We start from the raw sequence: 140,639 nt of genomic DNA on the forward strand, positions 1-140,639 counted from the left end.
GTCGCGATGGCGACGCATCCATAAGAAACGAGGGTTGGATAGGTTTCGAATAATCGAAATATTCAAGTATGTAACCGGAATTAGAAGGGTTGTGATGTATATGGTCACAAAATAATCGATGCATATCGGCGATTCTCATGATCGCACCCAAAACAGCGGTGCACTCAGGCGACCACACGAAATCGATATCTTTCTTTTTAAATAATAACGTGACTCCCCCAGGACCGTCACACGAAAAACGTCGACCAAGAGGGGAATCATATCCCTCTTTGGTCTCATCGGCGTTATAAGAAAGGCCGGAAAAGAAGACATGAAAAAAAAAAGGCTAATAGCGCCCGATAATTTATATATATATATCTTCAAAAGCAGCAACTTTAAGAAAAACATACTTGTTGGTCTGCCAAATAGACCGCATATAAGTAAATTGCTCTGCAAATCGATCGTCATGCATGAAGTTGCTTGTTGAATTCCTTTTCGATCTTCGTCCGATGACATAAAATCTTAGGAGGGTACGATCAAAATCGTATGTAGATGACAAAAGTATCGTCCATCTCGGCATGAATGTCATCACCATAGTACGACGAGTGATCACTTTTCGGGAGTAGCTTCTCTTGAGCGAAGAGTTTGCTTGTGCAGTTTGCGTTCATTGCGTATATATGCGGGAGGAGCAATTTTGAATCCTCTGATGCGGGGTTTTTCGGGGCAAAAAGATGTTTTTGCGGAGCGAATGCGGAGGATACCCTGCGGGGCTGCGGAGGCTGCGTGCAGGGGCAGCAGGGGGGTCGCAGGGGCAGCAGGGGGGTCGCAGGGCCAGCAGGGGGGCAGCAGGGGTGCGTGCAGGGCTGCGTGCGGGGCAGCGTACGTGCGTGCAGGGCTGCGTTGCGGGGGCTGCAGGGCAGGGCAGCGTGCGGGGCTGCGGGGGCAGCACGCAGGGGTTGCGGGGCTGCGTGCAGGGCTTGCGGGCAGGGGCTGCGGTGCGGCGGCAGCGATGCGGCGGCTGCAGGAGGTGCGCCGGCGAGGAGATGCCGGAGCTTGAAATCGACGGCGGCCGGCGGAGGAGAGAGAGAGAGAGAAAAAAAAAATAGGGCTCTAAAAGTTCAGGGTTTTAGAGCAACGTGCTGATAACGTGTTTCAGGATGAAATAATTGTGTATTATTGAATGATATGGGGGCCTATATATAGGCATTATAAAACCACAATCCCGTAGGATTCGGAGTCCTAATCTATTACGGAGATGTTAATCTATCTCCTAACAGGAAACCTATTAGGCTAAGACACACATAAGGGTAGAATAGTAATTCTCCTGGAACAGATGGATTAATTTAATTTTTTTTTGTAAACATGCATACATATATAGATGTTGGTAAAGAGAGTATAATTCTTTGTATATCGAATCTTATTAATATCTTCGAACTATATTATTTTTGACACAATTGTCTCTGATTTTGTGATTTCCAAATCTGCATAAACTATCTCCACGAAACCAAGTTGGTCTATTTAGGCAATCAATTTAACAATTTTCCCAATTGAAACGCTTGATGATTAGAAAAAAAAGGAGAAGATTAGATACATGTTTATTTGACCAAAAGAAAATAAATAATGATGAACGAATATGAGATATGTCTCTGTCATTAGTTACCAGATGATTGATACGAAGTTGGACTAAATCAGACTAAATTATTGGAATCCGATCCCTTTATGAGTCCCTGTGCTTCCAACCCCCAACCTTTGCGTACCCAATTTCTTTTCCTTTCTCTTCCGCCCTATGCACACGTGAACACCACTTTGTAATACCATTTCCAACTTCACCATTACCAAAACAAATTGGCGCCACAACCTTAAGCTACACCGTACCTTTCACCGGACGGCATGCCGTTCCTCAGGCTACGTCAGCTCCATCCGGTTCTTCTTTTTCTTCTTCTTATCTTCCTCTGTCTACTCTCTCCCTCCACGTCAAACGAGCTCGACCAACTTTTGAAGCTCAAAGCCTCACTTGAAACTTCAAACCCGACTCTGTTCAGTTCTTGGAAGCAAGAACTTCCCACATGCAACTTCACTGGGATTGTCTGCAACTCAAATGGTCTGGTCTCTGAAATCAATCTCTATCACCAGAACCTCTCTGGCTCTCTTCCTTTCGACACAATATGTTTGCTTCCTGAACTAGAAAAGCTTTCTTTCGGTTCAAATTTCCTACACGGAAGCATAACAGAGGATTTGAAGAAATGTACTAATTTGCATGAACTTGATTTGGCCAAGAATTCTTTCACAGGAGAAGTTCCTGACTTGGGGTCTTTGAGTCAGCTGAGGCTGTTGAGTTTAAACGGAAGTGGGGTTTCTGGGCTTTTTCCATGGAAGTCACTGGAGAATCTGACGGAGTTGGCTTTTCTGAGCCTTGGTGATAACAGATTCGATGAGAGTCCGATTACAATGGAGTTGTCAAAGCTTGACAAGCTTTACTGGCTTTACCTTTCAAACTGTAGCATCACAGGTGAAATCCCAGAGGGTATTGGAAACCTGACTCTGCTTGAGAATCTGGAGCTTTCTGATAACAAATTGGTTGGCACAATTCCTCAGGGTATTACAAATCTCAACAAGCTCTGGCAACTTGAGCTTTATGGTAATTCTCTGACTGGGAAAATCCCAGTTGGGTTTGGCAACCTCACAAGCCTCAGGAACTTTGATGTTTCGAGTAACAAGCTTGAGGGCGATCTCTCTGAGCTCAAGTCTTTGACAGGGCTTGTGTCTCTGCAACTGTTCGAGAATCAATTAGTTGGCGAAATTCCGGAGGATTTTGGAGAGTTGAAGAACCTTGTTGAGCTCTCGCTTTACACAAACAAGCTCACTGGCTCTCTTCCTCAGAAGCTTGGTTCTTGGTCTGGCATGGAGTACATTGATGTTTCAGAGAACTATTTGACTGGTCCTATACCCCCTGGGATGTGCAAGAATGAGAGAATGATTGATTTTCTTCTGCTGCAGAACAATTTTACAGGTGGGATTCCTGAATCCTATGCAAATTGCAAGTCTTTGGTTCGGTTACGTGTGAATAACAATTCTCTTTCTGGTAATGTCCCTGCTGGAATATGGAGCTTGCCAAATGTTACTATTATTGATCTCTCTATGAATCAGTTTGAAGGTTCTCTGGCTTCAGATGTTGGTAAGGCAAATTCTCTAGCATTATTACTATTAGCTAATAATCGATTTTCGGGTGAATTGCCTGCTGCTTTGTCTGAAGCTACTTCATTAGTTACAATTCAGTTGAACGTGAACCAATTTGAGGGTCATATCCCTGAAACAATTGGGAACTTGAAGAATCTAGGCAATCTTCATTTAGAGCAAAATAAGTTGTCTGGTGTCATACCAGACTCAATAGGCTCATGTGTTAGGCTTTCTGAAATCAACCTTGCCCATAACATTCTTTCTGGCCAAATTCCACCAAGTCTTGGATCATTGCCTAATTTGAACTCCTTGAACTTGTCTGGGAACCAGCTTTCTAGTGAAGTTCCTGCTACTTTGTCATCCCTCAAACTCAGCCTTCTTGATCTTACAAACAACCAGTTGACTGGCCGCGTGCCCGAGTCACTATCAATTGCAGCTTTTAATGAAAGCTTTGTTGGAAATCCTGGTTTGTGCAGTCAGACCATGAAAAATTTGCGGCCTTGTTCTTCAAGTTCGGGCTCTCCTAGCCACCCACGGATATTTTTGTCTTCTTTTATTGCTGGAGTACTAGTTCTGCTTATTTTGCTTGGTGTGTTCTTGCTTTGGAAGCTAAGGCGGAGCGATCTTGATCAACCATTGAAGAGTAATTCATGGACTATGAAGCAGTACCATGTGCTTAGCTTCACAGAGAATGAGATCCTAGACTCAATCAAAGCTGAAAATTTGATTGGTAAAGGAGGGTCAGGAAATGTGTACAAAGTACAGCTGAGGGATGGGAAAGCACTGGCAGTGAAGCACATTTGGACATCAGCAGACTCCGCAAACCAGAAAACATATCGAAGCACTACATCTATTTTGAAGAAATCCAAATCCAGCTCGTCGGAATATGATGCCGAGGTGGCCACACTGAGCTCATTGAGGCATGTGAATGTGGTGAAGCTATACTGCAGCATAAGTAGTGAGGACAGCAATCTGTTGGTTTACGAGTACTTTCCGAATGGGAGCTTATGGGATCAGCTGCATTTAAATAAGAAGGTCAAGATGGGGTGGGAGGTGAGGTATGAGATTGCTGTGGGGGCTGCAAAAGGATTGGAGTATCTTCATCATGGTAATCACAGACCTGTAATACACAGAGATGTGAAGTCTAGTAATATTCTGCTAGATGGAGATTGGAAGCCTAGAATTGCTGATTTTGGGCTTGCAAAGATTGTGCAGACTGGTGGTGAAATGACTCATGTCATTGCTGGCACACATGGCTACATAGCTCCTGGTAAATTCTAATCCTGTTTGTTAGTATCTTTGTTCTTGTTTAAACTTGTATTTTTAATTGACAGTCTCGCTTCGTCGCAACATGCATGTCAAAAGAACTTGTGATTTTAGTTTAAGAGACTTGATTGATGACTGAATTTCTTAATGTTTTGGTGTGATTCAGAGTATGCATATACCTACAAGGTAAATGAGAAGAGTGATGTGTATAGCTTCGGGGTGGTCTTGATGGAGTTGGTGACAGGAAAGAGACCAGTGGAGCCTGAATTTGGAGAAAACAAGGACATAGTGAGCTGGGTTTGCAGCAAAATGACTTGTAAAGATACTGAGGTTGAATTGGTGGACTCGAGCATCGAAGAGGCACTACAAGAAGATGCCCTCAATGTTTTGAGCATTGCAATTCGCTGCACCGCAAGGGTTCCGGTTCTTAGACCCTCGATGAGAATGGTGGTTCAAATGCTGGAAGAGGCACAACCTTGTCAGCTCACCAGCATAAGCATCACCAAGGAAGGTGAAAATAACCCAAAATTGGAGCAGAATTTCCACTAATGAAATGTAGAGTAGTTGCAGTTGGTGGTCTAGCCTTTTTGCTTTGAGGTAAGAAAATCAGATTGATCACTAAGGCAGGAAGAATGCCAATTAGTTTGTCAACAGCAAGAGCTTCCTAGATAGGAAAGAAGCTCCAAAGTCCTAGCTACAAAGTTTAGGAGGAGCTGTATCATATTATTCATATACATGTATGTAAGCAGAAAAATGTAGTTTTTGTTTTTACTGCTCATTCAGATGGTGGTTAACTTTGTAATATGATATCAATTTACCAGAAAAACATCCTCATGATTGACTGGATGTATGAATAAAATGCCTTTCAGCTCAACAATTTTATGTTTCTTCACATAAACAGCATATGGGCTGATCATAAGTACTTGATGGGTTGATTTTGGTGTACCTCTTATTCTGGATTTCTGGGAATCTAGGTTGATGAGTATAGGCATGGCATCACAAAGCCAAGACAATAAATTGAAATTTCGAAGTGCTAACAAAGTGGACAATCACTAGGATTGAAGTTGAGGAAAAAGAAGAGATTGCACAACTTTTTCAACAATGAGAAAAGGAAGGCCAAAGAAAAGTATCCGTGATGGGTTTAGTCAACTTTAGTCATTCCAACCACTTTCAAAGCTTTTGATGTCTCAATCACCCAGCTATAGACTAAAACTTGATGTTGTTCATACTTCATAGTCTACATACTTTATGATTCACTATGTAGAATTATAGACTCTCGTGCAGTTTTCTCCTTGTCACATCATTTGGACTATTTTATCAAAATATACATACTTAAATTTTAAAATTCTGTCATAAGTCATAACATTCATATTGTACCGTCCTAATTCAAGTATACAACCAAGTAAACATTCAACCATCAGTCTATCTAAAACGGGTCGAATTCACTTTAATGTAATTACATTATGCAGAAAACAATTTTATGAACTAATATTATATATTTTCTATATTAGTAACTGAATTTTATGGACTTAGGTTGTTACATAAATATTACTGCACAATATATATGTATATCAGATTGATATTGTATAGTAGAGTTTTTTTAGGATTTGAAATTCTAATACAAGATATTAGGACAAAGATAAATCAAAGTAAGGTGGTTAGGCAGTTCCTTCATCAATGAATTGTCAAGTAACTTCCAACAAGCAGTTAGAGAAACTCACTGCATATATATCCTTATGATCTCTGCTAGAGCACTCACGTTATTCTCATTCATTTTGTTCCATTAACAAAAGAGATATCAATGAGAGAATCTATGAGAAGATTGAATGAATTTCAATAGCATCAGCCAACCAAGTTAGTTTTTCAGAAAATCTTATTTCACTTGATCTGATATTTGTTATAGTTTAAGAAATAAATGTATTTTCATTTAAGTAGAAGTTAATACTCACAATTTCTCGGTAACTGAAAAAACTTATAAATCAAATGATCATAGTTAATTTTTTTTAAAGTATTCTCATTTTCTTTTAATTTTAGGGATTCCATCTTATCTTAATTTCATTTCCCTCCAACATTAATCAGATTCCCTTTTTGTACTCTTCACAATTATTCCCTCACATTTTTCATTTTTTGATCATGAAATTACCTTTTTAATCTGGACTAGCTAATGATTCCTTTATAATCCCCAAAAGCAAAAATGACAAGGTTACTGACCTTGAGACTTTCCCCGATTTCCATTTCTTGCCCTTCTCTCCTTCCCTTAATCTCATCTCCTTCCTCCCTCTCCTTCTCCACCAAGCTCACTACCTCAGGTCTCTCTCTCTCTCTCTCTAGAATTTGAATTTGATATATGACCTAACTCTGTTTGATTCTTATCGCAGGCAAGAGTAATCTGATTCTACGTGGCTGCAAGATGGAGACGAAGCTTCGAGATTCGATGGAATCGGAGAAGGACTTGTTGCCGGAGTTCAACCGGAGCCTGTATCCGAGCATAGAGCCTTACAGCTCCGGCTCGCTCAAGGTCTCCGATCTTCACTCTATCTACTGGGAGCAGTCTGGAAACCCCGCCGGCAATGTCAGTAGCTTTCTCACATTCTCTTCAGTGCTTTTTTGAATTCTTACAATCTTTGTTTCGTTTTGAGTGTGTGTTGAAATTTTTGGTTTCGAAATTTGCTGAATTGATAGTGTGATTGGTTGAGAAATGCTCGATTCGAAGGGTAGGCTGCTGTGAAATCTGTATTTGGTAACAATGTAGGTTATATTGCATATGAGGCTCGACTGTAGTAGATTAGATATAAGTGCTGAACTGCTGATCATAGTGTCGAGCTGTCGTATGTTTCGGTGTGAGTGACAAACTGAACAGGTTTTAGGTAGAGGAGATACAGGTGAAGCTTTTTCTATTGGAATTGGATTCGCCTTAGTTTGAATTGTTGGAGCTTGAAGTCTTAAGGACATTGTACTAAGACCGTTTATAGATTTATTTATATGTTGCTGAATGACTCTTTACTACAATGGAGACTTCTGGTTGGATTGAAAGCCTCTAGTTTAAAAACTTTTCTTTTTGACAAAGATTAGGCAGTTGGCTATTCTTGTAATTTTCCCCCTCTGAAATGAACTTGATTTTGATCTGGTCAAAAATATAGTCATTTAGTTAATATAAGAAGGTTGAAATCTGAGTTCAAGCTTTAAATGGGTTGTCAACTCAGCTATTATTTAGAGTTAAAACTGGCAATCACTTTTGCACTCTTAGGGGTATAAAGAATTCACAAAATGGTTGGCGAAAGATGCAGAACCTCAGAAATATTTTTATCAGTATTGTTGGAGCAGAAGCGGATTCACCATAGGAGTTTCCAATCCGGTTACCTTGCTTTCAGCTACATTCTAGGGATCAGTCTTTATATGTGTCTTCTATCTGGTACACAATCTCTAGAGACTGGATTGCATCATTCCTAGTGTGGATTGTGCCTGCTGCTAAACCAAAGAAATATGGGTGAATCCTGTGCAGTATAGGGATATCTCAATGCCTTATTCCACATCTGATTTTGCGGCCGATAACTAATTGGTGAAGTTTTCAATTGATTGGGCATCATTCAATGAATTGTAAGTGAGGACGCTGCTACCGATTAGTTGTTAACAATATAACTCTTCATCGCCATCTTCACGTCTTCCAAATTTTTACAAGTGGATTATGAGTTTCTTGGTATATTTGCTTTAGCTTCTGTGAAAAAATTATTTGCTAACTTTCCAATTGACTCCACCTGCCTGATGAGTAAATGTATAAGTGGAATAGTTTCTTGGTATATGCTCTGACCGTCACCTATGAAATCAAACCTACCTTTGCCAGGTGAAAAGTGAAAAGAACAGGATATAGCATCTTCATATAACGAGTCGATGTTTCTCTACTATCATTAAAACCAACTTGGATGGCTGTTCTTTAACTGATATGTGTGCGGCTTATGCTCACGCTGTGGACCTGTAGTTTTAAGTCTGTTGATTTTGTGATGTTATGTTCATTCTTCTTTATGTTCTAGTGATTTTTATGTTGCAGCCTGTTATATTTCTCCATGGGGGTCCGGGAGGTGGAACTTCCCCAAATAATCGAAGATTCTTTGATCCTGAGTTCTACAGAATCATCCTATTTGATCAGGTTACTTCTTCGATCCTTCATTCTAAGTCAGATCTATTTTGATTACCCTTATAGTTCTTCCTAAAATTTTTTTCCTTATCTCTAGCGAGGTGCAGGGAAAAGTACTCCACATGCTTGCTTGGAAGAAAATACCACATGGGATCTAATTGGTGACATTGAAAAGCTCAGAGAACACTTGCAAATTCCAGAATGGCAGGTTAGCACATCATTTATAACACCAAAAAGAAAGAAAAACACTCATTAGCAATTTGATAACATATAATTTTCTATGATCAAGGTTTTTGGTGGGTCTTGGGGGAGTACACTTGCCCTGGCATATAGTCAATCACACCCTGATAAGGTACATAATTTTGTTCTTGTAACAAGGATATATTGATACTGATCATTTGATTAATTTGAATCTAAAATTTTACTGTATGATAACATATTTTTGCCTATCCCTGTCATGCTGTCATTAGGTTACTGGCATGGTCCTGAGAGGGATTTTTCTTTTAAGAAAGAAAGAGATTGATTGGTTTTATGAGGGTGGTGCTGCTGCCATATACCCTGATGGTATGTTACAGTACATGTTATATTGACGTAAATAATATGCCTCTCAAGATTGCTGTTGGGAATTAGTAAGGGTATCTGAATATTACTGAAGTTCAAGCATTCCCCCATTTCACAATCTTTCCCTTGTATATATTAAAGTCACTAATTTAAAGAAGATTGGTGAAATGCTAAAACATGAAAGAAAGAGTGTGGATTGTTAACTGATGAATGTGGATTTCAAATTTTTAATCCCCTCTGTTTAACATATCAGAAGTTTAATGTTGAGTTCTCAACTCTTGTTGTTGTTGTTGTTGTTTTCATAGTTGAAGGCTAGATATCAATGTTGGTATTACTAATGACTTCTTGGAATCATAAGCATAAAGGGAATTTCGTTATCATAGTTTCTGAAGGTTCTGAATGCTTATGCAATTTTTCAAATCTACAGCCTGGGAGCAATTTCGTGACCTCATTCCAGAAAATGAGCGAGGAAGTTTTGTTGATGCTTATAGGAAGAGATTAAACTCCGATGATAAGGAAGTACAAGTAAGACTTTGCCTGCTTTCTCTCAACTTATCTATTTGAATGAAATGTATGGTCGACATCTCATGTTTTACATTTGCATATATAATTGAATGAAATGTTTAATAATGATAGATGGTCAATATTTGTATAATCAGTGTCCTCAGGGCGAGACCGTCCTCCCTTGGACTCTTTCTGGAAAATTTCTTTATGTAGAAATATCTCAAAGGAAAAGAGAGAAAGATAGACTGGCAGTTACGCAGAAATTCTTGTAACTTGTAAGCATTGGTGATAGACTGGCAATTGTTGGTGTCCCATTGTTATCTAGTTGTTGTGAGATAACAAGAAGTCCCATTCTGTGTTATTCTCCTGCTTTCGTAATTTGGTCGCTATAGCGTTAAGTATTAGAGGATTTTGTTAACGCTTGCTGAATTTCATAGTATGCAGCTGCTAGAGCGTGGACCATGTGGGAAATGATGACTGCCCATCTCCTTCCTAATAATGAAAACATCAAGAAGGGGGAAGATGATAGTTTTGCTTTGGTAGGTAGTACATATGTAATTTCATTGTTGATTCACTGATAGTTAAAAACCCATGCAATTGACAAGAAACTCTGCTACGTGCAGGCATTTGCAAGGATTGAAAATCATTACTTTGTGAACAGAGGATTCTTTCCTTCAGATGCCTTCCTCTTAGATAACATTGAAAAGATAAGGCATATAAAAACTACAATCGTACAGGTATAATTTTTGTTTTCGCTCCATACATTATGATAGCCACTTGTGTTAATTCAATCATTTCACATATGCAGACTATGAGGGTTATATTGGTAGCATAGTGAATGTATGCAGTTGTGGTGCTTTTGTAGTTTATATATTTTGTTGATAGTGGTAGTTACAGGTGATTCAGTTGGCATATTCTAGGTATTGCTATAGATGAGTAGATTAGATCCATTAATTTTATACACGATGGTTTTCATCATATGAAGTGTAATACCCAGGAAGATCAAACAATAAATTAGGCAAGTAAATGAGATCTGGTCGACAGCAAACTTGATCTCTTGTATTTATGCAATTAACAGCTGTTGCACATTTAATAAACTTGAAATAATTTAAATCACATATTCTTATTCTTGCTCATTGAAGTTTTATTAGTAATCTAGGAGCACTCACTTGATGCTGGTGTTGACGAATAACAAATTTCTAATGACTGTTTTTGCAGGGACGATATGATGTTTGCTGTCCAATGGTGTCGGCATGGGATCTTCATAAAGCATGGCCAGAAGCTGATCTCAAGGTAAGAACCTAGGTCTATTATATTGCTGTAAACTGCTCACAAACATAATACAGAACACTCTGGTGCGGGTGCATATATAAACTTATCTCTTGGATGGCTAAACTTATTTCCGTTGCGAGCAAAGTATATACTGTAATTGTGTGTCAAATAGGGTTGCTTGAGGTCTGATAGTGTGACAGAGCTATTCATGCCAAACTGTTTCAATTGCAGAATGTCTTACATTTCAATCCACCATTCTTAGTTGCATTTGCGCTTATATTTGATGATATTATTGAGTCATTTTGCTCTTAACAGGTAATTCAAGATGCAGGGCATTCTGCTAATGAACCGGGAATAGCTGCAGAGCTTGTGGCTGCAAATGAGAAGCTGAAACACATAAAACTTGGAGCATAGGATATAGTAACTATCTTCTCTTTGCGGACTAGTCCTGATTTCAACAACAAAAAACAATCAAATTGCGAATAGTTTAGCTCAAGTTCAATGCTTGTAGAGTGTGGTATGCTGTGCGGACTAGTCCTGATTTCAACAACAAAAAACAATCAAATTGCGAATAGTTTAGCTCAAGTTCAATGCTTGTAGAGTGTGGTATGCTGTGCAGTGCACCCAATGAGCGTTCGGCCACCAATACAACCCCAATACCTCAACTTCAGTTTAGTGCAGTTTGTTCCGAGTGTTATGCTTATGAGTTATTAGTTGGCTTCAGAACATAATAATTCCCCACGACTCCTTTTGAAGTCTCCAATTTGGGTCTTACACCAACCAACTGAATAATCCCTTTGCTGCCAAGCTCTATTAATACTTACGCAAAATTGTTCAGTTTGGAATCATCTGCCACCAATTTAGAGAAGTATTTTGATCTATGACTGCTGACAAATCATACAATTTAGTCCTATGTCATTACAAAGAGACCCTCTTCATGGAGGAAATATATAATTAGTACAAGCCTCGCAAGCAGAACATATTCAAGCAAGCAATTACAATTCAATGATACTATTGAACCACAGCAAGATGCAGCAGCTTAGTTTTGTTGGGCATTAGTTATGTCCTTTTCCTTCTGCAGCCTTGTACAGCTCTTCGGTACGTGGATAGTGTGGAAGTGCGGCTCCTTTGGAATGGTTGCAGGCCTTCTTCCCCGTGATGATGACCGAGAAGGAGCGTGAGCTTTGGTTGCTGAAGAACGAGAAGGAGCGTGAGCTTTGGTTGCTGAAGAAACAGCGCATGGTTTTGCTGCTTTCCTGGGTCTTATATTTGTCGATACACTTTCTTTTATTGTACTGAGTTGGCAAGGTGTCTGGGAGGAAACTACAGACTTCTTACATGAATCAACCCTGAACAAGAAAAGTCTCTAGTAAGACCAAGTTTCAACAAATACACACCATTTAGTATCAAGATGGAAAATGACAAAAGAGGCTGCAACTCACCCTCTTGGTCTTCCAAAACTTGGCTGTACCACAGGTGACTTAGTTCTTTCCTTCTGTGGTTTTTCTGCCGTCAAAACATTACTTCTTTTTGGCGGAGTCATTTCAAATAGCTTGCGTTGTTCTAAGTCTCCTTTTGAAGTCTTCAAGCGAGTACCTCCAACCTTTCCCTGCATAGCACAGAACCATAGTCAAATCTCTATCTAATGAGTATGAAGCTTCAAGATATCTCATAAGTAATCCATTTTTATTTTCCCAGATGACAACATAGACTTACACTTTGATCTACTCGGGATCTTCTCTTTTCACAGCTTTGGCTATCAATTTCATATTCACTTTGTCCAAGGCAAGTTTTATTTGTCTAATCACATTAGAAGTGTAATTATTAGTTTTCAGAATTGTATTCAATCATGACAAGAAAAAACAATGGGAGTAAAAGTCCTTCCTTACCTGTATCACATTCTGATGATTATTTCTAGACTTTTCTGGCAGAGTGTCTAATGTAATTTCTTTCAGAGGTGCATGGACCTTTTTCTCCGAGTTTGCTTCCTTAAGCATTCCTCTTTCCTGAAATAATCCCCAACAGTTACAGCTATTTCCTCGATGTAACTATTTCAAAGTGAACAGATAAAAAAAATGTTGCATACATCAGTTCTGAACCTAAAAGGCTTCGGATTTGTGGGTTTTGGTCTACTATACTTCACCCCTTGAGCACTAGTGGGAGCTGATGTGGAGTTCTCTTTGGCCATCTTTTCAGCAACTTCAATGACCTGCATAATTTTTATGTTCAGGCATTATGAAATAAACAAGATTGGATAAACATTCTAAAGAAATTAATAAATCACCGGAAGATATATATATATATATATATATATATATATATGGCGGTTTTACCTTTTGCGAGTTTTTGGAAGCACTATGGTTACCAAGGTTTTTCCTCTTCGAGAGACCATCAACTTTCTGTTCTCTGCAATTAGATGAAAGTTTCAATACATTTGAGGTTTAAGGAAATCATATATAAAAAACTGAAATGACAATCATGACTATGAACCTGTTATTTTCAGAGGTTATACGGTTTTCTTTATCATCTGTATTGTCTGAGGCTGACGCATTTTCTTTATCGTCTTCTTTTATGCATTCAAGGGTCTTCTTCATCCCATAACTTAAATTCGGTTTATCTTCATGACCATTTCCATCGTCGGTCTCTTGCAGGGAGTCATTCTCTTTTGAAGTCTCTGATACCACTTCAATTTGATTCTCATCTAAAGAAGATTCTGAGGTTTTTCCAGCTTCCAAACTGTCCTTATCTCCAATTATTTTATCACTATTAGTAATTGATTTTGAGAACCCTTCCAAGGAACCATTCCTTAATTTTTCGTCAACCTCCATATCACTGGAATCATTATCAACCGCTTCATTAGGCACCTTATCACAACACTGCCTGAAGTCCTTTTCCATCTTGTTTCTCTTCAATGACTTTGCTTCCCGCCCCTTATCTATGGTAGAGTGCAATGAATCAAAAACCCTGCTTTTGACCTCTCGCCCTCTAAACTGTTTTTTTGGAGTATGTAAAGGTAATGGCTTGGAATACCCTAATACAAGTTTCTTTCCACTTGTGATATCCAGTTTCTTCATGGCTGCACATAGTTTTCCCACATTATTACCACATTCTAATGGAATCTTGGTTTTCACGACCTTCTTTGGAGAGTGAAAGACCAAAGCTTTTGCCACCACCCTATTTTTTGGGACCACAACATCTTTGGGTTTGGGGTTCCTAACACTTCGAAATGTATCTGGATTTGAGATGGGTTTTCTGTTCCTAGGAGTAGTTAGAGCTTTGGCTACAAATGATGGTTGCTTTGCCTTAACATTTGGGGTTGTTGCAGTGATCTTAGTATGGAAAGGTCTGGCCTTATCTTTCGCGTCAACTATCTTATGAGAGATTGAAGAGATCAGGGCCAACCTTGAAACTATAGGCTTTGAAGACTTTGCAGGAGCTGTAAGTGGGCATTTCAAACTAGTTCATAAAAAGCAAGAGTTTAAATGATGTTAGTAATTTCATCTAAGCCAATTTATAACAGTAGAAAAAGACTTGAATTTAAATTATTGAAGGCTTGGCATTAATACCTTGGCGACTTTCTGTTCAGTGCTTTTCGAAGTTTAACATTCGGACTTCTTGTTGCCATAACCTGTAAAACTCAATCTCATCACACATCCAACTAAAGTGATCTATGTGACCCCAATAAATGTACCCCAAAACCTACAACTCACCCGAAGAACAAAGTTATTGTATATCGCTTCTGAGTCTAGTTCTTCTTCATGCTTCTGATCGCAGCCTGTTAACCATCACCAAACATAATATTCATCAGACAACAAGGATGCCAAACATGTCAAAACTCAATGCCTACTTGCCTTGGAAAACCCATTCTAATTAGGCCTCAAGTATAATCACTTTAATTCTAAATTGCACATACAATGTCATGTGGGTCAGTACTCAACTCTAAAAAACTGATCTTCGAGTTAAATTCACTTCATAACAATCACTACTGTAATTCTCATTCAATTATCTCCTAGTCCACCAATGCAACCAAACAAAGCTCAAAATTTGGGCTTGCATATAATCAACGTATTCATCCCCAACAAAGATTTTAAATAACCGAACTTCTAGACTTCCAGTAACTTTTCTCATATCCTAAAACAGTCATTACTCAATTTGCCACGGAACCCAAAATCAAAACAGATCGAAAGCAATACAGTTCATATGAAGAAGAAGAAGAAAAAAAAACAAACAGCAACACTCAAAACAGACATACATAAACTTCAATTTTTAAGGTTAAATTCAAAGCTAAGAGATTCTGATATAAGTAAATTAAGGGGAATCATAAACAGTTGTGTGGTATAGGGAGGAACACGAACCGACGCGCATGCAGAACCAATAACGGTCGTCGGGGCAGAAGTGATCTGGAGTTGTGAAGTCTACGAACTTGGGCGCTTCGATCTCCTCGTAGAACTCGTCCCCGCCTCCCTGGCCGTTGATCTGCACCGACTGAGGTTCTTCTTCCATACCCACAAATCAGAGAGAGAGAGAGAGAGAGAGAGAGAGAGTGGTACCGGAAGTAATGAAGGAGAAGTGTTATGTTTAAAATTGGGATGGTTCTGAAAGTAGCCGTTGGGGAAAGGGGTTCTGATTTGCGGACAAGGAAGACACCGTAACGGCATTCCAGGGACTATTCGGTAAATTTATGTTTTAGAAGCTCCCAAGTTCCAACGTTGGCCACCCTGTCACTTCTTCAGATGCAAAAGCACAATCCCAAAACTCATTTCTTCTCAAAAAGGAATAAAAAATAATAACAAAATATTTCTCCAGCAAATTATTCTGTACAGTCACTCTCATTTATTCTTCAATCATCCACTATTATTGACACTAATATTTGAAGTGGTGAATGGAGGTGAAGTAAAAAATAATAATTAAAGAGAAAAATAGTAGATCGGACAATCTCAAAATGCTCTGGCGATCAATAATAATGTAAATCACTAAAATGAAAAAAGCAGTGTTACTCAAGAGGCACCAAGCAAAAATTAGTGTCGGTAATGGTACATAAACTCATCACAACCAATTTATATACTAACCGTACTAAATATGTTGGTATATCAAATATTCGGTACACGGTACATGGTAATATACCATACTAATATTAAAATACATACGGTAGGTGGTACATGTTTGTCGTATATCATGGTATACCGTACATACGTACTGATATTATATTAAATTATTTTAATTAAAAAATATATATCTTTAAATTTCAACCGTATATTTATTAGAAAATAAATCTAAACCATATAAATCTACTAACCTTAATCTAATCTCCCTCAATCACTTCTGAGTTTTCTGAGTTATCTCTCTCACTTCTCGATTTGTTTTTTTTTCCTCTCTCAATTTGACGTAGATCTATTGTTCTTTGATTCGCCGCCCACCAAATACACTCATTCTCTCGTCTTTTTTGTCAAGTACACTATTTTTCTCATCTTTAATTTCTTTACTTAGTTATGAATGAATCGATTCAATCAAATTCTCAATATGTATTTAAACTATTTATGCTATTATTGTAGAAAATGCTATTACGCAAAACTTTGAGGTAGGAAGAGTCGGCCCAAGTACAAATGATGAGACCTATCAGTAGCATCATCACTGCCTACAACATGTCAACATATCTCGTCTTTAAACCTGTCATTTCTTTTTTTCAATTATTTTGAGAATTTGTTAGTACTTTGACAGTTTGGCTATTTGGAATTTGGTTTTCAATTTTTATGACTTTGTATTTGATAATTTGGTTGAAGTTGTATAAGACTTTGAAATTCTACAGTAATTTAACTTATTTGTTATTACTTATTTAGATTGAGCATTTAAATTTTTAGGCCATAAATATGTTGGTAGAAATCTATTACCAACCGAACCAACCGAGTATCAACCATACCACTCAATTGGTATACCAACCAATAAATGGTGAATTTTTATACCAATTATATATTGGTTGATATATTATATTAAAAAATTAAGATCGGTATATCAACTAATCCGCCCCTAGCAAAAATACCGTTGAAAAGCTATCGGTGTATGTGAGTTTAACATTATTAGTTAGTACAGCCGTACAGGTGCCCCTTAGTTCATGGAATCTTCTGTTGAGAGAGAAATGTCCGAACATCCATTTTAGGCAATACTCAATAAATGTTTTTATTACTAATAGAAAAGAGTTTGTTAAGATGACAGCGTCACTTTGAGGAGAAGTGTAGAAAAACATAGCACAGATGGAGCAATATTTTCTCTTAGTTGTATTGATCAGTTTGAACTTACAAGTGTGGGAATATATATGAAACCGGTATAACACAGTGGATAAAACTGAAGCCATGCTGCAGCATGGAATGCAGCAAGCAACCTAATCACAGATCCATAAATCTAGCAATAGAAGATTACATACACAATCTCATTTGTCACCAAATCACCTCAATAGATTTAGTACCATACTTATCACCATGCTTCAATACTCCCCCTCAAGCTGGATCTAGGAGATTAAGAGATCCAAGCTTGCCAAGAATCAGTTGAAACTGAGCAGAAGGAAGAGATTTGGTGAAAATATCAGCAAGCTGGTCTGCGCTGCGAGTATATTTGGTGACAATGATTTGAGCTTGCACTTGGTTTCTCACATAATGGCAATCGACCTCAATGTGTTTAGTACGCTCATGAAACACAGGATTAGAGGCAATATGCATGGCAGCTTGATTGTCACAGTGTAGAGAAATAGGTACCTAACTATGAAATCCTAGGTCAGCTAGGAGACCTTTAAGCCAAATTAATTCGCAGGATGCAGATGCCATAGCCCTGTACTGGGCCTCTGCACTGGATCTTGCCACAACATTCTGCTTCTTGCTTCTCCATGTCACCAAATTTCCACCAACCAAAGTACAAAAACCAGTCATACTTTTTCGATCAAGAGAGTTCCCTGCCCAATCCGCATCAGTAAATCCAACAATATCAATGTGACCATTGCTGCGAAAAACAAGACCTCTACCAATTGAACCCTTTAAGTACCTCAAAATTCGCTTGACAATACTCAAATGGAATGAGGTAGGCGCATGCATAAACTGGCTAACAATACTGACTGCATATGATATGTCAGGTCTAGTAATTGTTAGATAAATCAGTTTACCTACCAGCCTTTGATAAGAAGTTGGATTTGAGAGAAGTTCACCACCAGTATCAATATGAAATTTGCTGCCAAGTGGAGTGCGTGCAGGCTTGCAATCAAGAACTCCAGTCTCTGCAAGAAGATCTAAGATGTATTTTCTTTGACTGAGAAATAAACCATTGTGTGAAGCAGCAATTTCAATCCCAAGAAAATATTTTAGTTGTCCGAGATCCTTCATTGCAAATCTAGCCTGAATCTCATCAGCATGATCACCAGTAATAATCAGATCATCCACATAGATTAAAACTGCAAGTTTTCCATGATCACCATTTCTCACAAATAGTGATGAATCAGCATTGCTCCTGCAAAAACCAACTTCTTCAAGAACTGAGCTTAGCTTGGCATACCAGGCTCTAGGAGATTGTTTCAGACCATAAATGGCCTTGTGCAGTCTGCAAACAAGGTCACTACCTGCAGCTTGAGGATGACCTGGTGGAAGTTTCATATACACTTCTTCCTGTAAATCACCATGCAAAAAGGCATTCTTTACATCCATCTGATGTAAAGACCAATTTTGATTCACTGCAACAGAAAGCAACACCCTTACAGTGTTCATCTTTGACACTGGAGCAAAAGTTTCTTTGTAATCAACTCCATAAGTCTGTGTGAAACCTCTGGCTACAAGTCTAGCCTTGTGTCTCTCAAGAGTACCATCAGCATGAAGCTTGTTTTTGAATATCCATCGACTTCCAACAGCCTTTTTTCCTTTAGGTAACTTGACAATGCTCCAAGTTTTGTTATCCTCGAGAGCACGCAGCTCAGCTTCCATGGCTTGCCTCCAATTTTCATACAGATTTGCATCTTCAAAGGTCTGAGGCTCATGCAGACCATCAATAGTGCTAAGATATGTTTTATAACCCGAAGACAACTTTTCATAGCTTACAAAATCTTGAATTGGATACCTGGATGTGTAAGCAACATAGTCTTTGTGTCTTACAGGAGGATGCCTAACTCGAGCAGGATTCCTTCTTGGTTGAACTGGATGTGTAGGCTGAGCAGGTTCATCATGACTACTAATTACTTCCTGACTCACTTGCACTTCTGGTTCAGCATGTGTAGGATCAGCAGTATTAGAAACAGTTTCAACAATTTCATGATCACTGGAATATGTGCCTCTTGATGCAGGTTCTGCATAATCCAAATTTTCAGTGCTTATAGATGGCTGAGGAAATAGATCATCATAAAACTCCTCCTGTCCATTAGCACCAAGCTTTTCACATAAATAATTTGACGACTCATCAAACTTAACATCTCTGGAAACAATCATTTTCTTGGTAGTAGGGTTGTAGCAGCAATACCCTTTTTGAGTGCTAGAATATCCCAGAAATAAACATTTTATAGCTCTAGGATCAAGCTTGTCTCTATGGTTGGACTGAATGTGGACATAGCACACACAGCCAAAAATTTTCAAATGTGACAGGTCAATTTTTCTGCCTTTCAGAACTTCCAAGGGTGATTTAGAATTCAAAACTCTACTTGGAAGTCGATTTATGAGATATGCAGCTGTTAGAACAGCTTGGGACCAATATTTTTTTGGAACATTGGCATGAAACATCAAGGCTCTGGTTTTTTCTAGCAGATCTCTATTCTTTCTCTCAGCAATTCCATTTTGCTGAGGTGTGCCGACACAACTTGTCTGATGAACTATACCATTTAAGTTCAGAAAATGAGACATTTTATTGGACATGTATTCTGAGCCATTATCAGATCTGAGAATTTTAATTTTTGATGAGAACTGAGTGTGAACAAACTCATTGAAATTCTTAAAAACATTAAAAACTTCACTCTTGTGTTTCAAAAGATAAACCCATGTAATCCTTGTAAAATCATCAACAAAGGTTACAAAATACTTAAATCCATCAAATGAGGCTAAGACATGTCCCCAAATATCAGAGTGGATGATTTCAAACAGATTACAAGCCCTGGAGACAGACAAATTGAAAGGTAATCTAGAAAACTTAGACAGATGACAGACTTCACAATGCTTGATTTCTTGATTGGAGTTGGGAAACAAAATAGACAACACTTTTTCAGAAGGATGGGCTAGACGCTAATGCCAAAGGAGGTGGTCTGCAGCACTGCATGAACTAGCTTGAAAGGCAAAAAACTTCTTTGACACATAGTACAGCCCATTTAGATAAAACCCTTCACCAATCTTCTTCTTGGTGATGATATCCTGAAAGACAACATTGTAGGGAGAAAAAGTGACTAAGCAGTGCAGGGTTCTTATGATTTTTCCCACAGACATCAATTTAAATGGAAAGGATGGGACATAGAGGGCATCTGAACTGATATGATTAGAGAAAAAATGAATTTTATCCTTCCCCAAAACTGCTGCACCTTTACCATTAGCTACAGACACATGAGAAGACAGTTTCTCAAACTCATGTAAATTTTGATAATTATTTGTCATGTGATCTGTGGCTCCAGAATCTATTACCCAATAATCATGCTCATTACTCACATTAAGTGCAGTTTGAAAAGCTTTCAGAATACCTGAGATATCACACTCCTTCATATGATTAGATTCAGCCAAAAAACCAGCAAATTTTCCAATGAGAGCTGTGTGAGATCCATTTCCAGAAGTTGAAGTTGTAGCAGACTGCTTTTGTTGCAAGTAACTAGCAAACTCATTTATCAGGGCTGTAGGATTGGTGGTGAAGTCAAATGGGCAGTCAGATGGAGGAGATGAAATTTCAGTAGCAGCAAGATTTGCTTTCTGAGAACTATTCCACCCTTTCTGATTTTTCTTGCTTTCTCTTTCCTTTATGAACTTGACCTTTAGTTCTGGATGCAAGATCCAGCAAGTGTCTCTAACATGATTAGTGGCATTACAGTGTGTGCATTTTAAATTTCCACGCTTACCCTTGTAAGACCTCATCTCAGAAGCTTCATGAATAGCTGCATAAGCTCTCGAGTGTGCAGTATTGGAGTAGACATCTGAACTCATCACCTTCTTTCGAAGTTCTTCTCTTTGCACAGTAGCACACACATTTTTGAATGAAGGTAAGTCAGCATTCATGAGAATGTGACTTCTCAGATCTTCAAAGTCTGAACTGAGATTGGCCAAGAGTTGAAAAAATTTGTCCTCTTCAGCCCTTTTAGCCAAAGTGACAAAATCGGTGGTATGTGGACGATATAGTTCCAGTTCATTCCACATAGCAGTGAGGCTGCCAAGGTACTGCACAAAAGGAAGATCTTCTTGCTGCAAGTTGGAAATGTCCTTCTTGAGTTGAAAAACTCTCACTGAATTGTTTTGATGACCATACAACTCTTTGACATTGTCCCAGATATCCTTGGCCGATCCAGAATAATTGAAAATCTGAGCCAGCCTTGGCTCCATAGAGTTCAGCAACCATGACTGCACCCGTTGGTCCTTGCTCGCCCATGCATCATAACCATTTGTACCAACTTCTGGCATTGGTATATTACCATTAACAAAGCCAAGCCTAGATCTGCCACCAATAGCTAAAGTGACAGCCCTAGACCAATTAAGATAGTTATGCTCAGAAAGAAGAGTTGAGCATAACCTAAGATTGTGATTTGAATCTGCATCTGAAACACTAACCATATTGGAGTTAGTGTTTCCAGCGGATAAAAAAGGATTCTCATCAACAAAATAGCTACTTCCAGACATTTTAAAAACTGGAAGAAAGAAAATGAACAATCACACAAGAGAGCAAGATCGGAGGAAAGATAAGCAGAAGCAGGACACTAAAGTTCCTGCTCTGATACCATGTAGAAAAACATAGCACAGATGGAGCAATATTTTCTCTTAGTTGTATTGATCAGTTTGAACTTACAAGTGTGGGAATATATATGAAACCGGTATAACACAGTGGATAAAACTGAAGCCATGCTGCAGCATGGAATGCAGCAAGCAACCTAATCACAGATCCATAAATCTAGCAATAGAAGATTACATACACAATCTCATTTGTCACCAAATCACCTCAATAGATTTAGTACCATACTTATCACCATGCTTCAATAAGAAGACAACATGGTGAACGTCGTCTCTAGATGGAATCTCATCGAGGTGAATTGTGTTGAGGCCAAATTATGTCCTCGATGGAATAAATCACGTAAAGGTTTTACTTTGCTGAAAGTTAAATATGGTTAAGATACAACAACATTAGCATGAGATTGAAATATATAATTGATGGTGGATCAGGCTACAACCAAATTGGGCTACTGTCAAATCTCCTCACGGTGAAATTGTGTTTCAATTAAGTCTTTGATGATGGATTTGGGCTTCGATTGAATTTCACTCTGTTAGAGAGATCAGAACATGATTAGTAAAGGAGTAGAGGTCAACAAGTGGTGATCAGAGGCCTTTTCCGACACTATCGATCCCGAGATAATGTAGCATTAATTAAAGATCCACTCACAGGACTTGCGGATAAAACATACTACGACACGCAGTTATTAGAAAACTCAACAATTTTCTGTTGTAAATATTTTCGGAATCGAATGCTTAGAAATGATGATAGTCATAATTGAAGTAACAATCATCGAACCACCAAAACCCAAAACACTATTTTAAAAAATTGTCACCGCCAAACACTCAATCCAACCCTAAAAGGCCGAAACTATTACTAGATCCTAGTCCCTTAGCACAAGAAACTTCCATTCCCGCTCTAAATACCGACTTCGTTGAGAAAATTTCTTAATGAATTTTTCTGCACCAAGCAAGGATTCTTATAGAAATCTTTGCGTTAACAAAAAAAAAAGATAGAAATATCTGCGAGCTGAAAATGGTTTGTTAAACAGAGGGCGTCACATTTCTAAAAGACAACTTATTAAGCTTTATTTCTAAAAGAGATCTTTTCGAGGTGAGAATTATGTCCTCGATGAAATGAAATCACGTACGGTCGAATATCTCAAATATGATTAAAATACAACATCCTTGACATGATGATATAAGTGGAACAAATATTGGAATGTATCATTCGTGGCAGACTAGGCTATGCCCAAATTGGACTAGGGTCGAATCACCAAATCTCGTGATGGCGGACCTTGAATTGCTCCATGCTGAAACCAGGTTCTAAGCAGACCGTGTTGTGGCCAATGAAAGTCATTGTTGGATCAGATGATGATCAAAATAAAGAAGCTGAGTTCAACAAGAAGTGACCGGAGGTACAATTGGGCGCATCTTCTGGCCTTCCGGCGGGGTACCAACCAATCTATATCAATATATCTCCAGATCTTCAATACGGTCGGCGTTACCAGAACTGTGTCTTCAAGATGTGGTGCTGCCCCGTCATCAGGGTTACTTTCAGCGAAATTCACCACCCCGGCACCCCCTCGTCACTTTTTTTTGGCAATACCCTCTGGTCACATTTTGAGAGTCGCTTTACAAACCGCGTGGGACCCAGATGGGATTATTTTCGGATGGCATTGACTTGACTTGGCTGGGCTGGGCTGGACTAGCGACTCGACTTGCCTCCATTATTTGGTCTCCTCAAGTATTCGCTCGCAGATCTAATTTTCTCTCTCAATATAGAATCAAGTCGATCTGGTCCCAGCTTCGAATTCCCGGTAAACCCAGTTAATGCCCCAACAGATTTCTATCCCACATACGATTTTAATTTGCCTGGTTATGTTACTATGTTTCTGGCTTTAATTTCTGCTCTGCAGCTTGATCTTCTCATGATTTACTGTAAATAGGCACCAGTTATTTTATGAAATTTTGGAACGCGCATAGTTAACTTCATACATTATAATCATAGCTTTTGGTCAAATATGATATATATATATATATAGTTTCTCGGCTGCGGATGTCCGCACGGTGAGAATTCGGTGATACCGGCTACCTGCGACGCGCAACGACACCGACGACGCCGACTAGCACAATCGCACTCCCCTCCTCCCGGCGCTTATGTCTTTGTCGACCGGCCAGAATCTCGAAATTTTAAATTTATGGACACTGTGCGAAGATTTCAAGATTCCGCCCGCCGTAAGTCGGCGCTGCAGTTCAGGCCGGCACAGACAGGAGCGTCGGGAGGAGAGAAGTGCGATTGTGCTAGTCGGTGATGTCGTTGCGCGTTGCCGGTGGCCAAAATCGCCAAATCTGCACCGTACGGACAGTGTGGATGTCCACAGCTGAAAATTTATGCACATATATATATAGTCGATCTTTGGTACGGACGTCTGTACCTTGCGGATTCGGCAATCCGGCCACCAGGGACGCACAACGACGGCGCCGACAAGCATAGCCGCACTCCCCTCCTCCCGGGGCTCTTGTCTATGCTAGTTGGAGCTGCAGCGCCGGCCCATGGAAGCCGGAATCTCAAAAATTCAAGTTTATGGGCACCACGCGGAGATTTCGAAATTCCGGTCACCGTGTGCCGACACTGCAACTCCGGACGTCACATACATGAGCACTTGGAGGAGGGAAGTGCGGTTGTGCTAGTCAGTGCCGTCGTTGTGCATCGCTGGTGGCTGGAGTTGCCGAATCTGCACGATGCAGACTGTCTGGACGTCCGCATCTGAGATATATATATATATATATATATATATATATATATATATATATATATATATATATAGATGTGAACTCAATGATCTGATATATATAGTATTGTATGCATTTGCAGCATGTTGCTAGTGTTTTATGTTTCTAGATAAACTAGGTGATTATTCTAGAAAAAAAAGTACTAAAACTAAACCAGCTAATGTTTATTGCTTCACTAGTTAATTCAACATTTATACACTTATTTTTGGAATAAATATTTGATCATAGACGATCCATTAGCAAATAAAAAGAGCATGATTGCAAAGAATTGTTAGCTCGAGGCCTTAAGTAATTGTTTCTCTTAAGTAATTTTATTAATTTATTTCATTATTAAATATGAATAAATTTATAATGACAAAAATGTCCTTCAAATGCATGATATGTGACTTAAAATTGGATAGAAAATATTAAATTTAACGACTTAGGTGCAAATCGACAATTTTTACCAAATTTAAGAGGTAAATTGACTCAAATGCAAATTCAGGATGTAAACTAACAATTATAACATAAATTTAGGGTGCATATTAGTATTTTTACCTTTACACTTATTTTATAGAGTAAATATTTGATTTGATCATAGATGACCCGCTAGGAAACAAAAACAGCATGATTGCAAAGGATTGTCAACTCCAGGCCTTGAAATTGTGTTAGGGGCTTCTCCAATTTACTCATATATATAATCCTTCAACAAGTAATCTACTACAAGTAGGACATGAGCATACAAAGAACCTCAACATCTTTCCACGCTTCAACTAACACCTCAGCAAAGAAATTTATCACTAGTTCATAATATAAATCATACTAAGATTATATTAGTCACAAACCAACAAACACACTGTCTAACATTTCAAATAATCAACCTAAGCATGATAAAACTCCTCATGCCGACTAACTAACACCTCAGCAAAGAATCTATCACTAGTTCATAATATAAATCACACTCCTAATTCAACCCCCACTTAACTGTTTAATTGGCAATTAACTATTCAATTAGAATGCCTGATTAGTGTTTACCTTCCTATATGCCTAACTATCTGCTCTCCATTTAAGTAGGTCAAGCTTCAAATAGCTAAAGACGAAAAAAAACATAAAAAGGTAGAACTACTACATTTAGTGGCGGGAAAATTCTCAAATTACATTAAGATCTTTATGTAGTATATAGTGCTTAGTCACAGCATCTGATTGTTGTTATCTCAAAAGAAATATTAATATTGAGTAAAATTTACAAACTTGATTGAAATGAAATCAAGTCCATCTGTCATGAACTAGTATTAAAAGATTTCATTTTAGGTGTAAAGTATACTTGAATATCTTTCTTTCTGTGTGATCAAAGTCAAATGCATCACATGCGGAAGAAATACACACTTTGCAGAGAATGAATACCAAAGAAATATAAGTTGATATATAACCAAAACTTATTTGCATATGATATTCACCCTTATGTAAAAACATGAACCACCATTTTCAACACTAAAAAACTAGATGATATGCAAACCATGATGGCTATACTGCACCCAATAATTCTGACAGCAAAAGAAACTTTTATTTTCTTCTCAAATTATGGTGAATATAAAGATTGAGGTAAAGTGATATGGAGTAAAACAATTCAACTCCGCAAAATTCTTGTTGTTTGGAATGTTCTTCATAGGCGTTTACTAACTGATGAGCTTTACAACGGCGAGGTTTTTCACTTCCATTTCGTTGCTTATTTTGTGGAAGTCATGCGGAATCAAGTACACATCTTCTTTTGCATTGTTCTGAAATTGTGGCTTTATGGAAATGAGTTTGCCTTCTATTTTCTCATTCATTCTTGCCTTGGGGTACTCTTGATGGAGTGTTTAATAGTGTTGGTGTTTCAGCGTTTCCAAAACCTAAACGTCAACTTTGGTTTCTAGTCTCCTGTAATCTAATTTGGTTTATTTAGATCACTAGGAATCTAGTGTGTTTCGAATGTAAGATTTTTAATGTGTTAGAAGCCCAACGTCATCTTTTGGAATTGTTCAAAGAGTCCGCTCTGCATTTTTTTTCATCCTTATAAGAAACATCACGAGATGTTTATTTTCTTTATTCTTGGTATTTCACAACTGTTTGCCAATACTACCAGTTTCATCCCGTCTTTTGATTAAAAGTTTCTTAGCTGAGGGTTTGTTATTTGCTAGGGGTTTTTATATCTATGGTTTTGCATGTGTGAGTGTACACATGCCGGATTAAGCTTTTATTTATCATTTTTTGTAGAGTTTATCAGACAAAGGAGATCAAGTTTTTTGCCCCCCTTTTGTTAAATAAATAAAAAAAGGTTTCACAAAAAAAAAAACTTATGAAACGACATTTCCTTACCTTACTCCAATGTTTACCATAATGGACCAACGTCTATGCCACAATCGAATATTGTTAAAAACCATGATAAAAGTTTTATACAAATTATAAAGTATCAAAAATTAATATGGTCTCAACCAATATTCAACTGTAGCATACAAGTAATTTCAAAAGAAAACAGAAGAGATGAGGCATTAGTAAAAGAAAAACAAACTCAGAGAAAAATATATTTGTATATTGTTTTATCATGGAAAATGAGCCTATGCCTATTTTGAGAACACCTACTGATGTTCTTGGTTTTACTTAATGTGAGACATAATTAAGAATAGTTGAACACACAAATGAAGATAATGTTAAGATAGATTTGTAGAAAATTACAAAAGTAACTGCCCGAAGTTAATATAAATATGTTTGGGTTAAGAACCAATGCTTGTAAAATGTCACTTTGGTCAACTAAGTTTTGAAACAATCATCGTCAAACACACATATCATAAACTACATAAAACCAACACCCTAAGCAACACTTTATCCAAACAAATCGATATTCTAAGCAAATTAGAGTCACTGTCTTTACTTGATGTTTTTCTACCAGGCATTTACTAAATCTATTTCAACTAACATCAGCCATAACTCCCTCACTATCACATATCCAACAGTTATAAACCAAGAAGTGAAGAAGCATAACCTCATAACAGCCAACACAAACAATCCTCAGCATCAATACATTTTCCGATTACAATCATATTTGGCTCTATCTTCACACTGCAACTAAGACTCAAATGCCAAGCCTCTACTTACACTATAGAACATAGTGCTGGATCAGATTTCAAGGATTTATATGAAACTATATCCTTGAATAATGACACACTAATAAAACTATATGCAACTGTCTTGTTAAAACAAGAATTGAAACTACCTTTTTATGAAAACTGTAAACTCTCGTTCTTTTCCACCACTAATGGACAACATCACATGACACATTAGCAGCGGATAATAGCAAAAGACTGGGAAGACAATTGAATTTTTTTTCTTGAAAAAAAAAATAGGAATAAACCCAATATTAGAGGCACCCTTTTAAACTAAACCCACACCCATTTGTTTTTAAAATCTACACCCAAATTGAATATTCCAACCTTCCTTATTGGTTTTATTTCTATAATTAACATTTTTATTTTTCTTGGTTTCACTTTTTTACCCTTTAGGTTGAAAAAGAAAACCATCTCCATAAAAGTTGCTACAACTAATAATCAATTTTCATTTCCTTAAATTTATCCTCATTTTATGTTACTGATATGAATACACACATATATGCTTTACATAACTATTTCATTCCTAATACAAAATTACAATTCTTAATTCTCTTATATATATATATATATATGTATTTTTTTTTAAGAATCTCTTGAGGAATTTTCATACTTTCTCAATGAGGCCAATTGTTAGTTATCGCCTATATCTCCTAATGATAGTTGAAGAAAGATACATAGAGAAATGAAAAGCTTTGAATTAGAAGATATGCTAAAGTGTTCCTCATCGCAAGGTATTCATTTTTTTCTTAAATTATTTTTGCCTTCCTTGTAGGTATATGTTCTTCATTTAATGTATCTCTACACTAAGACATCAATCTAAACCGTAACCTCTTGATAAGGTATTTAAAAACATATACAATTCAAGTATTTTACTTATACTCATATGTTATGTAATTTACCCAACTCCTAGAGATTAGGTATTTCATCAAACATCTTCTATTACGTAGGTTTTTTTTTTAAAGAAAAGTATGGTGGAGCCATACAATCCTCTATGTTAGGTGTGTTATTAGTATATATTTTACAAACTAATAACTTACCTATGAGGTAGAATAATTTTGAATTCAAGAGAGAAAGATTTAAGAAATTTCACTAAAGTAGCAATCAACTTATTTAAATTTAGAAAATACACCAAAATTGCATGATTGTAGCGATATAAGTAATAAGACTAATAGAAAGGTATAAAATTAGGAACATATAATTAATATGTTAATAAAACGAGTTGTAATCAGTGAATTCTTAAAGATTATTTTTTTTAAAAAAAAGAGGTAAATTAGTGTGAGTAATTATATCTGTTTATTCCTTCTATCAATGTCAATTTCTGTAATTTCAATAGAAAAAATGTATTATTATTAACCCTACATGACGGCCTAATTAATATGTTTTGCTGAATTTTGTAGGTGGGTTTAATTTAAAATGTGTCTATAAAATTGGGTGTAGAACGAAATACCCCAAAAATATATATAGCCAACAAACGACAACTAAGTCATAATTTTTTTTTTATCAGAGTACCAATGCAGCAACAAAGACACATACTTTGACAATTGCAACCAACAGACCACAGAGACATTGAAAAAATTCATCCAATCTTTGATGACCTTTTTAACTCCCAACTGATTAGATACACCCAAATGGTAGCCCCAAATCCTCAGTTATAATATTGGCACAATGACCCCAAAAAAAAATACCAATATAAACAGGGGATGAAACAAATAAGGATGTGCAAACAGAAAAAAAAAAAAACAAGGGTAACTGCTCAATCTCTCTGCAAATATTTTGTAGAACAAATCTACCGTTTTTTGCTCAAAGGTAGTTCAGTCGATGCAACTTACTGAACCACACATGAAACAACTAGTTCAAGTAACTCAAAATTGCAACAAACATTGATATCAAAGCTGCCTCAGCGGCTGACTTGAAACTAAACTGACTTGCCCCAGCTTGATACAATAATCTCATACAGATAATTCCACTGCCATGCGTCGATTCGTTTATAACAATCTCAATTTTCAACTAATCAACACCCAGTACACACGGCAAATAACAAAAACACACCAGACCATATTAATCCATACAATTGAAACACAAAGAACCATTACAGAAAACAAAACTTACAATCCATACAATTGCTGTACTGTTTCCCCAACTCCAATCAAAGCACCAAATTTTCCATTTGCCCCAGACCCAACAATAATAAGACCTAACTAATTACAAAACACATTGAACCTTAATCAATAGCAAACAAAAAAAACCAATTGACAAAACCACAGACCGAATGAAAAACAATCCCAATACAATGATAACTAATCGTGATTAGACAACATAACACAAAAAATCGGACAAACACTCAAGACTTTAATATGATCGAGCAACACAACCCACCTCAACTAAGATAGCGCAGAGTAAAGAAGAAGAAGAGGAAACAAATGAAGACATTCTCTGACATATTTAACTTCCCAACCTCTCACTCCCACCCTGTCTTCTAAACAGCCTCAATAAGGGCATAACAGTTAATGCACATGTAATAAGGACATCCGGGGGGCTTCGAAGCAAATAGGCAACTTCATTTTACACTATAGGCTTCATATTCCCAACTTCATATTTCCCACGAAACCCAGGTTAAGGTACAACTGATTTGTCTCGTTTTTGTGTTCGTTTTTACAATTTTGAATCTTCTTACAATTGGGACTATCTAATTGTTTTTTTTCATAAACAGAAGAAATATGGTGCTCTGTTGGTTCTCTTGATGATTATCAATGTTCGGAACCTTGTGAACACAAAGTCTGCAGGAGCAAGCCATGTTTTATCAAGGTAATTAGGACTTAGGAACCCTCATGAGTTCTCATCAAAATCAATTGAGAAGGGAGAACCATGTCACATTTCATGTGGATTCTCTACTCTAGTTCTTCACTTGCATTTCCCCTACGTACGAGCGAGTCTGGTTAATTGCTACTTGAGAGTGACGGGACAACTTGACAATATATGTACCTTCGTGCTAATGGTGCGTGAAATCTGTTCCTCTCTCTCAACATCCCAAACATCATTTCGAGTATGGTTATAAATCCACATCCCTAGCTTGCATCAATAATTGATTAGGGTGGGTGTTTATGAAGGTGAAATTCTCAGGGTGGGGGTAAAAAATGAAGAAATTTCCATGCATCCACCAACACATTTTGTAAGTCGCTTTACAAATCCCGTGGGTTCCAGATGAGATTATTGTCGGATGGCATTGACTTGGCTTGGCTGGGACTGGGGTTGCCTCCATCATCCTCAACTCCTCAAGTCTTCACACGCACCAGACCAAAACAAAGTCTTCACACGCAGATCTCATTTTCTCTCTCAAGCATCAAGATAGAGACTCAAGTCTCTCCATCACCACTTCGCTTCTAATTAAGTCGATCTGATCCCAGCTTCGATTCCCAGCAAACTCAGGTGAAGCTCCAACAGATTTCTATCCCACAGTACGTTGTGTTTGTTTTTAATTTGCTTAATTATATATATGTTACTGTGTTTCTGGCGCCAGTTATTTTATAAAATTTTGGAACATAACAGCATAACTTTGGCACTGATAGCTTTTGGTCAAAAAGGATAATATATGGAGATGTGATCTCAATGATCTGGTATAGTACTTATGCATTTGCAGCATGTTGCTAGTGTTTTATGTTTCTAGATAAACTAGGTGATTATTCAAGAAACAAAAAAGGAATAAAACCAAACCAACTCATATTTATTGCTTCACTAGTTAATTTTACATTTATACACTTATTTTTGGAATAAAAATTTGATCATAGATGATCCATTAGGAAACAAAAAGAGCATGATTGCAAAGGATTGTTAACTCCAGGCCTTGAAATTGTGTTGAAATCTTATCTGATTTTACTCATATACTGTATATAGTCCTTCCACAGGTCATCTGCTACAAGTAGGAAATGAGCATACAAAGAAGTACCTCAACATCTTTCCCCGCTTTAACTCGGTGGGAATATGATGTTTTTATTAGCTTTCGAGGCGAGGATACTCGCAAGGGTTTTACAGACAATTTATACACTGCATTAGACGATCAAGGAATCAAAACGTTCAGGGATGATCCTGAACTTGAAAAAGGTGAAGCTATTGCTCCAGCACTTTCTGCTGCAATTGAGAAATCAAGATTTGCTGTCATTGTCCTCTCCCCAAATTATGCAACGTCGACGTGGTGCTTGGATGAACTCGTACAAATTCTTGAATGCATGAAAGCAAATCCTGTTGATGCGTCGTCAAGTGGTAGGTGTTAGAATTCGATTCCTCTATCTTGTTATGTAACAGGATATGATTGAGCAGATTGAACAATCAATCTTGCAGTAGCAAGATGAGTATGAAGAACAAAATATAGATTTGAAAACAAACTGAACATGCAGCTGTATTGATATTTCCAGATCTTATAATTTCCTTAGTCCTTGCATATTGATCAAACATCTCTCACTTTATATAGTGAAGCAAAATGAAAGATTAACCTACAAAATATGCAAGGAGAAGAACTCAAACTGAAATTGAATTACACAAAATATCTATGATTGTTTTTGAGTGGAGAAAACAGTAAACTGCAGCTGGAAAATCTTATTAGATTTTTTCTGCAGCAGTTTCCTAGTTGCAGCAGGAAGTCATTAACATCAACACTCCCTCTTAATGCTTTGCTTCTTCACTCCTAGCAAACCTCTTAGATATACAAATCTTTCTCTTGGCAGAGCCTTGGTGAAGATATCTGCCACTTGGTCTTCAGTATTGCAGTATATCAAATCAACTTCATTTTCTTCAACTGCATCTCTGATGTAGTGAAACTTCAAGGCAATGTGTTTTGCCCTACTGTGATAAACTGGATTCTTGCTCATAGCAATTGTAGATTTGTTATCACATAAAATAGTTGTTGCAGACCCTTGCTTCTCACCAAAGTCATTTATGACTCTTCTTAGCCAAATTGCTTGTGAAGTGGCAATCGATGCAGACACATACTCAGCTTCAGCTGTAGATAAAGCCACTGATTTTTGCTTCTTTGAAGCCCAAGAGAATACACCAGTCCCTAGTGTGAAAGTATAACCTGATGTACTTTTCAAATCATCAACACTTCCTCCCCAGTCACTGTCACAAAAGCCAAAGAGTTTTGGTTCCACATTCCTCTCATACAGTATTCCAAAGTCCATAGTACCTTGGATGTATCTCAGGATTCTCTTAGCAGCTCCATAGTGAATCTTAGTAGGGCTGTGCATAAATCTGGACATCAAGCTTGCAGCATACATTATATCTGGTCTTGTTGCAGTCAAGTATAGCAAGCTTCCCACTAGGCTTCTGTATAAACTCTCATCTGCACTACCACTTCCATCTTCTTTTGAAAATTTTTCATTGACAACTAGAGGAGTAGCTACTGGCTTGCATCCTAGCATCTTAAACTTCTCTAAAATTGCCTTTGCATATTTTTTCTGTGAGATAAAAATTCCTTCCACAGTTTGAACTATCTCAATTCCCAGAAAATAATGCAATATTCCCAAATCACTCATTTCATATTTCAACATCATATCAGACTTGAAATCAGAAATCATTTTTTCACAACTTCCAGTAAATACTAAATCATCAACATATAAGGAGACAATAAGTATACTTGAAGTACCTTCAGTTTTGGTGTAAAGAGCAGGCTCATTCTCACTTCTTTTAAAACCTCTCTCTGTGAAATAGGAATCGATTTCACCATACCAAGCTCTTGGTGCTTGTTTCAGGCCATATAGAGCTTTCTTCAATTTGTACACCTTCTGCTCTTTGCCCTTTATGATGAACCCTTGTGGTTGCTCCACAAAAACTTCTTCTTTCAGCACTCCATTTAGAAATGCAGACTTGACATCCAACTGGTGTAGATACCAGCCTTTTTGTGCAGCAATGGAAATCAGACCTCTTATAGTCTCATGCCTTGCCACTGGTGCAAACGTTTCATTGAAATCAACTCCAGGTATCTGTGCATACCCTTTTGCCACCAATCTTGCTTTATTTCTTTCCACAGAACCATCTGCCTTCAGTTTGGTTTTATAAATCCACTTCAAACCAATGACATCCTTGTTGTCTGGTTTCTCAACTAACTCCCAAGTGTTGTTTTTCACAATCACATTTATTTCCTCCTTCATTGCTGCCCTCCATTCATCTTCTTTTACTGCATCTTCAAATTTTTCTGGCTCAAACAAGCAGGCATTGCAGCTTGCATACACATCATTCAAGCTTCTCATCCTTATTGGTGTTGAGCTTGGTGTAGATTGAGCCTCAGAATTTTCAGGTGAGGGTTGTTGAGGGCTCTGAGGTGGAGACTGTTGTGGTGGATTTAGCTCCAACTCTTCTGGACCTTCTTGTTCATCATGAACAAAGGTTTCTTTAATTCGGATTGTACCATTTTTCCAATCCCAAGATGAATTCTCACTGAAGAGAACATCTTTTGCAATTATCAATTTTTCTTTTTTCAAATTGTAGAGCCTGTAGCCCTTTGTCTGTAAACTGTACCCCATGAAAACACATTTTTCACTTGTCTCATCCAACTTGGTTCTAAGTTCTTCAGGAATGTGAGCATAGCAGATAGATCCAAACACCCTCAAGTGATTCACACTTGGCTTCCTTCCACTCCATGCTTCAATTGGAGTCTTGCCTTGCACAGCTACTGTAGGATGTCTGTTCATTAAGTACACTGCAGTATTAACTGCTTCACCCCAATACTCTAGAGACACCTTTTTCTCATACAACATGGATTTGGCCATTTCTACAATCGTTCTATTTTTTCTCTCAGCCACTCCATTTTGTTGAGGTGTGTAACTCACTGTAAGCTGTCTTTCCAAACCAATGTCTGCACAGAAATTCTTGAATTCATTTGATGTGTATTCACCACCTCTGTCTGATCTAAGCTTTTTCAACTTCAACTCAGATTGTCTCTCCACCATAGCTTGAAATTTTTTAAAAATAGTGAACACTTCACTCTTCAACCTCATGCAATAAACCCAGGTCATTCTTGAGTAATCATCAATAAATGTCAAAAAATATTTATTTCCTCCATGTGTAGTTGTTTTCATTGGACCACAAACATCAGAATGCACTAGCTCCAGTGGTGCTTTTGCTCTCCATGCCTTTCTCTTTGGAAATGAGATAGTATGCATTTTCCCAAGAGCACATCCTTCACATACATCATTTACTTCTATAATTTTTGGTAACCCCTGCACCATTTCTTTTTCATGCAGCAACTTGAGACTTTTAAAATTCAAATGTCCAAGTCTTTGATGCCACAACCATGGATCATCCTTCACATCCATTCTTCTTGCACTTTCTGCAGCATATTTGAGAGATAGAGAAAAACTTCGGTTCCTCTTCATATCTATATCCACCATGACTTTTGTTCTGCTCCCCCTTTCAAAGATTTGACAAGAGTCATCACCAAAATGTAGATGATAACCATGCTCAATAAGCTGACCTACACTCAACAGATTTGAGTCTAGGTCAGGAACCAGCATCACCTCTCTGATGAACATTTTCCCATTTTTAGTTTCAATAGCTATGCTCCCTTTGCCTCTTGTATCCACTAACATTCCATTTCCCATCTTCACTTTTGTAATGTTGTTGTAGTCCACATCATACAGGAGATTTGCATTTGCAGTCATATGGTTGCTACAAGCACTATCAACAAGCCACACATTTTTGTTTTCTACAGTAGTTTCAGCTTGTGTCATACTGAACACATTTGCATCACACTCCTCTGTGCAGTTTGCTTGTTGATTTCCTTTGTTACAATCTTTTGCTGCATGTCCAAACCTATTACAATGTGGACATCTTGTCTGACCTTTAAACCAGCATTCACCTAAGTGAGCTTTCTCACAGGTTGCACATTTGGTATAGTTTGGATTGATTGAACTGCTTCCTTTCTCATAAGTTGACTTTCCTCCTTGCTGATTTGATTTTCCTCCCCACTTCTTGCCTTTTCCTTTCCACTTTTTCTGTTTGGTATTTGAACCAGATGGTTCACTAGTTTTAGGGGTAAGGCTAAGTGTTTGGAAGGCTTTTTCTGTTGGTTCATCATGACTAGCTAACCTCTGATCAAAGGCTTTCAAAGTCCCTACTAAATCCTGAACTCCTAGTTTTGAAATATCCCTAGTTGCTTCTATAATACTTACTATAGCATCGAATTTTCTGCTCAAACTCATTAGGATTTTCTCAACTACTCTTTCATCAGTTAAGGGTGCATTGTAAGTTTTTAACATATTAACAATGCTAGTTATCTTAGTACAATGAATATCTAGCAAGTCAGTATCACTCATTCTTGCATATTCAAACTCTCTCCTTAAGGACTGAATTTTAACAGCTCTAACCTTATCAGAACCTTTGTGCTCCAGCTTCAGAACCTCCCATGCTCCTTTAGCTGTCCTCTCATTTGAGATCAAAGGAAAGATGTCGTCTGAAACTGAATTTTGCAGAATACCAAGGGCTTTTGCATCTTTCTTGACTTGACTTTTCAGTTCAAGTCTTTGTGCTATTGTCATAGCTTCCAATTCTTCAGCTGTTGGAACTGTGTAACCTTCATGCACATAGCTCAACAGATCTCTACCAAGAAACATTGTTTCCATCTTGATCATCCAATAATCAAAGTTCACTCCTGTAAAGATAGGAACTTTGATTATTTCATCTGATTGACCCATCTCAGTAGCAGTAAGAATAAACTTGTGTTTGTTTGTTTTTAATCTCTTCTAACAGATGATACACCCAGTTGATATTTGATCAAATAGGCTCTGATACCATGTTAGAATTCGATTCCTCTATCTTGTTATGTAACAGGATATGATTGAGCAGATTGAACAATCAATCTTGCAGTAGCAAGATGAGTATGAAGAACAAAATATAGATTTGAAAACAAACTGAACATGCAGCTGTATTGATATTTCCAGATCTTATAATTTCCTTAGTCCTTGCATATTGATCAAACATCTCTCACTTTATATAGTGAAGCAAAATGAAAGATTAACCTACAAAATATGCAAGGAGAAGAACTCAAACTGAAATTGAATTACACAAAATATCTATGATTGTTTTTGAGTGGAGAAAACAGTAAACTGCAGCTGGAAAATCTTATTAGATTTTTTCTGCAGCAGTTTCCTAGTTGCAGCAGGAAGTCATTAACATCAACAGTAGGGTGCTGCCAATTTTCTATAACGTTAATCCCTCTGATGTACGAAAGCAAACAGGGAGTTTTAAAGAAGCCTTCTGTAATCTTGAAAAAAGGTTTGGGATCGATGGCAAGGAGAAGGTGCGAAGATGGAGATTTGCCTTAACTGAAGTGGCAAATTTGTCTGGGCGGACTCTTGAAGAATGCCGGTATGCTTATACTTGTTTCTTTTTGTCTCTTCCATTTCACTAACTTACAATAAGTAACGTATTCGATCATCATAATGCTATTAAGAAATAGTATACGCAGATAACCATCAATTGGTCCGATGAGACTTATTACATGTCATTACAAGAATATAAAAGAATGAAGTCCAATATTGCAGATATATTTTCATAAACTAAATATTAACATCGACACCTGATAGAGTTTGGTCTAATCTGTGTTATAGGTATGAAAGAGAGCTCATTAGATACATTGTTGAAGACATATTGAAAAAACTTCAATTTGCAGCATTCAGTATTGCAGAAAATCTAGTTGCAATGGAGTCGAGATTGCAGCCAGTCTTTTTGCATTTGGGTTTAGGGGCGGATGACGTCCGCTTCATTGGGATATGGGGAATGGGGGGGATTGGTAAGACAACGATGGTAACAGAGGTGTATGTGAGGATCTCTCGTGAATTTGAATGTAGTTACCTTCTGACCAATGTTAGAGATCACTCTGTTGAAAAGGATGGTCTACTTAATCTGCAAAAGCAACTTCTCTCTGGGATGATAAGCAGAGAAAAGGCTGATAACATATTAAACTCTCAAGATGGAGCTGCCGCAATAAAGAGGCGGTTAGCTCGTAAAAGAGTTCTTCTCATTCTTGATAATGTAAAACAGTTGAAAGATTTAGAATATTTGGCTGGAAGCCCAAACTGGTTTGGTTCGGGGAGTAGAGTACTTATCACGACTAGAGATGAGCATTTGTTGATTCAACATGAAGTTGAAAGACGATTGAAGGTTGAAGAATTAGATGAGGGTGATTCTCTTAAGCTTTTTAGCAAGAAAGCATTCAAGGAAGATTGCCCCGCAGAAGGTTTTCTCGATTTGTCTGAATATGTTGTAAGTTATGCAAATGGTCTTCCTTTAGCTCTTGAAGTACTGGGTTCTTTCTTGTATGGAAGAGATCTTAGTGAATGGAACAGTGCACTGAGCCAGTTGGGAGAAGTTTGTGCCTCGGAAATATTTGAAGTACTTAAAATAAGTTACAATGATCTAAATTCTCATTGGAGGAAGATATTCCTAGACATTGCATGTTTCTTTGATGGACATGAGAAAGATAAAGTAACCGAAGTGTTAAATAGTTGCGATGTTGCTGCTACTATAGGAATAAAAGTTCTCATGGAGAGATCTCTAGTGACTCTTTCATATGGAAGACTATGCATGCATGATTTGCTTAGAGAAATGGGTCGGGAAATTGTCCGCCTGGAATCTCCTGATGTGTTGGGCAAACGTAGTAGGTTGTGGCTTTTTGAAGATGTCAGACATATCTTGACCACAAATACTGTAAGTAATTACTGATTACTGATTTGGTATAAGAATTATTTTAAGTATTATTTGCTAATACGTACATTATATGACAAGTCGACCACTTTGCAATATACATTAACATATCATTTATTTTTTATGGGTTGATAGGGTACTGAGGAAGTAGAAGGCATATTTGTGCACTCAACTGAGCCCGAAGGGAAGGTGGACGTGATTCCGAATTCATTTTCATTGATGCGCAAATTGAGATACCTAAAGATTGAGAATGCGAACCTACCCAATGGGCTCGAATATCTTCCCAATAGTATACGGATTCTTTGTTGGACAAGGTATCCGTTACAATCTTTGCCAGCAGATTTCAGACCTCGGCAACTATTTGAACTTACCTTGTGTCATAGTTTCCTAAAACATGTTCAAATAGGCACTGAGGTATATTATCATTACTATACCTTTCTTTTATTGCTTATTATAATTGTTGAATATATCATGAAAGCTTTTTTCTTATATGATTTTTACTTGATATATATGCAGATTTTTTGCAAGTTGAAAAGCATCAATCTGAGTCACTCTCTGAATCTAGTCAACACCCCAAACTTAAAAGATATGCCATATCTAGAGATTCTGTGTCTCCAAGGTTGTATAAGATTGTGTGAGCTTGACCAAGGAATTGAAGTGCTCGAGAGACTTACAGTGCTAAACTTGAAAGATTGCAAGAATCTTGTGCATTTTGCAAGTAGTGTACGTGGGTTAAAATCTCTTGAAGTTCTTGATATTTCTGGTTGCTCGAAGCTTAAAAAACTACCTAATGACATGGATCACCTAGAAAGCTTGAAGGAGCTTTGTGTGAATGGCAGTGGCATAAGAGAAGTACCTTCCTCGATTGGGATGCTTGAACGACTTCAGCTGTTGAGAATGGAAGATTGCAAAGATCTCGTGTCTCTTCCAATCAGCGTACGGGGCTTAAAATCTCTCAAGGTTGTTAATATTTCCGGTTGCTTAAAACTCGACAAACTTCCAGAGGATTTGGGCCATATGGAGTGTTTGGTAAAGGTTGATGCGAGTGAAACTTCTATACGAGAATTGCCTTGCTCTATCGGCATGCTTAAAGGACTTTTTTCTATGTCCTTGAGAGATTGCAAACAGCTTTCGTGTCTTCCAACTAGTATAGGTGGTCTAAAGTCTCTCAAATATCTCAATCTTTCTGGTTGCTTGAAGCTTGACAGATTGCCAGATGAGTTGGGTCATATTTCCAGTTTGGAGAAGCTTTATATGGGACGAATTGGCATAAGAGAGGTGCCCCCCTCTATTAGTCTTTTGAAGAATCTCAGAGTATTCTCTCTTGCAGGATATAAAGCAGCTTCATTTGAATCATGGAATATGATGCTCAACCCTCTTCAGTTACTGCGAAAACAAAGCCACATTCAAGCAGGATTATCGTTGTCATGTTTGTTCGGGTTGCATTCATTGATTAAATTGGATTTAAGTGACTGCAATCTTTATGACGAAGCAATGCCCAGTGATTTCGGATGCTTAGCCTCATTGAAGAGGTTGGATTTGAGGAATAATCAAATCGTCAGACTACCTGAGAGCATCGGCCAACTCTCTCGACTTGAGTGGCTCTACTTGGATGGGTGCAGTAAACTTCAGATAGTACCAGAGCTATCATCTGATGCATGGGTAAACGCTTCCAACTGCACGTCATTGGATATAATGGCCAATCGAACAGGACGAAGGAGTTTGTTGCCAAGAGGAAGATATATTAACAGTCTCAACAAGGGGGAGAATGAAAGCTGTGAGAGTGTAGCACTAACATTGCTAGCACGCCACTTTGCGAGTAAAGCATCTTACCAGACATCACGTCAGTTGTTTACTGGCCCTGGGAATGAAATACCAGAGTGGTACAATCACCGAGGAGAGGGGTCTTCTATAACTATAGACCTGCCACTTGGCTGGTTTACTAACTCGTTCATGGGATTCGCCATGTGTGTGGTTTTTGACTCCCTCAACCCACCCCGCTATTTGGATTGGTGGGCCATTGATTGGTCAATGACAGCCATTGGTAAATCCTCAAGTGTGTACGGACAGAGCCAGTTCCCACTATTTGAGAAAAAGTGGGGTCAACCTGTGGGGGATCACATTTGGTTCCATTACGTGAGTCATGATCATTTCAAAGGAGATTTTCAAGATATCAAGTATGAGCTTAAATTCTCATTTGAACACAACTGGGAAACTGTGCGAAGGAAGAAGTGTGGTGTCCGTGTGGTATATGAGGAAGATGCGGAGAAGATTCGGCAAACATATTTGAAGCAAGGCATGGGCAATAATACCAAGCGAGGTCTTCAACCCCTCTGTGATGATGTTGCATCTAGTAGTACTGCAGGCCTGCAGCACAGGCTCATTCAAAAGGAGTTAAACTGCGCCACCTTGATGGTGCGGAACCAGTGGAAGCCCTAAAAATTTATGACCACAAACATGGTTGGTGTTCTTTTATAACAACTCTATCCTGTGTGTTTATTGTATTTAGTATTGAACAAAATTGTAGGACAGTGCTAATGTAGTGAACGAGGGTGTTTATTCCTACTGTTATTGAGGCTAGCTAGCTTTTTCTACTCACAGTCATTCTCTTTATACTTTCTCCTTGTCGCTGATGTGTTTTCATCTATTTACTTTTGTTCGCGAATGGGTTTTCATAAGTTACATGGTTTTGGAGCTAAATATTTTTGAAATTTTGAGAAATCTCAGCTACTTTCCCCTTTGAATGAATGCGTTGTGGGTAGAGAAACTGAACCATGCACCATTTTGTGTAATCTCTAATATATAGTGACTTTACCATAGTGACTTTACCATTGCAAACTGTAAAGATTTTTATATTTATTCATAATGTTCACATTAATGCATTCAAATGGATACCTATAAGTTGGTCTCTCAACGTTCTTTCTTCTTTTCGTTGAGAAAAATATGGTGATTTAGTGTTCCCCGGCCTCCACATGCATATGCTTACATGCTATCAATGACACTATCAAAACAAAAGCTCAAAATTCTTCCTTACATCTGTGATCAATGTGCGTTCTTAAATTGGTTTTTTCTTTTTTGGTAAATTAGGTTTTGTGGAATTCCAAATTGAGTGAGGTTGATGACTTTTAACCTCCATAAATCCAGTCATTTTCTCTTCTGTTACTATGAAAGAAAATGAATGATTTTTTTTTTATAAAAAAAATTAATTGATGACTTGCTGCCAGTCACTTTCTTCCTTTTCAAGTTCCATAACTTAATAAAGGGTATAAACGTTCATCATATGCATCAATATTTACATAAGCAATCATTGATTTTATGAAAAAAAAATTAACTACCTATGCCAAAGGAAAATAATTTAGGTTACACTATCATAGGATACATGGCTTACACTACACTTACATCAAAGTACTTGTCCTTCCATAAAGGACCAAAAATGTACACATGAGGCAGAGGGGTGTAGCATCACTAGCATCTTAAACTACTACAAATTTAGAGTTTCAGCTTTTGATTTTATTCGTCTTTCAGAGGATAGAGTGGAAACCCAATTTCCATTGCAATAAGATAAATGATGACGACTGCATTATTGACATCACATTAGATGCATATCACAAGTATGTAATTTTCAAAATCAACACGATTACTTTTCGAGGAAAGTGTTTTATATTCAACATATTTGTGCTTTGCAATTGATTACAGTGAACAAATGCCCAAAGCAAGGACCACATCTCTTAACTCCATCAACCATTAAAAATGATCCAAATGAAAAATGAAGCTTAACTCAACATCCAACAATGTTTCGAAGGCTAAGAAAAGTAATGAGAAACACGAACACTGAAAAAGAAAAAATAAACAGTTATACAAACTTAGTCACGTTACCTGTGAAATGTACACTACTTCAGTGACCACTTAGGAAACAGTTAAAGACACACATATTTCATTCATGATCTTTTACCAAAATTATGTTGGTGACAACCCAACAAACACACTGTCTAACATTTCAAACTGTAGACCTAAGCATAATAAAACTCCTCATGCTGACAAACTAACATCTCGACAAATAATTTATCAGTAGTTCATAATATATATCACATTGCTAAATCAACCCACACTTAAATGTTTAATTGACAATTAACTATTTCATTAGAATGTATGATTAGTGTTTAATTGACAATTAACTATTCAATTAACAATTTCAATTTAAACTACTCAACACTCATTACACACGCCAAATAAAAAAAACATACCAGACCATATCAGTTCATACAATTAAAACACAAAGAACATTACATAACACAAAACTTACAATCCGTATAAAATGCTGAACTGTTTCCCCAACTCAAATCAAAGCACCAAATTTTCCATTTGCCCCATATCCAACAATAATAAGACCTAACTAATTACAAAACACACTGAACCAATTGATCATGGAAAAACAATTAATCAATCGCAAATAAAAACAAATTGACAATTGATTTCATAAAAAAAACAAATTGACAATTGATAAACAATCCCAATACAAGGATAACGAATCGGCGATTAGACAACATAACAAACAAAATCGCACAAACACTCAAAACTTACATATGATCGAGCAACACAACCCAACCCACCTCAACTAAGATCGCAAATGAAGACATTATATTACCTCCCAATCTCTTACTCCCATCCTGCCTTCAATAAGGGCATAACAGGTAATGCACATGTAATAAGGACATTTCAGATTAGCACGAAAATGCGGGGGCTTCGTAGCAAATGCGCAACTTCAAATTACACTATAGACTTCATATTCCCAACTTCATATTTCCCACGAAACCCTTGTAGCTCTGATTTGTCACATTTTTGTGTTCGTTTTAACAATTTTAAATCTTCTTACAAATAGGGTGCTCTGTTGGTTCTCTTGATGATTATCAATGTGCGGAACCTTGTGAACACAAAGTCTGCAGGAGCAATCCATGTTTTATCAAGGTAATTAGGACTTAGGAAACCTCATGAGTTCTCATCAAAATCGATTGAGAACGGAGAACCATGTCACATTTCATGTGGATTCTCTACTCGATCTAGTAGTTCTTCACTTGGATTTCCTCTACGTACGAGTGAGTCAGGTTAATTGGTACTTGAGAGCAAGGACTAAAATTTCGGCGAGACCAAAATATCGAAGATTCGAAAAGTTGGAAATTTTGATTTAAAAAAATAATTAAGTAAATTGATAGAAATTTATATAAAAACGTGGAAATTTTGAATAAAATTTTGAGAAATGTTTATTTGATCAATTATCTACTATATGCTTATTATATAACTATTAGTTTATAGTGAGTTATAGTAATTTGAGGTGAAATAATCGTCGGACATTATTAAAATCTACTTAAAATACACACACACACACACATATATAGTCACTATCTAGAGTGAAGCTTCACTCTAAAAATACAGAGTGAAATTCCAATTTTGACACACTTTTTAGCCAAATTTTTTCACCATAAGTGATTTAATATTTAGGTATGTTAATCAAGATTATCTCTACAAATTTTCATCCAATTTGACAATGGTTTGAGTTTTTAAAATTGAGATTTACACGAATGGTTCACGTTTAACAGTTTTAATTCATTCATTGATTTGATCTAATTTCAATACCATAACGATGTCCGAATTAGATGAAATTTTGTAGATATGATCTTGAATAGCATACCTAAATATTGAATCGCTTATGGTGAAAAAATTTGACCAAAAAAGTGTGCTAAAATTGGAACTTCACTCTATAATTTCAGAGTGAAGCTTCACTCTAGATAGAGATTGTGTATATATATATATACATATGTATATATATTTACCCAAAAGGAGGCTAGGTCATCATGCTTATTTACATATGATACATTAAACATGAAATTATATGAGTGGTTTAGAACCACATAAATCATTTATGAGGTACAAAATTTTCACTATCTTCATCATGTTCTTAAGTAAAACCTTGAGTATATTGTGAAGAATAATAATTAAATGATAATGTCCATTTATAATTTTGCATACACTGACTTATATGCAAATCATAGGGGTTGTGTGTGATTGACTCTGGATTGTGGTACTAGTAGTTCCCATTCGGATCAAGCATTTCTCAATTTTGACCATAACCATAGGTTTTGTGAAGATTGTGTCCATGTGTTTTTACTTGATTGCATCTCATTAGAGAATAATATGGTGGATAAACATGATGAATTTCCCCCATAAGAGTAAGGTCTATCATTGCTTCCTCCTAGACCAAAAGGGTTCGATTTCCCTCAACAATTAGTTCGGTTTTATTTAAATTTTAAGTGAATGTTGAGATATAAAATGTAATATATAATAAAAAATCATAAATAACAATAAGTTAGTGTAATAGAGTTAACTATAACTTTGTGCTTACAAAAAGATAGATCAGAGATTTGATTTTCCTAACTAGTGATTTTTATATTTTATTTAAAATTAACCTAACACGTGACGATATTATAAAAATATATCAATATGTCGAAAAATAAGATATTTCACAAAAATATCAAGAAAATCATAAATAATGGACAACTGAGACAATATATGTACCTTGGCCAATGGTGCGTGAAATCTGTTCCTCTCTCTGAACATCCCAAACATAATTTCGAGTAAGGTTATAAATCCACATCCCTAGCTGGCATCAATAATTGATTAGGGTGGGTGTTTATAAAGGTGAAATTCTCAGGGTGGTGGTAACAATTGAAGAATTTTCCATGAATCCACCACCAACACATTTTGTAAGTCGCTTTGCAAATCCCGTGGGACCCAGATGAGATTATTTGGTCTCCTCAACTCCTCAAGTCTTCACACGCTCAGACAAAAAAAAGTCTTCACACTCAGATCTCATTTTCTCTCTCGATCACCACTTGGCTTCTAAGTAAGTCGATCTGGTCGATCTGATCCTAGCTTCGATTCCTAGCAAATTCAGGTTAAGCTCCAACAGATTTCTATCCCACAGCTGTGTTTGTTTTTAATTTGCTTAATTATATATATGTTACTATGTTTTTGGCTATCTGCTCTGCAGTTTCGCTCATAGGCACCAGTTATTTTATAAAATTTTGGAACATACAGCATAACTTGAGCACTCATAGCTTTTGGTCAAATAGGATAATATATGCAGATGTGATCTCAATGATCTGGTATAGTACTGTATGCATTTGCAGCATGTTGCTAGTGTTTTATGTTTCTAGATAAACTAGGTGATGATCCATTAGGAAACAAAAAGAGCATGATTGCAAAGGATTGTTAACTCCAGGCCTTGAAATTGTGTTGAAAGCTTATCTGATTTTACTCATATACTGTATATAGTCCTTCCACAGGTGACCTGCTACGAGTAGGAAATGAGCATACAAAGAAGTACCTCAACATCTTTCCCCGCTTTACCTCGGTGGGAATATGATGTTTTTATTAGCTTTCGAGGCGAGGATACTCGCAAGGGTTTTACAGACAATTTATACACTGCATTAGACGATCGAGGAATCAAAACGTTCAGGGATGATCCTGAACTTGAAAAAGGTGAAGCTATTGCTCCAGCACTTTCTGCTGCAATTGAGAAATCAAGATTTGCTGTCATTGTCCTCTCCCCAAATTATGCAACGTCGACGTGGTGCTTGGATGAACTCGTACAAATTCTTGAATGCATGAAAGCAAATCCTGTTGATGCGTCATCAAGTGGTAGGGTGCTGCCAATTTTCTATGATGTTGATCCCTCTAATGTACGAAAGCAAACTGGGAGTTTTGGAGAAGCCTTCTCTAATCCTGAGAAAACGTTTTGGAATGACAACGAGAAGGTGCAAAGGTGGAGATCTGCATTACATGAAGTGGCAAATTTCTCAGGGTGGGCATCCAAACATTGGCGGTATGTGTATACTTGTTTCTTTCTGTCTCTTCCATTTCACTAACTTACAATAGTTAACTCATTCGATCTTCATATTGCTATTAAAAACTAGTATATGCAGATCATTGTCAATTGGGTCTATGACGCTTATTAAATGTCATTACAAGACATAAAAAAGGTCCAATATTCCAGATACATTTTCAATACCTGATAAGTTTGGTCTAATCTGTGTTCTAGGTCTGAAAGAGAGCTCATTAGAGCAATTGTTGAAGATTTACTGAAAAAGTTGCATCTTCCAACATTCAAGTACGCAGAAAATCTAGTCGGAATGGACTCAAGATTGCAGCCACTTTTTTTGCATTTGGGTGTAGGGATGGATGACGTTCGCTTCATTGGGATATGGGGAATGGGGGGGATTGGTAAGACAACAATGGTAAGAGCGGTGTATGAGATGATCTCTTGTGAATTTGAATATAGTTACCTTCTGACCGATGTTAGAAATGACTCTGTTGAAAAAAATGGTCTACTTAATTTGCAAAAGCAACTTCTCTCTGGGATGATAAGCAGAGAAAAGGCTGATAACATATTGAACCTTTCTGAAGGAGCTGCTGCAATAAAGAGGCGGTTAGCTCGCAAAAAAGTTCTTCTCATTCTTGATAATGTGAACCAGTTGAAAGATTTAGAATATTTGGCTGGAGGCCCAGACTGGTTTGGTTCTGGGAGTAAAGTACTTATCACAACTAGAGATGAGCATTTATTGATTCAGCATAAAATTGAGAGACGATTGAAGGTTGAAGAATTAGATAAGGGTGATTCTCTTAAGCTTTTTAGCAAGAAAGCATTCAAGAAAGATTACCCTGCAGAAGGTTTTCTCGATTTGTCTCAATCTGTTGTAAGTTACACAAACGGTCTTCCTTTAGCTCTTGAAGTACTGGGTTCTTTCTTGTATGAAAGAGATCTTTGTGAATGGAACAGTGCACTGAGCCAGTTGAGAAACGTTTGTGGCTCGGACATATTTGACGTACTTAAAATCAGTTACAATGATCTAAATTCTCATTGGAGGAAGATATATCTAGACATTGCATGTTTCTTTAATGGACATGAGAAAGATCGAGTAACCGAAGTACTAAATAGTTGTGATGTTGCTGCTACTATAGGAATAAAAGTCCTCATGCAGAGATCTCTAGTGACTCTTTCAAATGGAAGACTGTGGATGCACGACTTGCTTAGAGAAATGGGTCAGGAATTTGTTCACCTGGAGTCTCCTATTGAGCTGGGCAAACGCAGTAGGTTGTGGCTTTTTGAAGATGTCGCACATGTCTTGACCACAAATACTGTAAGTGAATACTAATTTGGTACAAATATAATTTTAACTGTTATTTGCTTATACATTATATGACAAGTCGATCACTGTGCGATACACATATAACATTTATTTTTATTTTTTATGGGTTGATAGGGAACAGAGGCAGTAGAAGGCATATTTGTGCACTCAACTAAGTCAAAATTGGAGGTGAATGTGCTTTCGAACCCATTTTTAATGATGCGCAAATTGAGATACTTAAAGATTCAGAATGTGAACCTACCTAAGGAGCTTGAATATCTTCCCAATAGTCTAGGGATTCTTGATTGGACAAGGTATCCGTTAAAGTCTCTACCAACAGATTTCAACCCTCGGCAGCTGGTTGAACTTACCTTATGTTATAGTTGCCTAAAACATGTTCAAATAGGCACTGAGGTATATTTATTATCATTACTATGACATACTTTTATTGCTTATAATGATTATTGAATATATCATGAAATCTGATTTATTCTGTTTTTTTACTTGATATGCAGCCTTTTTGCAAATTGAAAAGCATTAATTTTAGTCACTCTCTGAATCTAGTCAACACCCCAAACCTGAAAGATATGCCATATCTTGAGATTCTGTGTCTTGAAGGTTGTATAAGTTTGTATAAGGTTGACCCAGGAATTGAAGTGCTTGAGAGACTTACTGTGCTAAACTTGAAAGATTGCAAGAATCTTGTGCATTTTGCAAATAGTGTGCGTGGCTTAAAATCTCTCAAGGTTCTTGATATTTCGGGTTGCTCAAAACTTGACACACTTCCAGAGGATTTGGGCCATACGGGGTGTTTGGTAGAGGTTGATGTGAGTAAAACTTCTATACGAGAACTACCTTTCTCTATTGGTTTGCTTGAAGAACTTGTCTCTATGTCCTTGAGAGACTGCAAACAGCTTTCGTGTCTTCCAACCAGTGTAGGTGGCCTAAAGTCTCTCAAATATCTTAAACTTTCTGGTTGCTTGAAGCTTGAGAGACTGCCAGATGAGTTGGGTCAGATTTCCAGTTTGGAGGAGCTTGATATGGGACGAAGTGGAATAAGAGAAGTGCTCCCCTGTATTAGTCTTTTGAAGAACCTTAAAGAATTGTCTCTTGCTGGATGTAAAACACAGTCACTTAGACCATGGAATATGATGCTCAACCCTCTTCAGTTATTGCGAAAACAAAGCCACATTCCGGCAGGATTATCGTTGCCATGTTTGTCCGGGTTGCATTCATTGATTGAATTGGATCTAAGTGACTGCAATCTTTATGACGAAGCAATGCCCAGCGATTTCAGATGCTTAGCCTCATTGAAGAAGTTAGATTTGAGGAATAATCAATTTGTCAGACTACCTGAGGGCATTAGCCAACTCTCTCAACTTGAAAGTCTCTTCTTGGATGGGTGCAGTAACCTTCAGATAGTACCAGAGCTACCATTTGATGCAACGGCAAGGGTATACGTTACCAACTGCACGTCATTGGATATAATGGCCAATCGAACAGGACGAAGCAATTTGTTGCCAAGCGGGAAGGGGGAGAAAGAAAGCTGTGAGGGAGTTGCACTACCATTGCTAGCACGCCAGCTGGCAAGTAAAGCAACTCCTCGCAAATCCATTATGTTTGTTTGTCCTGGAAATGAAATACCAGAGTGGTACAATCGTCGAGGAGAGGGGTCTTCTATAACTATAGAGCTGCATCCAGGTTGGTTTACTAACATGTTCTTGGGATTCGCCCTGTGTGTCGTTTTTGACCACCTCAAACCACGCTCGCCTTTAGATCTGTGGCAGATTAATTGGTCAATGACAGCCAATGGAAAATCCTGGGATGTGGGGACAGACTATATTCCTTCGTGTCCATTATTTGGGGAAAGGTGGGGTGAACCTGTGGGGGATCACATTTGGTTCTTTTACTTGAGCCATGATATTATCCGTGCAGATTTTCAGGATATCCACTCTCAGCTTAAATTCTCATTTGAACCCACCTTGAAAACTGTGCGAGTGAAGAAGTGTGGTGTCCGATTGGTGTATGAGGAAGATGCGGAGGAGCTTCGGCAAACATATTTGAAGCAGAGCAAGAATACCAAGCGAGGTCTTCAACTCCTCTGTGATGATGTAGCATTTAGTAGTATTGCAGGATAGGCTCATTCAAAAAAAAAAAAAACTACGCCACCTTGACGGCGCGGGAACCGGTGGGAGCCCTAAAACTTTATTAACAATTTATGACCACAAACATGGTTGGTGTTCTTCTATAACAACTCTTTCCTATGTGTTTAATGTATTAGTATTGAACAAAATTGTAGGACAGTGGTAATGTAGTGAACAAGGGTGTTTATTCCTACTGTTATTCAGGCTACAAGTGGTTGTTTGAATCAGAAGCTAACTCTTCTTTTTTTCCTTCTTTTCTTTTATAAAAAATGGTGATTTAGTGTTCCCTGGCCTCCACATGCATATTCTTATATGCTATCAATGATACTGGTAGAACAAAAGCTCAAAAATCTTCCATACATATGTGATCAATGTACATTCTTGACTTGATTTTTTCATTTTTGGTAAATTAGGTTGTGTGGTATTTCAAATTGAGTGAGGTTGATGGCTTTTAACCTCCATATATCCAGTCATTTTCTGTGCTGCTATTCTGCCATACTCACTTTCTTCCTTTTCTAGTTCCATAACTTAATAGAAGGTATGACCGTTCATCATACGCATCAACATTTACAAATGCAATCATTGGTTTTATGAAAAAAATTAACTATCTATGCCAAAAGAAAATAAATTTAGGTTACACTACCATAGGATACATGGCTTACACTACACTTGCATCAAAGTACTTGTCCCTGCGTATAGGACCAAAAATTTACACATGCTGAGGGGTGTAGCATCACCAACATCCTAACAACTACTGCAAATTTTGAGTTTCAGCTTTTGATTTTATTCGTCTTTCAGAGGATAGAGGAAATCCAATTTCCAATGCAATAAGATAAATGATGGCGACTGCATTAATTATTGACATCACATTAGATACATATCTTAGCTGCTGCACATGTAATTTTCAAAATCAACACGATTACTCTTCGAGGCAAGTGCGGTGTATTCAACATATTTGTGCTTTGTAATTGATAACAGTGAACAGATGCCCAAACTGATGTCCGTAATATTTTCAGGTCTGAAACCAAGGACCACATTTCTTAACTCCATCAACTATTAACAAATAAAAAAATGAAGCTCAACTTAACATCCAACAATGTTTGGAAGGCAAAGAAAGGAATGAAAAACACAAACACTGAAAAAAGCAAAAAATAAAATAAAATAAAACATTTATACAAAAATCTTAATCACGTTACCTGTGAAATGTACACTGCTTCAGTAACCAATTAGGCAACAGCTAAAGACACAAATGTTTCATTCATGATCTTCTATTAAGGTTATGTTAGTCACAAACCAACAAACGCACTGTCTAACATTTCAAACAATCAACCGAAGCATAGTAACACTCCTCATGCTGACGAACTGACATCTCGACAAAGTATTTATCACTAGTTCATCTTATAAATCGCATTCCTAAATCAACCCACTCTTAAATGTGTAATTGGCAATTAACTATTCAATTAGATGCTTGATTAGTGTTTGTCTACATATATTCCTAGCAAGAGAGATTTTCTAATAATGATCATTTTGTTGAGAACTAATTGAGGACTTTCTAATTAATTTTTAGTTAGACCTATTTTTCGATCACATTTTTTCATCTCAACCGTTTAGATATTAGGTATATATTAGTATATTAGATATACAAAATTTTAGCCAATTTAGTAATTGTTAATGTATCAAAGTATGTTAAATTAATGAACGAAAGTAAATCATATTTATGAATGTCTTAATAATTGTCAATTTTAATGAAATTTTGCAGTGATAATATACTTATATATATCTACAAAATAAAAGGCACAGATCTAAATATGAGATTGAAAACTTGGTGAATCAAAATGTTCCTCAACTAGTCCTTAACAAGATGGTTCTCATTAGAAAGAGCCCCTGCCTAGCTAACTGCTCTCCATTCTAAGTACGTCAAGCTTCAATTCCTTCAAATAGCTAAAGAGGAAAAAACAAAAAAGGTACTACAACATCTACAAGCATGAAAATGCTCAAATTACATGATCTTTTATGTAATATATAGTGCTTAGTCACAGCATCTAATTGTTGTTATCTCAAAAGAAATATTCATATTGAATAAAATTTTACAAACTTGATTGAAAAAGAAATCAAGTCCATCGGTCATAAAGTCTAGTATTAAAAGATTTAATTTTTAGGTGTAAATTATACTCTAATATCTTTCTTTCTGTGTGATCAAAGTGAAATGCATCACATGCTGAAGAAATACACACGCTTTGCAGTGAATGAATATCAAAGGAATATAATTACTTAGAATTTTTTAATACATTAATCAACATATAAATTAATATACAACCAAAACTAATTTGCATATGTACTCACCCTTACATAAAAATACATGAACCACCATTTATAACACTGAAAAATCAGATGATATGAAAACCATGATGGCTATACTGCACCCTTGCAAACTTATGATTAAATATGTATGAGTTTATATTTGGGAATTATTGTTAAACTTGGATTGAACCATCGAGTTGGAAACATCTTAAATGAAGATGTACACGATGCAATACCTGCAATATAAACCTTGTGTCAAGTCTTCTCGTAAACTGTCAAAATTTCTCAAAGACTAAGATTGATTTTAATGATGACATCCTCAAAATCTAATAAAATTATAACAAACTCTTTGTCCATAAGTGTGAAATGTCACTTTGGTCAACTAACTTTTCATTCAATTATCAACAGACACACATGTCATAAACTACATAAAACCAACACCCTGAGCAACGCCTTCTCCAAACAAATTGATATTCTAAGCAAGATAGAGTCACTATATTTGCTTGATATTTTTCTACCGGGCATTTACTAAATCCATTTCAACTAACACTAGCCATAACTCCCTCACTATCACATATCGAACAGTTATAAACCAAGAAGTGAAGAAGCATAATCTCCTGACGGCCAACACAAACAATCCTCAGCATCAATACATCTTCTGATTACAATAAGATCCAACTCTATGTTCACCCAACTAAAACTCAATGGCCAAGCCTCTACTACAACATTGAACATAGGGCTGGATCAGATAGCAGATATTTATATGAAACTATATCCTTGAATAATGAAACACAAATGCCAGTTAAAATAACTGAAAATTGTAGGGGTGGACACGGCACTGGATGAGACGGGACGGGGCTCATCCCACTCTTTTGAATCGGGACGGGACGAGGGTTTTTAAGAATACATCCCACTCGGGATTAATCCTGGTTGGGACGGGACGGGACGAGACAAATCTCATATTCCTATGAAATTAAATAAAAACCTATATTTTTACTTTTTCATTAACAAAGTAACATTCAATAATGAAATTTTAACAAAAAAAATACGTATTATGTTCAAAATATTATAATTTACCATTACTATTTGAGTTGATATAATTTTGGAGTTATTAAGAACATAAATTAGTTTCATTTTAATACAAATATATAAAAATTTTAAGTTTTTATTAAAGGTGTGACGGTACGGAACGAAGTAGGATAAAAATTATTCGTCCCACGTCCCGTCCCACTATTATGAAACGGGACGGAATCGGGACGGGACATATATTTTTAGACTTCCGTCCCGTCCCGTCCCTATGAATTTCGAGACGGGATCGGGACGAGATCGGGATTTCCGTTTTTTATGCCTACCCATAGAAAATTGCAACAAACATTGATATCAAAGTTGCATCAATAACTCAAAAAAAAAAAACACACCTAAAAACCAACCCATAACAGAGCTTCACAACATTCGTAGCCATTAATAGCAACTGAAATAGGCTTGTTAAGCAACTCAACTTGAACCATAGCTGCCCTTTTACCCACACTACTACTTCTTTCAAAGACTGCAACCTTAATCAATAGATTCAATACTACTAAAAACTAAACTGGCTTGCCCCAGCTTGACACAATTGGTCTCATACAGATAATTCTACTGCCACAGACTTATTAGTTCTTAACAAACTCAATTTCAACTAATCAACACCCAGTAGACACCAAATAACAAAAACACACCAGACCTTAACAGAAAAACAAAACTACAATCCATACATTTGCTTCACTGTTTTCCAACTCAAATCAAAGCACCATATTTTCCATTTGCCCCAGACCCAACAATAAGACCTAATTAATTACACAACATACTAAACCTTAACCTTTCATCAATCGCGAATAAAAAAATCAATTAATAAAAACTTGAAATTCCAATTACAGAATTAATCGCGCAAAATCAAACAAACACATAATAACATCACAAAATCTTAACATTCTTAATATTCCAACCATCAAACGAACCCATAATAACATCACACAAAGCAACCAAAAAAACCAACACAGCCAAGAACACGAAAAGAAAATGATCGAGGAAACAAATGAAACATCGGGAATGGGTCTGCACCTCTCTCTGACATATATAACCTCCCAATCTCTGTCTCACCCGTCTTCTAAATCGCCTCAATAAGGGTATAACAGGTAATGCATATGTTATAAGGAGTTGACTTTGACCAGGCTCTTACCCCTCAACGGTGGAGTTTCTCAAGACTCGAAGAAGTCTCTCATCACTTAGCTTCTGTTCATCCTTAAGCTGCTTTGTTCGAAGTCGGTCTGATCCCAACTTCAAATCCCCACGAAACCCAGGTTAAGCTCCAACTGATTTGTCTCATTTTTGTGTTTGTTTCTGCAAATTTAACTTTCTTAGCTTTGTTTCTGCAAATTTAACTTTCTTAGCTTTGTTTCTCTTCTCTGTATCTCTTCTTGATTGATCATGGATTGATCGATATTCACCCGCATAAGCTGGGCAGTCATTAGTTTTAATCATAACTTGTGGTCAAATAGGATGTATGGACTTACCCGCATAAGCTGGGCAGTCATTATGCACGTGTACCTATATGTATCATGCTTTGTTCAACTGAATGAAAATGAAGAGAAAGAAAACTTTGTGCAACTGTCTTTCAATGGATCTTGCACCTGTCTTTCCTCAATTTTATTTCTTTCTCGTTTACGAGGAGCGAGTGTTTTGTGGCTCTGTGTATTTAGATACAAGAACAACATAAATTAAAGCAAAAGGAATAAAATTCGACCACAGAATGACAGAAACCAAGGCGGTCAAATTTTTTTTTGTTGCTTCATAGTCCATTGCACAATTCTTGTTAGAATGAGTATTGGTTTTCCGTCGATTGAGTAGGAAGTTATTAATCTTTTCTATGTATTATGCTGTAGGGAAGGGAAACCAGGATACCAAATGCATGTTTTCCTTTATAGTTTATCTCAAGTGTTGAACAACTTGCAAGTGTTTGGAAGCTTCACGGTTAACTTGGACACACTTTTGTACAAGTAGAAAAAGTAGTTTTCATTGGAAATGACCATAGAAACAATCTCTACCTCTTTCCGCCCTTTAACTCTTCAGTGGAAATATGATGCTTTTCTGAGCTTTAGAGGTGAGGATACTCGCATGGGTTTTACAGACCACTTATACACTGCATTGGAACATCAAGGAATCAGAACTTTCAGGGATGAACCCGAACTTCAGAAAGGGGAAGCTATTGCTCCAGCCATTTCTGCTGCAATAGAAGAATCCAGATTTTCTCTAATTGTTCTCTCACAAAATTATGCATCGTCGACGTGGTGCTTGGATGAACTTGTAAGAATTCTTGAATGCATGAAAGCAAGAGAAACTATTCTACCAATTTTTTATGATGTTGATCCCTCAGATGTAAGGATGCAAACAGGGAGTTTTGGAGAAGCCTTTGCTAATTATGAAGAAAGGTTTACGGATGATAATGAGAAAGTGCAAAGGTGGAGAAATGCATTAACTGAAGTGGCTAGTTTCTCTGGGTGGAATACAAAAGATCGGTATGCATATACTTGTTTCTCTGTCTCTTTTCATTGCTTCAATTTACAAATATTTTGCCTCTTCATTAATGCCATTCACAAATTAAATAGGCTGATAATCAGTAGGGCACTAGGGCTTATGAGGCATCCATATCCTGTTAAATTTATTTTAGTACTTTTTTATAGGTATGAAACCAAGCTCATTATAGATATTGTTGAAGATGTATGGAACAAATTGCAACCTACATCATTCAGTTATGCAGAAAATTTAGTTGGAATGGACTCAAGACTGCAGCCATTTCTTTTGCTTTTAGGCGTAGGGGTGGAAGACGTCCGTTTCATTGGAATATGGGGAATGGGCGGGATTGGTAAGACAACTATGGCAAGAGCGGTGTATGAGAGAATCTTTTGTCAATTTGAAATTAGTTTTCTTCTTACAGATGTCAGGAACTCTGTTGAAAGAGGTGGTTTACTTAATCTGCAAAAGCAACTGATCTCTGGGATGATCCGGACAACACAGGTTGATCACATATTGGACCTTCATCAAGGAGCCACCATTATGAGAAGGTTGTTAGGCCACAAAAAAGTTCTTCTTGTTCTTGATGATGTGAACCATTCGAGCCACTTAAAATATTTAGCAGGAAATCAAGACTGGTTTGGTGCGGGGAGTAGAGTTCTTATCACAACTAGAAATGAGCATTTGTTAGTTCAACATGGAGTCCAGAGAAGATTCAAGGCTGAAGAATTAAATGAAGATGATTCTCTTCAGCTTTTCAGCATGAAAGCATTTAAGAAATATTACCCTGAAGAAGATTTTCTTGGTTTGTCAGAATCCGTTGTAAGTTATGCAAAAGGTCTTCCTTTAGCCCTTGAAGTACTCGGTTCTTTTTTGTATGGAAGAGATCTTAGTGAATGGAACAGTGCACTGAGCCAGTTGGGAAGAGTTTGTAACTCGGACATATTTGAAGTACTTAAAATAAGTTACAATGATCTAGATTCTGATGGGAAGAAAATATTCCTAGACATTGCATGCTTTTTCAATGGGCAGGACAAAGGTCGGGTGACAGATATACTAACCAGTTGCGATGTTGGTGCTGTTATAGGGATAAAAGTCCTCATGGAGAGATGTCTAGTGACTCTTTCAGATGGAAGACTGTGGATGCACAATTTGCTCCAAGAAATGGGTCATGGAATTGTCCACCTAGAATCTCCGAACAAGCTGGGCAGGCGTAGTAGGGTGTGGCATCATGAAGACGTCAAATATGTCTTGACCCGAAATGCTGTAAGAGATTTAGTAATTTTACCTGTTATTTGCTAATACATTGTATTTCAAGATAGTCTACTAACTCCACTTTTTGTGTTATGATAAAATTTGTGTTGATAGGGAACTGAGGCAATAGAAGGTATATTTGTGCACTCAACTGAGTCAGAAGGGGAGGTGGACGTGACTCCAAAATCATTTTCAATGATGTGTAAATTGAGATACCTAAAGATTAAAAATGTGAACCTACCTAAGGGGCTTGATTATCTTCCCAATAGTTTACGGATTCTTGATTGGACAAGGTATCCGTTACAATCTCTGCCAGGACATTTCAGCCCTCGGCAGCTGTTTGAACTTACTTTGTGTCACAGTTGCCTAAAACATGTTCAAATAGGAGCTGAGGTATATTATCATTACCATACCATTCTTTTATTGCTTATTATAATTGTTGAATATATCATGAATGCTGATTTCTTCTATAATTTTTACTTGATATGCAGCCTTTTTGCAAGTTGAAAAGCATTAATCTGAATCTTGTCAACACCCCAAACTTGAAGGTCATGCCATATCTTGAGATTCTGTGTCTTGAAGGTTGTATAAGATTGTATGAGGTTGACCAGGGAATTGAAGTGCTCGAGAGACTTACAGTGCTAAACTTGAAAGATTGCAAGAATCTTGTGCATTTTGCAAGTAGTGTACGTGGGTTAAAATCTCTTGAAGTTCTTGATCTTTCGGGTTGCTCAAAGCTTAAAAAACTACCAAATGACATGGATCACCTAGAAAGCTTGAAGGAGCTTCGTGTGAATGGCAGCGGCATAAGAGAAGTACCTTCCTCGGTTGGGATGCTTGAAAGACTTGACCTGCTGAAACTGGAAGATTGCAAAGATCTCGTGTCTCTTCCAATCAGTGTACATGGCTTAAAATCTGTCAAGGTTGTTAATATTTCAGGTTGCTCAAAACTTGACAAACTCCCAGAGGATTTGGGCCATATGGAGTGTTTGGTAGAGGTTGATGCGAGTGAAACTTCTATACAAGAACTACCTTTCTCTATTGGCTTGCTCGAAGAACTTGTTTCTATGTCCTTGAGAGATTGCAAACACCTTTTGTGTCTGCCAAGCAGTATAGGTGGCTTAAAATCATTGAAGTATCTCTATCTTTCTGATTGCTCAAAGCTTGACAAATTGCCGGATGAGTTGGGTCATATTGTTAGTTTGGAGAAGCTTGATGTGAGTGGAAGTGGCATAAGAGAAGTGCCCTCCTCTATTGGTCTTCTGGAGAACCTCAAAGAACTGTCATTTGCTGGATGTAAACGACATTCACTTAAATCTTGGAATATGATGCTCAACCCTGTTCAGTTATTGCAAAAACAAAGCCACATTCCGGTAGGATTATCGTTGCCTTGTTTGTCCGGTTTGCATTCATTGACTTACTTGAATCTAAGTGACTGCAATCTTTCTGACAAAGCAATGCCTAGTGATTTTGGATGCTTAGCCTCATTAATAGAGTTAAATTTGAGCAATAATCAATTCCTTACACTGCATGAGAGCATCGGTCAACTCTCTCGGCTTGAATATCTCTATTTGGATGGGTGCAGTAAGCTTCAGATAGTACCAGAGCTTTCATCTGATGCATGGGTAAAGGCTACCAATTGCACCTCATTGGATACAATGGCCAATCAAATAGGACGGAGCAATTTGGTGCCAAGAGGAAGCTATATGAACAGTCTCAAAAAGGGGGAGAATGAAAGCTGCAAGAGTGTAGCACTACCATTGCTAACACGCCACTTAGCGAGTAAATCATCTTATCAAGAATCCACTACATTGTTTGTTGGTCCTGCAAATGAAATACCAGAGTGGTACAATCACCAAGAAGAGGGGTGCTCCATAACTCTAGAGCTGCATCCAGGTTGGTTTACTAACTCGTTCATGGGATTCGCTATGTGTGTCGTTTTTAACTGCCTCAAACCACTCCCGCCTTTGGATTGGTGGGCCATTAGTTGGTCAATGACAGCCAATGGTAAATGCTCAAGTGTGGAGGCAGGTGGCACGTCTCCAATATTTGGGGGAAAGTGGGGTCAACCTGTTGGGGATCACATTTGGTTCTTGAACACGAGCCGTGATTTTTTCCGTGGAGATTTTCAGGATATCCACTATCATCTTAAATTCTCACTTAAACCCTTCTTCTTGCCGAAAGCACCCACCTTGGAAACTGTGCGAGTGAAGAAGTGTGGTGTCCGTGTGTTATATGAGGAAGATGTGGAAGAGCTTCGGCAAACGTTGTTGAAGCAGAACAATAATACCAAGCGAGGTCTTCAACTCCTCTGTGATGATGTACCATCTAGTAGTACTGCAAGAGAGGCTCATTAAATTGTGCCCGGATCACTTTGCGGTCATTAAACTGCGCTAAGATCACATTGCAGGTACCAGTGGAAGCCCTCAAAATTCATGACCACAAACATGTTTACATGGTTGATGTTCTTGTCTTCTTCCAACACCAAGTAAGCTGAGTGAGTGAAGATGCATGTTGTTTACCAAACATAAATGTATGTGTCTCTTTCTTTTTATTCGGTAAAAGTATGTCTCTTCTATAAAAACTCTTTCATGTGTCTTGGAATTTATCATTAATGTTGTAGTTGAATAAAAGTGTAGGACAGTGGTACTGTACTGCATGAAAACACCCTTGTATTCCTACTGTGTTTTTTTTAATTTCCTGAGTTGGGGTTTACTCCTACTGGGTTATTCAGGCTAAAAGTGGTTGTTGCTTGTTCTTCTCGCTTGTCTTTCATTGTCTTCCCACTTTTCTTTTTCATAGATTTACATTAAACTCCACTCCCTTTTCAACTAGTTTCATCTATTTCCATTTCTCCTCAAATTGGTTTTCAAAACTTCTAGGGTTCTTTAGCTTGAATTTTTAAATACTAGAGAAATCTCAGTTGTTTTCCCCTTTGAATTAATGTGTTGGGTAAGGAAAGTGATACAGGCACCATTTTGTGTAATGTTTATAATATAAATTATAGAGTGACTACTTCACCATCACAAAATGTTAAGATTTGTCTATTCAAAATGTTAATGTAGTAACTCCAATCTATTATGATAAATTAACAAAAGATTTGTGCAGCTGAGTGATTTTGATGATAATTAAGTGATCAAATACGTACTACTTTAATTGCACTCTTCATTACACGTAAATAATTCATGGGGTTAGACAATCCTTAGTAGTGAGGATGTCTCATTTTAGAAGTATATGCATCTGATCATTCTAACACTATCATTCAAATGCATACTCTATACGTTGGTCTCCCAAATGCATTTGTTATGTATCAGCCCCATTCAGAAATGTTATTATTGTTCATTCATTAGACCAACAATATATTTTGTTATTGCTGTGGGTTGAAAATCCCCCTTGTTTTGTTGGTTTAATTTTAGAGAACTGTGACCTTCCACATGCAAATCACGGACATGTGATTTTGGGAGACCCTTCGCCCATCCTGTTTTATCCTATTAGTTCCACTGAGGTTCGTTGCTTGGTCGATATACCTGGAACAAAAGTGCCTTCAGTAGCTAATGGTGAAATGGCCAACTATTTGAAGACTGTGGTGGCTCCTCAGGTATGCATCTATAGTTTGCTTGACGTTATTTGTTTACACATGATATACATCAGAACTGGACTAATTATGAAGACTACTTTGTAATTCAGATTCCCCCTGAGCTGTACAATGCTTTTTTGGCTCCCGTAAACAAGGGAAACATCAGATCCATGCAAAACAGAAGTTAGTACCCAGATTTAAAATATATATGAATACCAATTTGTATCAGTATCAGCAGTCTTGGGTTTCCCCTGCAGAATTAGATATCAAGATGGGGGAGAATGATAAGTTTAGAAGTTGTTGTTCTGCAATGGAATCCAGCTACATTTTCCATTTAATCAAACTTGTACAAAGTATAGCAATGTAGTAGATGTAAATGCTACTGTTGATGATTTTATAGTGAATGGCCAGTGGAATGTTCCCAAATTGAATGAGATTCTGGAGAGTTAGGATTCAGTAATCAAATCCAGATTTAGAAAAGAAAGAAGTTAGCACAAGTTTTCTATATGTTTTAGGAGAGTATATCTTCCAATATTCTATTAGGTTTAGTAATCTAGTTCATATTTTATCAGCAGCCCCTATTGATATAAATAGGGCTGCAGGGGGATTTTAGTCTATGAGACAGAAATCCTAAAGAGAGCAAAGGGTGATAGAGAGATAGGAACTAGATAGGGAGGGGTTAAGGTCTACAACAAGTACTTGTACTAAACTCTTCAGTACTAGTAAATCTCTCAAGAGAGATCACAGTGGAGGTAGGCTTCGGCTGAACCACTATGACTTTAGTGTGTTTCTGTTTTAACAAGCAAAAAAATATCGCGAATAACTAAGATCTAAAAATGCGCTTATAACAACAATTTGAGGTCCAACTACTAATCTGCAACAAACATGGAGTATGAAAGTCCGGTCATTTCTAAGGCCTCTTTCCTGAAAAAGGTTTGGAAATAGAATGTTCCCCCGAGAGCAAAAATTGCTGCCTGGTTACAAGTTACAACTATTGAATCATCGAAAGTTCGAAACCGTAGAGACACTATTCAAGAACCTTCGCCCCAAACACTCATTCCGCCCCTAAAAAATCAAATCTATTTCACCACCAAGTAATTGACATAATCAACTAAACAATTTTCCATACACCTTGTGACTTGTGAGAGCATTCATCAGTCCATCGGCTAGCAGAGCGTGGGACCCACGCGCTAAGCAGAATTGGGTCAAATTCGAGTAGTTGTTGTTGGGTTCAACTGCTGTGCATCAGCTGCATCAGCTGCATGTTATACGTAGATGCACGTGGGCTGTGTGTGGGGTGTGGATGGTGGATGAAGCTGCTGCATACTATACCACCGCGTAGAGTAGAGCAGAATTTCCCGATGTTGTTAGGGATCAAGAGTCTTTAGAGGGCAGTGATCAATCTATGGGACACTCGTGGAAATCTACTAAATAAGAATAGAGAGTCTCACCGGAGGAGAAAGCAGAACCGGTGGCTCAATTCAACTTACGGCCTTTTGGGTATCAAACTATCAAGCGACTCCCAAGATGTGGTGTGGTGTGGTGCTGCCGCGTCATCAGAGATTTCCACGAATCCACCACTGCTAGCTTCTTCAGCCTCAAATTTAAACTCGTGGGACCCAGATTAGATTATTCTATTGCTGGGAGTATTGACCCAGATATTTCTATCCCATAGGCACCAGTTATTTTATGATCTTAGTGAATGGAAGAACATCTTGCTGGGAAAACTGGGAAGAGTTTGTAACTCGGACATATTTGATGTACTTAAAATAAGTTACACAATGATCTAGATTCTGATGGGAAAATTGCATGTTTCTTCTGAGTATCAAAGTAAATCAAACTCTCAATTTCAGATCTTCAGTTGGGTTGGAAATACTAAAACTTACTGCGGATAAAACCTCCGTTAGTCAAGCGACTCGCAAGTTGTGGTCAAATTTACAGGGTACGGTGGAGGGAAAGAACTTTCCATTGAACCCGGCACCACTTTTTAACACCAGAAATTCTTCAGCATTTTCACCCCTACAAACGCGTGGGACCCAGCTGGCATTATTGTTGCATGGCATTATATGGTGGAGATGACTGGAGTTGCCCATTATTGGTGTCCTCAAGTCTTCACGCTCGGCTTAGATCTGTTAAACTTCTCTCAAGATGGAGAGTCAAGTCTCTCACCACTTCGCTTCTAAGTCGATCTGATCCCAACTTCGAATTCCCAGCAAACCCAGGTTATATTCCAACAGATATCTCTCCCACATTTGTGTTTTTTTTTTTTCATTTGCTTAATTATATATATATATATATGTTAGTATATATGCTATCTTTATGCTCTGCAGCTCCGTTACTGAATTAGTGTAAAACTGGCACCAGTTCCTAATTGATCATGGTGTTCGAAATATATTATGAACTTTTGGCACATACATTAACTTGGGCACTCATATATTATAGTTCTGGTCAAATAGGATAATATATGTATATGTGATCTAAATTAGTACCTAGATTCATTTGCGGCATGTTGCTCGTGTTTTATGTTTCTAGCTTTTAAGAACCCGAGCAAGATGGAGTAGAGGAACAACCAACCACTAAAAGTCTAAAACAAACCACCTTATGTTTATTGCTTTACTAATTAATTATGCATTTATACACTTATTTTTAGAGTAAATATTTGATCATATATGATCCATTTTGAAACAAAAAGAGCATGATTGCATGGATTGTTAACTCCAGGCCTTGAAATTGTGTTGAAAGCTTCTCTAATCTTACTCATATATATAGTCCTTCCACAGGTAATCTGCTACAAGTAGGAAATGAGTATACAAAGAACCTCAACATGACAACATCTTTCCCCGCTTTAACTCAGTGGGAATATGATGTTTTTATTAGCTTTCGAGGCGAGGATACCCGCAAGGGTTTTACGGACTACTTATACACTGCATTTGACGATCAAGGAATCAAAACGTTCAGAGATGATCCCGAACTTCAAAAAGGTGAAGCTATTGCTCCAGCTCTTTCTGCTGCAATTGAGAAATCAAGATTTTCTGTCATTGTCCTCTCTCCAAATTTTGCATCGTCAACTTGGTGCTTGAATGAACTTGTACATATTCTTGAATGCATGAAAGCCAATCCTGTTGATGCATCGTCAAGTGGTAGGGTGCTGCCAATTTTCTATGATGTTGATCCCTCTGAAGTACGAAAGCAAACAGGGAGTTTTGGAGATGCCTTCTCTAATCATGAAAAAAGGTTTTGGGATGACAACGAGAAGGTGCAAAGGTGGAGATCTGCATTACATGAAGTGGCAAATTTCTCAGGGTGGGCTTCCAAAGAATGGCGGTATGCATATACTTGTTTCCTTCTGTCTCTTCCATTTCACTAACTTACAATAGTTAACTTATTCAATCGTCGATCATAATGCTATTAAGAAATATAATAGGCAGATAATCACCGATTGGTCATATGAGGCTTATTAAATTTCATTACAAGAATACAAAAGAATCAAGTCCGATATTTGCAGATACATTTTCATAAACTAAATATTAACGCCAATACCTGATAAAGTTTGGTCTAATCTGTGTTATAGGTATGAAAGAGAGCTCATTAGAGATATTGTTGAAGACATATTGAAAAAAGTGCAACCTGCAGCATTCAGTATTGCAGAAAATCTAGTTGGAATGGAGTCGAGATTGCAGCCAGTCTTTTTGCATTTGGGTTTAGGGGTGGATGACGTCCGCTTCATAGGGATATGGGGAATGGGGGGGGATTGGTAAGACAACGATGGTGACAGAGGTGTATGAAAGGATCTCTCATGAATTTGATTGTAGTTACCTTCTGACCAATGTTAGAGCTTCTGTTGAAAAAGATGGTCTACTTAATCTGCAAAAACAATTTCTCTCTGGGATGATGGAGAGAGAAAAGGCTTATAATATATTGAATTCTCATGAAGGAGCCACAGCATTAAAAAGGCGGTTAGGGCGCAAAAGAGTTCTTCTCATTCTTGATGATGTGAACCAGTCAGAACATTTACAATATTTGGCAGGAAATGCAAACTGGTTTGGTTCGGGTAGTAGAGTACTTATCACAACTAGAAATGAGCATCTGTTGATTCAACATGAAGTCGAGAGAAGATTGAAGGTTGAAGAATTAAATGAGGTTGATTCTCTAAAGCTTTTTAGCAAGAAAGCATTCAAGAAAGATTACCCTCAAGAAGAATTTCTTGGTTTGTCAGAATCAGTTGTAAGTTATGCACAAGGTCTTCCTTTAGCTCTTGAAGTATTGGGTTCTTCTTTATACAGCAGAGATCTAAGTGAATGGAAAAGCTTGCTGGGAAAACTGGGAAGAGTTTGTAACTTGAAAATTTTTGATATACTCAAAATAAGTTACAATGATCTAGATCCCGAAGAGAAGAAAATTTTCCTAGACATTGCATGTTTCTTTAATGAGCAAGATAAAGATCAAATAACAGAAATACTAACATGTTTCGATTTTGCTGCTACTATTGGAATAAAAGTCCTCATGGATAGATCTCTGCTGACTCTTTCACATGGAACACTGCGGATGCACGATTTGGTCAGAGAAATGGGACAGGAAATTGTCCATATGCAATCTCCTAACAATCCAGGCAAGCGTAGTAGATTGTGGCTTTATAAAGATGTCAAACATGTCTTGACACACAATATTGTAAGTGATTTGGTACAAGAATATTAACTATTATTTGCTAATACATTATATGACAAGTCGATCAGACAATTACCTATTTACTTTTTATGGTCTAATAATATTGGGTTGACAGGGAACTGAAGCAATAGAAGGCATACTTCTGGACTCAACTGAGTGGGAAGCACAGGTGGACGCGACGCCGATATCGTTTTCAATGATGCACGAACTGAGATACCTGAAGATTAAGAATGTGAACCTACCGAAAGGGCTTGAATATCTTCCCAATGGTTTATGCATTCTTGATTGGACAAGGTATCCGTTAAAATCTTTGCCAGGAACGGAGGTATATTATAATTACCATATCATTCTTCTTTCAGTTGTAGATATTGTTTGAAATACAGTATTGTGAAAGCTAATTCTCCTCTATGATTTTTACTTGACATGCAGCCTTTACACAAATTAAAATCCATTAATTTGAGTCACTCTCCGCATCTTGTCAGCACCCCAAACTTTAAAGTTATGCCATATCTGGAGTTTCTATATCTTGAAGGTTGCATAAGATTGAATGACATTGACACAGGAATTGAAGTGCTTGAAAGACTTACTGTGCTGACTTTGAAAGGTTGCCAGAATCTTGTGCGTCTTCCAAGTAATGTAAGGGGCTTAAAATCTCTCAAAGTTCTTAATCTTTCTGGTTGTTCAAAGCTAGACAAATTACCGGATGAGTTGGGTCAAATCCGCTGCCTGGAGAAGCTTGATGTGAGTGGAAGTGGCATAATAGGAGTGCCCTCCTCTATTGGTTTTCTGAAGAACCTCCAAGAATTGTCTCTTGCTGGATGTAAACCACGGTCACTCAAACCATGGAATATGATGCTCAACCCTCTTCAGTTATTGCGAAAACAAGGATTATCGTTGCCCTGTTTGTCCGGGTTGCATTCATTGACTTACTTGAATCTAAGTGACTGCAATCTTTCTGACGAAGCAGTACCTGTTGATTTTGGATGCTTAGCCTCATTGAAAGGGTTAAATTTGAGGAATAATCAATTCGTTAGACTACCTGAGAGCATCGACCAACTCTCTCGACTTGAATTGCTCTACTTGGATGGGTGCAGTAAGCTTCAGAGAGTGCCAGAGCTTTCATCTCATGCATGGGTACACGCTACCAACTGCACGTCATTGGATACAGTGGCCAATCAAATTGGACGAAGCAATTTGTTGCCAAGAGGATTATATACTAACAGTTTCAAAAAGGGGGAGAATGAAAGCGTCTCACGAGTGCTAACACGCCACTTGGCGAGTAAAGCAACTTATCACAAATCCACAACGTTGTTTATTGGTCCTGGAAATGAAATACCAGAGTGGTACAATCACCGAGGAGAGGGGTCTTCTATAACTATAGAGCTGCATCCAGGTTGGTTTACTGACACGTGCATGGGATTCGCCTTGTGTGTCGTTTTTGACTCCCTCAATCCACTCCCGCCTTTGGTTGAGTGGTGCCTTAAATGGTCAATGACAGCCAATGGAAAACCCTGGAATGTGGGGGAACGCTATGGGGATCCATCATTTGGGGGAGAGTATGGTCAACCTGTGGGGGATCACATTTGGTTCTTTTACTTGAGCCATGATTTTTTCCGTGGAGATTTTCAGGATATCCACTATCAGCTTAAATTCTCATTTAAACCCATCTTCATTACGCGCAGACCCGCCTTGGAAACTGTGCGTGTGAAGAAGTGTGGTTTCCGCATAGTATATGAGAAAGATTCGGAGGAGCTTCAGCAGACATATTCGAAGCAGAGCGATAATAACAAGCGAGGTCTTCAACTCCTCTGTGATGATGTAGCATCTAGTAGTATTGCAGGACAAGATCATCCAGAAAGAATTAAAGTGTGTTTAATGGTAATGTAGTGAACAAGGGTATTCCTACTGTTATACAGGCTACAAATGGTTGTTTGAATCAAAAGTGAGCTTTTTCTTCTCACTATCATTCTCTTCCGGTTTTCTCCTTGTCGCTGATGTGTTTTCATCTTTCTACTTTTCCTCTCGAATGGGTTTTCATAAGTTACATGGTTTTGGAGCTAAATATTATTTAAATTTTGAGAAATCTCAGCTATTTGTCCCTTTAAATGAATGCGTTGTGGGTGGAGAAACTGAACAATGCACCATTTCGTGTAATTTCCAAGTATATAGTGCAAAACTGTAGAGATTTGTATATTTATTCATAATGTTGACATTAATGCATTCAAATGGATACCTATAAGTTGGTCTCTCAACATTCTTTCTTCTTTTCGTTTAGAAAAAAATGGTGATTTAGTGTTCTCCGGCCTCCACATGCATATGCTTATATGCTATCAATGATACTGGTAGAACAAAAGATCAAAAATCTTCCATACATCTGTGATCAATGTGCATTCTTGACTTGGTTTTTTTTATATTTGGTAAGTTAATTAGGTTTTGTGGAATTTCAAATTTAGTAATGTTGATGATGGCTTTAACCTCCATATATCTATTGTGATTTTCTCTGCTGCTTTTGTGAAATAAAATGAGTGAATTTAAAAAAAAAATTGATGACTTGCTGCCAATCTGCCATAGTCACTTTCTTCCATTTCTAGTTCTAAAACTTAATAGAGGGTATACACGTTCATCATATGCATCAATATTTACAAATGCAATCATTGATTTTAGTAAAACAAATTAACTATCCATGCCAAATGAAAATAAATTTAGGTTACACTACCATAGGATACATGGTTTACACTACACTTGCATCAAAGTACTTGTCCTTGCATAAAGGACCAACAACTTAAACATGCAGAGGGGTGTAGCATCACTAGCATGTCATCCTAACAACTACTGCTTTTGATTTTATTTGTCTTCCTGAGGATAGAGAAAACCCAATTTCCATTGCAATAAGACAAATGATGGCGACTGCATTATTGACATCACATTAGATACATATCTTAGCTGCCGCACCAGTATGTAATTTTCAAAATCAACCTTGAAAATAAAGCTTGTTTTAGGTGGGAGTTGGTATGTTTAATTGGAAATGGAATGGCCACGTAATGGAGGGAAGGGTTGTTTTGAGTTTTGACCAAATTTAGTCGCAAATGGAGAGCTGGTGAGCCCTAGCTAAGTTAAGCTTCAAATTCCTTCAATGGCAGCAGTGCAACTCTTTCGACTGGAATTTTATATAATCTGGCATGTATACGTAGACATCACTCTCACCATGCACTCTCATTCCTACTAATAATTCTTTTACAGAAAAAACAGAAGCACGTATGAAATGATCAATTTCGTCTATGTTTCTTAACTGAAAGTCTGTAAATCTGAACAGAAAATAAGAAAACAGAAAGTCTCTTTATATTTTATAACAATTAACTAATGAGAAATTTTAAATACACACCCTTAAACACTTAATACACACACCTACCAATTTATATTTCAGATAACATTTTGCACAAATGTCAAATGACCAAAATAGACATACATAATAATCACAATAATTAAAAATAAATTAAATTATCAAAAACAGAATATTTATTTTTGGAAACAAAAAAAATAAGAAAATTTAATGTAGCATCTATTTTTATTAGAAATCAATCCAAACAATCAATTCATTTCTTAATTTTCTCCAAAAAATAGAAAATTTTATTTTAAAATTTCGAATAAGGTAATTCGTGTACGAAAATTCGGATTTTTCATTTAATTAGATTTCATCTTATTACAATCCAAAAAAAAAAGTTCATCTTCTTCATTTTTTTCTTTATCAATGTCATCGACATTGTGTATATATATATATTTCATTTTTTTAATCATTTTTATGTTTGAAGAATATGAAAAAAAACAACTTATAATTATTCACAAGAACTAACAGTAATCGATATGTAACCTATGATTTTTTAGACTGAACCGACATGACATTTAGAAGATGTCAATGTAAATCAATCAATATATTAATCACACTAAATAGTAGCCCTATATAGCAATATAATGAGGGTATTTGATGATTTTTTTATTTAAGGGCATTTTAGGTTCTTTATGTGGTGTATTTAGTAAAAATATTGGAATACAAATTTAAATTGGTTGTGTATTGAGTATGAGTGTGTATTTAGAGATTTTGGGTGTGTATTTAAAATTTCTCTTCACTAATAAGTTATGATTTGGATGTTTAGCTACACATATTTTTAGTTGACAACTGTGGTTTTCTTTAGGGTCCAAAATCGTTACGACCTTCCCAGTTAGTTTGTAGTTATAAGCATTGCCACCAAATCACTTAATATGGAACTCAAAACACAACTTTTTAGTGCTTATAGCCTTATATTAAATAACACTTCAATAATTTAAACAATGAATAATATATAGATCATGTACACATCCTAAAGAAAAGGGTCATCTACATGACCTCAAATCTTCACTCAATCTATAATCCAAAATCCCAATGAAGACGCCCCTCCAATCCTTGCTAAACTAATCAACTAACAAGATTCTTGTCTTCACAATCTTCCTCTTGAATTATAGAAAATCAAACCATAACTCAAAAACAAATACCCTCTTGACTCCTAATAGTATTCACCATGATGATTGTATATACACGAGACCACAGTTACCTCACACTCCACAACAGAGACCCTACTTTTGTCTTCTATCTCTAACTCTACATTAGGCTTAACCACACTCTAACACAACCCATTTTTCACCAATTAAAAGATATAAATAAATAAATAAAATCCAGGGTAGGCGCTACACGTTTTAGTTTTGGGTCTTTTGGTCTACAAGTAATGACGTAATACAAACTTGTACTCAATGTTCTAAAAATTCCCGCCTAGGACCGCCTAGGTGGCGCCTAGTCGCCCGAAGACTCTTGGCCGCTTCAATTTTGGGCCGATTAATCCCCGATTAATCATCTGGACGTTGGTTTTTAGCTGTCCGCTCGATTAACGCCTAGCGTTTTTTAGAACCTTGCTTGTACTATTTTTCTATTTAAACCCCGTTAAAGAGTTCTATAGCTGTCACCATAATCACAAGGAAACGGATTGTATACACCATGGAGCTCCACCACTGACGAATCCCAACCGTTCAATTAGACACGTGGATAATTTGACCAAATTAAGCGTTAGTGGTCGTTAAGGAGTCTGTTAGTTGGCAATTGAGGATCATCGAGAAATCAAACAGAGATTAATAGATAGATCAGATAAAAAAGAGGACCATATCTTCTCATCGATCTCATGGACGAGAGCCACATCGCATCGCAGGCGGCAGAGTCTTAGCCAAACACGAAGAATTCCTGAAGATGGTGTGTCTCGATACTGTTCAGAAAACCGCATATCTAGCTCTAGGATCTCCACTACAAATACGCATATTGGGTTTTCATGGATGGAGCTCGTATCAATTTGGCGTGTGCCCTCGGTATCGAAAGAACTGAACGAGGAGATCGAGGTAATTGATATGTGGTTTGTTTCTCGGCGGGTTGATGAAATCATTGAAATGGGTTAAGATTCAGCTTTGAATTCAATCGAATATTTCAAATCAGTTCTGTTATCTGCTAGTTTGGGAAGTTATTCATTGAGTATTGATCATCTTGACTGAAAACTAAGAAAGATTAATGGAGATGAAGAACACTGAGGAACAAGACTGCAATTATATTTAAACGGCGCGTAGCCCCACGCTCTGTTAAGGTTTATCAGTGGTGGTACTCTAGCGGTGTGTAATAAGCTCCGTAACCACAATAGCTTCTTCATTTTCCAACACGTAAACAACTCATACGACACAACTGATTCATCAACAGAATCACAAGTCCCTCATTGCAGTTCTTCTTCTTCTTCTTCCTTCAATCTAGTGCATCGGGTTTCCGTGAATTAATACTGATAAAGATGGTGTCTTACGAGTACGTTTTGGGTGGAGTCTTGGCGTCTCTGCTCGGCTCTGTTTTCTTCATGCTCATCACCACAACTTTCAGCGCCAAGAGAAAGGTCGATGATTTGCAGAGTAATATTGGGTTTGTGAGGACGCCACAAAACGATGAGTTTCTACCGGAGATGGAGGAGGAGAAGAGTGTAACGACCCCAAAATTTCGAACTTAAAAACTCAAAATTTTAAAGTCGTTAAACACAAAACAATTTCAATGAAATCGAAATCATTTAAAATGCACAGCGGATCATTACTGAGTTCTCAATACAACTCAGAAAACCAATTATTACAACCTAAATTTATAATTCATCATTACATAAAATGGAAATGTAATAATCCTCACAACTCTCACAAAACTCACAAATCAAACCACACCAATATTCCCACAAAATTCCACGCAAGAAACCTCACCACAAGCTGGATACGAACAACTTCGAATCTCCGGAGTCGTTTTTCAAACTCCACTAATCAACACCTGCGGAATTATCCCCTACACCATTGGATTGGTGCACCAGGATTGTAAACACAAACCCAGTAAGCTTATAGCTCGTATGAGTAAAATCAAAATATAATTCGCATATCAATATATACGAAAAATCACAAATCAACAAATATAAATGCCCTCATGAGTCAATGGACAGCCCATCTGGTTGTCCCAAAGGAATATGAAATGAAACGCTCATGAGAAAATTAAGTAACCCTTCTGGTTACCCAATGCATTTATAATACGGGTACCAAGAACGCTGGTACACATCTGTTACCCCTCTCGTAATACACCGCCGATATTGGATAGCCACCCGCTACCCAACATCCAAAACAATCTGAGTACCCATGAGCAGATAACCACCCGTTACCTCACATGCAGTACTAAGGCAGACAGACTAGAGCTCTAACTGTATCGTAACTTTCGCCCGGCCAAAGGCTAGGTTCCGACTTGCCAAACACGTACAATAATCACACATCATATTGTACAAAATCAGGTCCGAAGACAATTCACATTTTAACAATCTCAATGTTAAAATCACGTACAATAATCTCACATCATATTGTACAATTCAAATCACATGCTCAATATAATCACAATAAAATCATAACAGTATATTATATAGCAAACTATATATATTCGTACTTATTTACCATTTATACAATAAATATATAGTCCACTATATCTTATACATGTCATATTTCACCACACATGCTCAATACACAATCTTCCGTCATCGAAATGACCAATTCTAATGAATTAATAACAGTATATAATATAATGAACTATATATATATGTACTTATTACCATTATACAGTATATATGTAATCCACTAAATTGTATACATGTTGTAATTCATTATTAAATACTCTTGCAAAATCTTGAATCACCGCGAGAGTAGATTCGTAAATATGTGAGATTTTACTCACTTTATCGACTCGATCGAAGTTCCACAATTTCCGAAGATAATTCTTTTCCTCACTTTATAGATCACCTTGAAAAGATAAGAAAAGGATTTAGAAACGTTTCGTAAACCTTTAAATGCCGAAACAGTAATAATCGGTTACTGTTCAGCAATTTTCGGGTTTACGAATTTACTGTTCACAATTACTATTCACGGTACTGTTCATGTATTACTGTACAAATACACAAAATAATACGTATTTATGTATGTATATATACTATTTACGTATTTCTGTACGTATACATACTGTTTACGTATTTATGTACGTATACATACTGTTTCTGTACGTATACATAATATTTACGTATTTCTGTACGTACACATACTATTTAAATGTAAATACGATCTCAGTAAATAAAATTTACTAAATTACCTTTTACAAATTACTTTTTACAATTACTGAAAGTAATTTATATTTACATTTACCGTACGTAAAATTTAATTACATTTACCGTACGTAAAATTAAATTACCTAAATACCCTTCTGGACTCACTGTTCACACCTCCGCCGCATGTGGCGGCGCGTGGGGTGCACGCGCCACCTCCGGCAGGCCGCGCGTGGCGCTCACGCGCCACTAACTGTGACAGCGCGTGGGGCATACGCGCCGACGCCAAAACCGGCGCGTAGCACGTCACCGCCGCGCCTAATCTCTCCTCCTCCTCCTCCTCTTGCTTCCCACAACCTCATACCCCTCCTAAGCTAACCCACTCGCTGCCACGCGCCGCCTCTAGGCGGCGGTATCCCCTCCTTCTCCAACACCTCCGAACTGCTCCAATCAATCCACAATTCATCCACAATCACAATCAACCCATCAAATACAACAAATCATACCTTAATCGAAGCCAAGAACTCCAATTTGGCTCCGAAAGAGCTTGGATCGCCGACAGTTCATCGTTTCCTCGGAGAGGGCTTGAATCGTGGGGTTTTGTCCCTAAATCGATGGCAGAAACTCCAAGGGCGACGATCGGTGTTGTCCCTTCGTGCCCTCGCGTCGGCAAAGTGGCGCTCTTGATGGTGGCGATGGAGCTTGCAGCCTCGGGTTGGAGTGCGGAGGCTCACGACGTCACGAGATGCTGCGACGACCTTGGGGTTCGTAGAGGAGAGCCGTGCGGTGCTCTTGGGCTAGGCGGTGAAGACCACGGCAGCCTGAAAGTTCCGATCGCCGGTGTTAAGGAGGTTCGGAGGGAGAGAGTTCGAGGGAAAGGAGAGAGAGAGAGAGACGAGAGGGAGGGAGGCGGAGAGAAGAGAGAGATAGAGTTTTCCAATTATGGAAACCCTAATCTCATAATTACTCTATTTATACTAGTTTCCAAATCGGAAACTAACTTCCGACGTTAATAACTTTCACATAAATCGTCCGATTAGAAAGCGTCACATACCCACGAACTCGTATCGACGAGCTCTACAACTTTCGTGAAGGAAGTTTTCACAAACGATCGACGGAATAAAAGTCGATATATTCGTTCGGAAACGTAACGTTTTTCCATTCAAACGTTCCGAGAACGTTTCCGTATTTCGTTTCATCACGTCGTCACCACCCACACTCATTCTAATTAAATTTCACAATTTTATGGAATTTCAATTCAAACTAATATCGTTTGAAATTTAGGGTTATTACAAAGAGTACCGACGTCGTCATTGTCGGCGCCGGAGTTGCAGTGCAGCTCTTGCTTATACTCTTGCCAAGGTAAGATATTGTAATGTAAATATGAAATTTCTTGTTCGAGCATTTATCAAGTTTTCTTTAAGCTTCAGAATTCGTTTGAGATTTATAAATACTGGGAATTTTAGATGAATATTGCATGCAGATGATGTTTCAAAATTCAGAAACAGGGGTGTGATTGAACCCGCATTTTACATGTGATCATTGTGACGTTTAGGGGAAGCTTTAGATTTGAAATTTCTTGTTGTGGAAGTGTTTGGAGCAAAATCTGTAATTTGGGCGTTTGAGTTAAGCAAGTGTTTGCTTGTTATTACAGGAAGGACGGCGTGCCATGTTATTGAAAGAGATTTGAGTGAGCCAGACAGAATTGTTGGTGAGCTTTTGCAGCCTGGGGGTTATCTCAAATTGATTGAATTGGGTCTTGAGGGTAAGTAATGTAATCACCTCATTTGGTTTAGAATGAAATGTGTACATCTTTGAAGTTGATGTTCAAATTGTTTGATCTATGCCCAATTTAAAGCTTGTGTGATTATTACTAAAGTAGTTCAGCATTGTCTGATTCCATAATATTACCATAGTTTCTGCTTCAAATAATTAATCAACAAATATCTATTTGTGGCTGCAGGATGTGCAAACGAGTCTATTGATGCTCAGAAGGTCTTTGGTTATGCTCTTTACTAGGATGGCAAGGATACAAAACTATCTTATCCCTTGGAGCAGTATAATTCAGATGTGGCTGGGAGGAGTTTCCACAATGGGCTTGTCATACAAAGAATGCGTGAAAAATCTGTGACTCTTTCAAGGTAATCCTCCTTTCCATCAAGTATATTTCATGATATCTATTCTACTGATTCGTAATGTGATTACTGTTGTAATAACCCGAATTTTTTAGAAACTAAATGTCGAGTATTTTCAAAGTGTTAAACTTGTGAAATTAATTCAAGACGACAATTGTAGGTTTGCGACATTTCGAAACGAAAACGGAAACGTTCTCGGATCGTTTAATTAGAAAACGTAACGTTACCGTAACGTATAGATCGACTTTTATTCCGTCGCTCGGTTGCGAAAACTTCCTTCATGAAAGTCGTAGAACTCATCGATACGAATTCGTGGACACGTCATGCGTTCGAATCAGACGTCGGACGCGAAAGTTATTAACGTCGGAATTTCGTTTCCGATTTTGGAAATAGTATAAAAAGGAAGAAGAGGAGATTAAAAATCAGAAAATCAGATTTTTCTAAAAATCAGCTCGGGCACTGTTCACCCGAGCACGGGCACTGTTCACCCGACCCAAAAACCTTCTCCGGCCGATTTCTCCACCATCCGACGTCGCCTCGTGTCGTGCCACCTATCAAACTGACGGGCTCGACGAGCTCCATCTTTTGGGCTACGCCTTGCACTCCGGCGACAACCACACGCGGTGTAGCAATCGCCGGAAGTTACTGCTGTGGCGGCGCCGCCTCCTCCGGCCACCATGGCTCGAGATTCTTGGGGGGTTTTGCTTGTCTCAGTCCCAGCGACATTCCCACAAAAGGAATCGAGCCAAATCGAAGTGTAAGTACCCAAATCAAAATTTCAATTTCTAGGGTTTGTGAATAGTGCCGATTTCATGTTCTTCGTTGTTTGGACTGTTTAGACTCGGATTTAGACCTTGGTGTCAACTAGGAAGTTGTTGGAAATGTTGTTTAGGTTGTGGTGGTGAAATTTGGTGATGATTGGTGGCGGTCGGTGAACAGTAACGCCGAATGAATAGTAACTGTGAATAGTAACTCCACATGAATAGTGATCTGTAACAGTAACTGTGAATAGCGATCTGTAACAGTAAATGTGAACAGTGTCACGGTAAAACAGTAACTTTGAACAGTGTTATGGTAAAACAGTAACTGTGAACATTGGTTTAGTAAAAACAGTGATTAATAAACATGAACATTGTTCCGTGAACAATATTTTATGAACAACATTTAGCTGTGCTAAACTCGTCACCTGATATTTTAAGTATCATTTTCTAAGCATTTATCGTGCTATTAGGTGACTGACGAAACGAGTGAGGAAATTACTTTTAGGGTCGTGGAAGTTGCACGCAGGAAAGAAGGTGAGTAAAATCTCACATATTTACAAATCTACCCTTGCGGAGATTCAAGATTTTACAAGAGTTTTTAATATTGAATTACGACATGTATACGATATAGTAGATTATATATATATTGTATAAATGGTAATAAGTATATATATATATATATATATATAGTTTGCTATATTATATACTGTTATAAATTCATTGGGATTTGTCATTTCGATGACGAGAATTAAATATTGAGCATGTGATTTAATTTGTACAATATGAGGTGTGATTATTGTACGTGGTTTTAACATGGTGTTTGTTAAAACGTTTTGTCTTCGGACGAGTTTTGTTTTCGAATGAGTTTTGTCTTCGGACGTGTTTATGAAATATGACATGTATATGATATAATGGATTATATATATATTGTATAAATGGTAAATATGTACATATATATATATAGTTTGCTATATAATATACTGTTATGATTTTATCGTGTTTTATGTCATTTTGATGACGAGATTTATATATCGAGCATGTGATTTTGATTTGTACAATATGATGTGAGATTATTGTACGTGATTTTAACATGGAGATTGTTAAAATGTTGATTTGTCTTCGGACTTGATTTTTGGTACAATATGATGTGAGATTATTGTACGTGATTTTAACATTGAGATTGTTAAAATGTTGATTTGTCTTCGGACGTGATTTGGTACAATATGATGTGAGATTATTGTACGTGATTTTAACATTGAGATTGTTAAAATGTTGATTTGTCTTCGGACGTGATTTGGTACAATATGATGTGAGATTATTGTACGTGTTTGGCAAGTCGGAACCTAGCCTTTGGCCGGGCGAAAGTTACGATATAGTTAGAGCTCTAGTCTGTCCGCCATAGTACTACATGGGAGGTAACGGGTGGTTATCTGCTCATGAGTACTCAGATTGTTTTGGATGTTGGGTAGCGGGTGGTTACCCAATATCACCGTAGTACTGCATGTGAGGTAACGGGTGGTTATCTGCTCATGGGTACTCAGATTGTTTTGGATGTTGGGTAGCGGGTGGCTATCCAATATCGGCGGTGTATTACGAGAGGGGTAACAGATGTGTACCAGCGTTCTTGGTACACGTATTATAAATGCATTTGGGTAACCATAAGGGTTACTCAATTTCTCATGAGCGCTTCTTTTCATATTTCTTTGGGACAACTAGATGGGTCGTCCATTGACTCATGAGTGCATTTATATTTATTTGATTTGTGGATGTTCGTATATATATTAATATGCGAGTTATATTTTCATTTTACTCATACGAGCTGTAAAGCTTACCGGGTTTGTGTTTACAATCCCGGTGCACCAATTCGATGGTGTAGTGGATAACTCCGCAGGTGTGGATTAGCGGGAATTGACGGACCGCTCAGAGGACTTGAAGTTATTTATCTCCAGCTTGTGTGAGGATTTTGTGCGACTATCTTGTGAGGTTGTTGTGAGGATTATACATTTCCATTGTTATAATGTTGAATTATAAATTGGTTTGTAATAATCGGTTTGACTGAGTTGTATTTTGAACTCAGAGATGATCCGCTGTGGCACTTTAAATGATTTCGATTTCATCGAGCTTGTTTTGGTGTTCTAACGACTTTGAAATTTTGAGTTTTTAGGCTCGAAATTTTGGGGTCGTTACAACTGTGGTGGAATCTGTTTCAAGATTCAATCTTTTACTAATGTATCATGGAATCACTTGCAGTGTCAAATTGGAACAAGGATCAGTGACAACACTAATTGAGGAAAAGGGCATTGTCAAAGGGGTGATTTACAAGAACAAGGCTGGAGAAGAGATGAGAACATATGCTCCTCTGACAATTGTGTGCGATGGATGCTTTTCAAATCTGCGGAAATCTCTCCGTGTTCCACAGGTAATGATGCATTTTTAATACCGTAAGATCAAGCATTTGTTATGTATCAACCCCATTCCGAAATATTATTATTGCTCATTAATTAGACCAACAAGATTTTGCTGTTATTGCTACAGGTTGAAACTTGAAAGTCCCTCTTGTTTTGTTGGTTTAGTTTTAGAGAACTGTGACCTTCCACACCCAAATCACGGACATGTGATTTTGGGAGACCCTTCGCCCATCCTGTTTTATCCTATTAGTTCCACTGAGGTTTGTTGCTTGGTCGATATACCTGGAACAAAAGTCCCTTCAGTAGCTAATGGTGAAATGGCCAACTATTTGAAGACTGGTGGCTCCTCAGGTCTTGATTTTATTTGTTCACACATGATTTACATCAGAACTGGATTAATAATGAAGACTACTTTGTAATTCAGATCCCCCCTGATCTGTACAATGCCTTAATGGCTGCTGTAAACAAGGGAAACATCAGATCCATGCAAAACAGAAGTATGGCTGCTAATCCTCTTCCAACTCCTGGTGCAATTTTATTAGGAGATTCATTCAACATGAGGCATCCTCTAACTGGTGGAGGAATGACCGTGGCTCTTTCAGACATTGTTCTTCTCCGCGACCTTCTCAGACCCCTACATGATTTTAATGATGCACCAGCTTTGTGCAATTACCTCGAATCCTTTTATACACTGCGTAAGGTAAGGCCCCCAGTCAGGAAACTCATAACTATAACTTCTTTCTTCTATTCAGAAAAATCCACCATATGTCATTCTTAAAGGTTTTTGCTTAGCTGATGTTGTGCTCCATTTTCTTTGCAGCCTGTGTCATCTACTATAAACCCGTTGGCGGGTGCTTTGTACAAGGTGTTTTGTGCATCGCCTGATCCAGCAAGACAGGAAATGCGTGAAGCATTTTGGCTATTTGAGCCTTGGAAGAATCTATTAATATGGACCGGTATCTCTGCTCTCTGGCCTTAACCCTCGTCCACTTCACTTGTTCTTGCATTTCTTTGCTGTTGCTATCTGTGGCGTTGGGCGCTTAATGCTTCTGTTCCCTTCACCACAACACATGTGGCTGGGTTTTAGATTGATCATGGTATGTAAGAACCATCTATGTATACTATTTTGTCATTACCATGCTCGTCAATTACAAATTTGCATACCTAATTGGCTTGCTACTTAAAAGTTTCTGGTTTTAATTTTTTAGTGTGCATCAGACATCATATTCCCCATTATAAAGGGCGAAGGAGTTAGACATATGTTCTTTCCAGCAACGGTGCCAGCATACTATGGATCACCACCCGTTTGTTCATTGAAGAAATGAGATGAGAATATTTGGTCACAGGAACTTAGTAGTTAGTACCCAGATTTCTTATATATGTTGACCAATTTGTATCAGTATCAGTATCAGCATGTAATAACCCGATTTTGTGGATTCAATTTGTATGAATTCTCATAATTGAATAAACTTGGAACATTTAATAAATCGCATTTTTTCGCTCACGACGATGTCAAATCGAAAAACGGAACCGTCTTCGGAAATTTAAATTGGAAAAAACGTTACGTTTTCGCGACGTGGAAGTCGATTTTTACTCCGTCACTCGTCGATACGATTTCGTGGACATGTCACGCGTTCTAATCGGACATCGTATGTGAAAGTTATTAGCGACGGAAGTTAGTTTTCGATTTTGAAAAAATGTATAAAAAGAGATTTTTAAAAGCTAGGGTTTCCAAAAACGGAAACCCTCATTTTTCTCTCTCTCTCTCTCTTCTCTCCCCGCAGCCTCTCCCCTCTCTCACCCGACTCTCTCTCTCTCTCGCTCCCTCAAATCGCCTCCGACGATCTAACCAACCAAACGTCTGTGGCTCTCACCGCCGGCCTCAAAAGTTTTGTGCGGTCCTAGAGCTCGACACGCCTCCCCTCGCTGCCGTGAAGCTCGCGCGACAACCCAAGGCTCCTGCGACTTCCTCCGCCGTCCAAGCTCGTCACCGGCGAGACCAGAGCACGGGGGCTAGCTTGTCACTCCGATTCTCACCTCTGGTGCCACCTGCGAGGAGATTGGAGCTCGATTCGTGCCACTGCTCGATGTCGACGCCGCCTAGGTTAAAGCTTCTCCGGCGACATTCTGGTGGTTTCAAGGTTCAATCTAGGTAAGGTTTTGTTTAATGTGATTGTTGAGATTGATTGTGGTTAAAATTGGGTTGATTTGGAGGAGGTGAGGTTTGTACCGCCGCCTAGGGCGGCGCGTGAGGGAGTGTGAGGGGGGGGGGAGGAGGCGGTATTAGGCCTTGGAAGGGAGGAGGGGAAGAAAATGAAGGGTTTTGAGCGGCGGTGGGCGAGCAACGCGCCGGTTTTAGAAGTGGCGCGTGGGCCCCACGCGCGGTTATCAGAGGTAGCGCGTGAACCGGATTTGGTTGAATAAATGGCGATGTGAAAATCGTTGAGCTTAGTTGAGAAGCATGTGACCTTTCAGGTGGATTCTCTATTCTTATTTTTTCAGTTCAGTTCCTCTTCGGATCTGGTTAACTGGTATTTGAGAGTGACATAGAGACTGACAGATTCTTTGGCCTAACTGTTTTCTTCTCTTATAGTTTGAGACTCATATCCTCTACATTCTTGTAATTTGAATAAAGCAACATTGAAAAAGAATGTGGATCAGTGGTAATTACTATGACTTTGTACAGGTACAATTTCATCGGTTGGGATAGAACAACTAATCCTAAAATAATTCAGAACATAATTGGTTCAGCTAGTGATCCTAAAATCATGAAAGTGATGAAACACATGCGAGATTTAGTCTTAAGGTATTGCACTAACTAGTGAGAAGTTAGCAAGAAAGAGCTTAGTTCAGCTATCCAACTGAGACCATAAATAAAACAAGAAACAGGTGACGGACATGTATATAATTATCAACTTCAGCAGTTCTAAATTAAATATATGGTAGACATTTACTCTTTTATCATTTAGAATGTATTCGTAAATTACTTTGAAGCCAGCTTCGGCCCGCATTCACGAGTATACCAGATGAATAACGTGAAAAAGTACTGTATCGAACTTTATGCTGAGTATATGGCAGCAAAATCCATGGGTAGTATAACGAAAATTAAGTTAGTGAAAGGCTGAACTATCTACGTACGGAAACATATACTAACACGTAGCTTACAACAACTCAACTTAAATAATCACTAGTCTTAATACACGCACGATGCGCCTGTCGAAGGCCGCGCTCAAATTAAGAAGGCCCCAAAATATTATTAAGAAATATCACAAAGATTTAAAAATAAAAAAACTCAAATTAATGAAATCAGAATTCTCAAAATTAATCGATGACATGCAATTAAATTATTAGAATTAATGATATTCAGTAGAAAAACAAAAAAATGAATCTTATTTTACCGCTTCAATATTTAATCTTCTCAATTGGCTAGCTTGTTCTTGACAATTAGGCATGTACTCTATTGCAAACGAATATTTTCTCAAGCCAAATCTTTAAGCAATAACGAAATAATTTTGCAGGTTATATGAACTTATTTAAGAAGATAAATTAGAAAGTTTGTTGTAAATAGGAGTTTAAACTGAACAAGTGTGGGAGGGGTGTGGGAGACGTGAAGGAGATGTCGTGAGGGAGAAATATACATGAGGGGCTGTTGGTTTTCAAATCAAGCTATCCTGACATTTTATTTTATTTTTGCATTTTATCCTTTTACATTTAGTTATAATAATTATTAGCATGGCCAAAAAGGAAAACTGTTGTTTGACAGTTCCATAAGTACTGTTTGTTTAATTAATATTGATAACAACATATCACTATGAAAACTATAAGATTAATTAAATAATACACACAGAAACATCCTGAATCATATGCCTTTTTCTCACTCATCTTGCTATTACCCGTTCTAAACATTTATGTTCTCCACTATGTAACTTTTATTAGTTTAATGGTCACATAGTAGGTAATTACTAATCAACACGCAAAAAAAAAAAAAAACAGTTATCATGATAGTACTCATGTTGGTAGTTGTTTGGCTCCGGTATATGTACATGTATGCATATATTCCCCTTCATGATCTCTATTGTATATTTAATTATTAAATTAAAATAACACCCATAAACATACAAAAATACGGGGTATGTAAATAGTATTGAATTATATGCAACCCCTACACACTATTTTCAGGAATTCCAACCCTAAAAAGAAAAAGAAAAACCAATACTAGATCCTAGTAATCCCTTCATCGAAAAGACAAAAAGCTTTTATTATCCCTCCAGTTTAAGACTATGTTTGGTGCAGCTGGACTTATAAAAAAACTGACTTATACTGATTTTTTAGAATAAGTAGTTGATAAGTAAAATAGCTGACTGTTTGGTAAACTGGTTTATATAAGTGCATGTTAGTGGCATAAGCTATGACAGAACGTTTAGTAACTCAAATTGGCTTATGCTTTTAAATTGCTAAATGACCAATTTGGACATGTACGATAATTTTGGGTCAATTTTAGTTTAAAACAATGCTTAAAAATATGACATGAATTGGATATTTTTAAAATTATCTTAAACAAATATATATTCTTATGTTGATAACTTGATTTTAATTAAGATCATGTAAATAAATAAATACTCATACACGCGCAATTATCAAATTTTGAGAAATCATGTTTCATAATGTATTTATTTCTTGTGCACCATGATGATTTTGTTATTGATTTTGTTCTTCTACGTCATGATCATGTTCCTCATCTCCACCACCTTCACTTTTTTCACTTCGAACAAATGTCTATCACGATGTGCATATCTTCTAATATAATTATGAAGTGTCATAGTAGCGATGACAATCTTCACTTGTTTCTCGAATGAATATCTTTGCATGTCTTTTAAAATTTTCCACTTTATTCCAAACTCCAAATGAGCTTTTTATAACTACTCTGTAACGACCCCAAAATTTCGAGCTTAAAAACTCAAAATTTTAAAGTCGTTAAACACCAAACAATTTCAATGAATCGAAATCATTTAAAATGCCACAGCGGATCATCTCTGAGTTCAAAATACAACTCAGTTAAACCGATTATTACAACCCAAATTATAATTCAATATTATAACAAATGGAATTGCGAAATCCTCACTACAAACTCACAAGATAGTCACACAAAATCCTCACACAAGCTGGAGATAAATAACTTCAAGTCCTCTGAGCGGTCCGTCAATTCCTGCTAATCCACACCTGCGGAGTTATCCACTACACCATCGAATTGGTGCACCGGGATTGTAAACACAAACCCGGTAAGCTTTACAGCTCGTATGAGTAAAATGAAAATATATAACTCGCATATCAATATATACGAAAATCCAGAAATCAAACAAATATAAATGCACTCATGAGTCAATGGACGGCCCATCTGGTCGTCCCAAAGAAATATGAAATAAAACGCTCATGAGAAATTAAGTAACCCTTCTGGTTACCCAAATGCATTTATATTACGGGTACCAAGAACGCTGGTACACATCTGTTACCCCTCTCGTAATACACCGCCGATATTGGATAGCCACCCGCTACCCAACATCCAAAACAATCTGAGTACCCATGAGCAGATAACCACCCGTCACCTCACATGCAGTACTAAGGCAGATAGACTAGAGCTCTAACTGTATCGTAACTTTCGCCCGGCCAAAGGCTAGGTTCCGACTTGCCAAACACGTACAATAATCTCACATCATATTGTACCAATCACGTCCGAAGACAAATCAACATTTTAACAATCTCAATGTTAAAAATCACGTACAATAATCTCACATCATATTGTACCAATCACGTCCGAAGACAAATTAACATTTTAACAATCTCAATGTTAAAATCACGTACAATAATCTCACATCATATTGTACCAAAAATCATGTCCGAAGACAAATCAACATTTTAACAAACTCAATGTTAAAATCACGTACAATAATCTCACATCATATTGTACAAATCAAAATCACATGCTCGATATTTAAATCTCGTCATCGAAATAACATAAATCACGATAAAATCATAACAGTATATTATATAGCAAACTATATATATATATGTACATATTTACCATTTATACAATATATATATAATCCATTATATCGTATACATGTCATATTTCATAAACACGTCCGAAGACAAAAACTCGTCCGAAGACAAAACTCGTCCGAAGACAAAACATTTTATCAAAACACTGTTCAAATTACTGTTTTACCACGCACTGTTCACATTTACTGTTACAGATCACTATTCACAGTTACTGTTACAGAACACTATTCACAGTTACTGTTACAGATCACTATTCACAGCACTATTCATTCGGCGTTACTGTTCACCGACCGCCACCAATCATCACCAAATTTCACCACCACAACCTAAACAACATTTCCAACAACTTCCTAGTTGACACCAAGGTCTAAATTCGAGTCTAAACAGTCCAAACAACGAAGAACATGAAATCGGCACTATTCACAAACCCTAGAAATTGAAATTTTGATTCGGGTACTTACACTTAGATTTGGCTCGATTCCTTTTGTGGGAATGTCGCTGGGACTGAGACAAGCAAAACCCCCCAAGAATCTCGTGCCATGGTGGCCGGAGGAAGCGGCGCCGCCACAGCAGTAACTTCCGGCGGTTGCTACACCGTGTGTGGTTGTCGCCGGAGTGCAAGGCATAGCCCAAAAGATGGAGCTCGTCGAGCCCGTCAGTTTGATAGGTGGCACGACACGAGGCGACGTCGGATGGTGGAGAAATCGGCCGGAGAAGGTTTTTAGGTCGGGTGAACAGTACCCGAGCTCGGGTGAACAGTGCCCCGAGCTGATTTTTAGAAAAAATCTGATTTTCTGATTTTAATCTCCTCTCCTTCCTTTTATAATATTTCCAAAATCGGAAACGAACTTCCGACGTTAATAACTTTCGCGTCCCACTTCCGATTCGAACGCATGACGTGTCCACGAATTCGTATCGATGAGCTCTACGACTTTCGTGAAGGAAGTTTTCGCAACCGAGCGACGGAATAAAAGTCGATCTATACGTTGCGGTAACGTTACGTTTTCTAATTAAACGATCCGAGAACGTTTCCGTTTTCGTTTCGAAATGTCGCAAACCTCCAATTGTCGTCTTGAATTAATTTCACAAGTTTAACACTTTGAAAATACTCGACATTTAGTTTCTAAAAATTCGGGTTATTACATACTCAAAGTGATCAAAAAGTCTGATTGGTTAAATAGTTATATTTTATTTCTTGGTTCTCGTCCACAATATTTTTGGAAGTGTTGTGGTGGCCCTTTGTTAAATAATGTCATTCCCAATAGTCCTCATAAATTCATAATGATATTCTTGCAGCTCTTCTTTGAAGATAACATCCATAACTTACAAGCGTAATGAAACCTCCTTGCAAAGACTTGAAAGTAAGTGATGACTTTGATAAAATAATTCTCAATTGTCACTTCTAGACCTGCCTATATACAATAGTTTTGTTTCCTAAAAAAAATACAATAGTTTTGTTAATAGATAACTTTTAATTACTTTTCATACAACAGAGTCCTTATATCTTTTAAATCCCTGAATCTCACACCCCAATTGAGCACTAATAGAATTGCTTTCCTGCTCAACAGACCAAGTCAACAATGCTTAGAAAAAAAAATACATAATACATAATAAAATAAAAACTTGAAAAAAGACATGGTGCAAAATGCACAGCTCAAAGAGAAAAATTATGCAACAAGCTCTCGTATGGACACATACTGCTGAACAATACACTTCTATAGATGACAACATTTTCAGTATTATCTTCCTCCTTGCAATTATACATTTCAAGAGTTAAGTGCAAAACAAGAATATACGACACATGTGAACATAGAATGTAGAACAAACAACAAAGAGATTTAAAGACCAAGTAAAGCTCTTTGCCAAACTAGCTGATTATCTATGCCTCTACTTAGGGCTGGACTTTTTGACACCGAAAAAACCGAAACCGGCCATAACCGAACCGCACCGAAACCGAAAAACCGGAACCGAACGGAATCACCGCGTCGGTGTCAGAAACCGAACCGAACCAAGCAGTTGGTGTCGGTTATGGTTTCATATTTTCAGAAAATCGGTAGAAACCGAACCGAACCGAGAATTGAGATGTAAGGTTATAACTTGTATTTGATGAACACATGTAATCGATCGGGTGCTTATGTAAAGCATAGATTTGGTAATAAATATATACATGTAGAGAATGTGATTTTGTACAAGGTAATATATGATTTTGATTTTTATATGTGTACAATCATGCATGGAGATATCTAATGTAATGCTTATGGATTTTGTCAACTAGCTCTCATGTTAAGACAAGTATGAACATCTGGTGATGAAGCTCATGAGGTTTAATGTTCATTTTGGTTAACTTGTTGTGTTTCAGCATATCGCAATAATTTTGTTTAGTTAATATTTGAGTTCTTGATTATTTATTTGGTGAATGTACTTAATTAAAGTATTGAACTTGTAGCTTACTCCTTTACTTTTAATCTTTTTATTTTCATTAGTTAAGTACGAAAGGTCAATAAGGATATTAGGTTTTGTAACCGAAATAAAACCGAAACCGAACCGAATTATAAGTTAACCAAAACCATGATTTCTATATATATCTTTCGGTTTCGGTTTTAAAAAACATAAAACCGAAAGTTCGGCCGAAAGTTCGGCCGAAAGTTCGGTGTCGATTTTCGATTAGTGCTCATAAACCGAACTGTTGATACCGAGTTCAGCCCTACCTCTACTATGATTCCACAATATCTCCCCAATTTTTATTTCAAAGTCCTTTTGAATAGAATCCTGAATAAGCGTAGAAAACATACAAAACACATGCATGAACATATGATTATACGATAAAGCAACAAATTATTTTATTAAGAAGATATGTATCTACCCCTTCCAAGTATGTGATATCTAAAAGTGCTTCATTACATCTTACTGCCTACATTCAACAACGTTCATATTAACAGAATAATTGAAGAAATAAGTATTAAGAAGATGCAAATACACATTTCTAAATCACAGTAGCGATACTAACAAAAAAAAGAAAAGAAAAGTAACACTAGAAATCCAAACTGATCATACCTCAAATAAAATAGGAACCAAAGTGCCAGCCAAAGCAAATAACATAACACTAATAATTTTCCAAATGAACCAGAAATCTCATCCCAGCCTCAGCTAGCATTATGGATCTTTCAACTTCATTACTTCAACGCTACAAGGTGGACGAAAACACAATTAAGAATTCAATAATCTAAGAGCACAAACCAATAACAATTTCTTATCTACACAAAAAACGTATCTCATCAACCATAACCTGTCTAAACGTTTTTATTTTGTAAAGATTGCGACCCTTCACAAGCAAAGGGAATAGTGGACACATCTCATTCACTCCCTTGCTCCATAACACTTCAACCTTGAATGAGGAAGTACACACGTTAAATCTTTTACATTGAAGTGTGCAGATACAAGTCTTATAAATGAAATCAACATATTTATCATTGTCACATCTGTAACTTCTATACACCTTACCGTAAAAGTATGTTGTTGTTTTGCCACACCATAGCTTTGTTTCACAACCCTACTGGCAACAACTCTCTTCCCAATAACCCTTCCATGTCTCCTCATCTTATCAAACTGCACATAATCAAATGCTCAACTCACAACATCAGACCAGTAGAGAATGTTGTACACAAGACCATACAAAAAGTTTACAAAAGAAATAGAATTGTGTTCAAGGCAATACTTCTGACACACTTTATGCGTGAAGAGGACTACATCTCCCTTACATACATCACCTTCACCATATATTCAAATTGTAAACTTGAAGGAACAACTGGTCGAAACTTAATACAAGAATTTAAAGCAAAACAAAACATTAACACATACAGTTAATTGCAAAACAAAACACTAAAATAGGCTTTGCATTCTTTACCAATCAAATTCTCCAAATGCTTCCTATTTGTTAAACACGTTAATCAAACCTCGCAATTATACTATAGAACTATTCAAATCAATTCAGCAAATTAGAAAATTCAAATTCGGATGATCAATCAATTTGCGGAATTAGTTTTGAATCGGTGAAATTATAAATCCTTTGAGAGAATCAATACGAGGAAAAGAGAGAGAGAGACCGTTGAGGAAAAACGTGACTTTGTTGCAGAGAGACTCGTCATCGAGCTCATCCTCTTCGTCATTTGGCTCGTTAACGCAGTCGTGATGATCCTCGTCGGAATAATCGTCGTTGTTGTCTTCTTCAGAAGATGAAGAGATATAAATAAAGGCACGCTTTGCTTGGGTTCTCTAGCGGCGTAAACCATTTGTGGCATCCGTTTTTACTTTTTGAAATGGGCATTTGTTTTCTGGTTTAGGGATTCATAAACATGAGAATACACTCATGAAGCATGGACAACAGTTTCCACAGAAGACATGGTTTTGAGGTGAGAAAGAAGAAGAGAAAGTGGGGCTTACCTGCTGAACTGGGTTGTTCTGGATCACTCAGAGTTTCAGGGATTGAATTTAGAAAGCCAACGACTGCTTGTGATTGATGTGGAAGATGCGTTGCTTGCTTGAACCCATAAATGTGATTAATGATTCACGAATCGTGATTGAACCCAGAGTGTTGATCGATGTTGTTCAAAGAGAGAAGGGAGAGAAAGGTTCATGAGAGCAGCACTTGCGATAAGAGAAGGCGAGAGTTTCCCATGGCAATTCTCTGTAAATCAAGGAAGTAGATGAGGGTACCATCGGTATTACACAAAATTCATTTAACTACAGTGTTGCAAAGAGCTTCGGCTTCTAAAAGGAGGTGTTGAGCAACCTTAAATTTTTAGACCGAAAAAGCCATCGCTTTTGGAAGTCACGGACGAGAAACTAAGTTACTAAACGCAATAGCTGGCTTAACTTATCGCAAGTGCTAGCAGAAAAGAAAATAGTTGGTCTGTTGGTGTTAGGTATCAAAGAGTCTCCTCTCTAAGACTAGACTCACCGGAGGAGAAAACAGAGGCATAGAGCCGGCGGCACAATTGAGCGCACGCTTCATCTTCTGGCCTTCTGGGTACCGAAGTATCAATCTCAAATCTTCAATAAGGTTGTCAACTCTTTTCAAACGAGTTGGCATTGACTTTGACTCAGCTGACTATATGGTAGAGCAACTGGAGCTGGCTATCATTGGGTCCTCAACTCTTCACGCTATTTTCTCTCGATCACCACTTGGCTTCTAATTAAGTCGATCTGATCCCAGATTCGAATTTACAGCAAACCCAGGTTAAGCTCCAAACCGATTTCTATCCCATATTTGTGTTTGTTTTTTTATTTTAAATTTGCTTGATTATATATATGTTACTATGTTTCTGGCTTTCTTCTCTGCAGCTTCGCTCATGATTTACTGTAAAATAGGCGCCAGTCATACTCTTTATGAAAGTTTGGAACATACACGCATAGTTAACTTGGGCACTCATATTTTATAATCATAGCTTTTGGTCAAATCTGATCTCACTTATCTGGTATAGTACTGTATGCATTTGCAGCATGTTGCTAGGGTTTTATGTTTCTAGATAAACTAGGTGATTATTCAAGAAACCACACCACCTAATAGGAAAGGGGCATGATTGCAAGGATTGTTAACTCCAGCTAATAAGAAATTGTGTTGAAAGCTTCTCTGATTTTATTCATATATATAGTTCTTCAACAGGTAATCTGCTACAAGTAGGAAATGAGCATACAAAGAACCGCAGCATCTTTCCCCGCTTTAACTCAGTGGGAATATGATGTTTTTATTAGCTTTCGAGGCGAGGATACTCGCAAGGGTTTTACAGACAATTTATACACTGCATTAGACGATCAAGGAATTATAACGTTTAGGGATGATCCCGAACTTCAAAAAGGTGAAGCTGTTGCTCCAGCCCTTTCAGCTGCAATTGTGAAATCAAGATTTGCTGTCATTGTCCTCTCTCCAAATTATGCATCGTCAACGTGGTGCTTAGATGAACTCGGACAAATTCTTGAATGCATGAACGCAAACCCTGTTGTTGTATCATCAAGTAATAGGGTGCTGCCAATTTTCTATGATGTTGATCCCTCTCATGTACGAAAGCAAACTGGGTGTTTTGGAGAAGCCTTCTCTAATCATGAGAAAACGTTTTGGAATGACAACGAGAAGGTGCAAAGGTGGAGGTCTGCATTACATGAAGTGGCAAATTTCTCAGGGTGGGCTTCCAAAGAATGGTGGTATGCATATACTTGTTTCTTTCTGTCTCTTCCATTTCACTAACTTACAATAATTAACTTATTCGATCTTCATAACCGTATATGCAGATAACCGTCAATTGGGTCCACGACGCTTATTAAATGTCATTACAAGACATAAAAAAAAAGTCCAATATTCCAGATACATTTTCAATACCTGATAAGTTTGGCCTAATCTGTGTTTTAGGTCTGAAAGAGAGCTCATTAGAGCAATTGTTGAAGATTTACTGAAAAAGTTGCAACTTCCAACATTCAAGTACACAGAAAATCTAGTCGGAATGGTCTCAAAATTGCAGCCACTTTTTTTGCATTTGGGTGTAGGGATGGATGACGTTCGCTTCATTGGGATATGGGGAATGGGGGGGATTGGTAAGACAACAATGGTAAGAGCGGTGTATGAGATGATCTCTTGTGAATTTGAATGTAGTTACCTTCTGACCGATGTTAGAAATGACTCTGTTGAAAAAAACGGTCTACTTAATCTGCAAAAGCAACTTCTCTCTGGGGTGATAAGCAGAGAAAAGGCTGATAAGATATTGAACCTTTCTGAAGGAGCTGCCGCAATAAAGAGGCGGTTAGCTCGCAAAAAAGTTCTTCTCATTCTTGATAATGTGAACCAGTTGAAAGATTTAGAATATTTGGCTGGAGGCCCAGACTGGTTTGGTTCGGGGAGTAAAGTACTTATCACAACTAGAGATGAGCATTTGTTGATTCAGCATAAAATCGAGAGACGATTGAAGGTTGAAGAATTAGATAAGGGTGATTCTCTTAAGCTTTTTAGCAAGAAAGCATTCAAGAAAGATTACCCTGCAGAAGGTTTTCTCGATTTTTCTCAATCTGTTGTAAGTTACACAAACGGCCTTCCTTTAGCTCTTGAAGTACTGGGTTCTTTCTTGTATGAAAGAGATCTTAGTGAATGGAACAGTGCACTGAGCCAGTTGAGAAAAATTTGTGGCTCGGACATATTTGACGTACTTAAAATCAGTTACAATGATCTAAATTCTCATTGGAGGAAGATATTTCTAGACATTGCATGTTTCTTTAATGGACATGAGAAAGATCGAGTAACCGAAGTACTAAATAGTTGTGATGTTGCTGCTACTATAGGAATAAAAGTCCTCATGCAGAGATCTCTAGTGACTCTTTCAAATGGAAGACTGTGGATGCACGACTTGCTTAGAGAAATGGGTCAGAAATTTGTTCACCTGGAGTCTCCTATTGAGCTGGGCAAACGCAGTAGGTTGTGGCTTTTTGAAGATGTCGCACATGTCTTGACCACAATTACTGTAAGTGAATACTAATTTGGTACAAATATAGTTTTAACTGTTATTTGCTTATACATTATATGACAAGTCGATCACTGTGCGATACACATATAACATTTTTTTTATTTTTTATGGGTTGATAGGGAACAGAGGCAGTAGAAGGCATATTTGTGCACTCAACTAAGTCAAAATTGGAGGTGGATGTGCCTTCGAACCCATTTTTAATGATGCGCAAATTGAGATACTTAAAGATTGAGAATGTGAACCTACCTAAGGGGCTTGAATATCTTCCCAATAGTCTAGGGATTCTTGATTGGACAAGGTATCCGTTAAAGTCTCTACCAACAGATTTCAACCCTCGGCAGCTGGTTGAACTTACCTTATGTTATAGTTGCCTAAAACATGTTCAAATAGGCACTGAGGTATATTTATTATCATTACTATGACATTCTTTTATTGCTCATAATGATTATTGAATATATCATGAAATCTGATTTATTCTATTTTTTTTATACTTGATATGCAGCCTTTTTGCAAGTTGAAAAGCATTAATCTTAGTCACTCTGTGAATCTAGTCAACACCCCAAACCTGAAAGATATGCCATATCTTGAGATTCTGTGTCTTGAAGGCTGTATAAGTTTGTATAAGGTTGACCCAGTAATTGAAGTGCTTGAGAGACTTACTGTGCTAAACTTGAAAGATTGCAAGAATCTTGTGCATTTTGCAAATAGTGTGCGTGGCTTAAAATCTCTCAAGGTTCTTGATATTTCGGGTTGCTCAAAACTTGACACGCTACCAGAGGATTTGGGCCATATGGAGTGTTTGGTAGAGGTTGATGTGAGTGAAACGTCTATACGAGAACTGCCTTGCTCCATCAGCAGGCTTAAAGGACTTGTTTCTATGTCCTTGAGAAATTGCAAACAGCTTTCGTATCTTCCAAGCAGTATACGTGGCTTAAAGTCTCTCAAATGTCTCAATCTTTCAGGTTGCTCAAAACTTGACACACTTCCAGAGGATTTGGGCCATATGGGGTGTTTGGTAGAGGTTGATGTGAGTAAAACTTCTATACGAGAACTACCTTTCTCTATTGGCTTGCTTGAAGAACTTGTTTCTATGTCCTTCAGAGACTGCAAACAGCTTTCGTGTCTTCCAACTAGTGTAGGTGGCCTAAAGTCTCTCAAATATCTTAAACTTTCTAGTTGCTTGAAGCTTGAGAGACTGCCAGATGAGTTGGGTCAGATTTCCAGTTTGGAGGAGCTTGATATGGGACGAAGTGGAATAAGAGAAGTGCCCCCCTGTATTAGTCTTTTGAAGAATCTTAAAGAATTGTCTCTTGCTGGATGTAAAACACAGTCACTTAGACCATGGAATATGATGCTCAACCCTCTTCAGTTATTGCGAAAACAAAGCCACATTCCGGCAGGATTATCGTTGCCATGTTTGTCCGGGTTGCATTCATTGATTAAATTGGATCTAAGTGACTGCAATCTTTATGACGAAACAATGCCCAATGATTTCAGATGCTTAGCCTCATTGAAGATGTTAGATTTGAGGAATAATCAATTTGTCAGACTACCTGAGGGCATTAGCCAACTCTCTCAACTTGAAGATCTCTACTTGGATGGGTGCAGTAACCTTCAGATAGTACCAGAGCTATCACTTGATGCAAGGGCAAGGGTATACGTTACCAACTGCACGTCATTGGATATAAGGGTCAATCGAACAGGACGAAGTAGTTTGTTGCCAAGCGGGAAGGGGGAGAAAGAAAGCTGTGAGGGAGTAGCACTAGCATTGCTAGCACGCCACCTAGCAAGTAAAGCAACTCCTCACAAATCCAATATGTTTGTTGGTCCTGGAAATGAAATACCAGAGTGGTACAATCGTCGAGGAGAGGGGTCTTCTATAACTATAGAGCTGCATCCAGGTTGGTTTACTAACATGTTCATGGGATTCGCCCTGTGTGTCGTTTTTGACCACCTCAAACCACTCTCGCCTTTCGATATGTGGAGGATTACTTGGTCAATGACAGCCAATGGAAAATCCTGGGATGTGGGGCCACACTATATATATTCGTGTCCAAAATTTGGGGAAAGGTGGGGTCAACCTGTGGGGGATCACATTTGGTTCTTTTACTTGAGCCATGATATTTTCCGTGCAGATTTTCAGGATATCCACTATCGGCTTACATTCTCATTTAATCCCACCTTGAAAACTGTGCGAGTAAAGAAGTGTGGTGTCCGATTGGTGTATGAGGAAGATGCGGAGGTGCTTCGGCAAACATATTTGAAGCAGAGCAAGAATACCAAGCGAGGTCTTCAACTCCTCTGTGATGATGTAGCATCTAGTAGTATTGCTGGATAGGCTCATCCAAAAAAAAAAAACCGCGCCACCTTGACGGTGCAGGAACCGGTGGAAGCCCTAAAAATTTGTGACCACAAACATGGTTGGTGTTCTTCTATAACAACTCTTTCCTATGTGTTTAATGTATTAGTATTGAACAAAACTGTAGGACAGTGGTAATGTAGTGAACAAGGGTCTACTGTTATTCAGGCTACAAGTTGTTGTTTGAATCAGAAGCTAGCTTCATCTTCTTTTTTTCCTTCTTTTTTTTATAGAAAAAATGGTGATTTAGTGTTCCCGGCCTCCACATGCATATGTTTATATGCTATCAATGATACTGGTAGAACAAAAGCTCAAAAATCTTCCATGCATCTGTTATCAATGTACATTCTTGACTTGGTTTTTCACTTTTGGCAAATTAGGTTTTGTGGATTTCAAATTGAGTGATGTTGGCTTTTAATCTCCATATATTTATTGTCATTCTCTGCTGCTACTGTGAAAGAAAATGAATGAATTTAAAAATAAAAATAAAATTGATGACTTGTTGCCAATCTGCCATAGTCAATTTCTTCTTTTTCTAGTTCCAAACTTATTAGAGGGTATAAAGGTTCATCTTACGCATCAACATTTACAAATGCAATCATTGGTTTTAAAAAAAAAATTTAACTATCCATGCCAAAGGAAAATAAATTTAGGTTACACTACCATATGATACATGGCTGACACTACACTTGCATCAAAATACTTGTCCTTGCATATAGGACCAAAATTTACACATGCAGAGGGTTGTAGCATCACTAGCATCCTAACAACTACTGCAAAATTTGAATTTCAGCTTTTGATTTTATTCGTCTTCCAGAGGATAGAGAGGAAACCCAATTTCTATTGCAATAAGATAAATGATGGCGATTGCATTATTGACATCACATTAAATACATATCTTAGCTGCTGCACAAGTATGTAATTTTCAAAATCAAGTTTGAAAAATAAAGCTTGTTTTAGGTGTGAGTTGGTATGTTTATTTGTTCCATGCCCAATTTAAAGCTTGTGTGATTCCATAATATTACCATAGTTTCTGCTTCAAATAATTAATCAACAAATATCTATTTGTGGCTGCAGAATGTGCAAACGAGTCTATTGATGCTCAGAAGGTCTTTGGTTATGCTCTTTACAAGGATGGCAAGGATACAAAACTATCTTATCCCTTGGAGCAGTATAATTCAGATGTGGCTGGGAGGAGTTTCCACAATGGCCGTTTCATACAGAATGCGTGAAAAATCTGTCACTCTTTCAAAGTAATCCTCATTTCCATCAAGTATATTTCATGATATCTATTTACTGTGGTGGAATCTGTTTCAAGATTCAATCTTTTACTAATGTATCATGGAATCACTTGCAGTGTCAAATTGGAACAAGGATCAGTGACAACACTAATTGAGGAAAAGGGCATTGTCAAAGGGGCGATTTACAAGAACAAGGCTGGGGAAGAGATGAGAACATATGCTCCACTGACAATTGTGTGCGATGGATGCTTTTCAAATCTGCGGAAATCTCTCAGTGCTCCACAGGTAATGATGCATTTTTAATACCGGAAGATCAAGCATTTGTTATGTATCAACCCCATTCAGAAATATTATTATTGCTCATTCATTAGACCAACAAGATTTTGCTGTTATTGCTGCAGGTTGAAAGTCCCTCTTGTTTTGTTGGTTTAGTTTTAGAGAACTGTGACCTTCCACACGCAAATCACGGACATGTGATTTTGGGAGACCCTTCGCCCATCCTGTTTTATCCTATTAGTTCCACTGAGGTTCGTTGCTTGGTCGATATACCTGGAACAAAAGTCCCTTCAGTAGCTAATGGTGAAATGGCCAACTATTTGAAGATTGTGGTGGCTCCTCAGGTATGCATCTACATATAGCTTGATTTTATTTGTTCACACATGATTTACATCATAACTGGATTAATAATAAAGACTACTTTGTAATTCAGATCCCCCCTGAGCTGTACAATGCATTTATGGCTGCTGTAAACAAGGGAAACATCAGATCCATGCAAAACAGAAGTATGGCTGCTAATCCTCTTCCAACTCCTGGTGTAATTTTATTGGGAGATTCGTTCAACATGAGGCATCCTCTAACCGGTGGAGGAATGATCGTGGCTCTTTCAGACATTGTTCTTCTCCGCGACCTCCTCAGACCCCTACATGATTTTGATGATGCACCAGCTTTGTGCAATTATCTCGAATCCTTTTATACACTGCGTAAGGTAAGGCCCCCAGTCAGGAAACTCATAACTCTAACTTCTTTCTTCTATTCAGAAAAATCCACCATATGTCATTCTTAAAGGTTTTTGCTTAGCTGATGTTGTGCTCCATTTCTTTGCAGCCTGTGTCATCTACTATAAACACGTTGGCGGGTGCTTTGTACAAGGTGTTTTGTGCATCGCCTGATCCAGCAAGACAGGAAATGCGTGAAGCATGTTTTGGCTATTTAAGCCTTGGAGGAATCTGTTCATATGGACCAGTATCTCTGCTCTCTGGCCTTAACCCTTGTCCACTTCACTTGTTTCTGCATTTCTTTGCTGTTGCTATCTATGGCGTTGGGCGCTTAATGCTTCCGTTCCCTTCACCACAACGCATGTGGCTTGGTTTTACATTGATCATGGTATGTTAACCATCTATGTATACTATTTTGTCATTACCATGCTCGTCAATTACAAATTCGCATACCTAATTAGCTTGCTACTTAAATGTTTCTGGTTTTAATTTTTCAGAGTGCATCAGGCATCATATTCCCCATTATAAAGGGTGAAGGAGTTAGACAGATGTTATTTCCAGCAACGGTGCCAGCATATTATAGATCAACACCCGTATGTTTATTGAAGAAATGAGATGAGAATATTTGGTCACAGGAACTTAGTAGTTAGTACCCAGATTTTTTATATATGATGACCAATTTGTATCAGTATCAGTATCAGCAGTCTTGGTTCCCGACCCCCTGTAGAATTAGATATCAAGATGGGAGAGTGATAAATTTAGGAGATAGCAAATCATGTTCTTGATTCTTTTTTAGGAATTATTGTTCTGCAATAGGAACCAGCTACATTTCGCATTTTAATCAAACTTGTACAAAGTTATAGCAGTGATATATTTATATATCTTTTGGTCATTGGCTTATCTGTATCTCAATGCTTACAAGTAAACTCAGTTGACATTTATATCATGGTAATTGTTCACAGTTCCGAGTACTCTTAGTTGTCAATAAGAAGAACGTACAGGCAAAGAGTATCAGTCTAGAACTACAAAAAATTATTAGCTAAAAGATCAGACTCCTTATTCTACTCGCTACATGAGCAAAGGGACGTTTGACATCACTTACAAGCACCAAGGGACCAAACTTGGAGATGAAGAAAGCAAAGAACTAGCATGGAATCCACCTAAAGAATACATGGGTCCAATCATGAAACCAGATAGCATCTAAGCTTCATAAGCTAGCTTGGAAAGTCTAAAGTTAGAAGAAAATCCCCCACCACCAAATCCAAATGATCCCGGAAGAGATGGTAACAGATAGCCGACGGAGAATGCCATAAAACCTGAACAATGCAAGGGTCGGGAGTTTTTCTGTTTTCAAAAGTCACAACCAGAACTAGAGTGCTCTCTTCTGACCATACTAAGGAGCTCAATGTATGACTCATCTTATGTTGTTTCATGAATACAATAAAGAACAGTATATGTTTTGAGTTGGTGTGAATGTTAAATTTCATACTAATAGATGGTCCATTGCATGTCTAATCTCTATGGTTAAGGAAAGCATGTACAATTACAAGTGCAGGATTAATTATTGTATATCAGTATATGTATGAAGTTTATCTCTAACTTCCTCTCCTGGTATTGTTTTTTGTGAAATGTGGTGCTCTTTTGATTTATCTATAGAGGAAACCATATTCACATTCTTTTGATTAATGCTCCAACAAATAGCCTGGCCTGCCCCTCTTTTCTCCACATTGTCTTCATTGCCGATGTGCAGAACCTTCTGAGCAAAATGTCTGCAGAAATATTCCATGTTATCAAGGTTAAGATATCCGTGACTCAGATTTGTTTGATTGAATGGCAATGTGAAAGTCGTCGAGCTTAGTTGAGAAGCATCTGACCTTTCAGGTGGATTCTCTACTCTTGTTTTTTCAGTTCAGTTCCTCTTCGAATCTGGTTAACTGTTTGAGAGTGACATAGAGGCTGACAGATTATTTGGCTTAACAAGTAATTTGAGACTGATATCCTCTACATTCTTGTAATTTGAATAAAGCAACATTGTAGTATGTAAAATTAGTTTGCAGTTGAAACAAGTAATGATTGAAAAAGAATGTGGATCAGTGGTAATTACTATGACTTTGTACAGGTACAATTTCATCGATTCAGGCAAAACAACTAATCCTAAAAGAATTCAGAACATAATTGGTTCCCTCCTAGTTTCAGCATTGTAAAGGTCTTTCTGGTTGGAACAAATGCTGCTCTTTCAATAAAATTAGGATATCATGACACAAACTAAATAATCTGGATTACAATGTTTATCTCCACCCATGCTTGTTTCAGTTCCTTCAGTGAACAGGAGGAGATCGGTAATATGCTGGCACAGTTGCAGGAAAGAACATCTGTCTAACTCCTTCGCCCTTTATAATAGGGAATATGATGCCTGATGCACTCTGAAAATAATAAACCAAGAAATATTTGTTTAAGAACTCAGTTATCAGCATAGAAAATTATAATAACAATAAGTTGTAACATGTTCTTAAGATACCAAGATCAATCTAGCACCAAGCCATATGCGTTTGGGTGAAGGAAATGGAAACATCAAGCGCCCTACGCCATATATAGCAACAGCAAAGAAATGGAGAAACAAGTGTAGTGGACGGGGGTTACGACCAGAGAGAAGAGATACTGGTCCATATGAACATATGCCTCCAAGGCTCAAATAGCCGAAACAGGCTTCACGCATTTCCTGTCTTGCCGGATCAGGTGATGCACAAAACACCTTGTACAAAGCACCTGCCAATGTGTTTATGGTAGATGACACAGGCTGCAACGGAAACAAACAAAGTGCAACATCAGCAACCAAGAACCACAAAGAAGTTTTTAAGATGTAAAAGAATATAAGCTTTAGTCATTTGTTATCTTCATGGTGGATTTACCTTACGAAGTGTGTAGAATGATTCAAGGTAATTGCACAAGGCAGGTGCATCACTGAGATCATGTAGGGGCCTAAGCAGATTGCGGAGAAGAACAATGTCTGAAAGAGCCACTGTCATTCCTCCTCCTGTTAATGGATGTCTCATGTTGAATGAGTCGCCTAACAAAAACTGCACCAGGAGTGGGAACTGGATTAGCAGCCATGCTTCTGTTTTGCATGGATCTAATGCTTCCTTTCTCTACTGCAACCATAAAAGCACTGTATAGCTGTGGGGGAATCTGAAATACAAAGTAGTTCTCAGATTAGTTCATCAATAATATCAGTATGCATATCAAGTTTGAATTAATCAAATCAACAAAAATATTGAAAAGAAGTCTGAAAGATACCTGAGGAGCCACCACAGTCTTCAAATAGTTGGCCATTTCACCATTAGCTACTGAAGGGACTTTTGTTCCAGGTATATCGGCCAAGCAACGAACCTCAGCGGAACTAATAGGATAAAACAGGATGGGTGAAGGATCTCCCAAAATCACATGTCCATGATTTGCGTGTGGAAGCTCACAGTTTTCCAAGATCAAACCAACAAAACAAGGACTTTCAACCTGCAGCAATAAACAATAACTATGTCGGTCAGACGAAAGAGTAAAACCCCTGCGAGGCTGTAATAAATTCAGTTCAAATTGGTTATTTAACTATCAAGTTTGGCACTTCATTAGTACCTTTGGTGCACTGAGCGATTTGCGCATATTTGAAAAGCAGCCATCACACACGATTGTTAGTGGAGCATATGCTCTCCTCTCCGGCCTTGTTCTTGTAAATCACGCCTTTGACAATTCCCTTTTCCTCGATAAGAGTTGTCACTGATCCTTGTTCCAATTTCACACTGCAATGAAGTTCCAGGGAAAAGAAATGAGTAATTTGAAACTCAAAACATGTTCAACCATATAGGAATCATATATAGGAATCTGATGCAATTTAATTAAAGGTATATGGAGATTTACTTTGAAAGAGTTGCAGCCTTTTCACGCATTCTCTGGATGAAACGCCCGTTGTGGAAACTTCTCCCAGCTACATCTGAACTGTATTTTTCCAAGGGATAAGTCAATTTCGTATCTTTTCCATCTTTGTAAAGAGCATATCCAAACACCTTCTGAGCATCAATGGATTCATTGGCACATTCTGCAGCCACAAGTAGATTTTCATGATTAAAAACCGTTGTCTACCAATTAATACAAAACATTCAATAACTAAGAAACTATGGCAAAATAAAACAATCACAACAAAGGATGTTTCTATTGGCTAGGAGATTGCTCACCCTCAAGACCCAAGTCGATCAACTTGAGATATCCCCCAGGCTGCAACAGCTCACCAACAATTCTGTCTGGCTCACTCAAATCTCTTTCGATGACATGCACACGACGCCCTTCCTGAAACAAGAAGCAAAAAATGTTCAACTCAAAAGCCCAAATTAAAGATGGAAGTCATGGAACCAACAGCTCAGCTACTAAAGCAAAATCTGAAATCTAAACGTCTCCAGTTCAGGAAATGCTTATGTATTTCACATACTCCCCCTTAAGCCTTATTAAGTATCGATCATGATAGGCTAGCAATGTTACCAAGAACTCAAACACAAAACAGAACTAGAGCTACTGATTGTCATGTATAAAACTACAAGTGCATTATGGACAATGCTAATCAATCTACTACTTAACAAATACAAATCAAAAGAACAAATAATAATCAACTTTGATCCATAAATCTGTGCCAAGGGCATGTTGATCCAAGAACAACGATGATTAAAGAAATAGTAGTTGTAGTCAAATTACGCCGGCTTGAATAGCAATCACAAAAGCAGTAGAACAACAATGACCAAGTCTTCCACTGAACCAAAATATTTCTCATCAAAATTCAAAGAGAGATGAAAAGAGTCTGACCTTGGCAAGAGTGTAAGCAAGAGCTGCACCGGCAACTCCGGCACCGACAATGACCACGTCGGTACTTTTCTCCTCCTCCACCAATTCCGTCAGAAACGCACTGCGACCAAACCCATTGCTCTCTGCTCCATTTAAAGCCTTGTCCTTTTTCTTTCCACCAAGAGTAGTACTGATGATCATGAAGAAAACAGAGCCCAGCAATGAAGCCAAGATCCCACCTAGAATATACTCGTAAGAAACCATCTTTGATGCAACTGATGAAGAATGAAGAATGGGAATTAGTTATGTAGCTCTCTTGATTTTAGTTCGAGGGATTTGTCTGTAAAGTGAAGTAGTTTATGGTGATGGAGAGTTGGGGAAGTTGAATGTGTTTATATAGAGAGAGGTGTTGGAAGCAGAGGTGTGGTTTCTTGTTCAAAATAAAATAAGAAGGCGCCTGTCACATCACAATGGGGACGATTTGCCAATCAATTCAAGTACCTGCTATGATTGAAGATTTGAAGAGAAAAGAGTCAGAATATAACCATGGTGGGATTATTTAACCTTTGAACAAAACTACAAAAATTAAATGGAACTGTGGGGATTCAAACATTTTTTAAATTTGCAGATTGAACAGAATATAATATATTTTTTTAGAACTCAACATCATATACTCATATTAATCCTTATTTCGTAAAACGGGTTGTTATCACTCTTCGTTTATTCAATATTTACATTCTTAATTTTTAAGTTCCAACATTCATTAATTTTAGTGAATAAGTAGTACTGAAATAAAGATGGTCAAAACCGGTAGGACTTAGTACACTAGAATCATAACCTATCATTTCACATTAGTAAAACAACATTCCTTTGTAGGTTTGATAAGAAATGTGGCAGGTAGGTCTACAAATCGAGTGACTTAGTATGGATTATAGTAATACTTCGGTAGTTAAATTCTCCTATGTAAATTAATGTGATGTATGGTGTTGTTTTCTCCTTCTCGTTTGCTAATTCATGACTTTTGTTACAACAACAAACTATATGCACTTGTATCTTTTTATTTAAGAAACAAAATTTATAATAAATCTGCCCCAAGTCGTGCTTTCTCATGAGCGATGAAATCATGAAACACATGCGAGATTTAGTCAAGGTATTGCACTAACTAGTGAGAAGTTAGCAAGAAAGAGCTTAGTTCAGCTATCTAACTGAGACCAATTCTGGTCAAAAAAAACTTTGGTGTGTGCATACGTGTGGCTTTCACTCCATGCAAGCAACTACATTGTATTTAGCATTCCTTGTATTTATATATTTTCGTCCCCTTCTTGTTAAACTCTTATAGACAATCTAAATACGTAGTCAATAAAATAGTATTCTAAGTTCACTATGGCAGCATGGCTTGGAAGAGTGATCGAGACGGTGAAAGCATCGTGGAAGTTGGGTCAAGTCATTAGCTCATTTTTTATGAGATCTTATTTTCGTCTGTATCATAAATGGCGCGCGCAAAAAGGGAAGACGAACCCTACTCAACTTCCATTGCTGTCCATAACCACAGTGACATTTCCTTCCCAAGACACTAAAATGACAGTCACATAGACATACAAATCTGGATTGCCATTGTTGTTACCAAGTTGTTGAAGATGGCGTCTTATGATCGAGTTTATTGGCTCTGTTTGCTCCATCTACAAGACTACAACCAACAAAAACAATAGAGAGAAACCCTAAAATAGTCAGAATGTACGTATCTGATTTGAAACTGACTTCCCAGAAAAGAATAACTGACTTCATGAAGATTATTACAGCTTGAGGATCCTGATCTTTATAGCACATTCCAAGGTTTGGTTCCCTGCTTGGCATATGTACGACCATCTACAGCCGACAGAACCCAATGGAGACCATAAATAAAACCAGAAACAGGTGACGAACATGTATATAATCAACTTCAGCAGTCCTAAATTAAATATATGGTAGACATTTACTCTTTTATCATTTAGAATGTAATCGTAAATGACTTTGAAGCCAGCTTCGTCCCGCATTCACGAGTATACCAGATGAATAACGTGGAAAAGTATTGTATCGAACTTTATGCTGACTATATGGCAGCAAAATCCATGGGTAGTATAACAAAAATTAAGTTAGTGAAAGACTGAACTATCTACGTACGGAAACATATACTAACACTACCTTACAACAACTCAACTTAAATAATCACTAGTCTTAATACACACACGATGCGCCTGCGGAAGGGCCGCGCTCAAATCAAGAAGGCCCCAAAATATTATTAAGAAATATCACAGAGATTTAAAAATAGAAGAACTTAAATTGATAAAATCAGAATTCTTAAAACGAATCGATGACATTCAATTAGATTATTAGAATTGATGATATTCAGTAGAAAAACAAAAAAATGAATCTTACTTTACCGCTTCAATATTTAATCTTCTCGATTGGCTGGCTTGTTCTTGATAATTAGGCATGCACTCCATTGCAAACGAATGTTTTCTCAAGCCAAATATTTAAACAATAACGTAATAATTTTGCAGGTTATATGAACTTATTTAAGAAGATAAATTAGAGGGTTTGTTGTAAATAAAAGTCTAAACTAAACATGAGTGTGGCAGGGGTGTGGGAGACGTGAAGGAGATGTGGGTGGTGGGGGGAGGGGGGAATATACGTGAGGGTAATTGGTTTTCAAATCAAGCTATCCTGATATTTTATTTTTATTTTTGCATTTTTATCCTTTTACATTTAATTATTAACATGGGCAAAAAGGAATACTGTTGTTTGTTAGTTCCATAAGTAATGTTTGCTTAATTAATATCGATAACAACATATCACTATGGAAACTATAAGATTAATTAAATAATTCACACTCAAACATCCTGAATCATATTCTTACACCATGGAAAAGAATTGAAGTCGATCGATATAAATGTGGCATAGATATCCTTCAAATTAACTTACAGCTTGAAATTTCTGGTACAATATCAGCAAGTCCATCCAGAACACGATAGTTAGGACTTAGGAGCATACTGTTCTGAATAGTGATACATTGCCACCATTGGTTCTACGGTAATGCCCTGAAACCAAAGAAAACAAAGAAGCAATTTCATTGAGATGTTGGATCTGCATATGCCCACTTAGAAAACGCACGGCATAAGTAAATTATTTCCAAAACGAATATTACCTTGGCTGCTTTTGGGTAACTACCATCGGATAATGTAAAGGCGTTGCAATCTTGTACCGTACCGAATCCCTGCGTATACAGGCAAATGGTTTATATGATTAGTGGTAGATGATCTGAACGATAAAAGCAGAGCAACAAACTTAATAGAAAGTTAAGAAAAAGGAAAAAGAAGATGTTTAAGAGAAAGTTCATACACATAAAATAGAACAAAATAAAGGGAGCATATGATGAAGAGGATAGGGCAGAAAATGAAGAGCAATATAACCCAACCATAGAAAAGGATGATTTCAATAGCTATGAGAATTACAAGTCTGTACGGAGCTATCTTGTGATGAGAAACAGAAACTTACCCGACCATGAAGGCACCAAGCATAACACCTGTGATATCCTCATCACATTCAAAAAGGCGGAAACCCAAGATGTTGAAACTCATCTCAATATCTCACGGTCTTGTTGTAATCGGGGGGGCACGCATGCCTTTCTTCGCCATAACTAGGGTTTCTCGTTTAGTCTCCTCTTAGTTTATTGTAGAGATAATAAGACGACCCGTACGTGGGCCTTTAGTCCGGCCCGACCCACTTATGATTTTTGTTGTTGTAAAAGATCGTCCCCTTGTGGCCTTGTCCAACATCTCCTATTGATACGAACATATCATCAAACTATGCAAGAACATCTCTTGTAAAATCATCATGCAACTTCACATTCTTTTCTTCAATTAACTGGTGTTGAATCTAGGAGTGGACACGGGACAAGATGGGACGGGACGGGGCTCATCTCATGTCTCGTTCCACTCTTTTGAATCGGGACGGGACGAGGGTTTTTAAGAATGCATCTCACTCGATATTAATCCCGGTTGGGACGGGACGAGATTGAGACGGGACGGGACAAATCCCATCTTCCTATGAAGTTAAATAAAAACCTATATTTTTACTTTTTCATATAAAAAATAACATTTAATAATGAAATTTTAACAAAAAACAATACATATTATGTTCAAAATATTATAATTTACCTATTATTTGAGTTGATATAATTTTGGAGTTATTAAGAACATAAATTAGTTACATTTTGATACAAATATATAAGAATTTTTAAGTTTTCATTAAAGGTGGGACGGGACGGGACGAAGCGGGATATAAATTATCCGTCCCACATCCCATCCCACTATTATGAAACGGGACGGGATCGGGACGGATTCGGGATTTCCGTTTTTTATACCCACCCCTAGTTGAATCAGTAAACTGGTAGAGGCTAATCGAGCCGCGGACTTTGTTGCTAAATTAGCCTTAAAGAATGAATGCGTGCCCATAAGCGAATCTAAGAGGAGGCAAGCCCAGCGTCTGTTGAGCAATAAATTCCATTCTTGCTGAATTTTTGCTATCCCTGTTGGGTAAAACCCATGACTTCCAGTTAAAAGCCATCAGTTTCTCTTGTGTCTTTCTTCAGTCTCCCTCTCCCCTTATCTCAACCTCATCAGATGTAAGTTGGTTCAAAGAATAGAGACCGTTTTGGTGTTTCACTCCTTGATTCATGAGATAGAAACTGGGTTGTCTCATGGCCTTTTATAATATACTTAATTATAATGCACCTAAGCTTGCATTTATTGATTTAACCTGATCTAATGGATTTGAATACAATATCCACAAGATAATAGAGGTCTTTAGTTGATTTTAAGGGATGTGCGACTGTCTATCCGATCTATGAACCATATTGAACATGTATTATACTCTGATTTTAATCAGTTTCACATTGAGTTTGGAATTTGCACCGCGGTAGTGCTTGGATGTTAGCATATTGGGTTTGAGAAAACTTTTCTCCATATATTTCTTATTATTTGTCATTCTAGTTTTTTCCCAATTTTCTTTTATTCCTAGTTTTTCATATATCTTTACTGCTATTAATCGTCTATATAATTTTTTTTGTTTTCGAATAGAATCTACATAGCTTAAATATTTTTCCGCTCACATAATTTTTTAACGTTAGATCTGCCACTGTGCATGCCTTTCAAATTGAATTCGATCTGAACCCGCCTCGGTCCAACCTTCACATTCGAATGCTAGAATTCTAACTTCTGATGCTAAAATTCTAGCATCCCCCCCTATGACCTTGTTCATGGCCCCTTTTGATTTTTTGTCTTTGTTTCACCAAAAAAAAAAAACTAATTCGTGCAAATGTGTAATTCATAATCATTCAAACACAACTACTGTTTCCATAGTAGATCAATTCGTATACATAATCATATCCATATAAAAAAACTTAACCGATACAGAAAAGATGAACTTGGAAAATGTTGCTACTTTGCTTGGAAATGGAAAGCACACGTATGCGCGAGCTTTGTTTGACAAAATTTAGTCTCAAATGGAGAGCTATTTCTGCAACTAAGTGCAGCAACGTTCTTTGACTAACTGTCTTTTTTATATTAATTTTTTAACTATATGATTTGTGTGTATAGAAATATGTTTACTAAATTCATTTGTAAGATTATAATACTACTATCTAGTATTTTCAGCAGGATCTGTACCTCCCTATACATTAACCTGATGTTAGAAATGAGTCAAAATTCAGGTTTTTGAAGAACGAAGATGCACGACATATATACTCTCTACTAAAAAGATAATGATTTGTTACAGTGCATAGCTCCCATAGAAGCAAAGACTCCATATTGTATATAGGAAATAATCTCATCATTCTCATGCAAAACCTTAGAAATTGTGTTAAGATGGGGCTAGATTAGAGGTAATTAATTCCCTTTCAGCGTACCAAATAAAAAATTCTTCCCAGGATGTTATCAGGAGAGAAGATATAATCAAGAATTCTACCTAGAAACGAGGCTAATTAACTTGTTCCTCAGCAAATCGCGTAGCAAGAAATGATTCCATATCATGCAATCTGGTTGGATTCTTTATAAGCAACCAAACAATATAAACTTATAAAGCAAACAAACCAACCCAAATGTTTAAATTTATCTCGATCAGCAAAAAGCGATCCTCTAAAGACAAGTGTAGGTGGTTACTAATACAAACTCTACCATGTAAGACTCAAATAGTCTTGTACATTCAAAGATTCGATTTCATGGTAGGAGTAAGTTTTGGATTATCCAATATCTTTAAGAATGTATTTCAATGCATCTCATCTCAATTTCATATAAGTAAACATGCTTATACCTTTGCACCTAAGCTCGTTATGAGATTTAGAGTATTCATCGACTAGCTACTTATTAATGCTCAAACGTCAATGATATATTACGTTAGTTACTGTTATAGTTAGTGACAATTTCTGATCGCTAATTCATGTTTTACACCAAGAAAACAAAACTTTGACTCCACTATCAGAAAACTCAGAAAGTGACACAAGGTTGAGTCTTTGGTTGGCTCTCTCTTCCCAATTTGAAGTTTTGAACCCTATTTTAGTCCCTCCAAATCTCCCATAGTCCCTCCCACACCCTAACCCACCCTCCAAATCTGTTAAATAACTGTGGCGGGCGCCTTCCCATTTTAACCCTGGAAAGCCAGACACAACAAGTCTCTATATAAACACCTCTCCTAGCTGTCTCTAACCATCAAAGTCCCCTCACTTCATCACACATCCCCACACGTAAAACCCAAATCACACAAACTCCACAACCCACAAGAACCGGAACAGGAACAAGAAGCAAAGCCAGAGCTTTCCCCATTGTTGTTCAATCTCAACAAGATGGTGTCCTACGAGTATGTTCTGGGTGGAGTCCTGGCCTCTCTGCTGGCCTCTGTTTTCATCATGATTATTAACAGCGCTAGAAAAGTGGAGGGTGCCGAGAAGAGTGGGAATGGGTTTGTCAGGATTCCGCAAAACGGTGAGGAGAAAGCTACCGACGTCGTCATTGTCGGCGCCGGAGTTGCCGGTGCTGCTCTTGCTTACACTCTTGCCAAGGTCAGATTTTGATTTCGTTTGTTATGAACTTATGATGTTAAGTGTGGGAAAAATTGAGTCTTGAAATCATTGGATTAGATTGGATGGGATTGGTTGTTAGTTGAAGAAGTAGTCTTTATTGTTTTGATTTTGATTAATGTTTACCAACTACCCAGCTAAGCAAGTCAAAAACTTGAAGCCGTCTTATTCTGACTTCGGTGGTTCTTAGTTTAATATTTTCAAATCTTGAGGTTAAGGTTTTGGTAAATAAGGGAATGAGTCTTCTTTCAGTAGCTGATATGGGTTATTTTAATCCCTTAAGGATTTCTTGTGATTGGTATTGATTTTGAATATAATGCAAAATCTATTGGAAAGAGTTTGGATTTAGAATCAGAGTAATGCAGATCCGAAGTGTGTTTGTTTTTGCTAAATTTGGTATGGGGATGCTTTGTGATGAGTTTTGGGGTAATATGTGAATTGCATATTCATTACACCTAAAGCAGAAAACTTTAAAGCTTAGATCTTGCTGTGAAGGATGAGTTCTTCGCAAGCTTCAATATTTGGGTTTTTGAGTTAAGCAAATGTTTGCTTCTTGTTACAGGAAGGACGGCGTGTACATGTCATCGAAAGGGACTTGAGTGAGCCGGACAGAATTGTTGGCGAGCTTTTGCAGCCTGGGGGTTATCTTAAGTTGATCGAGTTGGGTCTTGAGGGTGAGCAATTTCCTAACCAATTTAAAGCTGCTTTGTTGTTCTTGGGTAAGTTTGAGTAGTTTCTGCTCCTTACTGAATGAATTTTAATGAACAATATCTATTGTCGCTGCAGACTGTGCGAATGAATCCATTGATGCCCAGAAGGTGTTTGGTTATGCTCTCTACAAAGATGGCAAGGATACAAATCTCTCTTATCCCTTGGAAAAGTACAGTTCCGATATAGCTGGGAGAAGTTTCCACAATGGGCGATTCATCCAAAAAATGCGTGAAAGAGCTGCAAGTCTATCAAAGTAATTCTCATTTCCTTCAAGTTTATGGTTCATTTTCATCTGTGATTTCTTGTATTTGATTTGTTTGATGTAATTTGTACCGACTTGTTACTCATGTCCCTTGGAATTTCATTGCAGTGTAAATTTGGAACAAGGATCAGTGACAACACTGATCGAGGAAAAGGGCATTGTCAAAGGGGTGATTTACAAGAACAAGGCTGGAGAGGAGATGAGAACATATGCTCCACTGACAATCGTGTGTGATGGTTGCTTTTCAAATCTGCGCAAAAATCTCAGTGCTCCAAAGGTAATGAAGGGGTACCGAAGTTTGGGATTTTAAGCAATTCTTACATATTTGAATTTAGATTTGGCACAGGAATGCATGATCTTTCATTAGACCAACAGAGTTATTTGTTGTTTCTGCAGGTCGAAAGTCCCTCTTGTTTTGTTGGTTTGGTATTGGAGAACTGTGACCTTCCACACGCAAATCATGGTCATGTGATTTTGGGAGATCCTTCTCCTGTCCTCTTCTATCCTATCAGTAGCACAGAGATTCGTTGTTTGGTTGATATTCCTGGAACAAAAGTTCCTTCAGTAGCTAATGGGGAAATGGCCAAGTATTTGAAAACTGTTGTGGCTCCTCAGGTATGTTTATCAGTGATCTGCTCAACTTGTTAGGGATTAGTTGTTTAGTTTCATTTATGTACCCACTTGAACTTTACTGATCTTTGGAGTACTTTGTGTTTCAGATTCCTCCTCAGCTCTACAATTCTTTTATAGCTGCAATCGACAAGGGTAGCATCAGGTCCATGCAAAACAAAAGCATGGCTGCAAATCCGCTTCCCACTCCTGGTGCACTTTTATTGGGGGATTCATTCAACATGAGGCATCCTTTGACAGGAGGAGGAATGACTGTGGCTCTTTCAGACATTGTTATTCTTCGGGATCTTCTTAGACCCCTACATGATCTCAATGATGCACCTGCATTGTGCCATTACCTTGAGTCATTCTACACATTGCGTAAGGTAAAACTGTCACCAAGTTAACCTAGAACCTAAAAGCATTTTATGTTTCACCAGTCTTCACCCAATGTCACATTGTGTTGTTTCTGGTTTGCTGATTTCTTCTTGGTGTTCATTGCAGCCTGTGTCATCTACCATAAACACATTGGCAGGTGCCTTGTACAAGGTGTTTTGTGCATCACCTGATCCCGCAAGACAGGAAATGCGTGAAGCATGTTTTGGCTATTTGAGTCTTGGAGGTATCTGTTCGTATGGACCAGTATCTCTTCTCTCTGGTCTTAACCCTCGTCCACTGCACCTGTTTCTTCATTTCTTTGCTGTTGCTATCTATGGTGTCGGGCGCTTAATGCTTCCATTCCCTTCTCCTCAACGCATATGGCTTGGGGTTAGATTGATCTTGGTAAGTTAACTGAATATACCCACTACTTGCATGTTTGCAATTGCAAATTTACAATATCCTCATACATAACTGTCTGCTTATACAAATTTTTCTGGTTTCGATCTTCAGAGTGCAGCAGGGATCATATTTCCCATTATAAAGGGTGAAGGAGTTAGACAGATGTTCTTTCCTGCAACAGTTCCAGCATGTTACAGAGCTCCTCCTCTTCAATGAAGACGTCATACAAGCATACTCTCGGAGTAAAAATTGATACATGGATGTTTCTTTTATTGTAAAACCAATCTGTATCATATCAACTGCATTCGATACTCCCATAAAAATGAATATCACGATGGGGGTTCGATGCTCAAGTTAGGAAAGAACAATGACTATGTTCTTAATTCTTTTAGGATTTGTTCTTCTGCAGTGGAGAAAACAAGCTCCATGAAATTTGTAACTGTATGAAACTATAGCAGTTGGTAAATAATAACATATATTTTGGGTCACTATCTTACTCTCTTTCAAGTTTCAACTACATATTCTCTTTGGCTTTCAATTCACATAAGATGAATATGTACAAAGTCAGCTATTGTTGGCTTTCCCATATTCCAAATTTCCAACAACCATGGTTTTTGTCCCCATGCCATTTTCTTTTCATGTTTTAATTGCATGACATATCTCTATACCTGACGTGAAGCCACATTATTATGAAGGGACCATATTAATTAAAATGGCTGAAATGATTGTACTTAGTTCATATTCTTCTTTGTCCTCTTGTAATTTTCTTCTTCTACATGATTTGTATACTCATGCATGTGTTTCATAAGGGTCACTAATAATGCAGAATATCAACTATGGTGTGCTATTCCATGCATGGATTTTATCATATCAGTGTACCTGGTGATATGTGACATAGACTAATTTATTAGCTGTCATGAGAAATTAATTAGTATACCGAGGGAGGATGAGGAACTGGGTTTGTATTAGGCTAGCTCACATCCAATAATTTTATATATCAAGCTTCTGACTTGCTGAGTTTTACATCCCATAATCACATTCATTCAATTATTTTCACTGAGAGAGATACAGGAAGTTCTCTAATCCTTGTGAAATACAATTAATATGAGTATTCTTGGCTTATAGTGCTCTGTTCTCAAAATACAATTTACCCAGAACATATGAACCAAAATATACTGCAATTAACCAATGATGTCCTTTATGAGTATCAGCATTTATAAAACACCCAATATTCTAATGTTGGATGAATGCATTTGGGGCATGGGATATACTCTAACACATAAAAGTCTTGTACCTGATAATCGTCGATTACTGGTAAATTAAAAGTTGCTTCCTGCTTCCTTTAATTTTGGATCTTGCAAAATTTTTGAAATTGACAAGAGATTAGGTAGTGCAGTGATCAGTAAGGTCCAGACGATAAATCTACATCTAAAACTGAGAAATACTTCTTCATGCATGCCTGATATATCTAACAGGACATATAAACTTGAAGAGTGAACCCTTCTTTTGTTCATATCAGCTTAAGCTTATGAAATTCAATAGTTCTCTAATGTATCAGCACTTTGATGGCACGAAATTCGTGTTTCATAATCATACAACCAATCTATATATCCACTCTACTTCCTTGTCGATCTGCAGATTGTTTGAATGAAACACAAATGCTCACACAGCTGTATAAAATACATTGCAGTGGCTAGTTAGACATGAGAAATATTACTGGAAATACTTTTCTCCAAGTATGATGAGGTCTGCTAGGTGTACTATGTAATTGGAAAAATAGTGTTCAAGTATGGGTAATATAACAATAGTACACAGTTGTATGCACAATAAGTTTCAAATTTTAAAACGATAGTCACCCTGACTTGACCTAGCAACCACCTATGTGATAGAAATCATAGAATATTGTTGGAGACTGCAGACATAATCAGTTTCTGCTGTAATTTTGTTTACATGAGTAGAGAAATGTGTTTTTCTTCTGTCTTACCTTTTTAAATATTTTAAACTATCACTACTAGCTCTGATCACCCCCAGTTTGGCACCCATGGTTTCAAAAACTAAAGAAAATTAGTTTTTGACCTTGCATCTCTGGAGTTTTAATAATCTGTACTACATATATGTTGTCCACAACTTCCGACATATCACCAACCCCCATCTCTGACCAAAATTCAGTCTAACTTGGACAACCATTCAATTGCTACTCAATCACTTATTTACCATGAAAATCATCTTTTGGCAATTAAGTAACTATACTGATCAGTGATGACAAATTTAGTAGTGGTGTTATTGGGAGTTGATTGGTAAATTGGTGAAGAGGACCAATTGTAAATTTTTCGCGGTGTCCCAATTTTTCAGTATGTTACATTGTTAGACTCACATGTTGTATCATATTGTCCTCAACTTAACTACTCGTGTCTGAAAGATCCATCTCATTATGGTAATATTATGCACGAGACTGTTGCTAGTACAAATATTTTAATAGAGAATCCTAAATTGCCAACTTTTTTTTTTTATGTATTCTGGTGTACAAATATAGAACCCTATTCAAATGGTGGGCGCTTGACTTATCCATGTTTTGATCACATAAACCCCAATTTGCCTAAAAAGCAGTTTTCGAAAGTTGGCTGAGTCTATATAAAGGCGCCAAGTTTTTAGTTGAATCACAAACTCAAACACTTGCAGTAGTGCCTCAGAGAACAAAAATGGATTATCTTTATGCAACAGGAGCAGTCATGGCTTCATTGTTGAGTGTTGTTTTCTTATACACTTTACCAGGGAAGATGAAGAATCTCAAAGCTTCAGTAAAGTCTCAAACTGGGAAAGAGTTGAACAACTCTGAAAATGGAATGTGTTTGCAGGCAAATATAGATGCAGGTCCTGACATTGTGATTGTTGGTGCTGGAGTTGTTGGTTCCGCACTGGCTTATACTCTTGGAAAGGTGACACTAATTCACTTTAGATTTCTAATTATGTGCTTTTCTTCTATGCTTATCTAGTATAAAACCTTATGAGGTGTAAACGTTTATTTTATACTGTGTTAGATAGACATTTCATTAGGGAATACTGAAGGGTGTTGGATGTTTGGGGAATTCCAGATTTACTGAATTGTGGTAAATTTGGAAACCCTTATAGTTCTTTCTTCCCACCCAGTTTAGCCAAAATGGTTGTTAGCTAGCTTATACTCAGTAGCAACTATATTATAGTGGTGCTATCTCTGAAATACATACAGATTATGTTTAGGTTCCTCAAGGTCATTTCCTTTGGCATGGGTTGGCAGTGTTCTAAGTTATAAGAATATGTGCATTTGCAGGATGGGCGCCGAGTGCATGTGATTGAAAGAGATTTGACTGAACCAGATAGAATTGTTGGTGAACTGCTGCAACCTGGGGGATATCTGAGATTAATTGAGTTGGGCCTTGAAGGTAAGCAATGATTCTTGTTTATATGAAGATAATGAACATGAGTACTGACAAGTCGTATGATTTGCACACATTCTTTATGATTTTGTGCAGGTCTAAGATAGTTGAGCTTTCTTTTCTTTTTGTTAGACATGGGTGGTGTATGTGGATTTCTGATATGTTTGTTTTGCTGGATCAGACTGTGTGAGTGACATCGATGCTCAGAGAGTTTTCGGCTATGCGCTCTACAAGGATGGGAAAAGTGCCAAGCTGCCATATCCTTTGGAAGGCTTCCATCCAGATGTGGCAGGGAGAAGCTTCCACCATGGTCGTTTCATTCAAAGGATGCGTAAAAAAGCTGCATCTCTTCCCAAGTATGCTCTTTTGCCTTCAGATCTTTGCAACCTATTCTGCTTTCACAAGTCTGGCCTTCTATTTTGTAGTTGACAATTGTAAAAAACTGCTTCATTCTTTTCTTAACAAGCTTATTTAACAACTTAATTACCAAAAGAATGTTTTGGGGATGTGACTACTCTCGAAAAGGAGCATATTCTGAGACACTCCTTTCCATCAAAATATATCTACCATGGAATATTTTCATACACTATTAAAAAATTTATTACTGTCCTGACAAAAACTTCTGATATCAGTGTAAGATTGGAACAAGGCACAGTGACATCTCTGGTTGAAGAAAATGGTACTGTCAAAGGGGTCCAATACAAATCCAAAGGCAGTGATCAAGAGATCACCACACACGCCCCCCTCACAATAGTCTGTGATGGTTGCTATTCAAACTTGCGTCGCTCTCTCTGCGATGCCAAGGTGAATTAAAATCTTAGTTTTTGAGAAAAACAAGACCTTGAAGATGTGATTTGTTAAGATAATATTTGGATTGAATTGAAATTCATGGTCATTACTACTACTGCAGGTTGATATTCCTTCATGTTTCGTTGGTTTAGTTCTTGAGAATTGCCAGCTTCCATATGCAAATCATGGGCATGTGATCCTGGCAAACCCTTCACCCATATTGTTTTATCCTATCAGCAGCACCGAGATTCGCTGCCTGGTTGATGTACCAGGCCAGAAAGTACCTTCAATTTCTAGTGGTGATATGGCTTACTATTTGAAAACAAAAGTAGCACCCCAGGTACGTGTATAATTTGCTTCACATGGTTTGGTTTGGTTTGGTTTGATTTTTAATTCTCATGTCTAACTCTTTGGACTGATGAATGAACAATTTCAGGTTCCACCTGAGCTGCATGCTGCTTTCTTGGCTGCCATTGATAAAGGAAACATAAAATCAATGCCAAACAGAAGCATGCCTGCTGCTCCTCATCCTACTCCCGGTGCCTTTCTAATGGGCGATGCAGTCAATATGCGCCATCCTCTAACTGGAGGAGGCATGACTGTGGCTCTATCTGACATTGTGGTTGTAAGGGATCTTCTCAGACCTCTGAAAAATCTCAATGATGCATCGGCCCTTTGCAAATACCTTGAGTCATTCTATACTCTTCGTAAGGTAAGCAGCCTGCCCATATCTAATAATTTTTCACGGTTGATAGTGTTGAAGTAAAAAAGAAAAACTTGTTAAAGAGGCCAGAGGGTCTTGATTTCAGCTCAAACTTAGTGTCTTATAAACTTATGACTGCTTGGTTTCTCTGCAGCCTGTGTCTTCTACCATCAACACATTGGCAGGTGCTCTATACAAGGTGTTCTGTGCATCTCCTGATCCAGCAAGGAAAGAAATGCGGGAAGCATGCTTCAACTACCTGAGCCTTGGTGGCATATTTTCCAATGGACCTCTGGCTCTCCTCTCCGGTCTAAACCCTCAACCTCTGAGCTTGATTCTCCACTTCTTTGCTGTCGCTGTTTACGGTGTTGGGCGGCTGTTACTTCCATTCCCTTCACCAAAACGCTTGTGGATCGGAGCTAGATTGATTCTGGTGTGCATCTCTCCCTTGTCTAGGACCTTGTTGGATGTATTCACACATTCCATTAACAAGATCTTATGTACGTACTGATCTTTCTTCATTTTGCAGGGTGCATCCGGGATCATTTTCCCAATAATCAGCGCCGAAGGCGTAAGACAAATGTTCTTCCCTGTAATGGTTTCATCCTATCACAGAGCTCCTCCATTTAATTTACATGCCGTTGAGAAGAAAAAATTGAGATGAACAAGAATAAATACTATTATTGGCATGGAGCAACTTTCAACATTGTATGATAATTAGTTTGTAAGAGTATAGATTCTTCAATGTAACAATTTCAGGCTCTATCCAAGCCAGAGTTTGAGAAGAAAATCATTGTACCAAAAAGGCTGAAATTCAATGAAAGGAGACTATGAGAGATTTCTTTCCACAAGCTATTATCCAGAAGAACAGATCAACATTTGGAAGAACACCAATCTTTTCTTCCTAGCGTAGACTCAACAGCGTTAAACCTAGCAAGCACAGCAGTAACATCTTTAGCCAAATTAACAACTTTCCACCTCGAGGGGTCTAGATTTTGAGCATCATCATTTCCTAGTCCCCCTCGAGGTGGTATGAGCTTAACTGTCGCGATCACTAAAGAACTGAGAGTCGAAGCTAACCAAAATCACCAACTCCTCTTGGTGAACTGTGACGGTCTCCCCACCACCTATGGTGGAGGATCCTTACCAACTATTAGAAGCTAGAAACCATGCCCAAGAGGCTCACAAAGTATTCCCCGGGTGACCAGGACTCAATAGAAAATACAAAATTGGATCGGGTTATTAACCAAAATGAACCCGACCCGACCCGGACCAGCCTGGCCCAACCCGAGCCTTCTTCTACTCAAATTCTAAAGAAAGCTTCAGAAACCTCTCTCAAATTCTCAAAATCCCAAAATGGAAAAACCACAGAGCCACTTCATACTCCCCCACTCCACCTCGTCGGAGCTCTCAGACTCCTCACCGGAGTCGATGACGTCAGTCACGCTCGGCCGCGCACTCTCCTCTCTCCTCTCCGCTCGCCCCAAAAAGCTACACGACGCCGTTTCGCGGCTCTCTCCCGACTCCACCGCCTCCTCCGTCTCCGCCTCCCTCGACGACTCCCTCCGCTTCCTCCACAACTACCTAAACGACGCCGCTCGCAGAAATCAGCCTCTCGATGAAGTCATCATCCCTATGCTCGATCACGTAAGCCAAAATCTCATCTCCGAATCCAAAATTAGTGCTTAAATTCGCTTTTATCTGATTGTTGTTATTAAATTTGAGACTCAGTGGTTGAGGAACAAGGATTCGAAGCACGGCGGCCAAGCTATGGTGGTTTTGAACTGGCTATTTCAAGAGGAGTTGATTTTCCGAGCTGTTGCGGCGGCGCTGGTTCGAGTTTTGTCGACGAAGGATGACCGGTTCGTTGTGCTCGGGTGGTGTACTTTTGTGCGTGCTGTGTTGGAGTATGAGAGCTGTGTTACTCAATTTTCGATGACCGGTAAAGAAATCTAAGCTTGTTTCAAGTAAAATGAAGTTGATATTAGTGTGTTTAGTGATGGAGGTTGATTTTACATGCTTGAAATTACAGGAATTAAGGAGAGGTATCCTGATTTGTTGAAGATACTCACGTCGTGCATTCTGCAGCTCTTAGTTGTTATGCAGAAAGGAAGGTAAATGATAATGACTCGTCGCGAGATTTGAGTGTTTTTACTACTGTATGTGTTGTGAATGCTTTGATGCATTGAGTGCTTTTTTGTTTGTTTTAGTTGGTCTCATGTTCAGTTGCGTTTTTGTTTTGGTAGCACTTTGCAGGATGGATATGAACTTCCATCTCGCCTTGCCGTGTCTGCCGCTGATTGTTTTCTGGCTCTCTCGGAAGCATTGATCAGAAAAGGTAATGTTCCGAGTAGCAAGGCAAAGTTATCAGATTCAAAGGCACAAAAGCGGCCGGTTACATTGTTGTCCGTTGATGGTGGTGATAAGAAAACAAAACTAGCTCCTGCCTCAAACATGGAATTGGACTATGTACTTTGGGATCATTTAGAGGAAGTTCTTGGTCTAGTGCAGAAACTCCTTGCTGTAAGTTCCATACTTTTGCTTTTGGTTTCACCTAACTTCAGCATAGTGCGTTTAAGATGTTGGAGATTTAAGTTTAGAATGTTGTGCTATTGATATTGGCCGGTCATTCTGTTTTTATTTGATTGCGTACATAATTCGTAATAGATAGCTACATTTATTATTCTCAAGTGAGAAATAATTCAAATAAATAGCCATTAGGTTTAAATACAGTCATAAATCTCAGCCCTCAAATTTTCAATTTGGTCATGCTGTTAAATTTAATTACGTAAGTAAATTTTAGAAAGAAGACTTCCATGATACGTTCATCTTGTTGTCATTAATTATTTGGTGTAACTGTCTAAGATTCTTCAAAACAGAAACTTATTACATCTTGTTTGATCTACTTGAAGTTTGTAGCTTGTTAATTTTATTATATGCACTTCAGTGGAGCAGAAAAAGCCGACCCTTACATTCCAAAGGATTGGAGCAAGTGCTTAAGTGGTTGCAGGAGATTAAAGAACATTATCAGAACGTGAAAGCTGAGGCAGGTCCTTTATCCATCTTTATAAATATTACAAATCTTATGGTGTCTAACTTGTGTGGGTTATGATGACTTGTTTGTAACATGAAAGACAGGCTCGAAGGTCATCAAAACTGGAATAGTGCTGCTATCTTCTTGTTGGAAGCACTATGGCATGCTAATGCATTTGGAAGATCAAAAATTTTCCCAGCATTACAAAGAATTGCTAGACCAATACTTAGCAGGCATACAGGTTAGATATAACTACTTTAAGTTTCATTATGTTCTGTAATCTATGATTTTATGATTGACTTTTGGTTAATGAAGATTGTAAGGTAATAAGATTTTATTGTTCGTACGCTATATCTCAGAGTTTCTCATCGGTCTTGATTTCTTCCACTTTCTAGGTGTTTCAATAATTTATTTGCATGACTTCTATTTAGTTTCACTTGATGGAATCACTAGCTTACTGATACAGTTTATGTCTGTGTGTGTGTCCAGTTTTATGCAGGTCAGACTGAGAATAAGGATGGGAGTGCTGAGACCATAAAGTTTTTTCTGAATTGTTTATTCCTTCTACTGGGGCGATTTGATAGTAAGAAATTTGAGAGTGTAGTCTCAGAATACGGGATGAGGATATCTCAGGTTCTTTTACCACAGGTAATATTTGAGGTTTTGAAGAAAATTTCTATTATATTCTAAGAACTCCGTTCAGCTAGGTGGTTTGCATGTTATTATAGTATGCGTCTGTTGAAAAGCTTCTAAATGTGTAACCCAGAATCTTAGCAAATATATGTTATTGAGAGTAGCTTACCTGGAACTGTGATTGCATGTGAGATTGTTATTTTGCTTGTCAACTATAAATTACTTGGTGCACATCAAATTCCAAAAGTTATAATTGTGGACATAGTAAATTGAGCTCTATTCCCTTGAGTGATATAACTGGGCAGGGAAGTATATGAAGCTAGTATTTCCAAGTGTGATTTGATACTACTATCTTACTACCAACATCTGCTCTATGATTTAGATATAGGTTATGTAATTGGTCCTGGGAGGTTAATCTATTATGGTTCTGTTCTGAAAAAGTAGTAACCATAATAGATTAATGGATAGTTAACATAAATTCTATGAATGAAGATCAGTTATCTTTTCGTACTGTTCAATTAACTGTGTATTGCACTTAGTTTCGAAATTACTTCTTAAAAGCTATTGTTTTTCTGATTTTCCTGCTAATATTTTATTTTCATTTTGCAGCTTCATTCTGCCGCTGATGATGTTATTGACGGGGTTTTAGGCATATTCAAAGTGTTAATATTTAAACAAAAATCACCTGGAAGCAGTCTCACTGACACCGGGGAGGTGGATGCTGTACTTCCTTTGCTGATTCACCTTCTAGATGAACGGGATGGCACAGCAAGAGCTGTGGTTCTGCTTATCGCAGAATACTGCTTGATGTAGATTTCTTCTTCTATACTTTTTTTACAGTTGGATTGATGAGTTTGTGATATCTCCTTCATTTCCTTGTAACTGATTGACAATTTGGCATAAATGATCCACCAGGAGCAGAGACAGCCAATGCATTGAAGAAGTTATTGAACGCCTTGCTTCTGCAAATCTTCAACAAAGGAGGAATGCAGTTGATGTTATATCAAAGGTCATACATTTGTCGTCAGATTCAAAGAACGTGCATTCCCAGCTACCATGGTACGAAGAATGTTCTGTCTGATTTATTGTTTCGTATTAGCATGATGTTTTTCATCATTCAGCCTTTATACACTTTTTTTTCTCTCTGATAATTGCAGGCAAGATATAGCAAAGCAATGCCTTCTTCTACTTGAAGATGAAGATATTGCGATTCGGGAAAAAGTGTCCAGTTTGCTTCCATTGATTGGTTCGTCTAATATTTGAAGTTCTAAACTATGATTCATACCAAGTGTTATGTTACATTTTCAATGTACATGCTTTCTGTGTACACTTGTTTCATAATACAAAATAGTTCTTAGGAGAAAATAAAAAAGTTCTTAGGACAAGATTATTATTAATATATGTTATACTTGAACCATGTTCTATGTTGAGAGTAAAAGTGATATTTTTTTACAATGCTTTCAGCACTACCATTATCAGTAAAAATATGCATTTAGTTGTTGTGGATAATTAATCACACTTTTCTTGCAGACCCTTTATTAGTTCTACCTGCTTTAGTTAATCTAATTTACTCCGGGAATGAAAGAATGCAATCGACTGCCAGTGATGCCTGTGTTGTGGTGCTCAAACATCATAGCCAGAATGCTGAAGTCATATGTATGCTGCTTGACTGTCTTAGGTATTTTTCCATTTCATTTCATTATTGTTTCCTGCATATTTCTGAGTTCAATATATCCCACATATTTACAAAGTTGTAAAAGGTATTGGGTTTTTGTTATAAAAGTGTGTAGAATTGACATTGCGAAAGGGAATATATTCGAGAATCTTGGTTTGCTCTGCTATGGTCTCCGGTTTGGGGTCAAACGCGTCATAGTTAGCAAAAGGCTATAATTTATGGAATGAAACTGCAAAATGGGGTTGGGGGATTTCTGGATATAAAAATTTTAAAAAATATGTATGTTAGACATTAAAGAACAGCTTAACCATTTTGACTTGTTCTTCCTTGCAGCAACCTCAGCCAAAGTGTAAATCTTAACAGTATTGGAGATACAGGTATGTTTATATGTTACCACTAGCCATTGTGTTTCATGGGGGAGAAATAGTTAAACCTGTTTCTTCTTTTTTCTTTTCTTTTTTGGAAGGCCAGCCAGGCTGCATATTTTAGTGTAGATTTTTATGTAAATATAAGTGTCTAAATCCTGCAGTTTAGAATATACTATACAAGCTCTCTCCTAGTTTTTCTGCAGTTTAGGATATGCTATTTTCACATGTTCTTCTTTCAACAAATTCTTTTTTTTTAATAATTATCTTGTCTGTTTCTTGTGCTTCTAAATGGATCAAATGTCTGGGAGAATATAATAGTAAATATCAGCTTCAGTCAAAATTAGTTCCCTTTTTCCTTTATTGGTTTCTGCTTTCAATACTATGATTATTGCTTCTATAGTGTTAAGTACTATTCTAATATGAGCTCCTATTTGGAACTTGCAGTCCCGAAATTGGAGAGTGATCGAGTACTTAGGCTAATCCCAGAGTGGTCTAAAAGTGTAAGATGATGGAAACAGAAAGTTTTGCGCAATTCTCTATTATTTTTAAGGACATGTACAGCTGGATGATTTTTTTTTGCCTATTGATTTCTCACAGGTCCAAAGCTGGAACTTCTTGATTGAACCGTTGATTGACAAGATGTTTGCAGAGCCATCAAACGCAAACATTGTTAGGTTTTTGAGTCATATAAGTGAGCACTTGGCAGAAGCTTCTGATGTAGTGATATCTTGTGTTCTAAAGCATGTTAAACGACGTAAAGAGTGAGTACATAAACATGACGTGCTAGTTTGTGAAATTAAATGTCTATAGAGATCTAGGAGTTGCACATCTATGCCTGTATAGCGGCCTTGGGTCTATGTACTTCTCGTACTTGTGTTCTTAAAGTTGGATATATTAAAAACAATTTAAAAAATACAAGTTATGAACTTCAGCTTGTATTACTCATCCTTATGTGTTGGTGTGCTGCAAACTTAGTCGCCATTGAAATATGCTACTATTCCTATAAATGATAGTCTTAAAATTACTATTGGTGGTCAGTGTCTTCCGTTTAGCTTTTGCATAAAGAGGAGCTTTCTAAAGTAACATGGTTGACAGAGTGAATATAAGGCTTCCTAGTTTGAAAAAATTGTTAGAATAAGGGTCTCTGGCAATGAGCTTTCACCCTAAAGTCGTGTTTGGCAGAGTATAGAATCTGCAGACCTTTAATTTTTCAGCCTTTCTAAGAAATCGATCTTCTTTCTGCTTTTGTTTTTCTTGTAATGTAATCTTTCCTTGTCCTCTTGCAGGATGGATGACAGCAGCTTATCTGGATTGGAGTGTCAAACCTATAATAATGATGACTCTGGAAAATTGCAACAGACCCTTTTTGAACACCTTTGCCCGTTGCTGGTAATTAAGATGCTTCCGCTGAGAGTATTTAATGATCTTGATTCAACTGTCATGTATGGCCGTCTTTCCAATCAAGAAATTATTCATGGTATGCATTCCTCTCTCATCTCCTTCTGCCCTATAATATTAGAGCCCTGATGGTGTTGTTATAGTTTGTAATGTTATTAATGGCTTTTTTGTGTTGGAACTTTTGATCTTGTATTTGCGTAGATGTTCTGAGAGTGTGTTTTGCAAGGCATGTTAGGACTGACATAATCCGGCATGAAGATAGTTTATTAATTTCAAATTCATAATTTTTTGTGTGGCTTTCAGTAGATAATAGTTGAATGTATTTTTGTTTTCCACTCCACTTCTGTGCGTAATATACTTGGGTTGCTTTTGTCGTTTTTACATCACAGAAGAATACTCAAATTAAATTCATGAACATCATTGTCAACCATGGAAGGATTTTCACTTGCAATTAATTTCATGGGATGTATTTTCTTCTTCATCTTTTATTTAGTTCTTTTGGGGGCTATTGTTTTTGTAAGTTCATCACATAACGTTGGTTTCTGTTGATTTCAGACTGTCGAGACATCAATGCCATCAATCAGGATTCTGTTACGGCTCTTCTTTTGAGAAGGTTACTCCACAAAACTACTTTAAGAAAGTTTCAGTTTACTAAATACAATTTGATATGTATTTTTTGTTGTGTGATAACTTTTTCTGTATCAGGACCTTTTGTCAGTTTGAATTCAATGACGTTCGAAAACTTGCTGCCGAGCTATGTGGGCGTATTCATCCTCAAGTAAATAACACTTGCTTTTCCAGAGTCTTTATTATCACTATTTTTTAATATATCTTCCAAAATTACTGCTCCGCCTTTGGGGCAGTTTGGTCCTCTTATTAAGATTCCAATTCGGTTATGTAATGATATACATGCTTATGTAACAGCATTGATAGATGCTTACACAGAAAGGCCTAGAAATTTGCTGCTTTAGGTGGCTGATTATTGCTTCAATATATAACAAAATGACCTTGTATTTGCTTTATTGAATACAAAATCATATTAATCTACCTGCCTTTTGACTTTCTAGGTGCTAGTTCCACTCCTCTGCTCCCAGTTAGAATATGCTGCTGGTTCTCAGGATATAATAAAGATTAAAGCTTGTTTGTTTGCAATTTGCACGTCCCTTGTGGTAAGTATCATTTATCATCGTTATCTTTGCTGACATATTCTTTTGCTTTTCACTTTCATTGCTTTGGCTTTATCCCTCTGACATGGTCTCTAGGGATTACATTTCCATTTGCAGTGAGCTAATGATAGGGTTCTCATGGTTGGACAGGTTAGAGGGAGGGAATCACTTTCTCAACCTGGTATGTTGAAAATTAGAAAAACATTAGAGACTATGCTATTATGGCCTTCTCTGGATGGGGATGAAGGTATGTAACAACTGCAAGTACTGTGTCTTAAATACTAAGAAAATTTTTAGTATCATCTGAGTTTGATTGCTGTAAGGTTCCTTTCCTTTCAGTTTCCAAAGCACAGCATGGATGCATTGATTGCATGGCAATAATGATATGTGCTGAGCTGCAAGATCCAGTATCATCCAATGTTGGGACGAAAGTTGGTTAGTACGTTGTCCTTGATCTGTAATCTTTTTCCTGGGTCTCAGATATCTGACTGGTAAAATTCAGGTGATGCTGTATTGAGAAACTCTGTCATCATGTATGTGATCAACCAACTTACACAAGAGAAAGACATACGTGTTTCGAAGTCCAACTTGGATGATGTGACTGAGGTGCCAATTCCACTGTCATTTTACCTATGCATGGCTAATGTTCTCATCAGTGCTTGCCAAAAGATGTCCGACTCTGGCAAGAAACCTTTTGCTCGAAGATCTCTTCCTCGCCTCATTCGTGCCACCGAGGTACTTAAAATGTTCGTTGCTTTATGATTTGTGAGGTTGTGTCTCAATGAATCATACTTCTTGTCACTTTACCATGCATGAATATCAAAAACTACAGGTGATTACAAAGTCACAGATAAGAGCTGCATGCACTCAAGTTCTCTTCTCGGCTGTGTACCATCTGAAATCTATAGTTCTTCCTTACTCCATGGATCTTCTTAAAGTCTCGTTAAAAGCTCTTCAAAAGGGATCAGAGAAGGTATCGGATCCAATTCCATACAATTTATAATATTGTTATCCCAAAGTTTTTTTTTTCTCGTCACTTCATCTTGAGAAACACCGTACTTCATGAACTGATAGGCCGTATTCCTTTGTAGGAAAGGATGGTCGGTGCAAAGCTATTGGGGTCCCTTATGGCCAGCGACGATGCGATAGTACAAAGTATATCGCCGGGATTAATGGAAGCAAGATCTGTATTGTCGAGTCTATCTTCGACAGATGCTTCACCTGAATTACGTCAAGTTAGCAGAAAGTTGCTAGCTTGCCTAACTTCTTGACATGGTGCCTAGGATAGGATTATAAACGGTGCTTGTGTTTTCTTGTCCGTTGGTGTGTGTATATATAAACTGTACAGCCGCAATCAACATATTTACCAAATGCCAATGGTAGTTATTGTTCTTTTTTTTTTGGCAATGGACCAATGGTAGTTGCCTTGAGAAACATAAATGGAAGAAATAATCAAAATATGTTACATTGATAGACTGATATAAACATGGAAGTAAATTTGCCGATCACTTTTTTGGACCACTCTCATGTCCACCCATTTAGATGAAAGTCATGTCCACCCATTTAGATGAAAGTCATGTGGTATAAATTAATTATGATATAATCATTGTTATCTATTAACATATGGTAAAAATAAATTACTAATTATTTTAATAAATTTAAGAGTTAATTATAGTATAACTGTCAATAAGTAAAAAAGACGTGGTTTTCATCTAGGTGAGTGGGCATGAGGGTGGTCGGCAAATTTATTTTCACATAAACATAAATATTGCTATTGAAAACACTGAGAGAAACGCATATTATCATTTTGAAGATTTTCAATATTATCAGTCATAGTTTGAAACTTGACATTATCAGTTTCTCGTCAGAAGAAAAAAAAAACTAAATATGTTGAGTCAAATTTGAACCGATTTTGATTAGATATAGCAGTTGCCTCACATTTGACCCGGCTTAAAATTTGGGACGATCAAAATTACCAGACTAAGATGCAACGATCTTCAGATCAACAAAAAAAAAACTAAAAAGATGCAACGATCTCAACCATGAGCAAATTGTAAACATCGGTGTTCCTCCTATTTTGAGATTTGGAATTTGTGGCATATCATCAGAGTCCCTTCCCTAATGTCCCAAGATTCTGAAAAGGTTAGTTTGAAACTCCTAATCGACAAGGAGAATCATAAAGTTGTATTTGCTGAAGCTGGCAAAGAGTTTGTGGATTTCCTCTTCACTCTACTGTCTTTCCCTCTTTCTAGCGCGATCAGAGTTTGTAAGATTGGAAGTTTGAGCAATATCTATGGGAGCATTGACGCCCTCGGCGACAAGTACATGCTCCCCAATGTCAACAAGAAAACTATCGTGGGAATGGGATCCATGGAACATGTTGCTGCACTTAACAAACTTCAATTCATGTTCAGCAACAAACCACAGGATCATAAACCGATTGTCGCGTCGAGTGCAAAGAAGTTTTATGTGTGTAACAAGTATCACATGAAGGAACACCGCCCATGCGTCACAGATGACCCTAGATCTGTCTCTCCAATATGTCGTTCACCTATGTCCACCGATGTCGTCTATGTTGCTCCTCGGGGAGAAGCTAGTTTGATGACCTGGGGCGAGGGCTATGTGAGAGGTGTTGCTTCATACATGATAATGGACGATTTGAGAGTTCAACCTGTGTCTGTCTTTGACAATTTGAATCTGCTTGAGAAGTACATTAATGGCAGTAGTGGTTTTAATAACCTTGAAGAGAAGGTGGTTCATGTTAACATGGATCAGGTGTGAATCTTCAATCTTATATCTCTTTACCTCACTTGTCTACGTTTTCCCCTAATCATATGTTAATTCTTCTTTCTTTCTTTTTTGAGTTTTAGGTAGACAAATGGTTGAAGGCATCAACCGAGTCAAACTCGGTTCTCACCGATATCTTCCTTGGGAAGAAAGCAATTGCTTGAGAAAAGGTTGCAAACTGTTTGGACCTCACATTTTGGCCTGTGCTTAATAACTTGTTTTTCCAACTGTTATAATGAGCTCCTCATCTCTGGTCTTCGTTTTTAATGTTTTATTTTTTACCTTTAATATGAATAAATTACCTTAGTAGCTGTGTTTTTTTATGCCCTTGTATTGAATTTTACTCCTAACATTTTCATCACCTAAAAATCTAAACAACTTTTATATCGAAACCATTGCTAGGGAGTGTCGGTTCTCAAGCCTGCATAGGGAAATGTCAAGTTATATTGGGCACCCATGGCAAACCTGGCTGAAGAAGTCACACCTAGTGTTAGCCAACCTCCACGTTAATAGCAGGATTCATCCACTTTAAAGATAGAAAGTGAGAATGCAGTAAAAATCACGTTAAGTTTATGGATTCTTTTTTAGTCATTATCAAAAATCAACCAATGTTCTTTTTTAGCTATCTATCATCAGAGTTGCTCACCTGAGAGACTCTTTCAGGAACAAAATGAAGCTTTTCATTGTCTGCTTTAGCACCCACTAATTTTATTTAGCTCATAGTATCACTCAAAGCAATCTCAAGTTTTTCAAAATTTAGAAATTCTCTTATGCTCCAATTGTTGCAATATCTTCCTACCTAGGAATTCATGAATTTCAAGCAATGGTACTGAAAAAAAAAACTACCCAAGACCTAAATAGAACATAGTCAATGCTTGAGTGTGTTGCATCAAATTCATAACCATGTGAAACATTTCCTAACATCTCCAGCAGTAGAAGCTTCATATTAATTCTGACTACTTGTAGATAAGAGCATCACGTCCGGGCCCGACACCGATGTAATGGATGGGTACGCCTACAAGTTCTTCTATTCTTTCCACTATACTGGCGTATGTGCAGCCTTTGGAAGTTCAGAGTAGCTTCTTACATTCTAGATATCAGAATTCCATCCGGGCAATTCTTCATATTCAACCCAAGCACAGAAAAAAGCAACATCACCAACAGCTATTGTTTCACATAAATCGAGCTAGCTGTAGTGCTGTACTGCTCGAGAAAAATTATTATTCCTGATTTAATATTCCAAAAGAAATCGTATAATATGAGAGAAACAACACATCCTAATGAATAAGTGACGGACAAAAACTTACCTTCACTTGCTCAAGAAGGCAAAGATCTCCGGGGAATGATTTGATCGGTGTGCCGTCACTAGATTTGTAAGCAACAACCAACTGAATGCAGGAAAATCAGACAGAACATCTAGTTTGGTGAGATTGAGAGAAGAAAATCCATTAATCTGGCAGCAGTATTTCAGTGCTACTATATCACTGACCAGTAGTTGTGCCGAACTCTCGACCTTGCAACGTAAGGAGGTCACCCTCTTTACCCAAGTTTTCTGTGGGAAAAGGACCAGAACCAACACTTGTAGTGTATGCTTTCACCTGCCGAGATAGAGAGCAAGTTAGCAACATGGCCTCTACAACACGAATATATTTTCATATATACTATGAAGTTTACTAAACTAGAAAGAATAATCAGAAATTACCTATAAAGAAAACAAGATTTACAAAATTAAACATTCACCCCTAAAAGAGACTACAGATGATGCAATTTTCTCAAGTTGGTCGTAGAAGTCCAAGACTGTAAAACCAATGATGGAATGGAACAAGGCAAAGATACAATGATGCCATCAAAAAAATTTTACATGTTCAAAAATAAAAGACGTGCTACTTACCACTCCAACCAGATCACCTAAAACTCTGGGAGCATTGCCAAGACCAGTACAAATACCACCAACCGAAGGACTTGAGGATCTTATAAATGGGTATGTACCAAAGTCAATATCCAAGATAGTCGCCTGACCCCCTTCAACTAAAATCTTTTTCTTCTCAGAGATGGCTTCATTCACAACAAGAACAGTATCAGCAATGAAGGATTCCAATCTTTCAGAAAATCTCTTGTACTGTTCTACTCCGTCTCTAAGCATTTGGGGGGTATATTCAAATCCTTTGAATCTTGATGCAGCATCTGACAAAAGAAGATCTAGCTTCTGAGGAAAAGTGTCCATGTGCCTCAAGTCACCAACTCGAATGCCATTCCAGATAACCTTGCTAGAATAGCAAGGTCCAATGCCTCTCTTGGTTGATGAAAGATTTAGCAAGCTCGGACTCTCGAAGACCATCCACTATTTGGTGGAAATCAAATAACAGGTGAGCACGATCAGAGACGGAGAGACCAATATCCTTCTTCCTGTTGGAGAGGAGAGATCTCACATCTAAGAAGTGACAAAGAAAATAAAGCTTATAAGTGGGTGGATAATAACCAATTGTACCGAGGCTTTTTGTGATTAAAACCCAACACCTGTGAGGTGGCTAAGTTGGGACAATATCAGTACAGTTAGTCAACGGGCCACGCTTGTCGCTGTTTAACACTTCCCTTACAAGATACTCCATTGGATTCGAGGCCATCGTTCTCTTTAAAGAGGCCCGGAAGATACGACAACACCATTTCCAATAACACAGAGAGTTTCCTCATTGAGAATACCTGAGGGAACAAGGTGAAGTGCAAACTTCTTTCCTTCCGCATTGTAAATGGTGTGACCAGCATTAGCTCATCCCTGAAAAGAAACAAAAGACAATCAAGAAACCAGAAAAATCTGGAAATAGCGAGTATTTCTTTATCTTACATTCTTACCTGACAACGAGCAACAATGTCAAACTGCTGGGCCAAGATGTCAACGAGTTTTCCTTTACCTTCATCGCCCCACTGGCAGCCCAAAACTCCAGAGACCGATGAGGGGGAGGCGACGGGGGGCTTCACTGAGCATACAACGACATTTCTGGGGCGCTGGAGAAGATTAATCCTATTTTGGCACCCGCCAAAGTAGCAAGGTTTGGAGAGCGGGTTGGCATCAAGGGCTGCGAAGGTCGAGAGGTTGTTCATGGTGAAGCACTGAGTTAGAAAGAAAGAGTCAAGTCAAAACTTTACAACTCAAAAGACAAGGTCTTTAAGAAGTCGAGCATAACCACAATTTTCATGTAGACTGCATCAAAAATTTCATTATCACTTGGGGTACAACCGTACAACTGAGCTTAAGGTAATGTATGACTGTAGAATGTTACACCCTAAACTAATACGTATATATACATAAAGCACTTTATAAACCAATATATTCTCTTTAGGCATCAACTGATATGCGCAGATTTTCCCATTAACAAAAAATGCCATCAGCCATGTTACTGAATCACTAAATCAGACCAAGCTCAACAAGAACACAGAAATCTTTAATCGAAATGTCTGTCCTCTTTTCCAGGAGGTTACAAAGCAAAACCAGTTTGATAATATACATAAACGCAGGGTAACGAAACAATCTGATCATCCATAATACCCAGACTACTCAATATTAACATTAATCAGAAACCTGAAAAAGCAGAAGCCAAAATTTACACCAAAGATGGCAAACACTAAACAACCAATAATTAATGTCAAAACCTCTATTCAAGTACACTATTGTCAAGTGCGGAGTCATGATTTCATAATGGGTTAGACTAGAAAAAAAATTTACGATTACTTATGAACTATATATAGGAATTTGGGGTGGATAATATTTAAAATTTAAATGTTTACACTCAAATTTAACTAGAAAAACTAACTAGAAAGACAAGTTTTTTAGTAATTTGAGGTGGACTCGTGTCGTGTAGCTACGTCACTATTGGTAGCTGAGCTCTGTAATCATTACCCAAAGAATACACACTTCAGCATTATTAGAGAAACTTCACCACCAATCCCTAACAACAAGAGTTCGAAAACCATCAAACAGAAATAAATCAGTACCAATGTTTTCAACACTGAACAATTACCAATTCGAAAAACCACAAAACTCACAACCCACCCTAAACCCACAACAAAACCGACATGAAGCCCTTAACATGCAGCAGCAAAAGAAAGAGGGAGAGATATTAAGCCTCAGAGAGTAAAGACAGTGCCTTTTGGCCGGAATACGAGAGAGAATCAAACAACGCAGCGTTAATAGAGCCAATCACTTTTCTTAATGCCCAAAACACCCTTTTATATAAGAGGAAAATTCACTAACAGTCCCTGAACTCATGTGGTAAGGACAATCTGATCCCTGACCTTTTAAAAAGGATCAAAGAGATCCATGAACTCTTATTCTAATATCAATAAGGTACTTCTGTCAAAACTTTTGGAATATTCCGTTAAGATATTACCTTTTCTTTTAATTTTGTCATTTTGTTATTTGTTAGTTGGGAATTTATTTCTTTGAGTTGATCTAATCGAAGATTAAACATTTCGAGTTGTTCTGCAACTTTGTTATTGCTTTTTTCTCTAGATAAATAATCTAGAAATTCAATCAAGTTAGGTCTTGACGGATTAATATCTGCTACTCCAATCTCCTTTTGGAGATGAATATGTTCGTCGTATAGGGTATTTAATATTCTACAAACGTATTCTATGGAGTATTAGCTTTCTTGAATATGTTTTGAATGAAAGCACACTTGCCACTTACCAGTAGCTTTTTCAATACAAAAAGACTGGTAATTTTTAGGTCTGACTTCTTTTTTATTAGATAAAAGGAGCCAACTTTGTGGCATAAGCCTGATCTTCACTTGTTTCTGAGCGAAACAAGCTCTGATACCAGCTAGGGCGGATCTAACCGATGCTCCAAATGTGAAGAGGTTTGTGATCTTCTTCAAAAATTTCTTGAAGAACTTCAATATTTTCTTGGGATGCGTAGATTCTACATTGTATTCTGTAGATAATATCTCAGTAATATTTTGTATTTCTTAGAAGGTTCTCTCTATTTCTTATTAGTTTTTTATATTATTCTTTTTCTTGTTGCAGTTCTTTTAAAGACAGTTTAACAAACACTAAAAGCCTAAGTCTATAAGCTATGATAATTGTTATGATGATAAAATAAGTGTTTACCTTTGAGTATAGAGGGTAAATTTAAAGATTAGTAAACTGCTTAGATAAATAAATTTTAAGAATTAGGTCTACCATGCTTTGTCAAAATTTTAACAAAATGATAAAATTAACAGAACAAGTAATATCTTAACGGAATATTCTAAAAGTTTTGACAGAAGTACCTTATTGATATTAAAATAAGAGTTCAGGGATCTCTTTGATCCTTTTTAAAGGTCATTGATCAGATTGTCCTTACCACATGAGTTCATGGACTAGGGTTGGGCGCGGTTTTTTCAGGACTCGGGCCCGGCACGATTGTAGTATGACGGGCCAAGTTTTGTTCTTAAAAAATCAGGGCCCGGGTAAAACCTGGCCCGGGTCAGTTAATTGCAGGGCCTGGGTAAAACCCGGACCGGTATCATCCGGGCCGAGCCCGCCTGGTTTTCCGGGCCTAACTCTGTTTTTGGCTGGTTGGCGGCGGATCGTCAGTGCGAGGCGACGACAATGGGAATCATGGGATTTGAATTAGTTAAGTTTAGGGTTATTTGGTTATGTTCCAGTGTCATTGTATCTATTCTATAAGTTTAGGATCACTTACGAAAACCAATTACATAATAACACCTAATTTCCCAGGTTTCCGGGTTTTTTTGTTTAAAAATTTGAAGGCCCGGGACCGGCCCGGACATAACAAAGCCCGGCCTGTTTATCACATGACAACATATGAGCCCGGAAAAAAGCCCGCCCGCCCGGACAGGCCCGTCGGTCCGGTCCGGGTTTTTTTGTTCTTCGGACTTTTTGCCCAGCCCTATCAGGACTGTTGGTGAATTTTTCTCTTTATATAATGTTTTAGTTTATCAAAAGACGAAAATGCCCACCTCAGGTGATTGACTGTACAACACTTAAATGCTTCAGATGTCTATACAACACTTAAACTTTGTATAATGTATTGCTCTCTTCTTGGTTCAAATCATATAGCTCGTAGATTCTTAATTTCACACCCAAAGTTTGCTCTTTTAAATTTGATTTCATGTATAAATTGTTGTTGTATTCTCAGTTTTAGATTAATTACCAGCTCAAAAATGCTTCAAATTTTCACTAATTTTAACTACAGAGGTAAAAGCTGTGAACTTTGTAATGTGCTTAGTGCAATATGTAATGAGTTGATTAAATTTCATCAGTTGGATTCTTACAGACTTGTTATCATGAGAATGCACATTTCGGAGTTTCGAGTTAGATGGAGGAGTGTATTGTTACATTCGAGATGAATTTCGAAGAACTAGGGTGGTTGTGATTGTTTTGTTTTGGTTTGGTTTGGTTTTTCGGGTTTGTCCACATGGAGGAAGAGGAGGAGGTCTTTTTCGTTGGCCAGGAGTTCCCTGATGTCAAGGCTTTTAGGAATGCGATGAAAGAAGCAGCAATTTCGCAACACTTTGAGCTTCGGATAATAAAGAGTGATCTTATCCGCTACTTTGCCTGTTATTGGACTTGGTGGAATTGATCTTAAGAGCAAATATCTCGGTACCTTACTCTCTGCAACTTCTATTGATGCTGAGGGGGGTTTATTTCCATTAGCATTTGGTGTTGTTGATGAAGAAAATGATGAGAGCTGGTTGTGGTTCTTGTCAGAGTTGCGCAAGGCACTAGAAATGAATACCCAGAATATGCCGCAGCTCACATTTATATCTGATACACAGAAGGGCATAGCAGATGCAGTGAGAAGGAAATTCCCACTTTCTGTACATGATATTTGCATTCGCCACTTGAGTGAAAGCATTGGGTTAGAATTTAAGAACCCAAGGCTTGTTCATCTGTTATGGAAAGCAGCACAAACCACTACTACCGGTGGTTTCAAAGAAAAAGTGGCTGAAATAGAAGAGGTTTCTGCAGATGCTGCAAAATGGCTACAGCAGTTTCATCCTTCCCGCTGGGCATTTGTGTATTTTGAAGGAACACATTATGGTCATTTCTCATCAAATATTGAGGAGTTCAGTAAATGGATTCTGGAAGCTCGTGAACTACCAATACTCCAGGTGATTGAAAGAATTCATGGTAAATTGATGATTGAGTTTGAAGAACGGCGCAAGCAAAGTAATTCTTGGTTTTCCTTACTTGCTCCATCTGCTGAGAACTATATTCTAGAAGCTATCAGGTCCTTCGATCAGATCAAGTTGAATTTGAGGTCCTCTCACCTGATCGATCAGACATTGTGAATATTGGAACCCGCTGTTGTTCCTGCCGTGATTGGCAGCTATATGGTTTACCATGCCCCCATGCTGTTGCTGCCATCATCTCATGTCGGAAAGATGTATATGCCTTTGTAGAGAAATGTTTTACCGCTGCAAGTTACCGTGAGACGTATGCTGCAGCGTTAAATCCTATTGAAGCAAAACTTCGATGGGTAAAGACAGAAGAAACTGCAATGAATGATGATGATGATGATGATACCCACTTTTTCGTGAGGCCTCCTAAGATTCGTAGACTGCCAGGGCGCCCGGAAAAGAAACGGATTTGCTTAGAAGATATGAATCCTGGCAAACACACTGTGCGTTGTAGTCTCTGTAATCAAACTGGAAATTATAAGACAACCTGCAAAGGGAGATGCTGAAGAATACTGACAGTTTTAGGTGTTTAACTTCAAATTCTAGATTAGTGTAGAATACTGTTCCGGTAATTATGCCAAACTAGTTATTCAGGTCATGTAAAATAACAACTGTCAGTTTTACCATTAGTTGTGTAGTTGTTCATTATGCACTTGGGTTTTTTGATGCACATATTCTCATTTGGTCTTCTCTCTTAGTAGCTAATCTCTGTGTAGCACCACCTCTCTGTAGCTGAATCGTTTATTTCTTGATCACTTGATCGAGATAGTGTGTGTTGCAACTGCAACCTCTCCATTAGTGATCTTACAACGTTCATTCTTTGTGCTCGGGGAAAACTCAAGTGAAACTAGGGGAGGGCAACTGTGAAAGTGATGAAACATTTTAATTGAAATTCGGCAGGTCTGCTTTGTCAATCTTTTACACCCACCATTTTGCAGTAAGAAAGATTTCAGTTATAGCAATGATGTGGTGTGGATTACTGCGACTCATGGCATGTAAAAACCAATTATCTCTTAAACTTGTGTTAAATTTAATATACAAGCTTCAGCGTTGACCTTGTTAAAATTCTAAGACACCATAATATTTTGCAGAGAACAGGTTTCGAATTCACAACTGATTTCCACGCCAAACAAATATCAACGGCTTTATTTAGGTAAATTATACTTTTCTAGCAAACAGAATCAAGCTTCTGATCCTTGCAGACGTTACAGCATTAAAGTGTAACATCGAAACATGGGTGATCAAATCAATTTTACAAAAGATAAAATTTCTACAATTCAAAACTGAAGCCAGAAAACTAAATACGGAATTGGAACTAGCTTAAGTGTTTGGCATAGAACTCAAATGGAGGCAAACTGTTCAACTAGCACGCAGCAGATGCCGGTCAACAAGTCAGACTCGATGTCCTCACTTGTATAATTGCTTGAATCTTCTACATGCTTCCAATATGTTCTCTCTGTGTCCAAAGGCGCTAACCCTGATGAAACCTTCACCACCAGGTCCAAAGCCACTTCCAGGTGTGGTTACGACATGAGTCTTCTCGAGGATCTCAGCAAACACATCCCAGGAGCTTTGCCCAGGGAAGTGGACCCACACATATGGTGCATTCGTCCCTCCATAAACATTAAAGCCAAGAGAGTTAAACGTCTCCATTATGATCTTAGTATTTTCTTTGTAGAAATTTATCACCCCGTGCATAGCCTACAAGGAGTTTAAAACATATATCATAAGCAAAGCTTGTAACACATAAATGTAGATTCAAGATTCAAAACTGTAGGAAACCAATCAAGAGACGGTAATTAGACCTTAAGACCCTCTGGTTCAAGGCAAGCCAGACCACCAGCTTGGACAATAGTGGATGCACCATTGAAGCAAGTACAAACAATGCGGTTGAAATCCTTGGCAACTTGAAAACCATCTGAATACTGCAACTGCTTCGGAACCACAGTCCACCCCAAACGAACTCCGGTGAATCCAGCATATTTACTGAATGATGATGTCTCGATTGCAACCTTGAATGCCATGCAGAAGCAAAATTGTTAGGTCTTGGACATTCATAAATATTACATTTCAACGGAAGTTTCAGAGAAGAAGAGATGAAAGGCCAAAATACATCAAATTGTGCAACTGTCAGTCAAATACTATCTTTTAACTAATTCATTATCATGAAGGGTAAAGATAAAGTTTGTTGAAATGATGATCAGGAGCCAAGCAGTGGCAAAATACTGATTGCAGACTTACCTCTTTAGCTCCAGGGATTTCAAAGATGGAGCGTGGATTATCATCTGACATATACATCGCATATGCAGAATCATAGACTATGATTGAACCGTTATCCTTGGCAAACTTTACAAGCTGTGTCAGTTGCTCCCTTGTTGCAGCAGAACCAGTAGGATTGTTTGGTGAACAGAAAAATATGACGTCTGTTCGATTAGTAGAGGAGAGATCAGGAAAGAATCCATTATCGGGAGTACACCTCATGTACTCGATGTTTCCAAACTTCTCAACAGATTTCTGATACTGCCCTGTCTGGCCCATAATAACACTTGAGTCGACATAAGCCTGCATACACGAATGGAAGATATAACTCAAAACTTTAACATGCTTAAAGAGTTGGCACACTTTATTTATCATGATAGGTACTCAGAGTTTGTTTATTAATAATTTCTTCACAAACTTAATCAAAAATTAGTCCCAAGTTATTCCAAATATGTTCGTTTAGCAAATAGAATATTTTGTGTGTGTATCTGTGTGGAGAGAGATAAAGGAGAAGAGAAGAGACAGAGATGAGAGACGAAATACAGAAAATAAAGCACAAAAACAAAAGTTACCGGGTAGGATGGATCTTGCACTGCTATTGTCTTATCTTCTCCAAATAGAACCTGCCACAAAGTGAAGAAACAGCAAATCCCTAGGATGTTTAGTTATTTTTATCATTATTATTTAATCAAAATAGATAAATAACTTGATAAACAAACAAACAAACAAACAATTTATAAACGGTAAGCGAACCTGAAGGCGGGATATGTCACATTTTGCACCATCAGAAACAAATATGTCATCTTCCTCTATGCCAAGGTTATCATAAAACGTCTTAGCAATTGCAACTCTCAGTGGCTGTACATGTTAATGACACAGGTAAGTCTTGATTATCACAGAAGTTGTTTAACCATCATCATTGTAGAATCTCTGCTCAAGGCAGTGAATGACAATAAAAGAATAATGAAAAAAAAAGTCTTGACAGTTTAATTTGAACCGATAAAAGGAAAGATAAAAAATAGGATATGTGTGCGTTAGAAAAGAAACTATGAGTTACTGGGTATTTGAAATTAAACATAACTTAAATGTTACATTTTTTTAACGCAACTCAGACAATTATATGTTAACATTAGCAAAAAGTAATGTTTAAGTCTCCATACACAAATACAGTAAAATTTTAAATCCAAATCTTGCTTTCAATTTACCCAAGAGAAACTTCAAATCCCAGTTTTGAACACACCAACTGGTGGTACAGAGAGGAGGACATGTTTAGCACAGGTGACACAGAAAGCATCAAATAAAACAATGGAAAAGGCAATGAAATATAAGAACGAAAGTATACCTTTTCACCTTGTTCAGGTCCATAGCCACTATAACCCTCTAGGGTGGACATGGCAAGTGCTCTCTGCCAAATCAACAACACAAATTTTAAACATCTACACCAATAGCAATATGATACATATTCTTTTGATAAGGGTAACATTCATGATCAGGTGGTATAGGGAATCAGATTCTCAATCACAAGATTAGAGTAATTAGTTCCTTTGGAGACATGGTGCCAACTTCTCTTGTATGCGGTAAGCCTCAGAAATTCCAACTCAAACCAAAATCGAATACGGATTCCGATAATCAAATATTAAAAACTGAAGTTGACTAGCAGAAACAAAATTAGAGAATCATGAATTAAGAGGTTAAGACTGGAGAATCTTCCAAGCAAAAGGGTGCCTAGTGCAAAAGGAGTTAGTGATTTGTACATTACTGTTCAACACTTTGACATGGATTCATGTTACTCACCCTCAGAGAGACATATCATTAATTACGCAAGTACCGCAGATAAAATATAAATAGATGTGAGGTGAACACATTAAAATCAACGACCACCGAAGAGGAACTTTCTTTTTCTTTACTTTCTTTTCTGGCTGAAAAAGAGGGAATTTCTAATGTGGGATTCCTATTCTGGTACCTGACAGTAGTACAATGTCTATATATTGGTTGCTTCATTCCTTTAATGTTAAAAATTCAAGACAGCTTAGGATTCATTCTTGTATAAGCAATTAACACAAACAATTAAAAAAGCAACAACTTTCCCTGTGTAATACAGCTGATTCAAGGCTTGCATCTCAGACAATACAAATCGAAACAAACCACATTCACTACACAGTAACAAAGCACATTAAACCACGAGAATCCGAGAAGTACCTTTGCCATCGCCGAGGTTATATACTCCGGAATGGGCTCGGTAGTGTCACCAATTCCAAGTGGAATAATTTTCGCATCGGGATGTTTCTGCAAATGCGCATTCCTCCTCCTAGCAATCTAAAAACCAATCCAAAACCACATTTCATCAGATTACGATACTCGAAACACATACAATCAAAAACACTTCAAAAAATCCAATCCTGCTCTTATTTTCACAATATAGTAATTAAAAAAATGTAGTGCTAGGGATAAAAACAAAATTACAGACCTCTGGAAAAAGATAACCGGCCTGAAGCTTCGCCATGTTGGCATTGCGATTCACCTGAGTCTTGAACTCTTTCACATTACAGTAAATACATAATCAGATTTTTGTTTATGTTAAAAATACAGATTAAGACTAAAAAAAATAGAAGAAGAACCGACCGGCCTTCTCAGCCTGGGGAGCGGCGACGCATTTACAGACGCCGGCGGCGGTTTTGGCGGGAAGAGCGACGGTGTGAGCTCTGCGAATTACAGCGAGGAATGTTAAGCAGCTGAAAAAAAAAACAGAGAGAGAAAGGAAAATTGTGTGGGCGGAGATTCGAACCTGGAGGTCGTCCTGGACTTGAAATCGAAGGCGGCGCCGTGAGCGAAGAAGGCGGAGGAAGACGACGCGATTGAGGCTTGGCTCAGTGCCATTTTTCGGCTGCTACTGATTAACAAATCGGAGACGGCGCTGCAATACTAGTCTCACTCTCTCACTTTATATCAGCATCTTTTCTGTTACGGTGAGAGACTCGAAACGCTGCGTTTTATTAGGGATTTTTTGAGTGCGTGCGTTGGAGGGTATTTTTGTCTATTCAAAATCTCCATATAAGTCTGCATTATTTATGTCTTTTTTATAGGGGACTGCTTTTGAGTCTCTCTCTGTCCGTGCCGTGTGGTCGCCGCCAGAAGAAGCAATCGGAGACGCTACCGGTTCGACGCCGCGCCGACTCAGTCACCGTCGGTAAGTCTACTAAAATTTTCTGGTTTTTTTTTTTTGCGAAACGAAGAAATTATATATATATATATATATATCTTAATTTGACGTGGATTTGGTTGTTTGGTGTTTTAGGAAAGATGGGTGAAAGATTTGATTTTTTAGATTGATAGTGTTTGATTTTGTGATTGCGATTTGGGTTTTGTTCGGTTGTGTTTTGAAATTTGTTTCAATTTGAAACATCTATCAGGGAACTTGGTTTTGGATTATTTAGATGGATGTGTTGATGATTCATATGTTCTTGCATCTATTAAGTTTTAAGTTTTGGATTAAGATGCCGCTATGTAGTATTGTATAAATTCTGATTAATACTAGTGTTATATTGCTCTCTTGCACTAATGGTAGGCTCATCATTAGCGAAATCAAGAGGATACTAGCTACTGGTATTATATAAGCAAATTTCTTCTGTCTGTGTCTTTAGTTTTAGTACAGTAGTTCAAGATCAGTGTTTTCTATAGTTTCTTTATTAGCCGATGCAAAACCTAACCTTATTCTGCTAAAAGTCCCTGATTTGCCTTGAGGAAATACCATTTTATTGGAGGAGTTGCATTAGAGAGGGTACAGAGTTCATGATACCATGTGCTCCTGTAACTAGCTAGATTAGTGTTTCATTCTATCCCTTTTTTGCATTTGTTTCCAAACAACTGAAATCATAGATCATTACGATCAGACTATATATACATACATGATATGTTTTCTGCCACTGCTCTTGGTAATATTAGAAGTCTGGGTAACCAGTTGACAAGTATTCCCTGTTGCATTTACCTGGTTGTTGTCCCAATGTGATGTTTATATACTACTTTTCGCTATGTTCCAACTCCCCAACTAGAAAGGGAGCTGATATTTGTAGGGGTGCTAGGTGTTTAGATAAATAAAGTCAGATGCATAATCTGGGAAAATATTATGTTACAGGACGTGCTTTCGTACTTAGATAGTGAAGGGCTTGCACAGTAAATTTAGATAGTCTGAGCTGGTTAGGGTGATACTTCAGTTTCTTCTGTCTTGTTTCTCTCTTCTTTTCCTCTTTTGATTCTTCTTTAAAGGTTTTGTTCATATAAAAGCTCCTGGAGTTCAACAACATTTTTATACAAGACACATACTCTATTTAACTATGTGATCAAAATTATTTTCTTCAATTTTTTAAATATTTTTATTTTGTCTTGTCAGGAAGTTCAGTAGCCTCTGATGGATCTTGAGACAGAGAACAGAATAGCTGCGATTCTTATGAGAGAAGCAGCAGAATTGCGCCGCCAAGCTGACAAGGAAGGTGTGCATGCTTATCTTGAACAACCTAAATCAAGATTCAGGCCAAATTCACGGTTCCTCAGTGCTACTGTTCGTGGTGTTGAACAAGGTAAGTTCTTATTTCCCTTCAGTACTTTTATTTTTTCTTGCATGCCCAAATCTAAACACCACAGCAGTATCTCGAGACAAGTAGCCTGTTGATTGCATTAATTGAATTGAATCGTGTTTTTGTATTAGAGATACATGATGAGTGCATAGTGCTTTTGTTAGTA

At 37.6% G+C, this 140,639-nt stretch overlaps 14 protein-coding genes and 3 pseudogenes across 24 annotated transcripts in view; 13 read left to right on the plus strand and 4 right to left on the minus strand.

Annotated features, from left to right (window-relative positions):
- Nucleotides 1–1,733: 1,733 nt before the first annotated feature.
- Nucleotides 1,734–11,407, plus strand: LOC126782343 (receptor-like protein kinase 7). Its single transcript, XM_050507567.1, has 13 exons — nt 1,734–4,426; nt 4,589–4,969; nt 6,612–6,731; nt 6,801–6,994; nt 8,468–8,566; nt 8,652–8,762; nt 8,844–8,906; nt 9,025–9,118; nt 9,543–9,640; nt 10,057–10,158; nt 10,243–10,356; nt 10,838–10,912; nt 11,207–11,407. Exons 1-13 carry the CDS (start codon nt 1,870–1,872, stop codon nt 11,303–11,305), a joined length of 4,107 nt encoding a protein of 1,368 aa, XP_050363524.1. The 5' UTR covers nt 1,734–1,869; the 3' UTR covers nt 11,306–11,407.
- Nucleotides 11,408–11,930: 523 nt separating this feature from the next.
- Nucleotides 11,931–15,384, minus strand: LOC126782346 (uncharacterized). The gene is made up of 9 exons (XM_050507571.1): nt 15,247–15,384; nt 14,602–14,666; nt 14,458–14,519; nt 13,382–14,347; nt 13,225–13,297; nt 12,978–13,100; nt 12,781–12,897; nt 12,334–12,500; nt 11,931–12,240 (listed from the first exon to the last, which is right to left on the minus strand). The coding sequence occupies exons 1-9, from the start codon at nt 15,254–15,256 to the stop codon at nt 11,931–11,933; spliced, it is 1,893 nt and encodes a 630-aa protein (XP_050363528.1). The 5' UTR covers nt 15,257–15,384.
- Nucleotides 15,385–31,023: 15,639 nt separating this feature from the next.
- On the plus strand, nt 31,024–41,156 carry LOC126785483 (disease resistance protein RPV1-like). 3 transcript variants are annotated; one of them, XM_050511186.1, is made up of 6 exons: nt 31,024–31,145; nt 31,611–31,980; nt 36,891–37,073; nt 37,316–38,414; nt 38,547–38,825; nt 38,928–41,156. In XM_050511186.1, exons 2-6 carry the CDS (start codon nt 31,643–31,645, stop codon nt 40,848–40,850), a joined length of 3,822 nt encoding a protein of 1,273 aa, XP_050367143.1. In that variant the 5' UTR covers nt 31,024–31,145; nt 31,611–31,642; the 3' UTR covers nt 40,851–41,156. The 3 variants fall into 3 exon arrangements, with proteins under 3 accessions (XP_050367143.1, XP_050367145.1, XP_050367144.1); XM_050511188.1 differs by having other exon boundaries at nt 31,030–31,145; nt 31,622–31,980; XM_050511187.1 differs by having other exon boundaries at nt 31,047–31,174.
- Nucleotides 41,157–45,254: 4,098 nt separating this feature from the next.
- Nucleotides 45,255–67,283, plus strand: LOC126785485 (TMV resistance protein N-like). The gene is made up of 6 exons (XM_050511198.1): nt 45,255–45,360; nt 45,741–46,290; nt 46,507–47,605; nt 47,729–48,007; nt 48,109–49,681; nt 66,876–67,283. The coding sequence occupies exons 2-6, from the start codon at nt 45,773–45,775 to the stop codon at nt 66,965–66,967; spliced, it is 3,561 nt and encodes a 1,186-aa protein (XP_050367155.1). The 5' UTR covers nt 45,255–45,360; nt 45,741–45,772; the 3' UTR covers nt 66,968–67,283.
- Nucleotides 54,258–95,795, plus strand: LOC126785484 (disease resistance protein RPV1-like). Of its 8 annotated transcripts, none has more exons than XM_050511193.1 (7): nt 54,258–54,374; nt 54,957–55,589; nt 55,755–56,850; nt 56,953–57,231; nt 57,330–59,371; nt 60,255–60,343; nt 95,735–95,795. In XM_050511193.1, the coding sequence occupies exons 2-5, from the start codon at nt 55,096–55,098 to the stop codon at nt 59,193–59,195; spliced, it is 3,735 nt and encodes a 1,244-aa protein (XP_050367150.1). In that variant the 5' UTR covers nt 54,258–54,374; nt 54,957–55,095; the 3' UTR covers nt 59,196–59,371; nt 60,255–60,343; nt 95,735–95,795. The 8 variants fall into 8 exon arrangements, with proteins under 8 accessions (XP_050367150.1, XP_050367146.1, XP_050367148.1 ...); XM_050511189.1 differs by lacking the exon at nt 95,735–95,795 and adding an exon at nt 60,526–60,896 and having other exon boundaries at nt 60,255–60,436; XM_050511191.1 differs by lacking the exon at nt 95,735–95,795 and adding an exon at nt 60,526–60,896 and having other exon boundaries at nt 57,330–59,326; nt 60,255–60,436.
- Nucleotides 62,524–94,130, plus strand: LOC126785486 (TMV resistance protein N-like). Its single transcript, XM_050511199.1, is given in 8 exon segments — nt 62,524–62,637; nt 63,196–63,739; nt 63,987–64,158; nt 64,160–65,083; nt 65,196–65,405; nt 65,510–65,684; nt 92,285–92,533; nt 92,747–94,130. Coding segments are annotated over 7 exon segments (3,429 nt in total). The 5' UTR covers nt 62,524–62,637; nt 63,196–63,239; the 3' UTR covers nt 93,946–94,130.
- LOC126785501 (squalene monooxygenase SE1-like) lies at nt 70,873–74,875 on the plus strand. The gene is made up of 4 exons (XM_050511213.1): nt 70,873–71,106; nt 74,036–74,103; nt 74,396–74,506; nt 74,705–74,875. The coding sequence occupies exons 1-4, from the start codon at nt 71,078–71,080 to the stop codon at nt 74,758–74,760; spliced, it is 264 nt and encodes an 87-aa protein (XP_050367170.1). The 5' UTR covers nt 70,873–71,077; the 3' UTR covers nt 74,761–74,875.
- LOC126785499 (squalene monooxygenase SE1-like) lies at nt 78,373–79,445 on the plus strand (annotated as a pseudogene).
- LOC126785497 (squalene monooxygenase SE1-like) lies at nt 95,054–97,083 on the plus strand. Its single transcript, XM_050511210.1, has 6 exons — nt 95,054–95,219; nt 95,324–95,492; nt 95,609–95,827; nt 95,917–96,192; nt 96,312–96,590; nt 96,700–97,083. Exons 1-6 carry the CDS (start codon nt 95,065–95,067, stop codon nt 96,814–96,816), a joined length of 1,215 nt encoding a protein of 404 aa, XP_050367167.1. The 5' UTR covers nt 95,054–95,064; the 3' UTR covers nt 96,817–97,083.
- A 1,259-nt stretch (nt 97,084–98,342) lies between these two features.
- LOC126785489 (squalene monooxygenase SE1-like) lies at nt 98,343–101,382 on the minus strand (annotated as a pseudogene).
- Nucleotides 101,383–107,758: 6,376 nt separating this feature from the next.
- LOC126785490 (squalene monooxygenase SE1-like) lies at nt 107,759–110,984 on the plus strand. The gene is made up of 8 exons (XM_050511203.1): nt 107,759–108,116; nt 108,697–108,808; nt 108,921–109,098; nt 109,216–109,384; nt 109,504–109,722; nt 109,827–110,102; nt 110,221–110,499; nt 110,608–110,984. The coding sequence occupies exons 1-8, from the start codon at nt 107,901–107,903 to the stop codon at nt 110,710–110,712; spliced, it is 1,554 nt and encodes a 517-aa protein (XP_050367160.1). The 5' UTR covers nt 107,759–107,900; the 3' UTR covers nt 110,713–110,984.
- A 2,192-nt stretch (nt 110,985–113,176) lies between these two features.
- LOC126785488 (squalene monooxygenase SE1-like) lies at nt 113,177–116,241 on the plus strand. The gene is made up of 8 exons (XM_050511202.1): nt 113,177–113,432; nt 113,804–113,915; nt 114,091–114,265; nt 114,542–114,713; nt 114,820–115,038; nt 115,135–115,410; nt 115,556–115,834; nt 115,931–116,241. The coding sequence occupies exons 1-8, from the start codon at nt 113,196–113,198 to the stop codon at nt 116,063–116,065; spliced, it is 1,605 nt and encodes a 534-aa protein (XP_050367159.1). The 5' UTR covers nt 113,177–113,195; the 3' UTR covers nt 116,066–116,241.
- A 510-nt stretch (nt 116,242–116,751) lies between these two features.
- LOC126785487 (uncharacterized) lies at nt 116,752–125,072 on the plus strand. The gene is made up of 23 exons (XM_050511201.1): nt 116,752–117,048; nt 117,133–117,343; nt 117,434–117,515; nt 117,648–117,924; nt 118,349–118,451; nt 118,540–118,676; nt 118,925–119,083; nt 119,678–119,877; nt 119,984–120,127; nt 120,226–120,314; nt 120,599–120,746; nt 121,077–121,120; nt 121,556–121,611; nt 121,709–121,872; nt 122,398–122,588; nt 123,065–123,122; nt 123,215–123,287; nt 123,577–123,678; nt 123,826–123,922; nt 124,015–124,110; nt 124,178–124,410; nt 124,508–124,648; nt 124,767–125,072. Exons 1-23 carry the CDS (start codon nt 116,758–116,760, stop codon nt 124,944–124,946), a joined length of 3,276 nt encoding a protein of 1,091 aa, XP_050367158.1. The 5' UTR covers nt 116,752–116,757; the 3' UTR covers nt 124,947–125,072.
- A 724-nt stretch (nt 125,073–125,796) lies between these two features.
- Nucleotides 125,797–126,626, plus strand: LOC126782348 (uncharacterized). The gene is made up of 2 exons (XM_050507574.1): nt 125,797–126,450; nt 126,546–126,626. The coding sequence occupies exons 1-2, from the start codon at nt 125,797–125,799 to the stop codon at nt 126,624–126,626; spliced, it is 735 nt and encodes a 244-aa protein (XP_050363531.1).
- A 531-nt stretch (nt 126,627–127,157) lies between these two features.
- Nucleotides 127,158–129,642, minus strand: LOC126785496 (adenylosuccinate synthetase 2, chloroplastic-like; annotated as a pseudogene).
- Nucleotides 129,643–134,768: 5,126 nt separating this feature from the next.
- On the minus strand, nt 134,769–138,842 carry LOC126785491 (LL-diaminopimelate aminotransferase, chloroplastic). The gene is made up of 10 exons (XM_050511204.1): nt 138,688–138,842; nt 138,525–138,604; nt 138,370–138,437; nt 138,102–138,218; nt 137,245–137,307; nt 136,656–136,760; nt 136,475–136,525; nt 135,885–136,205; nt 135,449–135,655; nt 134,769–135,344 (listed from the first exon to the last, which is right to left on the minus strand). Exons 1-10 carry the CDS (start codon nt 138,777–138,779, stop codon nt 135,051–135,053), a joined length of 1,398 nt encoding a protein of 465 aa, XP_050367161.1. The 5' UTR covers nt 138,780–138,842; the 3' UTR covers nt 134,769–135,050.
- A 147-nt stretch (nt 138,843–138,989) lies between these two features.
- LOC126785498 (uncharacterized) overlaps nt 138,990–140,639 on the plus strand; it is a 2,712-nt gene continuing 1,062 nt past the window's right edge. Inside the window, exons 1-2 of one of the 2 annotated variants that reach the window (XM_050511211.1) lie at nt 138,990–139,089; nt 140,290–140,476. In XM_050511211.1, the coding sequence (XP_050367168.1) occupies nt 140,308–140,476 (169 nt within the window). In that variant the 5' untranslated portion in view covers nt 138,990–139,089; nt 140,290–140,307. The remainder of the gene's footprint in view (nt 139,090–140,289; nt 140,477–140,639) is intronic. The other variant, XM_050511212.1, reaches the window with a different exon arrangement.

The sequence above is a fragment of the Argentina anserina genome, chromosome 2 (genome assembly GCF_933775445.1).
Source record: "Argentina anserina chromosome 2, drPotAnse1.1, whole genome shotgun sequence".
NCBI lineage: Eukaryota > Viridiplantae > Streptophyta > Magnoliopsida > Rosales > Rosaceae > Argentina > Argentina anserina.

Coding starts and splice junctions, on each gene's coding strand:
- LOC126782343 (XM_050507567.1), top strand. CDS start 1,870: ATGCCGTTCCTCAGGCTACGTCAGCTCCATCCGGTTCTTCTTTTTCTT. Junction 6,995..8,467: donor CTGGAAACCCCGCCGGCAAT/GTCAGTAGCTTT, acceptor TTTATGTTGCAG/CCTGTTATATTTCTCCATGG. Junction 8,763..8,843: donor TGCAAATTCCAGAATGGCAG/GTTAGCACATCA, acceptor TCTATGATCAAG/GTTTTTGGTGGGTCTTGGGG.
- LOC126782346 (XM_050507571.1), bottom strand. Junction 13,298..13,381: donor ATAACCTCTGAAAATAACAG/GTTCATAGTCAT, acceptor ATCTAATTGCAG/AGAACAGAAAGTTGATGGTC. Junction 12,898..12,977: donor CTTTTAGGTTCAGAACTGAT/GTATGCAACATT, acceptor GGATTATTTCAG/GAAAGAGGAATGCTTAAGGA.
- LOC126785483 (XM_050511186.1), top strand. CDS start 31,643: ATGAGCATACAAAGAAGTACCTCAACATCTTTCCCCGCTTTAACTCGG. Junction 31,981..36,890: donor GATGCGTCGTCAAGTGGTAG/GTGTTAGAATTC, acceptor CATCAACAGTAG/GGTGCTGCCAATTTTCTATA. Junction 37,074..37,315: donor CGGACTCTTGAAGAATGCCG/GTATGCTTATAC, acceptor TCTGTGTTATAG/GTATGAAAGAGAGCTCATTA.
- LOC126785485 (XM_050511198.1), top strand. CDS start 45,773: ATGAGCATACAAAGAAGTACCTCAACATCTTTCCCCGCTTTACCTCGG. Junction 46,291..46,506: donor TGGGCATCCAAACATTGGCG/GTATGTGTATAC, acceptor TCTGTGTTCTAG/GTCTGAAAGAGAGCTCATTA. Junction 47,606..47,728: donor ATGTCTTGACCACAAATACT/GTAAGTGAATAC, acceptor ATGGGTTGATAG/GGAACAGAGGCAGTAGAAGG.
- LOC126785484 (XM_050511193.1), top strand. CDS start 55,096: ATGACCATAGAAACAATCTCTACCTCTTTCCGCCCTTTAACTCTTCAG. Junction 55,590..55,754: donor GGGTGGAATACAAAAGATCG/GTATGCATATAC, acceptor ACTTTTTTATAG/GTATGAAACCAAGCTCATTA. Junction 56,851..56,952: donor ATGTCTTGACCCGAAATGCT/GTAAGAGATTTA, acceptor TTGTGTTGATAG/GGAACTGAGGCAATAGAAGG.
- LOC126785501 (XM_050511213.1), top strand. CDS start 71,078: ATGAGTTTCTACCGGAGATGGAGGAGGAG. Junction 71,107..74,035: donor TACCGGAGATGGAGGAGGAG/AAGAGTGTAACG, acceptor AGGGTTATTACA/AAGAGTACCGACGTCGTCAT. Junction 74,104..74,395: donor TTGCTTATACTCTTGCCAAG/GTAAGATATTGT, acceptor TTGTTATTACAG/GAAGGACGGCGTGCCATGTT.
- LOC126785497 (XM_050511210.1), top strand. CDS start 95,065: ATGCTCAGAAGGTCTTTGGTTATGCTCTTTACAAGGATGGCAAGGATA. Junction 95,828..95,916: donor AGATTGTGGTGGCTCCTCAG/GTATGCATCTAC, acceptor TTTGTAATTCAG/ATCCCCCCTGAGCTGTACAA. Junction 96,193..96,311: donor CCTTTTATACACTGCGTAAG/GTAAGGCCCCCA, acceptor ATTTCTTTGCAG/CCTGTGTCATCTACTATAAA.
- LOC126785490 (XM_050511203.1), top strand. CDS start 107,901: ATGGTGTCCTACGAGTATGTTCTGGGTGGAGTCCTGGCCTCTCTGCTG. Junction 108,117..108,696: donor TTGCTTACACTCTTGCCAAG/GTCAGATTTTGA, acceptor TTCTTGTTACAG/GAAGGACGGCGTGTACATGT. Junction 109,099..109,215: donor AGAGCTGCAAGTCTATCAAA/GTAATTCTCATT, acceptor ATTTCATTGCAG/TGTAAATTTGGAACAAGGAT.
- LOC126785488 (XM_050511202.1), top strand. CDS start 113,196: ATGGATTATCTTTATGCAACAGGAGCAGTCATGGCTTCATTGTTGAGT. Junction 114,714..114,819: donor GCTCTCTCTGCGATGCCAAG/GTGAATTAAAAT, acceptor CTACTACTGCAG/GTTGATATTCCTTCATGTTT. Junction 115,039..115,134: donor AAACAAAAGTAGCACCCCAG/GTACGTGTATAA, acceptor GAACAATTTCAG/GTTCCACCTGAGCTGCATGC.
- LOC126785487 (XM_050511201.1), top strand. CDS start 116,758: ATGGAAAAACCACAGAGCCACTTCATACTCCCCCACTCCACCTCGTCG. Junction 119,084..119,677: donor CTCAGGTTCTTTTACCACAG/GTAATATTTGAG, acceptor TTCATTTTGCAG/CTTCATTCTGCCGCTGATGA. Junction 121,612..121,708: donor TCCCAGAGTGGTCTAAAAGT/GTAAGATGATGG, acceptor GATTTCTCACAG/GTCCAAAGCTGGAACTTCTT.
- LOC126782348 (XM_050507574.1), top strand. CDS start 125,797: ATGTCCCAAGATTCTGAAAAGGTTAGTTTGAAACTCCTAATCGACAAG. Junction 126,451..126,545: donor TTCATGTTAACATGGATCAG/GTGTGAATCTTC, acceptor TTTGAGTTTTAG/GTAGACAAATGGTTGAAGGC.
- LOC126785491 (XM_050511204.1), bottom strand. CDS start 138,779: ATGGCACTGAGCCAAGCCTCAATCGCGTCGTCTTCCTCCGCCTTCTTC. Junction 136,761..137,244: donor GACCTGAACAAGGTGAAAAG/GTATACTTTCGT, acceptor TAACATGTACAG/CCACTGAGAGTTGCAATTGC. Junction 135,656..135,884: donor AAATCCCTGGAGCTAAAGAG/GTAAGTCTGCAA, acceptor ATGGCATTCAAG/GTTGCAATCGAGACATCATC.